Consider the following 142995-nt stretch of genomic DNA (forward strand, 5'->3'; position numbering starts at 1 on the left):
GACCCCCTCTCCTGGCATGTCCCATGGAGGACCTTACAGTCTTCAAATAGAAACATCTTGGCGACCCCAGGCCACAGGGAGGTTAGGCTGACCTCAACCAGAACCAGGGCTTCTTCAGCCGTGGCCCCGATCTTGTGGAACACTCTGTCACAAGAGAATAGGGCCCTGCAGGACTTGACATCTTTCTGCAGGGCCTGCAAGACAGAGCTGTTCCACCAGGTCTTTGGCCAAGGTACAGTCTGACCCTTTCTCTCCTTCTGTAATCTTCACAGAACAGCCCAATGCTTGCCATTAATTTAATTTAATTGACTCTGAACTGATTTTAGAATGTATTTCAATTAATTGACTGTGATTTTATGTAAACTGTGCTATTTTTACTATTGTTAGCCGCTCTGAGCCTGGCTTTGGCTGGGAGGGCAAGGTATAAATAAAATATTATTATTATTATTATTATTATTATTATTATTATTATTATTATTATTTCTTAAAGGCCCCGTTCGTCCTGCTCTCCCATTTTACTAGTTAAAATAGCCATTTCTGCATATTCCATCAACTTTCTCTGCCATTTCTCCTCCTTTGATGGAACTGTACCCTCCTTAAGTTTCTGAACATATACCATTTGCTGTAGCTGCATATAAAAACTTTTTTCCCCTGATCTCTAAGGACCTCTACACTAGTTATTCCTAAGAGAAAGACTCCCAGTCCTTTTCCAAAAGACCTTTTAAACAATTTTTTTTTTTATTTCATTGTATATCATCTCCCAGAAGCCCTTGGCGATTTTACATATCCAACACATATAAGGCACCTTCCTTCTCTTTACATTTCCAGCAGGTATCTGATTTGTACATTTTTGCTAACTTACTAGGTGTCAGGTACCATCTATATATCTTTTTCATAAAATTCTCTTTTAATGTATAACATGCTAGAAATTTTCAATCTTTTTTCCATAATTTCTCCCACACACTGAACTCTGTATTATGTCCTAAATCCCTCGTACAATGTATCACAGCTGATTTTACCAGTTCATCCTTTCTCTCCCATTCTAGAGGTAACTTATACATTTTGAAGCTCCCTTTCAAATTCGGAAATTTGATTCATAAATCCATTTCATTTATCCTATCTGAAAGCTTCATTTAATTGATAATGTTGTAGGCAATCCATCACCCCCTTCCTGGTTTCTTCAGATTTCTTTAATTTTATCTCTTGCTCTGAAAAGTCCAAGAGATCTCTGTACATTGCCCAATGTTGTTCTGTATTCCATCTTTTCAGAGAAATTGCTAGTTTGGGTGAGAGCCATAAAGGTGTTTTCATTTCCAGGAGGTTTTTATATTTTTCCTATACCCTCTAAAGGTTCTTTCTAACTGCATGATTCATGCAACTCTTAGGTATTTTAGCTTTATCATACCATAGATATGCATACTGGCCAAAATTGTTATCATGTCGCTCCAAGTCTAGCAACTGAATAGTCTTCAGTATTAACCAGTCTTTCAACCAACAAAGTCATACAGCCACATAATAGAAACATAAGTCGGGCAGTAAGAATCCATTACTGTCTTTAATATTTCTCAAATCTCCCTGGACATCTGTGATACTGGCACTCTCCCTCATTGCCCAAATGCCAAAGTCCATGTCTTTCACACTGTCTTTGGCTTTCCTCGGCATCACAAGTGAAATAAAAGGAAAGGAAATGTATCTCTCTCTCTCTCTCTCTCTCTCTCTCTCTCTCTGTGTGTGTGTGTGTGTGTGTGTGTGTTTGCATATATCCAGTTTCTGAATAAGCTAGTCTATTAAATCTGCAAGCTCCTCTGGACAGAGACCTGCCCCCCAGCTCTTAGCTGTTACCAAATTATCTTTAGAAACAAATGCACAAATTCTTTTCCCCAAACACAAGTGCTTTTAATGGGATGGAGGAAATCTAGACTTTGAGTCACTGTGCATTTTATTACTGTACAACAAAGGAAACTGGACAGACACTTGTCTCCCCTTACCAAAAATAAATAAATTCGTGATTCTGACTATCAGAGAAATCTGGCAAAATTGCCTGGACTTCTGGAGATCTAATCCAATTTCACTGCTGAGCTTTGAAAATCTAGTGTAACCTGATGGGACTTGTTTTCCCATATCCAGGGAGGTGAAATTGAGGCTGGCAGAGAGACGTGTCCTTGGAGTTATTGGAAGGGGGAAGAGATTTAATTTGTTTTCTACACGTGCTTTATATTATGCTATAGCACAATTAGAATTCTAGCAATTTGTCCTGAATCCATTGTTCCTGATGCTGGCAAAGTGCTCCTTGCAATCTTCTATAAATTCCTCCAACTAAGCCTCTTCATGCATCAGTTCCTTGCTTGGCCCAGTGCTGTTCTCAAACTCCTTCGTGGCTCTTCAGCTCTCTAGAATGATGAAGACACTCCTGATCTCCTGCCTCCTCTTGATCCTTCTGAATCCAGGTGAGCTGCTGTGCTGTTCATCATGTTTCCAGCCATTAAAGCAGGACAAGGAACGAACCAGGACTTGTGGTTCCTTTGAAAGGGAGAGGAATAAAGCACAAGGCCAAACAACAAAGGATCCTCATTCATAGATTGCTTGTTCCCAATATTTATATTTATTTTTATTTAACGAAACGCGTACAGAGAGGTGTGGTACCAGAGTCTGTCATGCTTGCTGTAGCTGATGGGAGCTGTACTGCAGCAACTTCAGGAGGGTCAAATATTTCCCCACCCCTGCCCTACAGATCCTCTCCCTCAGCCTGCAGGAGCCACCTGGGACAACCATTCTCTGGTGTGTCCAAGGCCCGCCCCCATCCACAGAGTCTAAGAACTACAGGGGAAATATATATAAGGAAGCATTGTGTAAATGAAAAATGGCCCATCTAGTCCAGCATTTTGTTCTTGCCATGGTGCCTGTGGAAAGCCAACAAGCTGGAGCAGAGTGCAACAGCTCCCTTTCTGTAGTTTCCAGAAACTGGTATTTAGAAGCATAGTGCCTCCACGGTTGAAGAAAGAATATTTCCACTGAGGACAGTAGCCAGCAACATACTCATCGTCCCCCATTAAGCCCTTGTTGAAGCCATTCATGTTGGTGGCACTCCCTGCCTGTTATGAGGTGGACATCATAGGAGGAACTGTCATGTTAATGTACCTTTATACAGACCTATTCCTCCCCCTGTCTGCAGTGGTATCTATGTTATGTGACACTTGTTGGAATCGAGGAGATCATTGCGAAAACCCCACAGATATGCCGTGTAGCTCGTAGAGAAACCAGTCCTGCATGACAGCACTTGGAGAAAGCAGTATATGTAAGTGAGAAGAACTTTAAACTTTTTGACCACCAAAACATAAACCCCCAGGGTCATGTTCTAAAGCCATATCTTTATGGCTTTTTCACAAAGCAGTGTTTTAGATCCTACACTGGATGTAGGAACCAGAGGGAAATTTAAGTCAGTTCATATTTAAAGGTGAGTTTACCTAATGGACACTTTCCAAAACAATACGCAAAGCAAATCAAAGCCCTCCTTCAACATTTGCACTTCTCCCATTTTTGCATTCTAGTTGTCCAGCCGTGTAACAAGTCCAAAAAATGCACATGCTAAGGCAAGGTGTGCATATAAGACCCTACCTGCGCTCCAAATTTAAAGCAGTGTCACACTACTGGGAACAGTCATGGCTTCCCTCAAAGAATCCGGAGAACTATAGCCTGTTAAGAGTCCTTAGACCCCCTATTCCCCTCACAGAGCTATATTCTCAGAGTAGCTTAAGAGTCAATCATTTTCACTGGGAACTGTCACTCTTCCATAGAAATAGTGTTACACACCCTTAACATCAAGGCGGCTTACAACAGGAAAGGATTTCCATGATTACAAGCATAAGAGCAGGGCAGTAGCTAGGGGGTGATGAGGAAGGCCCCAGCCAGGGGCGCTGGGATGGGGGGGGGGCACAAAATGGGCTAAAAAGTAGGTCCATAAATATGTCTATAAATAAAAATATTGATTATTGCCTCCTAAGAAAAGGTTTTAAATAGAGGGTCTTTATATGATATGTGGGGACCCTGTCTGTGGCTAGGGGGAGCAATTTGCCCATGGCTAGGGGGCACAATCTGGACAGTCCTGCCAGGGGTACAAGATCACCTGGCTACGGCTCTACATAAGAGAAGTAGTCATAAACAATAAAACACATCAAAAAGTATAAAACAAAATTGAACAATTTCCAAATAAATCATAAGAGCTAAAAATATAGAATACCGATTAGTATCAGTTACAGCAACAACAAAAAACAAGCAATACAGAAAACAAACTCAAGAGTTTGTTCAGCAGCCTCAGCTTTTGTAGTTGGAGTCAGTCAGTCAGGGTCCCACCTCCCAGGCCAAGTGAAAAAAGGCCTGCAAGGCAGCGAGCAGGTATGCCAGGACTCACAACCAAGATGGTCAACAAACCTCCTGTTCTCTCCATGCAAGGAGCCATGGCTGCTTAAAGCAGTATCACCCTGAAGATAGGGCCTAAAGGGGGTGGGTCACATTAAAATGTTGGTGAATTTTCATGAAGACTTTAAAAATGGAGGAAACTGATGTGAAAATGTGGAGACATGAACTTAAAACAAGAACTCAGGAAACTGAAACTGACATTTTCCCCAATCTAACATGCTCTCTTTGTAAGCTCCACCACAGTCTCTCCTCAGACCACTTTCCTGTGCTGCCATAAAGCTTCTTGCATTGATGAATTGCTTCCCATTAAGCCTCCTGAACTGATGCTATTCAATGATGGGAGGGAAGGTAGAAACTTCTGGAGGGTCAAAAGTTCTCCATCCCTGCCTCACATTCAACAAATAGATAAAACTGGAGGTCTGTCTTTCCGCTGCAGGCAGGGCCAGCCCAAGACATTTTGACACCTGAGGCAAACCCTGAAATGCTGCCCACCTGTCAGGCAGGGAAGAAGGGTGACTGAAGATTTACATCAGGAACAAGGGGGTGGGAATCTACACTGGCATTAAGTGGGCAGCAAAGCTGGGAGGAGACCAGCAGACCTCCTAATTGCCAAGAGGCCACTGCAGAGGCGGAATTGGGGGGGGGGCTGCCAAGAAGGAAGCTCTTGCACACCACAGATGCAAAGGCAATAGCAGCCTGAGGGGGGTGATAAAATGGCACACTGCAGGGGGCAGCACTTATTGCGGGGCCTGGCCTGCAGAGTGCCCGAGCCACACACCTCTCCTGAAAGTGACACGGTTGCTTGGGTGTCTGCAGGCTCCGCGCCTGGGTAGATTGCCCCGCAGCCCCCCTGGGCAGATTGCTGCCCTGCCGCCCACTAGGCAGATCACCCAGACTCCCAAGGAGGTAGCTCCACTGTTGCTCAGCAGGCAATCATCTCACCTTTCCTCATGGGAGGGCTGGCCTTGTCTCCAGGTCTAATTATTTCCTTCCAACTCTTTCTTTTATAGTTGGTCTGAAGACACCATTTGTGCTCAAGTCATGCATGAATGCAAACATTTGCAATGGAGGCTATTCCAGTGTCTCCATATCATCATCTTTGTACGCCCACAGCAACATCTTATGCTACGAGTCAGATTTGTGTGACAGATTTGAACCTCCCAAAAGTAAGTATCATCATCAGGAAAGATTGTCTCCCAAACCTCAAGTAATGAGAGGTCAAAGAAAGACAAACAAGTTTTTGGCAGGCGTTTGGCAGGCATTTGTTTCTCGATTTTACAAACAGCCCTGAATCTGGCAGAACAGTTCCCAACTGCATTTAAAATGGTTTTGTATTTTTGAGGGAAAAGAGGGTCAACCAAAGAAGAGTCAGATGAATCAAGAAAAATGAAATGTGGATCTATTTAGTGGGGTATTTATTTTTGGCTTGTAGGTTATAGATAATGATGTGCTGTGTAAAGGGAAAGTAAGCATTGAATATTAGGAAAGCTCAAATATTATGTCAAACAGAAGTTTCTTAGTTACAGGTAGGTAGCCGTGTTGGTCTGCCGGAGTTGAAACAAAATAAAAAAATTCCTTCCAGTAGCACTTTAGAGACCAGCTAAGTTTGTTATTGGTATGAGCTTTTGTGTGCATGGACACTTCTTCAGATAATATATTGTCCATTTTGGAAGTATAACCTGACTCTGCTATTCAGCGGAGGGAAGTTGTTTATGATGATGATGATGTTGAATTATACACAACCCTATACCCAAAGGTCTCCGGGTGGTTCACAGAAAAGATCACAATATATATATAATCAGAATTTTAAAATAACCAATAACACACGCCAGAAAATAGCCACATTTTAAAAGTATATAGGATGTCAAGCAGATGAACCGAAGGTTAAAAAAGAACGTTTTTGCCTGGTGCCTAAAGGAGACATTCCACAGACAAGGATCCACTGCAGAGAAGGATGATGTGCACCAGGTACAGACACAGGCCTGTATAACCATCCTTTTCAAACTAGAGACAGAAGCTGGGGTTAGGATTTGAACCAAGAACCCCAAAGCTGGAAGCTATTCTGGGCTGGAGCCTGGCTTAGTGAGCTACCATGAATTGCATACTGAGACCCTCAGGTGCAGAGGAAAATAGGAATAAGAGCACACCAGGCAGTGCAAACTGGTAAGGCAGTATGATACCTCTGGATTAGCCAGGCTGTTCTATAAATATCAGGAATGTGGGCTCCTGCCTTTGCCAAAAATAGAGTGCATTCTAAGAGGATATCTACATTATTTAATAACATAGCATTGTAAAAGGGGGGGGGGGAATTGCTGAGAGAACAAAACCAAAAACCATGTTTAAATAACAAGATTACTTGAACAACATGCATCATCCATTAGCAAAAATTATAAGGGAGCTTCACAGTTTTACCTCATTCCTAGAAACACCCCTGGCATGTCACAGTCCCTCTCCTGCAGCAGCTTCTGATATTTACAACTCTATTCCTTCCTCCAAAGAGCCCTCATGCTCTCCATTTTAGCCTCAAACACCTGTGTAAAATAAGTCAGGCTAAGGGGCAGTGTCTGGCCCCAGGTCACCCAGAAAGTGTCATGGCTCAAGTACAGATTTGACCTCTGGTCTCCTCCCACCCTTGTTCCTGATGTAGATGTTCACATTCCCTTGTTCCTAATGTAGACCTTCACTCACCCCTCCTTCCTTGGTGGGAGGAGGCACCATTTTGTGGTCGCCTTAGCATTCCCAACACCCTGGTGTATGTTTTTATTGTAAACACTACAACAACATTAGGACAAGGAATTCTGAGAGCGGTAGTTTATTAAGGGTGCTGAGAGTTGATAGGAAAACCCCTATCCCCCTCACAGAGCTACCATTTAGCAATCAATCCCCACATAGTAGCTCTTATTAGTTAGCATTCTTTGTTAGGTGAAATTATAATTTTATTTAGAATTAAGCCCATCTTTTTCCAGAATAGGTTTTTTTAAAAAAAATCAGAAAACTGTTGAGAGTTTTATTTTTCTTCCCCTCTCTAAGAAAGAGGGCCATTTTGTAAAATTTTGTCACCAGTTTGTGTGTATCTGTAGCTACCATTTTGTCACTCAGAATGCCCCCCAATGGTGCTCAGTGCTAAGCCCAATTGCTTAAAACAGTATCCCTGTGCTTGAAATGTATGCTGTGAATGTGGCCCCAGTCAGAAATCTCTTGCCCCATGCCTTAATGTAGCCCTGATTGTATGAAGCATTGCTGAAGCACTTTTCTTGGAGAAGTGCTGGGAACTGGTACACATCCCTCTTTGATGGGGCAGCACAACTCCTACCCCTCACATACAGCCAGATGTGGTTTGCATCTGCAGACGAAATACATTGAGTGGACCCTGACTAACAGCAACGTTGGGGCGGTGATTGTTTTACAGTGCCTGTGCGTGAGAAGAGGGAGCCCAATGGACTGAAGTGCCCAAGTTGCATCTCCCTCTCGTCACTTGATTGCGTGGCTGAGAATACCGTCGACTGCATAAATGAGGAGGATCAGTGCTCCTACTTTGCCGCTTACATCGACTATGTGGATGACTGCCAATCCAGTGAGTCTTGTGTAATGGCTAAGGCCCATCTGCACTATGTATTTAAAGCAGTATCATGCCACTTTGAACATTCATGGCTTCCCCCCAAATGCTGGGATACTTAGCTTATGAAGGGTGCTGAAAGTTATTAGGAGACCCACGATGCCCTCACCGAGTGTCAGGGATGGGCAGGAGCCCAAGGAGGAGGGATGTGTGGGCAGGGAGGTGGGCGGAGGAGGAGGATACAGGGGAAGGGGCTAATGATTTCCAGGGTTCTGTGCCACCCCTGAGGCTGCTCTTGGAGGAGTTAGGAGGAGGGGACCAGGAGATGGAGGAGGCTGCAGAAAAGCTGCAGGAGGTCTCCTTTTTTCTTGCCACTCACCCAAGGAGTTTGAAGAGCCTTTCGTGCTCCTAGAGAGAGTCTTTGGAAATCTCAGGATCCCTCCTCCAATTGTCCCGTGCATAAAAAGCAAAGGTTGGAGTGCTTTTCCATTTTCACCCAGAACGGAAAACGGCTCTTTTTCAGAAAAAGGTTGCCCACCCTTTTGTCTGAGGGAGAGGTTTCAGATTAAAAAAACATGTTGTTGTTGTTTTCCAACAGGGGAAACCCACCTGATGGCGGCTATCCGAGGCTGTGCAACAAATAATACGTGTGACTACGTTAAGGGATTAAGGGAGGCTGGTTTTTATTACGTAGGAATTATGATCGAGGAAGCAGAGTGCACCAAAGCAATGGATGATGATGCCAATGAGCTGTAGCTGAGAGAAGGCAAACCACCACCACCCAGAAAAACCCACCATTTATGGAAATTGGAGGCCTAGTGGTTGAAGCAGGGGTGGTCTCAGCCTGAGGACTCCCAGGCTTTCTTTCCAGAAATCTAGAAGCTCCTCCTCAAAGACTTTCAGGTGCAAAATAAATATATATGGCAAATAATGTGTTTTGTATTATTTTACCAAATGCAACAATTGTTGGGGGAAATAATAGTGCTTGGGGATGGGAGATATGTTTCGCAGCGGTGAAATCCAAGGTCAGACTTCCATGTCCAATTTTAACCTAACCCAGAAATAGTACCTTGGTTTAAGAACTTTGCTTCAGGATGAGAACAGAAATCATGCAGCGGTGGCGCAGCAGCAGCTGGAGGCCCCATTAGTTAAAGTGGTGCTTCAGGTTAAGAACAGTTTCAGGTTAAGAACAGACCTCCAGAACGAATTGAGTTCTTAACCCGAGGTACCACTGTACTACCTGCACCCCAGTCCCCTAGGCCCTGTGGAGGGGAATGCAGTGGCTGCATTTGGCCCCCAGGTCAGCGGTTCCCCACTCCTGGTATAGATTACTCAAGGCCTCCATAGTTTCCCAATTTTCTTTCTTCTTTTTCTTCCCTTACTCAGCCAAATGAACAGCTTGGTGATTTTAGAAAGAAATTGTGAAACCATGTTTCTTCAGCAGGTACATTGCGAATCCCCTCGTCTTCAGCATGTACATTGGGTGAGCACCACTTTGAGGAAATCAAGTTTTTGGCTAATGTTAGCTTTCCCACAACCTTCAATTGGAACAGCTTCCATCAGCCTGCTGAACCAGTCCAGCTGTTCCAGAACCCTGTTGTTGCAATGGCCAGCAAGATGCCGGTGCAAAGCAGGACTGGACAGCAACACCAGTTGTCCCCATCCCGTCCCATCCCGCCCCCCCACTTGTCATTCCCACAAACTGACATTCACAGGAATACTGTCTCCAACACTTGAGGAAGAACATGGCCAAATTGGTTAGTAGCCATTGATAGCCTTATCCTCCATCAGTTTCTTCTAATCCTCAATCAAACACATCCACGTTGCTGCCCATCTTTACTTCCTGAGAGCAAATTCCAGAGTTTAACTATGTGCTATTTCAAACAGTACAGTGGCCACTCGGGTTGTGTTACCTTCGGGTAATGTAACTTTCAGGTTGTGGACGCAGCAAACCTGGAAGTAGGGTTGCCGTTCATGCACATGCAGAAGCGCTCTGTGCACCTTGTGCATGCGCAGAAGTGCTCCACGGCGCCGCACACATGTGCAGAACAGGCGCCTCTGGTTACGAAGATTTCAGGATACGGCCAGGCCTCCGGTACAAATCCCGTTCGTAACCAGAGGTACCACTATACTTTCTTCCATCTTTCTCAAATCTTCCAACATTCACTGTCATTGGCTGCCTACAAATTCTAGTATTGTGAGGAAGGAATAACAGCTTTTCTCTGTCCTGTTGCAATAAAGGCTTCCTGTGAATTGAAAGCTGACTAAACCTCTGATGTGTAGGGAGCTACAAGAATTGCCCCCAATCAAAGGATCTCACTGCTTGAGGTGTAGCATAAGGGTTTGTGCATTCCTCAAGGCACTTTTGGCTCACATTGCTCAGGAATCAGTGGAAATAAACATAAGCACCTTGAATGTGACCTGGCAGCAAATTGGCAACCAGTGTCACTGTCTCAGCAATAGAGTGACACGTAGCCAGTAGCCTGCTGCTATGAGCACTCTGGCTGTTGTGTTCTGCAATAGCTGCAGCTTCTGGACCTGATACAAAGACAGCCCCACTGCATGCTGGCATAATCATGTCTTGAAGTTACCAGTGCATGAACCCCTGTGTCCAGGCTGCCAAGCAATTGACCTATCTTCAGGACACAGAAATCACTCATTCATAAGGCTTCCAATTTTTCATGGTTCAAGCTCAGTTTGTTGGCTGTCATGCACCATGGCATCCAAGAACCAATCCAGAGTTTCACTCCAAAACTCCAATTGACTATTCCCAACAGCTTCATATTGATGTTCAACACCCACTGCATACCCTCCAACATTCCTCAGTTGAAAACATGGACATTTCTCACTCCACACAACAGACACACACACCCATTTTTGTCCCCCACCCCATGCCCCCACATACAGCATCTTCTGTCAGAAGAATGGCAAGTTCCACAGCCACATCACAAACAGGACACAGCACGTACATCCTCCACTGACCTGAGAATACCCCATAATCCCAGTTTTATTTTATTTCATGTTTGGTACATTTACAAAAAGAAAAGAATGCACCAATAAATTTTTTTTGAAAGTGGCAACATTAGACACAAACATAAAAGATTTTGGGGGGAAAAGGGAACTCTAGACTCCTTGCACTCCCCCCCATGCCGCCCAGGGAGGCCTTGCCCTCTGCTTGCCCCTCAGATCCAATGCATTATGTGGGGGAAAGCCTCAGTTTTAGCAGCCTCTCCTGCTTTACCTTTGCCATCTCTGCATATAATAATAATAATAATTTAATAATAAATATATTATTTATACCCCGTCCATTTGGCTGGGTTTCCTCAGCCACTCTGGATGGCTTCCAGCAGAATATTAAAATACAATTCTAAGGCTTTCACCATTCATTCTTCCTTTCAGGGTATTCTCACAACTTTCCACCTCTCACAACAAATCCACATCATTCTCACTGTCTTTGACTTTCATCAGCATCAAAAGTGAAACAAAAGCAAAGGACATGGAGCTGTGCTTGTGTATATCCAACCCCAGTAAAAGATAGTCCCTTAAATCTGCAAGCTCCTCTGGACACAGACCTGCAATCCCCACCCCCCTGCTTTTAACTCTGTTGTTGTTTAGTCGTGTCCGACTCTTCGTGACCCCCTGGACCAGAGCACCCCAGGCACTCCTGTCATCCACTGCCTCCCACAGTTTATTCAAATTCATGTTAATAGCTTTGAGAACACTGTCCAACCATCTCGTCATCTGTCGTACTCTTCTCCTTGTGCCCTCAACCTTTCCCAGCAACAGGGTCTTTTCCAGGGAGTCTTCTCTTCTCGTGAGGTGGCCAAAGTATTGGAGCCTCAGATTCACAATCTGTCCTTCCAGTGAGCACTCAGGGCTGATTTCTTCAGAATGGAGAGGTTTGATCTTTTTGCAGTCCATGGGATTCTCTTAACTCTAACCAACTTATTTTAAAGAGCAAGTGGACCAATTCTGTACCCCAAACAAGTGCATTTAATGGGACAGAGGAAATCTAGATCATGAGTAACTGTGCATTTTATTACTGTACAAAAATGGAAACTGGACAGACACTTGTCTCCCCTTACCAAAAATAAATAAATTCGTGATTCTGACTATCAGAGAAATCTGGCAAAATTGCCTGGACTTCTGGAAATCTAATCCAATTTCACTGCTGAGCTTTGAATTCTGGTGTCACCTGATGGGGCTTCACTTCCCTGGTGGTGAAATTGTGGGTGCCACAGGTTAAAGGGGGGAAATGTCCTTGGAGCTCTGGGAAGGGGGAAGAGATTGATTTACCCCAAATGCAACTGAATTTAATGGGAGTGAGGGGATCCGGGTCTCTGTGCATTTTATTACTGTACCACAAGGGAAACTGTGGACAGACATTTGTCCCCCTTTCAAAAAAGTTCATGCTGTCAGGGAAACCACCTTGGCTTCCAGAAACCTAATCCAATTTCAGTGCTGTAACCTGATGTGACTCGTTTCCCCACATCCAGGGTTGATAAATTGAGGCTGGAACAGATTAGGAGGGACGTGTCCTTGGATTTCTTGGAAGGGGGAAGAGAATTAATTAGTTTTCAACACTGTGCTTTACATCATAGTATAGCATGATTAGAATTCTAAAAATTTGTGACACTGTCCTGAACCCATTGTTCCTGGGTGCTGGCAAAGTGCTCCTTGCAATCCTCTACAAATTCCTCCAACTAAGCCTTAGTTCCTTGCTTGTTCTCGAACTCCTTCTTGGCTCTTCAGCTCTCAAGAATGATGAAGACACTCCTGATCTCCTGCCTCCTCTTGACCCTTCTGAATCCAGGTGAGCAGAACCACAGCTGCTGGGCAGTTCATCATGTTTCCAGGAAGGAATTAAGTGGGGAGGGGGATCAGCCATTAAAGCAGGAGAAGAAAGGAACAAGGACTTGTGCTTCCTTTGAAAGGGAGAGGAATAAAGCATATGGTCAAGCTACAAGGGATCCTCAATCATAGATAGTTTCTTCCCAATGTTTATATTTGTTTTTATTTAACCAAATCCATACTGAGAGGTGCAGTACCCCCAAGTCCATTGGGGGAGCAATGGGGGCAGTTGCCCACTCTTGGGTAAACCAGAATCCAATCTACAACAAAGAGTATGTTTCTTGAACTTCTTTCCTGTCTGCTTGCCTCATCGTCCACTCAAATTCTGCCCCTTCTTCCTGAAACTTTGTTCTCAATATTAAATCTTTACTTTACCAAATGCATACAGAGGTGTGGCATCTCCAAGTACATTGGGGGAGCAAAAGAGGCAGTAGTTCACTCTTCAATAAACCAGAATCCTAGCTTAAATTTAAAGCAGTGATGTCCAAACTTTTTTCAAAGAGGGCCAGATTTGATGAAGAGAAAAGCTGTGAGGGCCGACCAAAGGGCCAACCAAAGTTGCTGAGCATTTTTTAGGACTGAAGTTGTTTAAATTTTTTCAGGATTTTACCCCAAGAAAATAAACTGCCACAGGGGCCAGATTAAACCGACCAGTGGGCCCCTGAAATGGACTTTGGCCATGCCTGATTTAAAGTAAAGAGAAAGTTGCTTACATTTGTAGAAACTTATGATAGGATCTCGAATCTACAAACATGAGTCTGACCATACTGCGGGAGGCAGTGGAAGACAGGAGTGCCTGGCGTGCTCTAGTCCATGGGGTCACGAAGAGTCGGACACGAATAAACGACTAAACAACAACAATATGATAGGATAGGAGACAATGTATAGGCACAATTCTTCTCATATTTCAGAGCGGAATTATCCTGCCCCCCCCCATGAAATCTTTTAGTTTGCTGGTGTTACACACACACCCAATCTCTCAGTGGAGTCAGGTTCCAGGGGTACCAGATGTGCTTACCAGAGTCTGTCATATTTGCTGGTGTGGTAGGAGTTATAGTACAACAACTTTGGAAGGCTTAAAGGTTTCCTCACACCTTCTCTACTGGTCCTCTCCCTCAGACTGCAGGAGTCATCTTCAACAATCATTCTCTGGTCTATGCAAGGCCCACCCCTTTCACAGAGTTTAAGAACTACAGAAGGAATATATACTAGTTTGCAGAAAGTAGTATTCAAATAGTGCCTCCAATGTTGCAGAAAAAATATATCAATTGAGGATGGTAACCATGTATTTCTCTAGTTCGCTTTTGAAGCTATCACATTCGGTGGCCTTTGCTGACTCTCGTAAGATGGAGTTTGTAGCAGAAAGTGTTCTGTTCCTGTACCTTGACGCAGACCTATTCCTCCTACACAGTTACTAAAGTTTTCTAAACCCATTTTCCCCCTGTCTGCAGTGGCATCTCTGACATGTGAGTCTTGTTTCAATGAAGGAAAAGATTGCAGAAATGCCACCACTGAGGAGTGTGACGAGTCCAATGATCAGTCCTGCATGTCTGCCCTTGGAGTTGGCAAACTGTGTAAGTGAGAAGAACTTTCAACCTCCTTGATCACCAAAACGTAAACCCCCTGACTCACTTTCTAAGGCCATATGTTAGCCACAAGCCATGGAACATGACTTTTAATAAAGTAGTATTCTAGCCTCTGCATTGCCTGTAGGAGCAAGGAAGAAATTCAAGTCAGTTCATATTTAAAGGTGCGTTTACTCAACTGGCAGAGCAAAACAAAGCCATCCTTGAGAATCTGCCCTTCTCCCATTTTTGCAATTCAGTTGTCCGGCCATGTAATCAATATACAAATGCACATACTAGGGTAAAGTGTGCATATAAGAAGCTACAACAAAATCAAGCAACAGTCACCTAATTCATAAGAAGAGCTAAAAATAAAGATAGAAAAGATGGATATCAGTAACAGCAACAAAACAAGCCAAACAGTGTCGGTTCAGCAGCCTCACCTTTTGTAGTTGGAGTCAGTCTGTGTGGTTCCTATCTCCCAGGCCAAGTGAAAAATGACCTGCAAGGCAGAGAGCTAGTCTGCCAGGATTCACAGCCAATATGGTCAACAAACATCCTGCCCCCCCCCCAAAGGGGGAAACCATGACTGCTTAAATCAGTATGACCCTGCAGATAGGGCCTAAGAGTAAAAATTACATTCACACTAAATGTTGGTGGGGGGGGAGAGTTGGAAACTGATATGAAAATGTGGAGAAATGAACTTAAAATAAGAAACCAAGAGAAACTGACACTGACATATTGCCCCTTCCTATTTGCCTGGGGTACATGCTCCCTTTATGAGCTCCAGCATCGACTCTCATTGGTCCAGTTACAGGGTGGATTTGATCACAATTTAAATCACTAGTCAGTAAAACTTGATTTAAAACATTTTTTTACATAAAGACTCATTCTTGCTGGTATAATCTTAATATTTACAACTAGATGAAGGTTTCGTTTTTGGAATAATAAATTTTCAGAGTAGTTTTTAAAGTTATATCAAAAATTATTGATTTGGTTATACTATTAGAAAAACATTGACAGATAATTATAAAATTTTGTGAGGTTTAATAAATTAACTGTTTATATTTGGACTTCTTTTCTGCTGTATTTTATTGGAAGGAGAAAAAACAATCATTTCATTATTAGCAATTTAAATAATTTATTTAACTAAAACAATAACATTATAGCATATGTATCCATGTTTGTTAACTGATGTGATTAAACAATTTTTTTAGAAAAACCTTTGAGGGAGTTATAGCACACATGAAAAGCTTAAAACAAATCCTTATTTCCTGATGAGGATAGTCTTTGGACTGTAATGTAACTTAAATAGAAAACTATCTTGGGGTGGGGAATACTCCAAAAAAACAATTTAAATTAAAAAAATCTGATTTAAATAAAAAAATTCTGATTTAAATTTAATCTGATTATTTTGATTTTTTTAAATTGATTTTTATCCACTCTGTCATCCATGTTGGCAGCCACAAAACTTATTTCATTCATTAATTGCTTCCCATGACGCCTCCTGAACTGATCCCACTCAATAAGGAGAAGGGTGGTAGAAACCTCTAGACAGCCAAAGGTTCTCCAGTCCTCATATTCAACAAATAGATAAAACTGGAGAACTCTCTTTCCACTCCAAGCAGGGCCAGCTCAACACAATTGGATACCTGAGGCAAACCATGAAATGTTCCCCACCCCGCAGACATGGAAGAAAGGGTGACTGAAGATTAGGCCTGAGCGATATATTGACATATCGCCCCAGGAAGGGCAGACCGTGATGACAGCTTCACTCAGCAGTAAGTCGCTGGGGAAACCCCCACCGATCATGAGTCCCTCTGGCTCCAGCACCCAGCACGCTGAGGAAAAACTAAACAAGCTGCAGTCTGGAGCTGGAGGCAGAGGGACTCATGATCGTGGGGGCTTAATTAAAGATATATTGCTGAGTGAAATCATCATCGTGGTCTGTCCCATATGTCTGCACTAGGAGAAAAAGCTGCATGGAGAAGGCTTATACATCTTGTTCCTCCCTGCCTCCCTCCCTCCCTCCTTAAACTGCTTGGATTAAGAGCACACCGCTGCCCTCGACTCAGCCAAGTAGTTGTGCGGAAACCCCAACCTGCCACTGGCTCACATGAGCAAGTCGTGGGGCGGGGGCTCTGTTAAAGTGCTCCCCCTCCCCAGCTGCAAAGCCCCAACCCCGCTCCTGCTTGCACACAAGTAGGAGTGGTATCTCAGCTGCTAAGCAGGGGAAATGCGAGCCATGTGACCCTTTCCTGTTGAGAGGGCACGGCTGCCCATCTCTCAATGGAGAAGTTTGAAGGAGCCCCCACCTTGTGTGAGTCAACAATGGAGTGCAGGCTCCGGGCGGAGACAGCCTTGGCTTGCCTTTTTCAGCACAGGAGGAAAAATGGAGCCCACTCTGCCAGTCAAAGGCAGCCAGGCAGTGCAGGCAGCCCGGCAACGGATAGGTAGGGTGGCTTTGCAGCCTGCGCTTTGTGAATGACCACCCCACAAGGAAAGAGGCAGTGTGCCTACATGGGCATCAGTGAGGCAGAGGGAGCCTCAGAAAGGAGCTCCGAGGTGGTATTTGCTAAAATGTATAGAACTCAAGATAAGGTATGTTGGAAATGTAAGGAGAAGGAAGGGAATTTCTTTCAAATGTGGTGGACGTGTCCTAAGATTAAAGTCTACTGGGATATGATATATAAAATACTTTTAGTAAAAAAACCAGAGGCTTTTTTATTAGGGATAATAGGTGAAGAAATTCCCCCCAAAAAGACATAAATATATTTATGTATGCTACCATGGCAGAAAGGATACTTTTAGCCCAGAAATGGAAGCAGCAGGAACTTCCAACGTTGGAAGAATGGTAGACAAAGATGATTGAATACGCCGAGCTGGCGAGACTGATGGGTGCGAATCCGAAACCAGCACAACGAACTGTTTGAAAAGGACAGGTTATGATTTGATACCTGTTTATAAATATTAGAAGTAAGTATTTTAGGTATGGAGATAAGGTAAATAGGGTGATTTAGAAATGCGAAGATAAAAGTGATTGCATATGGAAGTCAGGGAGGGGGACGGGAGGAAGTCAAAGCTCAATTTGAGCAAATATATACGTGATGAAGAAATTTTATTTGGTTGTTATAAAGGAAAAAAGAAATTTTAATAAACATTATATTAAAAAAGAAAAAGGAAGGAGCTCCAAGGTCCCTGCCACGAAAAACAGGGACATGGACTGCCGGTATGAGAGAGTCAGTGTGCTGGGTGCTGGAGGAAGAAGTAATCAGGATAGGCAGGGTTTCCAATACCGATTTACAGCTGAGTGAAGCTGTCATCACGGTCTGCCCCTCATACAGAAGGCAGCAGCATCAGGCAATGCTTTTCTTGGTGGTCAGATCTCCTGCCCCTCTGGATCCTGCCACATAAGATGACCATCAATCCTTGCCTCATGGGTGGGCCAGCCCTATCTCCAGGTCTAGTTATTTCCTTTTCCAATTCTTTCTTTTATAGCACTTTTGGGGTCCTATATGGTTCTCAAGTCCTGCATCGATACAGAGTTGTGTGATGCAGACTATGCCAGTGCCTCAGTAACCTCATCAATGTACATCCACAGCAAGATCTCCTGCTGCAAGACAGATATGTGCAACAGTGGACCTCCTGAAAGTAAGTATCATCATCAGGAGAGCTGGTCTCACAAAACTCAAGTAATGAGAAAGGTCAAAGAAAGACAAACAAGCTTTTGGCAGTATCCTGATGTCAGGGACTGGCTAGACAAGGAGGAGTGGTGCCAGCCAGTCACTCCAGGAGGTGCCTGAGGGTGACACTAGGAAAGAACATTTCAAACCTGATTCAGACTGGTGGGACAGGGAAGAGCCACTGACAGAGGGAATGAGCAGGGAAGCATTGGAGCCATAGTATGGGGGTGGCGGGAACTAATAGAACAAAACCCAAAATCACAGTAAGATTACCTGAACAACATGCAGCATCTATTAGCAAAAATTACAAGGGAGCATCACAGTTTTACCTTAGAAACACCCATCCCATAATGTTACTCACAGTTCCTCTCCTGCAGCAGCTTCTGGTATTTACATCCTATGCTTTTCTCCAAAACGCTTGAGCTCACCTTTTTAGCCTCAAAACATCCTGTGAAATAGGTTACGCTGAGAGATGGTTCCGGGCCCAGGCCACTCAGCAAGTGTCATGGCTACAGTAGAATTTGAACCCTGATCTCCTAGATTCTAGTCCAACCCTCTAACCACTACATGTCACTGCCTCATAGGTTTCCCAGAGTTCTAGCCCCCAAACCTAGAGTGACCCATTTTCTTTGATGCATTTGCATTTGTACAGATATTTTTAGCGGGAGAGGCATCTGTCCTTCTTGTGTGGGAGGGAATTGATTCCTTTGAGTTTTGCATTCAGGGAATTGATATCTTCAGGTTAAAGCAAATGCTAATAAAGATCTATTAGATGCAATGGACTCCAGTGATGCTTAATTACATATTATAGAGGAACACTAACAGTGGTACCTCGGGTTACTAACACTTCAGGTTACATACGCTTCAGGTTACACACTCCGCTAACCCAGAAATAGTGCTTCAGTTTAAGAACTTTGCTTCAGGATGAGAACAGAATTCGTGCTCTGGCAGCACGGCGGCAGCGGGAAGCCCCATTAGCTAAAAAATAAAAAGTAAAAAAGAATTACATTTGTTGCTCCACTCACTTTCGCAAGAGGCCCGGCCACTGGCATGTGGCTCTGAGAAGGTTGCCCTGAAGGAAATGTGGCCCTCACTGAAACAATTAATATGAAGGTTCCATCTTTAAGCCCCGGCTAGGCTCCTGGCATACACCAGCTGATGATACAGGCCTGTATCACCATCCTTTTCAAACTAGGGACAGAAGCTGGGGTTGGGATTTGAACCAAGAACGCCAAAGCTGGAAGCTGCGCTGAGCTGGAGCCTGGCTTAGTGAGCTACCATGAATTGCATACTGAGACCCTCAGGTGCAGAGGAAAATAGGAATAACAGCACACCAGGCAGTGCGACTGGTAAGGCAGTATCATTCTTCTTCTTCTAGGGCGATCACTCATAGCCAAGTAAGACAGTCTTTCATAAACACGGTTTTAACAATGAGTCCGTAAGTGACTGTGGAGGCCAATTCTGGAACCACACGTCCTTCCACAGTGGGGACATTGGTTTCTGGGTAGGAGTTGATCATGGTGTGGATTTGCCAAGCATGCCTTCTTCTTAGCACATTTCTCCCTTACATCCTGAGTTCGAGTGTCTTCAAAGCCCATGACACCTTTGTTAAAGGCTGTTCTCCAACTGAAGCACTCGCAGGCCAGTGTTTCCCAGTTGTCGGTGTTTATACTTCATTTTTAAAGATTTGCCTTTAGACAGTCTTTGAACCTCTTTTGCTGACCACCAGCATTACACTTTTGATTTTTAAGTTCCGAATAGAGTAGTTACTTTGGATGACGATCATCAGGCATCTGCACAACATGACCAGTCCAACGAAGATGATGTTGAAGAATCATTGCTTCAACACTGGTGTTATTTGCTTCTTCCAGTACACTGATATTAGTTCGCGTGTCTTCCCAAGTGATGTGTAAAAAATTTCAGAGACACCGTTGATGAAATCTTTCGAGGAGTTAGAGATGGTGTTTATAAGTGGTGCATGTTTCACAAGGAAACAGTAAGGTTGGTAGTACAATAGCTTTGTAAACAAGCATGTTGGTTTCCCTGTGAATGTCCCGGTCCTTAAACACTCTGCACTTCAATCAACAGAAAGCTGCACTCGCAGAGCTCAGGGATGCTGGATTTCGGCATAAGTGCTAGCCCTTATGGAAAGATAACTGTCTAGGTAGGAGAAGTGATTGACATTTTCCAACGTTACACCATTGAGTTGGATTTGTGGAGCTGCAGAAGGAGTATTTTGTACTTGTTGGTGCAGTACTTTGGTTTTTTTTGGATGTTGAGCAACAGGCCAAAGTTTTCATAAGCTTCTGGGAAGATATTTAGGATGGTTTGGAGGTCATCCTCTGAGCGTGCACACACTACATTGTCATTAGCATACTGAAGCTCTATGATGAAAGTTACTGTAGCCTTACTCTTTGCTTTCAGCCGGCTCAAATTGAAGAAATTCCATCTGTCAAATATATTATTTCTACTCCGGTGGGGAGTTTCCCTTTGACAAAGTGTAGGATCATGGCAATGAAAACAATGAATAGAGTTGGGGCGATAACACAACCCTGTTTAACACCTGATCCCACTGTGAATGGTTCACTTTGAGAGCCATTGTTATCTGCGATTGATGCTGTCATATTATCATGGAGGAGTCGGTTGATGTTTACAAATTTATCTGAGCAGCCAATTCTCAGAAGGACAGTCCACAGGGCATTATGATTTACAATGTCGAAAGCCTTAGGTCACATACAGGGGTTGGTTTTGATCTCTGCATTTTTCTTGAAGCTGTTGAGCGGTGAAAATCATGTCCACTGTCCCCCTAGAAGGCCGGAAACCATTTTGGGATTCAGGAAGGGTCACCTCGGATATTGTTAAGAGATGGTTTGCTAAGATCCTTGCAAGAATTTTACCACCTGCAGCTAATAGAGAGATGCCTCGATAGTTTCCGCAATCAGTTCTGTCACCTTTTTTAAAAAATAAAATTGAAAATTTTGGCATCCATAAAGTCTGTTGGGATCTCTTTTCTCTCCCATATTTTTTTGATGAGCTTGCGAAGTTGTTGTGCAAGTTCAATTCCACCCACTTTGAAGACATCGGCAGGTTTTCCCTCAGGTCTGCAGGTTTTTTTTGTTTTTCATATAGTTAATAGCTGTACACAACTCTCCCAGATTTGGAGATACTGCAAGCTCATCTCTAACTTGTTTTTGCAGAATTTGTGAGAGGACCTCAGCAGCTACGGGGGAGTTGCAGTTAAGGAGATGTCGGTAATGTTCTTTCCAGCACAGTGCAATAGCTTCTTTATCTTTTAGACGTGTGATACTATCTGCTGAGCCTAGGGGGCATATGCCATGATTTATTTGCCCATAGATGGTCTTTGTGGCTTTGTTCACAGGCTGCAGTAATGGATGTTTTTAGCTTGGCCCAGTGTTCCTCGATGTTATCAGGGAATTCTGAAAGCAGATGGCCCTTAAGAGTCATTTGGAAGCAATCCCACTTAATGGGATCTTGAAGGCCTTGGGTGTTCATTTTGGGCCTTGTTTTCCTTCCTTGAAGCCTGCGTTAAGGTATAATATTGATAGCCATTGTGGAGCGTAATAGTCAGTGATCTGTCCAGCAGTCGTCGGCACTCGTCATAGCTCTGGTAAGGAGGAGATCACGGCGATCTTTAGCAAAGACAATAACATAGTCTAAGACAGCGGCAGGCAACCTAAGGACCATGGGCCGGATGTGGCCCAATCACCTTCTCAATCCAGCCCATGAACGGTCCAGAAATCAGCGTGTTTTTACATGAGTAGAATGTGTCCTTTTCTTTAAAGTGCATCTCTGGGTTATTTGTGGGGCCTGCCTGGTGTTTTGACATGAGCAGAATGTATGCCTTTATTTAAAATGCTTCTCTGGGTTATTTGTGGGGCATAGGAATTCGGTCATTTTTTTTTCAAAATATAGTCTGGCCCACCAAATGGTCTGAGGGATGGTGGACCAGCCCATGGCTGAAAAAGGTTGCTGACCCCTGGTCTAAGAGGTGCCAGTGGTTTGACCGAGGATGCCTCCAGGGAGTTTTAAATTTATTTTTCTGTCAAAAGAGTGTGTTGGTAGTAACAATGTTGTGCGCTGCACATATCGTCTAAAGTAAGATTCAGTTCGGGTTGCTGTTGCCAATTCCTTCTTTCCCAATAGTCCCAGGCCACTGATTAAAATCTCGCCCAACTCCTGCATTAAAATCACCCAGGAGGATGAGTTTATCTTCCTTAGGCATCTCTGATAGAACGGTATCAAGCTGAAAGTAAAAATTTTCTTTAATGTCTTCATCGGCATCCAGTGTTGGTGCATAAGCACTTATAAGAGTAGCCTGTTGGTTTTTGGTGTGCTTTATTCGAAGGGTTGAAAGTCACTCATTAATGCCGGTAGGGACTTCTGACAGGAGCTTCACAAGATCATTTTTGATAGTGAAGCCTACTCCATGTATCCGAAGTTCTTGTTCTGATAGACCTTTCCAGAAGAAAGTGTAGTCTCCTTTTTCTTCCTTCAGTTGTCCCTCACCTGCTCTTTGAGTCTCTTGAAGCGCTGCAATATTGATGTTAAAACATTGCAGCTCTCTTGCAATGATGGCAGTTCTGCATTCAGAACGCTTGCTATCTGTGTTATCTGACAAAGTCTGTATATTCCATGTTCCAAAATTCAATTGTGTTTTACAACCGCTAGGTGGTGTCCCCATTGTGTGTGGTCATCCAGTCAGGGGAAAAGGGAGGCAGACTATGTTTAGGGCACCTTTTCTAGCCCCTCCCCCTTTCCAGGGTGATCAGAGTGGATCTTAAAAAGGGCTACTCAGTAATGGATACAGCTGCCAAGCTGCTCAACTGCCTTGTTCCTTGAGTGGGAACGACTGAATCTGTATTCACCGCCCATGTGCTGGTTCATGACTAGGGGCTTCCAAATTTCATGATCCTACCCCCATTACCATTTGCCGATTGCCAGATGACTTTTGGGGTTTGGGTTTGGGATGGGTTTTTGGAAGACACCAGTACATGAATTTGTTTTATGTGTGTAGATCAGTGCATGCTGACCAAGGCACAATCTTCGCAGTAGGGCTCTGTTCCGATGGCATGAGTAGTCACAATGAACTGGTAGATTCCTGTCTGCTGCAGCCCTTATCCACCTTCACAGCCGTTGTAACATACCGCTTGTTATCATCCGCCTGTTCTGCCATTGAGGACTTTTTGGATCATTCTTTATCTAGCTCCTTCCCTTTGACCTTACCACCTTGGGTGACCCTGTTAGGAGTACAGGATTCCTGATGGCTTCGCTCACACGGCTCATCGGAACGTGCAAACCCACTCACCGTGTATTCCTTCATGTTACTACATTCTTTGGGTTCAAGTTGGGAGTCCGTTGCCACTCAGATTGCTGTTCAGCCAACTGCTCAGATCACAGTAGCACATTTTACTGCCGTGATTCTGAATGAAGCGGACAGGCGAGGTGCTAGCTGCATGGGTAAGGGGGAGTCTTCACAGACGTCATCCCAGAATGCAGTGGAACCACCAGATGGCACCAAAGCTTTGAAGGCAGTGAAATGCTACCCGTGTGGACGTCTAGGCCATATGAAGAGGGAATGCAGATTTCCCAGGGCCAAGACAGAGCAGCGCAGCGAAGGCTCATCGCATGGAAAAGGCAAAGGTCCAGTGTCCAGGAAAACGCAGCACAAGGCAATGGTCTCACGCTTCACTCCAAAGGTTGCAAAGGTCCAGAAGACATCTAGATCTTTCTTCGTGGTGGATTCGGGCGCAACACGGCACTTATGCAACGACAAGCGACTGTTCGTGTCTTTTACACTGCAGGAAGGTGCGATTCCGAGCACAATTCAAAGTGTTGGTGCTGACCTTTAAAGCCCTAAACGGCCTCGGTCCAGTATACCTGAAGGAGCATCTCCACCCCCATCGTTCAGCCCGGACACTGAGGTCCAGTGCCGAGGGCCTTCTGGCGGTTCCCTCATTGCGAGAAGCAAAGCTACAGGGAACCAGGCAGAGGGCCTTCTCGGTAGTGGCACACGCCCTGTGGAACACCCTCCCATGAGATGTCAAAGCGATAAACAACTACCTGACATTCAGAAGACATATTAAGGCAGCCCTGTTCAGGGAAGTTTTTAACGTGTGATATTTTAGTGTATTTTTGGTTTCTATGGAAGCCGCCCAGAGTGGCTGGGGAGGCCCAGCCAGATGGGCGGGGTATAAATAATAAATAATTATTATTATTATTATTATTATTATTATTATTATTATTATTATTATTCACCAGGCGGATGACCACATGATCCCCAGTCAAGGCTACGGAACTGTTGTTCTTCACAGTTTGGACTTATCAATACACAATGTTCTCTACGTTCCAGATGCTGCACACAATCTACTCAGTGTTGCACAGCTGAATGAACGGAAATTTTACGTTTCCTTCAAGAACAAGAAGTGCACCATCACAAAGAAAAACGATTATGTATTGCATGCTGAATATGTTGATCATTTGTTTGTTTTGTATTTTGATGATGATGTGCAGGATGAAACTTGTTGCATTGCAGGTTCTAACAAAAGTTTGCATGCAGGATGTATTCATGATTTCCCAGGAAATTTGGTCATTTGCATTTTGAGGCAATATCTAAAATGCCTGCCTTGGTTGAAGGTATGACTATTAAAACCTGCAGGTACCACATGAAGTGTAAGGCATGCGCAGCAAACAAAGTGAAAATGGCTGCGAAAGGTAAGGTTTCTAGTAGGCAAGCTACAGAACCATACCAGGTAGTGCATGCTGATTTGGTTGGTCCACTGTCGCCCTCTTTGGGTGGAAACAGATTCTTCATGGTTCTCATTGATGCATTTTCCAGGTATATTTATGTGTACAATCTCAAGCAGAAATCAGAGGCATTTCAAAGGTTCAAGGAAATCTGTGCTTTGTTGGAAAATGTGCATGGTAAGAAGATAAAGACTTTTTCACTGATCGCGGGGGGGGGGGATTCACTTCTCAGCAGTTTGAAGCTTTTCGGACTGAGAAAGGAATTCAGCACGATTTGTCTAGTCCTCGCTCGCCATGGCAGAACAGACTTTGCAAGAGGGCAAATCAAACATTGCTTCAAGGGTTAAAAATCTTGCTGCATGATGCCAATCTTCCAGAGAGTTATTGGGTGGAATCTTTGGCTTGTTTTGTTTACAGTTATAATCACAGGTTATCTTCAGCGATTGGTTGTACCCCCTATGAGAAGATGTTTGGCAAGAAGCCTTACATCAAACACATGAGAATTTTTGGTTCTGACATGTGGGTTCACACACACAAAGCTCCAAGTTAGGCAAGCATGGATTGCATGGTATCTTTCTTGGGTATCAGAAAGGTTCTTACAGAGTAATGATGACTGACTCTAAGACAATTAGGGTCACAAGAAGTGTTGAGTACAATGCCAAGTGGGGGGAGAATGTGGGAATTTTCCAATGTTATCCTGATGACAGTGATGAGACTGAGGATAGGCAACAGCCACAGCAACAGCAGCAGCAACAGCCACAGCTGCTGCAACAACCCACTGATGAAGGTCCTGATTATGAGTCTGAGACTGAATCAGGTGATTCAGAGGATTTCAAGAGTATGAAAGCCTCTATGTGACCCTCTGAATGCTATGATCGAGAAGAATTGGAAGAACCATTGTTCACTATAGGTCACTTTTCTCCTAAGAAGGAAGAGGAGAGTGTTGAAGACCTAAGGCTAATTCGCAGGTCTCAGAGAGCCACAAAGGGTAGACCTCCAAAGAGATTTGCTGATGAGTTTGCTAAGACAGCAGTAGCAGCTGTTAAAAGCTCCAAGAAGGTATTTGAACCTTCAAGCTTCCAAGAAATCCAGGATTTGGATTCAAAGGATGCTGAGCCATGGTTAAATGCCATGAAGGCTGAGCTTGATTCCTTAGAGAGGAACAAAACATGGGAGCTAGTTTCAGTAGTTCCAGGAATGAAACTGCTTGGAAGCAAATGGGTCTTCAAAGCGAAGACTGATCAAAATGGCAAGATAGTCAGACACAAAGCCAGATTGGTAGCCAGAGGTTTTTCACAGGTACCAGGTGAAGACTATCACGAGACCTACTCACCCACCGTGAGGTATGAGAGCATTAGGCTTATGCTCAAGCTTGCTGCAGAGGAGAATCTACACGTTAGTCACCACGACGTGAATACAGCTTTTCTGTATGGATCTCTAGATGAATCTCTTTATATGCTTCCACCTGATGGCGTGCAGGTAAATCAGGGATTTGTTTGTGCTCTGAAGAAATCCCTTTATGGTCTCAAACAAAGTGCATGGTGTTGGCACACAAAACTCACTGAAGTATTGTTTTCTCTAGGTTTTCAGCAAGGGAGAGCTGAGCCATGTGTATTTGTCAAAGAGGAGGGACAAAAGAAGCTGTATTGCTTGTTTTATGTTGATGATATTCTGTTCTTTTGGAAAGATGTCAAAATGGACAATAACGCCCTAGCTCAACTGAAAGAGCATTTTGACATGAAAGATCTTGGTGAGGTAAACAACTACCTATCTCTGGAAATAGAGAGAGATCAAGATGGTAACATTCTAGTACACCAGTCACGGAAAATTGCTGATGTGTTAAGCAAACTAAACCTGATGGATGCTAACCCTGTAGACACACCGATGACAACAGGTTAGGTAGATGACACTGAAGGAGCATTTTCTGACACTACACTGTACAGAAGTGTGCTAGGTAAACTAAACTTCATTGCCAGATGTTCAAGACCTGACATTGCTGTTAGCTGTAATTTCCTAAGCAGACAAGTCAACAATCCTACTGTTAAGGATTGGAAAGCTCTGAAACACATAGCTCACTATTTGAAAGGCACTATGCATTACAGACTGAGATTTAACAATCAGAAGTCTGGTGGTCTTGAGATGCAAGTTTTGGTAGTGACACTACAGACAGGAAAAGCACGTCTGGAGTTTGCTATATGTACAATCAGGGTCTTTTTGATTGGTCATGCAAGAAGCAAACAACAGTTAGCTTAAGTACTTGTGAAGCTGAACTGAATGCACTGTCTTATTCACTTAAAGATTGTGAATGGTTGTTACAATTGTGCAAAGACATGAAAATTCCTGTCAAATGTCCAATCCAGGTTTATCAAGACAACAAAACATGTTTAGCTTTGCTGAATTCTGAAGGTTGTAAGCAAAGCACGAAGCATTTGCAATTGAAACTGCAACATGCTAGGGGATGTATTCAGAAGGGACTCGTAATGGTGTCCTATATGCCAGGTAAAGAAATTCCTGCTGATGTATTGTCCAAGGTTGTACCAAGGGATCAACACTGTACCTATGTGCAGAAGTTGGGTTTGTACTGATATTGTACGAACACGCTGCCCAGTGATATTCACAGAAAGGGGGAGGATGTTGGTTTCCGCTTTCTTCACTGTGCAGCAAAATGCTTGTCACAAGACAATTGTTTACATTCCACAGTCAGAGTTACTGTTGGGTTCCCACGGGAAATGGGAGACTGGATGTGGCGTACACTGGTTTCCTGTTTTTCACTGTTCTCTCAGTGTTCTTTGTTTCCGAGGGAATTGCTTCTCTGCTCTCACAGAGGCAGAATGCATGTTTGTATTCTCTCAGCATAGAGTGTAAATAAAGTTAAGAATGTAGGCACATACTGCTTATCCTTCTGCTGTGTGGACTACTCTGCTTGGGCTCAAGATAAGATGAGTCTGTATCAGCTTCAGATGGGCCGAAGCTGGTCAAAATCTCACAACCACAACAAGGTGGTGATCCAGTGAGTGATAACGCAGTATGATACCTCTGGATTGGCCAGGCCTTCTACAAACATTTGCAACGTGGGCTCCTGCCTTCGCCAACAGAACAGTGCTTTCTAAGAGGATATCTGCATTATTTAATAACATAGCATAGTAAAAGAAAAACTGTGCATAGAACAAAACCAAAAACCATGTATCAATAACAAGATTACTTGAACAACATGCAGGATTCATGAGCAAAAATTAGAAGGGAGCTTCACAGTTTTACCTTAGTCCTAGAAACATTCCTTGTGTGATGTTACTCACAGTCCCTCTCCTGCAGCAGCTTCTGATATTTACATCCCTACTATTTTGTCCAAAGAGCTTGAGGTGGCATGTCTGGCTCTCCTGCTCTCCATTTTAGCCTCAAACACCCATGTGAAATAAGTCAGGCTAAGGGGCAGTGTCTGGCCCCAGGTCACTCAGCAAGTTTCGTGGCTCAAGTACAGATTGGAACTCTGGTCTCCTCCCACCCTTGTTCCTGATGTAGACATTCACATTCCCTTGTTCCTGATGTAGATCTTCACTCACCCCTCCCTTCTTGTTGGGAGGAGGCACCATTTTGTGGTTCGGCTTAGTACTCTCAACACCCTGGTGTATGTTTTTATTGTAAACACTATAACAACACCAAGACAAAGAATTCTGGGAGTGGTAATTTCCTAAGGGTGCTGAGAGTTAATTGGGAAACCCCTATTCCCCTCACAGAGCTATGAATTAACAAACAAACCCCACACAATAGTTCTTATTAGCTCCCAAAACTAAGCACATGTTTTCCAGAAGTGATTTTTTAAGGCTAAAACTACTAAGAGCTTTCTTTCTCTTTCCCGCTCTCAGGAAGAGGGCCATTTTGTAGACTTTTATCATCATTTGTGTCCATCCGTGGCTATCATTTTATCTCTCAGATTGCCCCCCAGTGGTGCTCAGTGCTAAGCCCAATTGCTTAAAGTGGTATCCCTTTGCTTGAAATGTATGCTGTGAATGTGGCCCCAGTCAGAAATCTCTTGCACCATGCATTAATGTAGCCTTGGATGAATGGAGCATGGCTGAAGCACTCCACTTGGAGAAGTGTTGGAAGGTGGTACGCATCCATCTTGGAAGGGGAAGCACAATTCCCACCCCTCACATACAGCAAGTTGTGGTTTGCATCTGCAAAAGAAATACATTGACTAACTGCAATGTTGGTGTGGTGATTGTTTTCCAGTGCCTGAGAGTGAGACGAGGGAGCTCAATGGACTGAAGTGCCCGAGTTGTCTCACCATCTTGACAGATGAGTGTGAGGGCAATAAGACCGTCAGCTGCAGAAATGAGGAGGATCAATGCTTCTACGCTGGGGGTCTCGTGAAGTTTGGTGAGTCTTGTATGATGGAGTGCAGCTAGGGCCCCATCTTTGAGGAAGTATCATACTACTTTGAGCAGTCATGGCTTCCCCTAAAAGACGCTAGGATACTTTGTTTATTAAGGGTGCTGAAAGTTATTAGGAGACCCACGTTGCCCTCATAGAGTGTCTGGGATGAGCAGGAGCCCAAGGAGGAGGGATGTGTGTGCAAGGAGGTGGGAGGAGGAGGAGAATACAGGGAAGGGCTAGTGATTTTGGGGGTTCTTGCCTGGAACCCTGCGCCAGTTTATTCCATTTTATCCCCAGCAACACCTTAAAAGCCTATTCATATAGGGACATGCTCTATTCCCTTTTGCTGTTCATTCGATTGAGTTTTAAATGTTTTAATGATTTTAACTGCTTTTATTGCTAATGTAAATATTTCTTGTAAACACCTAGCAGTTTTTACTGCAATCAAGCGGTATATAGTTTTTGTTAAATAAAAATACATCTTAAAATTTGCACTTTAAATTGGAGGGGGCAGGATGGAGACCCATAGGTCCAGGAGCCAAAGGCATTCCTCTAGAACTCTCTGCTTTCCCTAGGCCACACCCCTCACCTGCTTTCCCTAGGCCACACCCCTCACAAGCCCCACTTCATACCCTACCTGTATGCTTTGGCCTGGCTGGATTGTTGCCCCTGAACTCTTGGTTACTTGGAGGGAGAACAGAGAGGGCTGTTTGAGTGTATGTATAAAATAGCCTGCCGTGTAAAGGTGGATTTTACATATGTTTCCATTGGCATGTGGACCTCCCAGAAGGTCACCCAGACTGGAAAACAGCTCTTGGGCTGAAAAACGTTGCCCACCATTCTGTTTGAGGGAGAGGGTTTTGGATTTCAAAAATATGTATGTGGCTTTTTTCCAACAGGGGAAACCACCCTGACGGGTGCTCTCCGAGGCTGTGCAACAGCTAGTATGTGTGACTACGGTCAGGATATGCTGGTGACTTATCTTAAATCATTGGGATATGAGATCACTCAATTAGAGTGTACTGACGCAATGGACAATGATGCCAATGAGCTGTAACTGAGGGAAGGCAAACCTCCACCACCCAGAAGAACCCACCATTTATGGAAATTGACAACCTAGTGGTTGAAGCAGGGGTGGTCTCAGCCTGAGGACTCCCAGGCTTTCTTTCCAGAAGTCTAGAAGCTTCTCCTCAAAGACAGGCTGTATTTGACTTTCATGTGCAAATGAAGTCATTGAATCATGTCTAAAATAAATATATATGGCAAATAATGTGTGTTGTATCATTTATCCAAATGCATCATTTGTTGGGGGAAATAAAAGTTCTTGGGGATGGGAGCAAGATTTCAGGTTTGAAATCCCTGGCCAGCCTTCCATGTAAAATTTAATTGTGTCCACTTTGTGCTCCCTTGTTGTCAGGGGTAGTGCATCCCATTTCACCACAGCAGCCATGCTACGTAACCCCCACCAAAGCATCCCTTTCCACTTTGAGGCAATCAAGATTTGTGCTAATGTTAGATTCTCCACAAGCTTCAACTGGCACTGCTTGCATCCGCCTGCTGAACCAGTCCAGCTGTTACAGAACCCTGTTGTCGAAATGGACAGCAAGATGCCTGTGCAAAGCCTCAAAGCAGGACTGGACAGCAACATCAGTTGGTCCCATCCCGTCCCCCGGCTTGTGATTCCCACCAACTGACATTCAGAGGAATACTGTCTCCAACACTTGAGGAAGAACATGGCCAACTTGGTTAGTAGCCATTGTTAGCCTTATCCTCCATTAATTTCTTCTAATCCTCAATCAAACACATCCACGTGGCAGCCCATCTTTACTTCCTGAGAGCAAATTCCAGAGTTTAACTATCTGCTATTTCAAGCAGCACTTTCTTCCATCTTTCTCAGATCTTCCAACATTCACTGCCATTAGCTGCCCACAAATTCTAGTGTTATGAAAAAGGAATAAAAGCTTTTCTCTGTCCTGTTGCACTAAAGGCTTCCTATGAATTGAAGGCTGACTAAACCTCAGGTGTGTAGGGAGCTACAAGAATTGCCCCAATCAAAGGATCTCACTGCTTAAGGTGTAGCATAAGGGATTGCATACTCCTCGAGGCACCTTGGGCTCACATTGCTCAGGTATCTGTGGAAATAAACATAAGCACCTTGAATCTGACCTGGAAGAAAATTGGCAACCAGTGCCACTATCTGAGCAACAGAGGGACACATGGCCAGAATTTTTTTTTGAAAGTGGCATTATGTGGGGAAGGGCCTCAGCTGTAGCAGCCTCTCCTCCTTTACCTTTGCCATCTCTGCAAATTATAATAATAATAATTTAATAATAAATATATTATTTATACTCCACCCATCTGGCTGGGTTTCCCCAGCTACTCTGGGTGGCTTCCAGCAGAATATTAAAATCCAATTCTAAGGCTTTCACCATTCATTCTTCTTTTCAAGTTATTCTCACAACTTTCCACCTCTGAGCATAAGGATCCTTTGCCACTGTACCTGCATACATGAATACAGCTGGATACATAAACAGAATTTTACTGACCAATATCCCCTGCCAGAAGGGTTCTGGACTCGTGGAAAAGTCAGTTTGATTCCCCCCCCCCATTATATATCATGTCCCAAGAGACCTTGGCCTTCCTACAGGTCTACCACATGTGACAGAATGACCCCTTGCAATTCTTACATTTCCAACATTTTTGTGGTACACTCTTTATATTTGATCTAAGCTCTTTAGAGTTAAATAACATTGGTACATCATCTTATAATAATTAACTTATAATATGAAGAAGAAGATGGTGAAGGAAGAGGACATGAGCCCAATGTCACTCTCCCCACCCCCTCCATTGTGATTACCAACATCTGGGAGTCCCATTCTTCTTAGAAGAAACAATGTGAAGAATCTAAGCTGACAGTAAATTATATAGCAACATTATATATTACACAAATATATACATCTGTGATGCTGCCACTCTCCCTCTCTCATTGTCCAAATGCCAAATCCACATCATTCACACTGTCTTTGACTTTTATCAGCATCACAAGTGAAACAAAAGCAAAGAACGTGGAGCTGTGCTTATGTATATCCAGTCCCAGTAAAAGATAGTCCCTAAAATCTGCAAGCTCCTCTGGATACAGAGCTGCAATCCCCCCCCCCCAGCTCTTAACTCTGTTGTTGTTTAGTCGTGTCTGACTCTTTGTGACGCCCTGGACCAGAGCACCCCAGGCACTCCTCTCATCCACTGCCTCCAACAGTTTGGTCAAACTCATGCTGGTAGCTTCGAGAACACTGTCCAACAATCTCGTCTTCTGTCATACCCTTCTCCTTGTGCCTTCAATCTTTCCCAGCATCAGAGTCTTTTCCAGGGAGCTTTCTCTTCTCATGAGGTGGCCAAAGTATTGGAGCCTCAGCTTCATGATCTGTTCTTCCAGTGAGCACTCAGGGCTGATTTCTTCAGAATGGATAGGTTTGATCTTTTTGCAGTCCATGGGACTCTCTTAACTCTAACCAACTTATTTATAAAGAGCAAGTGGACCAATTCTGTACCCCAAACAAGTGCATTTAATGGGACAGAGGAAATCTAGATCATAAATCACTGTATTACTGTACAACAAAGGAAACTGGACAGACACTTGTCTCCCCTTACCAAAAATAAATAAGTTTGTGATTCTGACTATCAGAGAAATCTGGCAAAATTGCCTGGACTTCTGGAAATCTAATCCAATTTCACTGCTGAGCATTGAATTCTGGTGTCACCTGATGGGGCTTCACTTCCTGGGTGGTGAAATTGAGGGTGCCACAGGTTAAAGGAGGGACATGTCCTTGGAGTTCTGGGAAGGGGGGAGAGATTGATTTACCCCAAATGCAACTGAATTTAATGGGAGTGAGGGGATCCGGGTCACTGTGCATTTTATTACTGTACCACAAGGGAAACTGTGGACAGACATTTGTCCCCCTTTCAAAAAAGTTCATGCTGTCAGGGCTTCCAGAAACCTAATCCAATTGCAGTGCTGTAACCTGATGGGACTCGTTTCCCCACATCCATGATGGTGAAATTGACGCTGGCACAGATTAGGAGGGACGTGTCCTTGGAGTTATTGGAAGGGGGAAGAGATTTAATTGGTTTTCAACACTGTGCTTTAAATAATAGTGTAGCATGATAAGACTTCTAAAAATTTGGGACACTGTCCTGAACCCATTGTTCCTGGGTACTGCCAAAGTGCTTCTTGTAATCTCCTATAAATTCCTCCAACTAAGCCTCTTCATGCATCAGTTCCTTACTCAGCCCAGTGCTGCTCTCAAACGCCTTCCTGGCTCTTCAGCTCTCTAGAATGATGAAGACACTCCTGATCTCCTGCCTCCTCTTGACCCTTCTGAATCCAGGTGAGCAGAACCACAACTGCTGTGCTGATCATCCTGATTCCAGGAAGGAACTAAGTGGGGGGTCAGCCATTAAAGCAGGAGAAGAAAAGAACAAGGTTCCTTTGAAAGGGAGAGGAATAAAGCATATGGTCAAGCTACAAGGGATCCTCAATCATAGATAGTTTCTTCCCAATGTTTATATTTGTTTTTATTTAACCAAATACATACTGAGAGGTGCAGTATCCCCAAGTCCATTGGGGGAGCAATGGGGGCAGTTGCCCACTCTTGGGTAAACCAGAATCCTAGGTTTCATCTACAACAAAGAGTATGTTTCTTGAAGTTTTTTCCTGTCTGCTTCCCTCATCGTCCACTCAAATTCTGCCCCTTCTTCCTGAAACTTTGTTCTCAATATTAAATCTTTACCAAATGCATACAGAGGTGTGGCATCTCCAAGTACATTGGGGGAGCAAAAGAGGCAGTAGTTCACTCTTCAATAAACCAGAATCCTAGCTTAAATTTAAAGCAGTGATGTCCAAACTTTTTTCAAAGAGGGCCAGATTTGATGAAGAGAAAAGCTGTGGGGCCGACCAAAGGGCCAACCAAAGTTGCTGAGCATTTTTTAGGACTGAAGTTGTTGAGGTTTTTTCAGGATTTTACCCCAGGAAAATAAACTGCCACAGGGGCCCGATTAAACCAACCAGTGGGCCCCTGAAATGGACTTTGGCCATGCCTGATTTAAAGCAAAGGGTAAGTTGCTTACATTTGTAGAAACTTATGATAGGATAGGAGACAATGTATAGGCACAATTCTTCTCATATTTCGGAGCAGAATTATCCTGCCCCCCCCCCCAATTAAATCTTTTAGTTTGCTGGTGTTACACACACCCCCAATCTCTCAGTGGAGTCAGGTTCCAGGGGTACCACATGTGCTTACCAGAGTCTGTCATGTTTGCTGGTGCTGATGGGAGTTGTAGTGCAACAACTTCGGAAGGGTTAAAGGTTTCCCCACACTTTCTCTACTAGTCCTGTCTCTCAGAATGCAGGAGTCATCTTGGACAATCATTCTCTGGTCTATGCAAGGCTCACCCCCATTCACAGAGTTTAAGAACTACAGAAGGAATATATACTAGTTTGCAGAAACTAGTAGTGAAATAGTGCCTCCAATGTTGCAGAAAAATATATCAATTGTGAATGGTAAACATGAATCTATCCAGTCTGCTTTTGAAGCTATCAAATTTGGTGGCCTTTGCTACCTCTTGTAAGATGGAGTTTGTAGCAGAAAGTGTTGTGTTTGTGTACCTTGACGCAGACCTATTCTTCCTACACAGTTACTAAAGTTTTCTAAACCCATTTTCCCCCTGTCTGCAGTGGCATCTCTGACATGTGAGTCTTGTTTCAATGAAGGAAAAGATTGCAGAAATGCCACCACTGAGGAGTGTGACGATTCCAGGGACCAGTCCTGCATGTCTGGCCTTGGAGTTGGCAAACTGTGTAAGTGAGAAGAACTTTCAACCTCTTTGATCACCAAAACGTAAATCCCCAGACTCACTTTCTAAGGCCATATCTTAGCCACAGGCCACGGAACATGACTTTTCATAAAGTAGTATTCTAGCCTCTGCATTGCCTGTAGGAGCAAGGAAGAAATTCAAGTCAGTTCATATTTACAGGTGCGTTTACTCAACTGGCAGAGCAAAACAAAGCCATCCTTGAGAATCTGCCCTTCTCCGATTTTTGCAATTCAGTTGTCCAGCCATGTAATCAATATACAAATGCACATACTAGGGTAAAGTGTGCATATAAGAACCTACAACAAAATGAAGCGACAGTCACCTAATTCATAAGAAGAGCTAAAAATAAAGATAGAAAAGATGAATATCAGTAACAGCAACAAAACAAGCCAAACAATACCCCAACCCAAGTGTCGGTTCAGTAGCCTCAGCTTTTGTAGTTGGAGTCAGTCTGTGTGGTTCCTATCTCCCAGGCCAAGTGAAAAATGACCTGCAAGGCAGAGAGCTACTCCGCCAGGATTCACAGCCAATATGGTCAACAAACATCCCCCCACCCCCATGGGGGAAACCATGACTGCTTAAATCAGTATGACCCTGCAGATAGGGCCTAAGAGTGAAAATAACATTCACACTAAATGTTGGTGGGGGGTGGGGGGGAGTTGGAAACTGATATGAAAATGTGGAGAAATGAACTTCAAATAAGAAACCAAGAGAAACTGATACTGACATATTGCCCCTTCCTATTTGCCTGGGGTACATGCTCCCTTTATGAGCTCCACCATTGACTCTCATTGGTCCAGTTACAGGGTGGATTTGATTTAAATCACAATTTAAATCACTAGTCAGTAAAACGTGATTTAAAACACTTTTTTACATAAAGACTCATTCTTGCTGGTGTAATCTTAATATTTACAACTAGATGAAGGTTTTGTTTTTGGAATAATAAATTTTCAGAGTAGTTTTTAAAGTTATATCAAAAATTACTGATTTGGTTATACTATTAGAAAAACATTGACAAATAATTATGAAATTTTTGTGAGGTTTAATAAATTAACTGTTTATATTTGGACTTCTTTTCTGCTGTATATTATTGGAAGGAGAAAAAATAATCATTTCATTAATAATAATTTAAATAATTTGTTTAACTAAAACAATAACATTATAGCATATGTATCAATGTTTGTTAACTGATGTGATTAAACTTTTTTTTAGAAAAACCTTTGAGGGAGTTATAGCACACATGAAAAGCTTAAAACAAATCCTTATTTCCTGATGAGGATAGTCGTTGGACCATAATATAACTTAAATAGAAAACTATCTTGGGGGGGGGGGGGTCCTCCAAAATCATTTTTTTAAAAAACACAATTTAATTTTTTTTTAAAATCTGATTTAAATTTAAAAAAATCTAATTTAAATTTACAAATCTGATTATTTTGATTTTTTTAAATTGATTTTTATCCACTCTGTCAGCCACAAAACTTGTTTCATTCATTAATTGCTTCCCATGAAGCCTCCTGAACTGATCCCACTCAATAAGGAAAAGGGTGGTAGAAACCTCTGGACAGCCAAAGGTTCTCCATTCCTGACTCACATTCAACAAATAGATAAAACTGGAGAAATCTCTTTCTGCTCCAAGCAGGGCCAGCTCAAGACAATTGGATACCTGAGTCAAACCATGAAATGTTCCCCACCCCGCAGACCAGGAAGAAAGGGTGACTGAAGATTCGGCCTGGGCAATTTATTGATATATCACCCCAGGACCGGTATGAGGGGCAGACCGTGATGACAGCTTCACTCAGTAGTAAATCGGTGGGGAAAACCCTGCCTATCCTTAGTCCCTCTGCCTCCAGCACCCAGCACACTGAGGAAAAACAAAACAAGCTGCAGCCTGGAGCTGGAGGCAGAGGGACTCAGGAGGGGTGGCAGTTTCATTAATGATGTGAAATCATGGTCTGTCCCATATACTTGCACTGGGAGAAAAAAGCTGCATGGACAAGGCTTATACATCTTGTTCCTCCCTCCCGCCCTCTCTCCTTAAACTGCTTGGGTTAAGAGCTCACCGCTGCCCTCGCCTCAGCCAAGCAGTTCTGCGGAAACCCCAACCTGCCACTGACTCACATGAGCAAGTCGTGGGGCGGGGACTCAGTTAAAGTGCTCCCCCTCCCCAGCAGCAAGAACCCCAGCCCCACTCCTGCTTGCACATAAGTAGGAGCGGTATCTCAGCTGCTAAGCAGGGGAACTGCGAGCCATGTCACCCTTTCCTGTTGAGGGGGCACGGCTGCCCACCTCTCAATGGAGAAGTTTGAAGGAGCCCCCTCCTTGTGTGAATCAACAATGGAGTGCAGGCTCTGGGCGGAGACAACCTTGGCTTGCCTTTTTCAGCACAGGAGGAAAAATGGAGCCCACTCTGCCAGTCAAAGGCAGCCAGGCAGTGCAGGCAGCCCGGCAACGGATAGGTAGGGTGGCTTTGCAGCCTGCGCTTTGTGAATGACCACCCCACAAGGAAAGAGGCAGTGTGCCTACATGGGCATCAGTGAGGCAGAGGGAGCCTCAGAAAGGAGCTCCGAGGTGGTATTTGATAAAATGTATAGAACTTAAGATAAGGTATTTTGGAACTGTAAGGAGAAGGAAGGGAATTTCTTTCAAATGTGGTGGATGTGTCCTAAGATTAAAGTCTACTGGGATATGTTATATAAAATACTTTTAGTAAAAAAACCAGAGGCTTTTTTATTACCGATCATAGGTGAAGAAATTCCCCCCCAAAAGACATATATATATTTATGTATGCTACCATGGCAGAAAGGATACGTTTAGCCCAGAAATGGAAGCAGTAGGAACTTCCAACGTTGGAAGAATGCCAGACAAAGATGATTGAATACGCTGAGCTGGCGAGACTGACGGGGGGGAATCCAAAACCAGTGCAACGAACTGTTTGAAAAGGACAGGTTATGATTTGATACCTGTTTATAAATATTAGAAGTAAGTCTTTTAAGTATGGAGATAAAGTAAATAGGGTGATTTAGAAATGCAAAATAAAAGTGATTGCATATGGAAGTCAGGGAGGGGGACAGGAGGAAGTCAGAGCTCAATTTGAGCAAATATATACGTGATGAAGAAATTTTATTTGGTTGTTATAAAGGAAAAAAGAAATTTTAATAAACATTATATTAAAAAGAAAAAGGAAGGAGCTCCAAGGTTCCTGCCACGAAAAACAGGGACATGGGGTGGCTCAAATGGGGGAGAGGAACTGACGAGGAGGTGGCAGATCTTGCCTCCAAGGATCACACCACAGCTTCAAAGGCAGCAGCATCAGGCGATGCTTTTCTTGGTGGTCAAATCTCCTGCCCCTGTGGATCAGCAAACATAAGGTGATCATCAACCCTTTCCTCTTAGGTGGGCCAGCCTTATCTCCAGGTCTAGTTATTTCCTTTTCCAATTCTTTTATAGTACTTTTGGGGTCAACAATGGTTCTCAAGTCCTGCATCGATACAGAGTTGTGTGATATAGGCTATGGCAGTGCCTCCATCACCTCATCACTGTACATCCAGAGCAAGGCCTCCTGCTGCAAGACAGATATGTGCAACAGCGGACCTCCTGAAAGTAAGTATCATCATCAGGAAAGCTGGTCTCACAAAACTCAAATATGAGAGAGGTCAAAGAAAGACAAACAAGTTTTTGGCAGTATCCTGATGTCAGGGACTGGCTAGACAAGGAGGAGTGGTGGCAGCCAGTCGCTCCAGGAGGTGCCTGAGGGTGACACTAGGAAAGATTTCAAACCTGATTCAGACTGGTGGGACAGGGAGGAGCCACTGACAGAGGGAACGAGCAGGGAAGCATTGGAGCCATAGTATGGGGGTGGCGGGAACTAATAGAACAAAACCCAAAATCCCAATAAGAAGATTACCTGAACAACATGCAGCATCTATTAGCAAAAATTACAAGGGAGCGTCACAGTTTTACCTTAGTGCTAGAAACACCCCTCCCATAATGCTACTCACAGTTCTTCTCCTGCAGCAGCTTCTGGTATTTACATCCTATGCTTTCCTCCAAAAAGCTTGAGCTCCCGCTCACCATTTTAGCCTCAAAACATCCTGTGAAATAGGTTAGTCTGAGAGATGGTTCCTGGTCCCAAGCCACTCAGCAAGTGTCATGGCTACAGTGGAATTTGAACCCTGGTCTCCTAGATTCTAGTCCAACTCTCTAACCACTTCACATCACTGGCTCATTGGTTTCCCAGAGTTCTAGCCCCCAAACCTAGAGTGACCCATTTTCTTTGATGCATTTGCATTTGTAGAGATATTTTTAGTGGGACAGACTGGTAAGGCAGTATGATTCTTCTTCTTCTTTGGCGATCACTTGTAGCCAAGTAAGATTGTCTTTCATAAACACGGTTTTAACAATGAGTCTGTAAGTGACTGTGGAGGCCAATTCTGGAACCACACGTCCTTCCACAGTGGGGACATTGGTTTCTGGCCTGGAGTTGATCACGGTGTGGATATCCAAGCATGCCTTCCTCTTAGCACATTTCTCCCTTACATCCTGAGTTCGAGTATCTTCAAAGCCCATGACACCTTTGGTAAAGGCTGTTCTCCAACTGAAGCACTCGCAGGCCAGTGTTTCCCAGTTATCGGTGTTTATACTTCATTTTGAAAGATTTGCCTTCAGAAAGTCTTTAAACCTCTTTTGTTGACCACCAGCATTACACTTTCCATTTTTAAGTTCAGAATAGAGTAGTTACTTTGGATGACGATCATCAGGCATCTGCACAACATGACCAGTCCAACGAAGATGATGTTGAAGAATCATTGCTTCAATACTGGTGTTATTTGCTTCTTCCAGTACACTTATATTAGTTCGCCTGTCTTCCCAAGTGATGTGGAAAAATTTTCAGAGACACCGTTGATGAAATCTTTCGAGGAGTTGGAGATGGTGTTTATAAGTGGTGCATGTTTCACAAGCATACAGTAAGGTTGGTAGTACAATAGCTTTGTAAAAAAGCATGTTGGTTTCCCTGTGAATGTCCCGGTCCTTAAACACTCTGCACTTCAATCAACAGAAAGCTGCACTCGCAGAGCTCAGGTATGCTGGATTTTGACATAAGTGTTAGCCCTTATGGAAAGATAACTGTCTAGGTAGGAGAAGTGATTGACATTTTCCAACATTACACCATTGAGTTGGATTTGTGGAGCTGCAGAGGGAGTATTTTGTACTTGTTGGTGCAGTACTTTTTTTTTTTTTTTTTTTTTGGATGTTGAGCGACAGGCCAAACTTTTCGTAAGCTTCTGGGAAGGTATTTAGGATGCTTTGGAGGTCATCCTGTGAGCGTGCGCACACTACGTTGTCATTAGCATACTGAAGCTCTATGATGGAAGTTACTGTAACCTTACTCTTTGCTTTCAGCCTGCTCAGATTGAAGAACTTTCCATCTGTTAAATATATGATTTCTACTCCGGTGGGGAGTTTCCCTTTGACAATGATAATTGTCAAATAATTTGTAGGATCATGGCAATGAAAACAATGAATAGAGTTGGGGCAATAACACAACCCTGTTTAACACCTGATCCCACTGTGAATGGTTCACTTTGAGACCCATTGTTATCTGGGATTGTTACTGTCATCTTATCATGGAGGAGTCGGATGATGTTTACAAATTTATTTGAGCAGCCAATTCTCAGAAGGACAGTCCACAGGGCATTATGATTTACAATGTCGAAAGCCTTAGGTCACATACAGGGGTTGGTTTTGATCTCTGCATTTTTCTTGAAGCTGTTGAGCGGTGAAAATCATGTCCACTGTCCCCCTAGAAGGCTGAAAACCATTTTGGGATTCAGGAACGGTCACCCCGGATATTGTTAAGAGATGGTTTGCTAAGATCCTTGCAAGAATTTTACCACCTGCAGCTAATAGAGAGATGCCTCGATATTTTCCGCAATCAGTTCTGTCACCTTTTTTTAAAAAAAAGATAATTTTGGCATCCCTAAAGTCTGCTGGGATCTCTTCTCTCTCCCAGATTTTTTTTGATGAGCTTGTGAAGTTGTTGTGTAAGTTCAATTTCACCCACTTTGAAAACTTTGGCAGGTATCCCCTCAGGTCTGCTGGTTTTTTTGTTTTTCATATGGTTAATAGCTGTACACAACTCTCCCAGATTTGGAGATACTGCAAGCTCATCTCTAACTTGTTTTTGCAGAATTTGTGAGAGGACCTCAGCAGCTACGGGGGAGTTGCAGTTAAGGAGATGTCGGTAATGTTCTTTAAAGCGGTTTAATAGCTTCTTTATCTTTTAGAAGTGTGATACCGTCTGCTGAGCGTAGGGGGAATATGCCATGATTTATTCGCCCATAGATGGTCTTTGTGACTTTGTTCACAGGCTGCAAAAATGGATGTTTTTAGCTTGGTCCAGTGTTCCTCGATGTTTTGAGGGAATTCTGAAAGCAGATGGCCCTTAAGAGTCATTTGGAAGCAATCCCACTTAACGGGATCTTGAAGGCCTTGGGTGTTCATTTTGCGCCTTGTTTTCCTTCCTTAAAGCCTATGTTAAGGTATAATATTGATAACCATTGTGGAGCGTATTAGTCAGTGATCTGTCCTGCAGTCGTTGGCACTCGTCATAGCTCTGGTAAGGAGCAAATCACAGTGATCTTTAGCACAGACAATAACATAGTCTAAGACAGCGGCAGGCAACCTAAGGCAGTGTTTCCCAACCTTTTTTTGGGCAAAGGCAGACTTGTTTGATGAAAAAAATCTCGAGGCACACCACCATTACAGCCCCGTGACGTCAGCGCGCAGCGTCACGCCGGGAGGGACGCACGAAAGTGTAAGTTTCAATTTTTTCCCTCCCCCTTGCCGGGGAACCTCCAAGCTTTGGGGGTGGGGGGGGGAGGAGGCAGCAAAGCAAGGCAGGAAGGAGAGCGCGGCTTGGCTGGGTGAACTTTGGCAGGGGCAGGGAATGAGAGCCGCGAGGCGGGCGCTGCGGACGGAGGCGCTGCCCGCCGAGCTCGCAGGCAGCCAGGCAGGCAGACGGTGAGAGCCCCGCGCTGGGCGGCCTCTCCTCGCCGCCGCCGCCCCGCCTCTCGCCGCCCGACTCGCCCGCCTCCCTCCAGGCAACATCTCGCGGCACACCAGGCAACATCTCGCGGCACACTAGTGTGCCACGGAACAGTGGTTGGGAAACACTGACCTAAGGAACATGGGCCGGATGTGGCCCAATCACCTTCTCAATCTGGCCCGTGGACGGTCCAGGAATCAGCGTGTTTTTACATGAGTAGAACCTGTCCTTTTATTTAAAATGCATCTCTGGGTTATTTGTGGGGCCTGCCTGGTGTTTTGACATGAGCAGAATGTATGCCTTTATTTAAAATGCATCTCTGGGTTATTTGTGGGGCATAGGAATTCGGTCATATTTTTTTTTCAAAATATAGTCTGGCCCACCAAATGGTCTGAGGGATGGTGGACCATCGCCCAACTCTTGCATTAAAATCACCCAGGAGGATGAGTTTATCTTCCTTAGGCATCTCTGATAGAACGGTATCCAGCTGAGAGTAAAAATTTTCTTTAATGTCTTCATCGGCATCCAGTGTTGGTGCATAAGCACTTATAAGAGTAGCCTGTTGGTTTTTGGTGTGCTTTATTCGAAGGGTCACTCATTAATGCCGGTAGGGACTTCTGACAGGAGCTTCACAAGATCATTTTTGATAGCGAAGCCTACTCCATGTATCTGAAGTTCTTGCTCAGATAGACCTTTCCAGAAGAAAGTGTAGTCTCCTTTTTCTTCCTTCAGTTGTCCCTCGCCTGCTCTTTGAGTCTCTTGAAGCACTGCAATAGTAATGTTAAAACATTGCAGCTCTCTTGCAATGATGGCAGTTCTGCATTCAGAACGCGTGCTATCTGTGTTATCTGACAAAGTCTGTATATTCCATGTTCCAAAATTCAATTGTGTTTTACAACCGCTAGGTGGTGACCCCACTGGGTGTGGTCGTCCAGTCAGGGGGAAAGGGAGGCAGACTATGTTTAGGACACCTTTTCTAGCCCCTCCCCCTTTCCAGGGTGAGCAGAGTGGATCCTAAAAAGGGCTGCTCAGTCATGGATACAGCTTCCGAGCTGCTCAACTGCCTCATTCCTTGGATCAGAGTGACTGAATATGTATCTACCGCCCATGTGCTGGTTCATGACTAGGGGCTTCCAGATTTCATGATCCTGCCCCCATTACCATTTCCCGATTGCCAGGGGACTTTTGGGGTTTGGGTTTGGGATGGGTTTTTGGAAGACACCAGTACGTGAATTTGTTTTATGTGTGTAGATCAGTGCATGCTGACCAAGGCACAATCTTCGCATCTGCATCAATATGCAGATGATACCCAGCTCTACCTCTCTTTCAAATCAGAACCAGTGAAGGCGGTGAAGGTCTTGTGTGAGTGCCTGGACGTGGTTGGAGAATGGATGGCGGCTAATGAATCGAGGTTGAATCCTGACAAGACAGAAGTACTGTTCTTGGGGACAGGGGGCGGGCAAGTATGGAGGACTCCCTGGTCCTGAATGGAGTAACTGTGCCCCTGAAAGACCAGGTATGCAGCCTGGGAGTCTTTTTGGACTCACAGCTGTCCATGGATGTGCAGGTCAATTCTGTATCCAGGGCAGCTGTCTACCAACTCCACCTGGTACGCAGGCTGAGACCCTACCTGCCCGCGGACTGTCTTGCCAGAGTGGAGCATGCTCTAGTTATCTCCCGCTTGGACTACAGCATTGGACTACTGCAATGTGCTCTATGTGCGGCTATCTTTGAACTTGATCCGGAAACTGCAATTAATCCAGAATGTGGCAGCTAGACTGGTGACTGGGAGTGGCCGCCGAGACTACATAACACCAGTCTTGAAAGACCTACATTGGTTCCCAGTATGTTTCCGAGCACAATTCAAAGTGTTGGTGTTGACCTTTAAAGCCCTAAACGTCCTCGGCCCAGTATACCTGAAGAAGTGTCTCCACCCCAATCGTTCTGCCCGGACGCTGAGGTCCAGCGCCAAGGGCCTTCTGGTGGTTCCCTCATTGTGAGAAGCAAAGCTACAGGGAACCAGGCAGAGGGCCTTCTCTGTAGTGGTGCCCGCCCTGTGGAACGCCCTCCCATCAGATGTCAAAGGGATAAACAACTACCTGACATTCAGAAGACATCTTAAGGCAGCCCTGTTCAGGGAGGTTTTTAATGTGTGACATTTTAGTGTATTTTTGGTCTCTGTGGAAGCCGCCCAGGGTGGCTGGGGAAACCCAGCCAGATGGGCGGGGTACAAATAAATTATTATTATTATTATTATTATTATTATTATTATTATTATTACTCACAGTAGGGCTCTGTTCCGATGGCATGAGTAGTCACAATGAACTGGTAGATTCCTATCTGCTGCAGCCCTTATCTGCCTTCACAGCCGTTGTAACATACTGCTTGTTATCATCCACCTGTTCTGCCGTTGAGGACTTTTTGGATCATTCTTTGTCTAGCTCCTTCCCTTTGACCTTACCGCCTTGGGTGACCCTGTTAGGAGTACAGGATTCCTGATGGCTTCGCTCACACAGGTCATAGGAATGTGGAAGCCCACTGACCACAAGAAGGTGATGATCCAGCAAGTAAGAAGGCAACATCTGCAACGTGGGCTTCTGCCTTCACCAACAGAACAGTGGTTTCTAAGAGGATATCTGCATTATTTAATAACATAGCATAGTAAAAGAAAAACTGTGCATAGAACAAAACCAAAAACCATGTATCAATAACAAGATTACTTGAACAACAAGTGGTATCCCTTTGCTTGAAATGTATGCTGTGAATGTGGCCCCAGTCAGAAATCTCTTGCACCATGCCTTGATGTAGCCCTGGATGAATGGAGCATAGCTGAAGCACTCCACTTGGAGAAGTGCTGGAAGGTGCTGGCATCACTCTTTGAAGGAGGAGTACAATTCCCACCCCTCACATACAGCAAGTTGTGGTTTGCATCTGCAAAAGAAATACATTGACTAATTGCAATGTTGGTGTGGTGTGTGATTGTTTTCCAGTGCCTGAGAGTGAGACGAGGGAGCTCAATGGGCTAAAGTGCCCGAGTTGCTTCTCCATCTCTTCAGACGAGTGTGAGGGCAATAAGACCGTCAGCTGCAGAAATGCGGAGGATCAATGCTTCTACGCTGGGGGTCGCATGAAGTTTGGTGAGTCTAATATAATGGAGTGTAGCTAGGGCCCCATCTTTAAGGAAGTATCATGCTACTTTGAGCAGTCATGGCTTCTGCTAAAAGACGCTAGGATACTTTGTTTATTAAGGGTGCTGAAAGTTATTAGGAGACCCACGTTGCCTTCACAGAGTAAGGGGATGGGCAGGAGCCCAAGGAGGAGGGATATGTGCGCAGGGAGGTGGGAGGAGGAGAATACAGGGAAGGGCTAGTGATTTCTGCAGTTCTTGCCTAGAACCCTGCACCAGTTTATTCCATTTTTCCCCCAGCAACACCTTAAAAGCCTATTCATATGGGGACATGTTCTATTCCCTTTTGCTGTTCATTCGATTGAGTTTTAAATGTTTTAATGATTTTAACTGCTTTTATTGCTAATGTAAATATTTCTTGTAAACCCCTAGCAGTTTTTACAGCAATCAAGCGGTATATAGTTTTTGTTAAATAAAAATACATCTTAAAATTTGCACTTTAAATTGGAGGGGGCAGGATGGAGACCCACAGGCCCAGGAGCCAAAGGCATTCCTCTAGGACTCTCTCTGGCCCTTTGGATCCTCCTTATCCACACCTCCTCACCCTAGGCCACACCCCTCACAAGCCCCACTTCATACCCTACCTGTATGCTTTGGCCTGGCTGGATTGTTGCCCCTGAACTCTTGGTTACCTGGATGGAGGACAGAGGGGGGGGTTGAATGTACAGTGGTGCCTCGGAAGACGAAAAGAATCCGTTCTGCGAGTCTCTTCGTCTTGCGGTTTTTCGTCTTGCGAAGCAAGCCCATTAGCGGCTTAGCGGATTAGCGCTATTAGCGGCTTAGCGGGCTTAGCGGATCAGCTGATAAGCAATTTAGCCGCTTAGCAGATCAGCTGATAAGCAGCTTAGCGGATCAGCTGTTAAGCGGCTTAGCGGATCAGCTGATAAGCGGCTTAGCGGCTTGGGAAAAAGGGGGGGAAACCCCGCAGGAACTCGCAAGACATTTTCGTCTTGCGAAGCAAGCCCATAGGAAATTCATTTTGCGAAGCACCTCCAAAACGGAAAACCCTTTTGTCTAGCAGGTTTTCCGTCTTGCGAGGCATTCGTCTTGCGGGGCACCACTGTATGTATAAAATAGCCTGCCATGTAAAGGTGAATTTTACATATGTTTCCATTGGCCAGTGGACCTCCCAGAAGGTCACCCAGACTGGAAAACAGCTCTTGGTCTGAAAAAAGTTGCCCACCGTTCTGTTTGAGGAGGAGGGTTTTGGATTTCAAAAATGTGTGTGTGCTTTTTTTTCCAACAGGGGGAAGCAGCCTGATTGGTGCTGTCCGAGGCTGTGCAACAGCTAGTATGTGTGACTACGGTCATGAGATGCTGATGACTTATCTTAAATCATTGGGATATGAGATCACTCAATTAGAGTGTACTGACGCAATGGACGAGGATTCCAATGAGCTGTAGCTGAGGGAAGGCAAACCTCCACTGCCCAGAAGAACTCACCATTTATGAAAATTGATGGCCTAATGGTTGAAGCAGAGGTGGTCTCAGCCTGAGGACTCCCAGGCTTTCTTTCCAGAAGTCTAGAAGCTCCTCCTCAAAGACAGGCTGCATTTGACTTTCATGTGCAAATGAAGTCATTGAATCATGTCTAAAATAAATATATATGGCAAATAATGTGTGTTGTATCATTTATCCAAATGCAACATTTGTTGGGGGAAATAATAGTGCTTGGGGATGGGAGATAGATTTCAGGTTTGAAATCCCTGGCCAAACTTCCATGTCAAATTTTATTGTGTCCACTTTGGGCTCCCTTGTTGTAGGAATGAAAAATCACAGGAGACGAGAGGCAGGTGTAACATGAGGCGTCTGTCTGGGCGGACCCCTGAGAGCCTCTTTCATTGAATATTACAAGCATTGCCACAGGTGTGCTTGTCGCTGATTGGTTGATACATAAGCATAAGGTGGGAATTACATGTGAGAGGTGGGGATTACATGTGATCATTTATCATTGATGGAGTAAAGGCTGGGAAGGGGGGATGGGGGTGGGCTGAGGCATAGCTCCTGTATGAGCAGATGCAGGAGGGGGGGAAGGGGGAATGGGTGTGGGCTGAGGCATAGCTCCTGTATGAGCAGATGCAGGAGGGGGGGAAGGGGGAATGGGTGTGGGCTGAGGCATAGCTCCTGTATGAGCAGATGCAGGAGGGGGGGAAGGGGGTGGATTGGGTGGAAGCAGGCAAAGGAGGGAGGGATTGGCAGGATTGTGCAGGAGGCAAAAGCTTGGGGTAAGGAGGGGGATTGTCTGCAATAGTTAGAAGTGCAGGAGCCGTGGGAGACGCCTGAGAGGCCAGGGGCCCTAAGTTTGCCACGGCATCTGCACATTTCTGCCAAGTAAGCAGACAGTGAATAGGGGCCCTGGGTTCTGCAAAAAGTGTTTTTCCAATCTTTTGCCAAGCCTCTACCCCCAAGGAGCCCGCCTCAGGGTACCAGGGACATTGAAATGCAATCTCACATAGCAAATGTTCAATTTCCTTTAAAGAAACATGAGCACCTGCACCTCTCTGTCTGATTAAATGAAGCAGTTCAGTAGCATGCACTTTCTGGGACTTTGTAAGCTCCCCCCCCCCCATACTCACGGTGTAGCCGGCTAAGACTTCTCCAGTCGAGTGAAGTATGAGGCTGGCTGGCTGCTCGGCTGCGCAAGGGATCTGGCACGTCGGGGTCACCAGATGTAGGAATGAAAAATCACAGGAGACGAGAGGCAGGTGTAACATGAGGCGTCTGTCTGGGCGGACCCCTGAGAGCCTCTTTTATTGAATATTACAAGCATTGCCACAGGTGTGCTTGTCGCTGATTGGTTGATACATAAGCATAAGGTGGGAATTACATGTGAGAGGTGGGGATTACATGTGATCATTTATCATTGATGGAGTAAAGGCTGGGAATCGGAGCTAGAACTAGACAGGCATGAAGCCTCCTAATTGAATTGTAACTAGAGATTAATATGGCACAAACAATATAACAATCAAGTTCTGTAGATGTGGTCAGCTAGGCATGGAGAGCAGGTACAGTTTGTTTTCCATGAGCTTGGGATGTCTGTTACTAATGATTGATCATAGCATGAGACAATGTAACAATCAAGTTCTGTAGATGTGATCAGCTAGGCATGAAGAGCAGGTTCGTACAGTGTGTGCAAAAGCAGGGAAAAGCCTACAAGCAAAACTTCTCAGAAAGCAAGAGAAAGGAGGAACAAGGCTTCCCCAAAATGGAGCAGTTTTGTGCAGAAAGAGACTAACAGTTATGTGCAGAAAGAAGACTTCCCTTTACCTTGTTGTCAGGGGTAGTGCATCCCGTTTCACCACAGCAGCCATGCTACGTAACCCCCACCAAAGCATCCCTTCCCTAGGTTGTGTGGCAACAGCACAAAGTGGCATAGCAGCAGCAGGATCTGGCTAGATCTTATGAGATTTTGGCAAGAGCTTGCTGGAAAACGGTGCTGATGCCAGTGCCATTTCTCTGCTGCCTATGGGGCAGGTGGGACACCCACTTATTGTGAGAAAGACATAAACTGGACTGTGTACACAACCTTCAAAAAATAAAGAGAATAAACATTTAGAACGGGCACAGAACCTCTCTGGATCCATTGGGACAAGTAGGCAGGGGAATGTTAGCAGAAGAGCAAGCCGATGGAGGAAGAGGCGTCGTAGCGTTTTATGTAGTCTTACACAAAATGGAAACGCTTGTCTACACACAATATATGCAAACATTTTTGGAGGTCCCCCTTGTGACCCCAAGCAGAGGAACGATGTACCACCTACATCCCCATCTCCTGGGTCCTGTGGAGAAGCATGCAGTGGCTGCATTTGGCCCCCAGGCCAGAGGTTCCCCACCCCTGGTAGCGATTACTAAAGGGCTCCATAGTTTCCCATTTTTTTCTCTCCTTTGGCTTCCCTTACTCAGCCAAATGAGCAGCTTTGTGATTTTAGAAAGAAATTGTGAAACCATGCTTCTTCAGCAAGTACCGTATTTTTCGCCCCATAAGACGCACCGGCCCATAAGACGCACCTAGTTTTTTGGGGGGGAAATAAAGGGGGGGAAATTATTTTTCCCCCAGGTGCGCTGCGCTAATCCCGAAGCTTGGGGCGTGCGGAGCTCAAGCTTCTGGGTGCCGGCAAGGTCTCCGCTAGCCGTGGGAGAGCCGGGCGCCTCTCCCAGGGCTAGCGGACAGCTGTGCTAATCCTGAAGCTTGGGGCGTGCGGAGCTCAGCGCGCCCCAAGCTTCTGGGTGCAGGCAAGCTCTCCGCTAGCCCTGAGAGAGCTGGGTCTCCCACAGCTAGCGGATAGCTTCCTGAAGCCTGGAGAGCGAGAGGGGTCGGTGCGTACCGACCCCTCTCGCTCTCCAGGCTTCAGCGAAAGCCTGCATTCGCCCCATAAGACGCACACACATTTCCCCTTCATTTTTGGAGGGGGAAAATTGCGTCTTATAGGGCGAAAAATACGGTACATTGTGAATCCACTCATCCACAGCAGGTACACTGGGTGAGCACCACTTTGAGGCAATCAAGATTTGGGCAAATGTTAGATTTCCCACAAGCTTCAACTGGCCAGAACTTACATCAGCCTGCTGAACCAGGCCTGTTACCATCAATTTTGGACGTGCAAAGACTTTATTAAATTCTTGGGTATAATGATTTAATCGGATATAGATCAAATTGTAAAATTAAATTTGAATCAAATTATAAATGAGATTTCTTTTGATATTGAAAGGTGGGGAACTCAAAATGAATGTTGTTCCAAAGTTTTTATACATTCTTAGAGGATTACCAATACATAGTCCCAAATTTTACTTCCAAAAAATAAATCAACTATTTAGATCGTGCCTATGGGGTACAAAGCCACCAAAAATATCACTACATAAAATGCAACTTCCAACCAAGGAAGGTGGCTTTGGTCTCCCAAATCTGGAACTATATCACCAGGCCTACCTGCTGAGTAAGACTAACGATTGGAGAGCTAGCAGGAATCCCAATTGGGTTACTCTTGAATATAGTTTCTTTGAACCTCTTGTAGGGTAGACTAAACTCAGCTCCAATTTTATGAAACATCCTATTATCCTGGAGACTATTAAAGCACCTATAAAAATTTGGATGAATATAAATAAAAATAATAAGGACAACCCCTATCAGCATGAGAAATTAACAATATGGGCCAACCCAAAATTAAAAAATGGAAATCAAGTAATAATTTGGCAAAATTGGATGAAAAAAGGCATTTTGACATTGAATCAATTAATTGACAAATTTGTGGAACATAAGACTTTGCAGTGAAACACAATGGCAATACATCCAATTGATACATATGCTGGAAAGGCAGTTTGGCCCTGACGCTATAGCAGCATCGGAAACACCCATGCTGCTACAATATTTAATTTCTGCAACGAAAACAAAGAACTCTACACACTTGCACTATATAAAACCCTACTCAACAGAAAGAAGTATGATTGAGAATATGATAGACAAAAATGGAGTGAAGAGTTAAGGGTACAGATAACAAATGATATATGGGAGTCAAGTATAAAATCAACAGAAATAGCTTCTATGGATCTAAGACTAAGACTTATTCAGCAGAAAATAATATTCAGAGTCCATTGGACTCCAGCAAAACTTTATGAGAAGAAAATAACAAATGCAGACAACTGCTGGAGCTGTGGAAGTAAAAATGCAAACTTAGTACATATGATGATTAACTGCCTGATGATAAGATTATTTTGGTGTGAGGTGAGGATATATATAGCAAGAGTAATAAAAAGAAATTGTTATTTAGGGGATTTGAATTTAATTCTAAATTATATACCGGAAACGTGGGAGATTACAAGGAGATTACAATGCATATTAGAAGCAAAAAAAACTTGTTTTGATGAATGGGAAGAGCCACAAAAAGATCCCATTGAGCACATGGATTGACAATATGGACAGACTAGTTACATACAAACGAATTGCACATTGACAGAAATTAATAATGGATAAATATGAAGAAATCTGGAAGGAATACTTAAGTGATAAGGCAGAAAGTGGTGGGAAGTAGGGGAGGAGAGGTGGGGAAATATTGTTAAAAAGGTGTAGTTATAGGTATATCAGTACTCAAATCTGAATTGTTAAATTGTGTTATTAGTGTTATTGTGGTTTTTGTTGTATGTGTTTTTTATGGTTGCTATTTGTATTGAAAAAATGATTAAATAAATAGAAAAACCAGGCCTGTTGTTCCAGAACCCTGTTGTCACAATGGCCAACCAGATTATTTATTTATTTCATTTCTATACAGCTTTATATTTTAAAGAAAAATCTCAAAGCGGTTTACAGAATATTAAAACATCCAAAAAAAAATAAAAAACTGTAGAAAGTCAAATATAGCGTTTACAGTCAAAGCAATATAATTAACAGAAAACTAAAATATTATCTTAAAGATTTCAAAATAAAACATTGCAAAGAAGGTCAACTACAGAATACATATTTAACACAACCAAAGTTACCGTATTTTTCGCTCTATAGGACACACTTTTTCCCCTCCAAAAATGAAGGGGAAATGTGTGCGCGTCCTATGGAGCGAATGCAGGCTTTCGCTGAAGCCTGGAGAGCAAGAGTGGTCAGTGTTCCCGCTGCGCTCGGAAGGCTTGCAGATAGCTGCCTGTTCTGGAGGCTGGGGTTGGGGGAAGCTCGGGGTTCCTGCCCCCAGCCCCATAAGCTCTGGGAGCAGCGGCGAGCAATCTTGCCACCGCTCCTGGACCTGGGGGGGGGGGGGAATTAAAAATTTCTTTATTTCCCCTCCTAAAAACTAGGTGCGCCCTATGGTCAGGTGCGCCCTATGGAGCAAAAAATACGGTAACAAACAAAAAAATCTTAAACATTCCCCCCCCCAAAAAAAAAAACCATTTCCAAGTGAAATCAAAATTTAAAACAGCATAATTTAAAACAGCACATTTAAAACAGCATAATTAACAAGAGAATAAAATATTTTCAGAAGCATGACACGGCTGTTTGGCAGGCACAAAAAAATGGGGCAGAAGAATTCCGTACTTAGGGTTTGAGGTCAGGCATAGTGATGTCCCTCTGATCTCCCCAGGAGCCTCTTTAGTAAAGTTGGTGAATCTGGCCCCGACCCCTAGGGTAGGCCAGGTCGAAAAGGCCTTGCAGGAAGCGGCCTTCACGACTCACAGCTGGGCGATGCCTGTGCAAAGCCTAAAAGCAGGACTGGATAGTGACACCACTCTCCCCCCTTGTGATTCCCAGCAGTTGATATTCAAAGGAATACTATCTCCAACAGCTGGGGTAGTGAGGCATCCAATCATAGCCTGCATTTTTATCAAGGCTTATAGTTTGATTGGGGTCTGTATTTTAAAACGAGCTTAAAGATTTTCAAATGTTTTATGCCAGGCAGACTTTGGCAAGATGTTTATCCTCCTGGACAAGGGGGCCCCCTGATTTATAGCAGAAAACAATTCTCAAAGTCGTAAAAAGGGAATTACAGGCTGAGACCAAGGTTACTGACCCTACATAATTAATAGTTGGTAAACAGTAAAATAAAACCATGTGCCTTAAACTTGAGCCATATTTTCCTAAGGTTAAAGGCCAAGAGTAAATGGAAAAGAAAACAACTGGCTGAGAAGGGAAGTGTAAATAGAAAAAGAGGCTTTTATTTTGAGGCTGTAAACTGGTCCATCCTTTCCTTTGAGAAGGTTTATTCTTCTAAAAAGCTATCTATGATAATGTATGAAATATACTAGCTTAAATGTAATTATGCAAAGGATCTAGAAAGAAAGAAATGTTAAATTCTTATTTCATAGAGTCATATTGCTGTAGGGGACCAGAGGGGCAGATGAGCCCAGCCCCCTGCCAGACAGGAGATGCCATCCAAGCAGTCCTGATATATGGTTGTCAGGCCATTGTTTAAAGACCTCCAAAAAGGAGATCTTTCATGATGATGCATGAGAATGTGAACCCAAGATCCCTGACATCTAAGATAAAAATTTAAAACTATTAACCATCTGTTTTGAAGGGCAATAGGGCAAGGAGGGCAAGAGGTGAGCTGGTAATTAAGGTTCCTTGTTGAGACAAATGTAAGATATATGACTACTTATTTGTCATTTATAGATAGAAGAATATATAGCTTTTTGTATCCCATAAAAGGCAATAGGAAATGGGTGTATCTTTTAGGATTGGTTATAGCAATCAGCCAATAGGAAATTCAACCAGGCTGATTGGACAGAGGCAGCCAAAGGAGGAGCAAGGGGCCTGGGCTGAGGGAATATAAGTGCTGGCCATAATGGCAGGAGCCCAGGCCAGAGCTTGGTAACCATATACCACTGTGCCTCTCATTTATTTGTCTGACAAATAAATAATTATTTTAATTTCTCTATTGCTGCGTTGAATATTTCATTCCAGCTAAGCGTTAACCACAAGCAGGGTGCTACATTTTATGGTGCCGTGACTCGGATAAGTGGTCTGCTGGAACGCAGCCCCTTCGCCTTACTGGGTGGGGTACAAGAGAGAGGACCACTCACTGCCTACCCAGCGCGCACTGGGAAGTTTTTTCCCAGGGGAACGCAGAAGTCTCGTCTGTCTGATACCCTGCCCACCGACGGCGACGGACCGGGGGGAACCAGAGAAATAAACAGGCAACCAACTAAGGGTAAGTGCACTAAGGGGTTTTTGGCCCTCCAATTAATTGGGAGGAAGAGAAGTCTTGATCAAACTTCCGCGTCTCAGTAAAGGGGAACTGAGTACGCTAGGTGGTTGGGTACATCAGATGACGATCTGGTGTAGGGAAAGGGAAAATTGGGAGGTAGTGTGTGGTGAAGTATCCAGCGCATTGTATGTGTGAGAAAGTACAATTTGTAGCTGACCTGAGTGTGGAGTGGGTAGTACTTCGGTTCCCGGTAAGGAGACTTCACCGGGCAAGGAATCTCACGAAGCGTGTGTGTGAGTGACTGAGTGGATACTTCACAGGGCCATACAATGGGAGTTGGGGGTTCAAAGGGGGAAAATACACCTCTTGAATGTATGTTAAATAATTTTAAGAAAGCCTTCTCAGGGGCATATGGAGTCAAAATGACGCCAGAGCGCTTGAGAACGTTATGTGAATTAGAGTGGCCGAAGCAAAATACTGAATGGCCATCTCAAGGAACCTTTGATATAAATTTAGTAAGCAAACTTTGGTCTAACATCGCCAAAGAAACTGGAGGGTGCCCAGAACAATTTTCATATATAGATTCTTGGCTGAGCACATTAAATAAAAATCCTCCATGGATAAGGGAATGCAAAGTCAAACGATGCAAATTATTGGCTGTAAAAGCCGAAGCTAGGAAAGGAATCTTGCCAAATAAACTCAAACCCATTTTTGAGGGACCAGAGGAAGAGGTGCTTCCACCTCCACCTTATGCTCCACATCGAAGGGAGCCTAATCCAAACACTCCACCAGTCGTAACCCCAAGGCAAGAAAGTGGAATGAATAATGGGGCTGGAGTCACAGAACTTGATTCCTTGATAGATTATGATAAATATCTTCAGGAGGCATTGGAGGCCTATAATAAAGCCCAAGCAGAAGTGGTATTCCATCTGTGAGTCCCAGTAGAACTCCATCTACAGTCTCTTTTAGTGGAACAACTGATTGCCTACCCCAAACCCCTGTACATCCAAGTCCTAGAGAATTATTACAGAAGTTACAGGGAGACCTTAATCGGTCAGCAAGCAATACAGCCAGGCGTATAAGGCTGCTAAAAGAACGCCTTGGGACAAATACCATCCCCTATGATTTGAGGCCCCTAGAGCAAAGCGAAGAGAAAGATCACGTAGTAGCCCCTCTCAGAAGAGTATTTGATGCACTTGAGGAGCCTGTGCTGGTTAACGGGCAACTCGGACCACGGCCACCTCGAACTTCGACCCTCCAGTACATTCCATTCACAACTACGGATCTGATGAATTGGAAAACACACACCCCATCTTTTGCAGAAAAACCTCAGGCTATGATGGACTTGGTGACTTCAATAATAAATACTCATAGTCCTACTTGGACAGATTGTCGCCAGCTCCTGAATACTCTGTTCACCACTGAGGAAAGGAGAGACATAATTGAAAAGGCACAGATATATTTGCGTGAGCAGGCCAGAGTGGGAAATATTTTTAATATTGACCGTCATCTCCAAGACAACTTTCCCTTGGAAGATCCTAATTGGGATCCAAACAATGCAATTCATCTGGCCAGGCTTACCACCTACCGCCAGGCGCTTGTGCAAGGTATCCGCAGGGCATGCCAGAAGCCAACTAATATGTCTAAAGTCTCAGAAGTAGAACAGAAACCAAATGAGAGTCCAGGAGACTTTTTAGAGAGGCTGCAGGAAGCCTATCGTATATGGACTCCTTTTGACCCTGAAGCCCCTGAAAACAGCAGAATGATTACTGCTACATTTGTGGCCCAGTGCGCTTCTGACATTCGTAAGAAAATTCAGAAATCAGAAGGATGGGAAGGGATGCTGATGAGCCAAATTATGGCCATTGCACGCCGAGTTTATCGGAATAGGGATGAGGCTGAGAAGCAAGAGAAGAAGAAGTGGCAGAAGGAAAAGATGGTAATGCTGGCCACAGCAGTGAAGCAAGACTACCGCCCCTTAAATGGAGGGAGAGGGCGGGGAAGGAATCCACCACTGGGAAGGAATCAATGTGCAAATTGCAAGAAGGAGGGTCATTGGAAGCGGGAGTGTCCTGAACCCCTGAGGTTGGAAGAAGTACGCCCAGGCCCAGGCCCAGGCCCAGGCCCAGGCCCAGGCTCCGGCCCAAGAAACCAGGGACGGGGACGGGGAATAATCCGAGATGGAAGATATCAGAGACCTGGACAAGGACGGAGTAGGGACAATGTCATTGGACTGGCAGAGGAGGATTTTACCCAAGACTAGGAACGACCGGACTCCATAAAGTTAGGCTTCCAGGAGCCCACGGTCACGATTCAATTAGGGAGCCATTTAATAGACTTTATGATTGATACTGGGGCTGAATACTCAGTACTCCCAGAACTATTGCAGAAAAAGGCATCCAAAAGTGTAGTCATTAAAAGTGCCACTGGTCAGTCAGCTAAGAGGTCTTTCCTCCAACCTTTGGAATGCCAGATTGGGGGACATCGTTTAACCCATCAGTTTTTGTATATACCTGAGTGTCCAATACCTCTCTTAGGTAGAGATATGCTGTCCAAATTGCAGGCCCAAATCACCTTCACTCCTCGAGGTCCAGAAATGAAACTGCCATCAAAGGCAGCAGGAATAATTTCCCTCTCAGTACCTAAGGAACAATCATGGCGCCTAATGTCAGCCCTGCAAGTCCAACCCACATTGGATACAGAGTTAAACAAGCTCCTCCGAACCCTACAGGTGCCACCAGGAGTATGGGCCGAAAATAGCCCACCAGGAATGGCTAAGAATATAGCTCCAATTGTAGTAACCTTAAAACCTATGGCTACCCCTGTATCTGTAAAGCAATATCCTTTACCCCGGCGAGCAGCAGAGGGCATCCAGAAACATTTGGACCGCCTATTAAAATATGGTCTGCTTAAGCCCTGCCAATCAGAATGGAACACACCTCTATTGCCTGTTCGGAAACCTGGGACAGATGAATACAGGCCAGTACAGGACTTGAGGCTCGTAAACCAGGCTATCGAGACCTTGCACCCAAATGTACCAAACCCATATACCCTGCTGAGTTTGATCCCACCAGAAGCAACATTTTTTTACTGTATTGGACTTGAAAGATGCATTCTTCTGTTGCCGGCTGGCACCACAGAGCCAACCTATATTTGCCTTCCAGTGGGAAGACCCTTTAACAGGAACAAAAGGCCAGCTAACCTGGACGAGATTGCCCCAGTGTGATGGCCTGGGATTCCAATTCGGAGGATGAAACAGAGGAATCCCAGCCTGCACAAGAGTCCCCGCCTCCAGGGCCGGCTGAACTGGGGCAAGGCCTAGATGCTGAAGAACCTGCACCTGTGGCAGTGCATCAGGAGCTGGCCCCAGGTGAAACCCTTCTGGCCCCAGAGAGGCTTGACGACTCAGTGGCCACAGGTGAGCCTCCTCCAGGGCCCAGTAACCCTTCGGCCTCTCCTGATCTGCAGAGGCTTAGGGCAGAGAGGCGAAGGGAACTGGTTGCCCCCAGGAGGAGTGCTCGCCTTAAGGCCAGAGGAGGCGGGGCTCCTGGGGGCCGGGACCGCCCCTGGCCTTAGAAGAGGATAAAAGCCCAGTCAGCCCGGCCCCAGGTTGCGGGAGCAACGTCGTTGTTGGCTTCGGACCTTCCTGTGTTCCTGATCCCTGCTCGGCCTCCTGTTCCTGACTATCCGGTACTCCTGTTCCCTGCTCGGCTTCCTGTTCCTGACTATCCGGTACTCCTGTTCCCTGCTTGGCCTCCTGTTCCCGACCATCCGGTGTTCCTGTTCCCTGCACAGCCTCCTGTTCCAGCGTACCTGTCCCCCGCCCGGCTCTCTGCCTCGGACCTTGCCCCTCTTCGTGTGGACTCTGCTACACCCAAGGTACCTTACCCCCGGGACCAGCACACCCAGGGATTCAAAAATTCCCCAACTTTATTTGGAACTGCCTTGGCGAAGGATCTAACAAGTTACCCCTCAATACCTGGAGAAAAGGTGGTTCTGCAATATGTAGATGACCTTATACTAGCAGCAAAGGATTTTGATACCTGTAAAGAAGGTACAGAGGAACTGCTCCACTTGCTCTGGGAAGCTGGCTACCGAGTTTCCCAGAAAAAGGCACAGTTATGTTTAGAAAAGGTCAAATATTTGGGCTTTGACATCTCACACCAACAACGAGCATTGAGGCCAGAGAGGAAAGAAGCTATTTGCCTTATCAAGGAACCTACCACAAGGAAACAACTCAGAGGATTCCTGGGAACAGCAGGGTTTTGTAGACTATGGATACCTGATTTCAGCAGTCTGGCCAAGCCCTTACATGAAAGCACTCGAGGTGCAGAAAAGGACCCATTCGTATGGGGACCTGAGCAGCAACAAGCCTTTTTAGTTATCAAACAACGACTTATGGAGGCCCCAGCCCTTGGACTGCCTAATTCGGAAAAACCCTTTCAGCTGTATGTACATGAACAGAATGGGATTGCAGCGGCAGTCCTGACCCAGAGATTAGGAAGTTGGAATCGTCCAGTAGCTTATTTGTCAAAACAATTGGACTCAGTAGCAAAAGGATGGCCCCCATGCCTAAGGGCAGTAGCGGCCACTGCAAGCCTTGTCAAAGAAGCTGATAAATTTACCTTCGGCCAGACGATGTATGTGAATGTACCTCATGCTGTTCTGACACTCATGGAATATAAGGGTAGTTATTGGCTAACGAACCCAAGGATGGCTAGATACCAAGGCCTATTGTGTGAAAATCCCAGGATTCATCTACGAGTAGTGAATATGCTCAATCCAGCAACTTTGCTGCCCCTACCAGAGGTAGATGATGAGGAATCACATGATTGTCTCCAAGTAATGGATGAAGTTTATTCCAGTAGACCCGATCTGAAAGATGAACCATTGAAAAATCCAGATGTTGTATATTATACTGATGGTAGCAGTTACCTGCATGAAGGTGCCAGACGAGCAGGATATGCTGTGGTCACCAATGAGGAAGTTGTGGAAGCTGAAGCTTTGCCTGCTGGCACCTCAGCACAAAAAGCTGAACTTATAGGTTTAACTAGAGCTCTGCAATTGGCAGCCGGATGTAAGGCAAACATCTATACTGATTCTAAATATGCCTTCTTAACCCTGCATGCACATGGTGCTCTATGGAAAGAAAGAGGTCTAATAGGAGCCCACGGGAAGGCCTTGAAATATGGACCTGAAGTAGAAATCCTGTTGGAAGCAGTATGGGCTCCAGAACAGATTGCTGTAATGCACTGCAAAGGTCATGGACGAGGAAGGGATCCAATAACCAGAGGAAATCATGCTGCTGACAAAGCAGCCCGAGAGGCAGCCCAAAAGCCTGTGGGAGGATTTATAGCAGCCCTCATACCAGAGGTAGTTCCAGAAGAAGTTAAACCTCACTATACCCCAGAAGAGAGGAAGTGGGCTGAACAGGAAGGAGCGGTTGTGAAGGACGGTTGGATGATCCTGCCAGACAATAGGATTTATGTACCTCATCACCTAGCAGGCACAATTGTAAGAAATTATCATGAATCTACTCACCTTGGCGGTACTGCAACCAGAGAGAGTCTCAGTCGGAAGTTGTATATTATTAACCTATCACAATTAGCAACTTGCATTTCACAGAAATGTGTTCTTTGTGCTAAAAACAATCCCAGGCAGGGACCGGTACAACCTCCTGGAATCCAACATGTGGGATATGTCCCCATGGAAAGCCTAATTGTGGACTTCACAGAGCTGGTCCCTTCTAAGGGATTCAAGTATCTCCTTGTGTTTGTAGATACTCTTACCGGATGGGTTGAAGCTTTTCCCACCCGAACTGAAAAGGCACGAGAGGTAACTAAGAGACTCCTCACTGAATTGATCCCGAGGTTTGGGTTACCTAGATGCATTGGAAGTGATAATGGGCCAGCGTTCATTGATCAAGTAGTACAAGAAGTATGTCGAGTCCTACAAGTGAAATGGAGACTGCATGCAGCATATAGGCCTCAAAGTTCAGGGAAAACTGAAAGAATGAATCGGACTCTGAAAACCCAATTGGCAAAATTAACCCAGGAAACGGGATTGGGATGGGTAGATGTGTTACCCATAACACTGTTTCGTGTTCGGTGTGCACCCACAAAAAGACTTAAGTTGTCACCTTTTGAGCTCCTGTATGGGAGGCCGCCCTCCTTTGTTCAGGATATTCCAGCTGACCTCAAACAAATAGGAGACCATGTGACACAGGAACAAGTGCAATCTCTCTCCCGTGTTTTTGTTTCTCTTAACAGGTGGGCCCTCGAGCGCACGCCGTGCAGCATTGCCGAGCCGATTCATCAGTTCCAGGCTGGCGATAGCGTATGGGTGAAAGAGTGGAAACGAGATCCACTTGCACCTAAGTGGCGTGGACCTTACACCGTCTTGCTCTCTACTCCAACAGCGGTGAAGGTAGCTGAGGTGACCCCCTGGATTCATCACTCCCGTTTGAAGAAGTCCGAAGGCAGTTGGACGTGCAAAGGTGACCCCTCTAATCCTCTTAAACTGACTCTCTCCAAAAACCCCTGTATCTAGCCCTACCGGGAACGGGCTAGGTCACGGGCAACATTAGACGACCGGCCTGCTGCAGCCACAACCTGGAAGCTGGCTGACCTGCGCACGCCTGAAGCTTGAGGAGCATCTGAACCAGCGATTGTGAAAGGAAAGATTCTCTTATACAATTAATTGACTGCCCCCCCCCTTGTGGAACAATTATCAGAGATATTACTCATTGGGGATCCTTGGGATATATGTTTTGGTCTTGGTGGTTCCCCATTTCTGTCACTGGGGGAATTATATTGGGGCTAATATTTTTATGCTATCACAATAAGGTAATCTTTTGTGGAAGGAATGCATATACTGCACATCAACATGATTTTGTTATTAATCCTGATCCCTTGGGAAGGGTCCTTGAATCTGACCAAATTTGCTAAATATGGATTCCGCCATGACCACAATATGTGGGTAGGCTTAGCTGAGATGGTAGCCAATGTTGCAAATAGGACCAATTGCCTTGTTTGCTCTCTTGGGCCAGATGATTCAGAGGGAGGTATGCCCTTATTACCGATACCATTAAATGCCATTGGTATGGTAAGCGAAATGCCACACCAAACAGAAGTACAGAATTTCCCCGGATGGAACTCAATTAAACCACTACGAGTTATACCTGTACAAGGGGAATTCTGTGTACATAAATCATCAGAGGCAGCTGATCCTCCCATGGTAGGCTCTTCTCATTGTCACTATACTTGGGATTATATTAAGAATAGTCAAACTTGGGCAAATGGTACTACCTATCGAACTCGGAATACCTTGCCCTGTGCACCTCCTTTTATTCATGCATGGAAAGTGGTATGGAACATAACTGTGACAGAGAAAGGCAATCTAACATACTGCACTGTGAACTCTCTACCCCTTTTGATATTTCGCCTTATGCACTCCACATACCAAAAACCTCAGACCCGATGGTTGTGGTGGATATGTGGAGAATGGGCATACAAGCAACTCCCTTCCAAATGGAGTGGGACTTGTTTCGTGGGATGGATATTACCACCAATGTGGATTATGCCCACTAATTTGGCCAAGCGTACACGAAGAAACGCTGATATTTCTCGTATAGCAGGAGGAAGTAGCCAAAGTTGGAGCGATACTGATGATTGGCCACCAGAGCACATTATAGCCTATTATGATCCTGCCTCCTGGAATCCTGGTGAGCTCATACAAGGGGCACGGGATCCTATTTATAATCTAAACAGAATAATTCGATTGCAAGCAGTAGTGGAACTTGTAACCAATGCAACGGCCCAGAGTTTGAGACTTATTGCACAACAGCTGGATGAAAGTAGAGCCGCCATTTTGCAGCTGAAAATGGGAATGGATTATGTACTTGCCAAGCAGGGAGGCCTATGTGGAGTCTTGAACTTGACAGGGAATGCCTGTTGCTTTAACATTTCTGATAATGGTGAGGCAATCCGTGTGTTGGCCACAAAGATGGAAAGTATAGCACATGTCCCAGTACAAACATGGGAAGGATGGGATATGGGATGGCTCACTAACTGGTTACCTAATGTTGCGGGACTCAAAGGGATACTATTGTCTTGCTTGTTTTTCTTGACGGTAGTAATAATGGTTTTATGTATGGTGCCATGTATCATTTCATGTTTTAGAAGCACAATTAGCAAGATGATTTCGAATGAAACTCTACCTCATATCATGGCCCTATATAGAGCTTTACCTCAGGAATATGATGAAGGTCAAGCTATCAAGGACACTTCGGATGAAGGTCCTTGAGCTTGAAAGGGGGGAATGAGGCATCCAATCATAGCCTGCATTTTTATCAAGGTTTAGTTTGATTGGGGTCTGTATTTTAAAATGAGCTTAAAGATTTTCAAATGTTTTATGCCAGGCAGACTTTGGCAAGATGTTTATCCTCCTGGACAAGGGGGCCCCCTGATTTATAGCAGAAAACAATTCTCAAAGTCGTAAAAAGGGAATTACAGGCTGAGACCAAGGTTACTGACCCTACATAATTAATAGTTGGTAAACAGTAAAATAAAACCATGTGCCTTAAACTTGAGCCATATTTTCCTAAGGTTAAAGGCCAAGAGTAAATGGAAAAGAAAACAACTGGCTGAGAAGGGAAGTGTAAATAGAAAAAGAGGCTTTTATTTTGAGGCTGTAAACTGGTCCATCCTTTCCTTTGAGAAGGTTTATTCTTCTAAAAAGCTATCTATGATAATGTATGAAATATACTAGCTTAAATGTAATTATGCAAAGGATCTAGAAAGAAAGAAATGTTAAATTCTTATTTCATAGAGTCATATTGCTGTAGGGGACCAGAGGGGCAGATGAGCCCAGCCCCCTGCCAGACAGGAGACGCCATCCAAGCAGTCCTGATATATGGTTGTCAGGCCATTGTTTAAAGACCTCCAAAAAGGAGATCTTTCATGATGATGCATGAGAATGTGAACCCAAGATCCCTGACATCTAAGATAAAAATTTAAAACTATTAACCATCTGTTTTGAAGGGCAATAGGGCAAGGAGGGCAAGAGGTGAGCTGGTAATTAAGGTTCCTTGTTGAGACAAATGTAAGATATATGACTACTTATTTGTCATTTATAGATAGAAGAATATATAGCTTTTTGTATCCCATAAAAGGCAATAGGAAATGGGTGTATCTTTTAGGATTGGTTATAGCAATCAGCCGATAGGAAATTCAACCAGGCTGATTGGACAGAGGCAGCCAAAGGAGGAGCAAGGGGCCTGGGCTGAGGGAATATAAGTGCTGGCCATAATGGCAGGAGCCCAGGCCAGAGCTTGGTAACCATATACCACTGTGCCTCTCATTTATTTGTCTGACAAATAAATAATTATTTTAATTTCTCTATTGCTGCGTTGAATATTTCATTCCAGCTAAGCGTTAACCACAAGCAGGGTGCTACAGTAGGATATGGCCAAGTGGGATAGTAGCCATTGATAGCCTTATCCTCCATGATTCCTTTTTCTCTAATCCTCAGTCAAGCAAATCCAAGTTGCTTCCTGTGAGCGAATTCCAGAGTTTAACCATGTGCTATTTCAAGGAGCATTTTCTTCCATCTGTCTCGAATCTTCCAACATTCTGTTTCATTGGCTGCCCACGGATTCTAGTGTTATGAGAAGGGAATGAAAACGTTTATCAATTTTTATGTATTTTTAGAACCCACCTTATTTCTCTGATTGCAAATTGCTTAAAACTGTTCTGAATCTTATGCTTTAATCCCACAATCCATCCTGAGACTTTAAGGTGAGAAACAGATAGTCAATAACAACAGCAAGAAGTAGTGGACACACTGGGAATTTCCAGGGGTAATGGGGTTGATCACCACCAGGATGATCCATCGCTGTGGCTGGAGACTTGATCTGGAATCTGACCTGCAGAAGTCATCATATCATAGAGCTGGAAGGGAAGCCCCCCCCCCCCCGTCATTTAGTTCAACAACTCAGGTGATAACTGCTCATATGACAAAACTAGACATGACCCCAGGAAGGTGTACGTATTTGGAATTCTATTCCACCTTTTGCTGCAGATATGTGGGATTGTTACATGTCACATTGTAGCCTTATGAGGCTTTGCCCTCTGGTGGGAAAAATATTGCACCCGGGAAAGGGAAGTGGGAGTCAACAGACACTCAAGGAATAGTTTCAGAGAAAAAGCTTTATTTCTACCATCCATGAACTGGTAGAAGGAGCAAGTGTGATAACTCACAAAACAAGCACTGGTTCACAGTCATTTGCACAGAGCATATATTCCCCTTCTAGTTCCCTCCCCTTTCTCCTCCTCCTCCAGGAGTCCTGCCCATGAGTTCCTCTGAGCATGAACAGAAAGCTCCTATCTTTGGGACTATTGTGGACTCTTCCCAGGAAAGGGGGTGAGAAGCCAAGTGGTTTCAGCATGTCCAACAAGTTGCAACTGAATGAGATAAGAGTCAGTTCTGTTCTTTTAGCGAGGTCAACTGGCCTGAGAAATTGTTCTATTCAGCTACCTTTGTTACAGCAGAGCAAATGAGCTAATACCTTTTAGCTGCTGAGAAAATGATTTTGAAAAGCTTTGAGAAGCTTTGAGCCTGCTTTGGGGGGGGGTGACTTCGGGCCTAGGTGGGGTCACCTGTCCTCACCTTCCTTCAACATGTCTGTTTACATTCCAGCACAGATTGCTGGCATGAGTGGAACTTCTGCTCTGTATTGCTTTTGTTTTTCAGTCTCTCTCCGAGAAGACGGCAAGGAGTGAAGACATGTTTTCTTTGTCATGTTTTATGTCTAACTAATACGTAGCCTTAGTATTGTATCTACGCCTCAGGCCTCTTCTGTTGCGCAGTTTACACTACTGAGTAATGTGTGCTCAAGTATGCACTGCAGCTTGAGTCACTGACGAACATCAGAGGAGCAGAGGTCGATGGATCTCCGCAGCAGCTGAGAGGGGAGATGCTCCAGCTGGGGCTGAGCCAGCTGGCTTTTAATCCCAAGTTCCAACAGTACCTGGGTCAGAAAGTATGATGGCAGTGCACTGCGTGTTCCATGGCAGGTGAAGACTTTCTGGTTCCAATGGGCTTTTGGGAACTGACTACTGGGCTGCATCAATAGGAGTATAGCATCTAGATCAAGGGAAGTAATAGTGCCACTGTATTCTGCTCTGGTCAGACCTCACCTGGAGTACTGTGTCCAGTTCTGGGCACCACAATTCAAGAAGGACACTGACAAACTGGAACGTGTCCAGAGGAGGGCAACCAAAATGGTCAAAGGCCTGGAAACGATGCCTTATGAGGAACGGCTAAGGGAGTTGGGCATGTTTAGCCTGGAGAAGAGGAGGTTAAGGGGTGATATGATAGCCATGTTCAAATATATAAAAGGATGTCACATAGAGGAGGGAGAAAGGTTGTTTTCTGCTGCTCCAGAGAAGCGGACACGGAGCAATGGATCCAAACTACAAGAAAGAAGATTCCACCTAAACATTAGGAAGAACTTCCTGACAGTAAGAGCTGTTTGACAGTGGAATTTGCTGCCAAGGAGTGTGGTGGAGTCTCCTTTTTTGGAGGTCTTTAAGCAGAGGCTTGACAACCATATGTCAGGAGTGCTCTGATGGTGTTTCCTGCTTGGCAGGGGGTTGGACTCGATGGCCCTTGTGGTCTCTTCCAACTCAATGATTCTATGATTCTACTTTAAATTAAGGGATGGTGCCATGGTGTTTTTATTGCAATCATTGGCATGGTTTTAATAGGGTGTGTGTGTCTTTTTTCTTTTCTTTGTTGACTTCCTGTTTGTCTGCCATGACGATCGGATGTGCCAACTTCTGTGCTGGTATTAGAGGATAATATGGGAGAAATTATCCTCCCAACCCCCCAAGGGTCAGGGGGGCGCTCCACCTGCAGATCGTCTGATATCTGCTGCCCATCCAGAAGGTAGAGGGGGTAGGGGACGCTGGGTGTACACCGCACGGTTGTGGCAACTCTCGAAAGTCAGTGTCAAGAGCAGAAAACACCTGCTTTTTAAGATAAAAATTCACACTTAATTAACAGGCATGCCCTGAACCATCGGAGTTAAAATAACTTGCTGATTTAATCAGCCACTAATAAGGAATCGATCTGGGGAAAGACTTTCATTGTGACTAAAATACAATGGCTTGAAAAATGTAAGTGGACACTATCTTAATTATGAAACGAACTGGTGAAATCTTGATTATGACTCTGGCAATGATCATTAAGGGAAAGATGAAAGGAATTCCTGATGGAGTTATTGTTTTAGTGTGGAGGAATCATCTCATTAACAGCTAGATGGAGGCCAAGAGGAGAGTTTGAATAGGCCCGTGGTTGCATACATAAATGAAAATGAAGTGAAGGATCAACATCGGAATGGATTATTGACTAATTAAGAAATGCAATGTGATATTAGATGATTAGCACTCCGCAAAATTCAGAGCATGTGAAGTCACACAAAGATATATACTTTGGCAATATACTTGGCTTTTTTATTATATTGTAATTTGGAATGTTATAATGTGGTTTTTATTGAATTATTCAATTGGAAAACTTAATAAAATATTATAAACAAGAACAAAAAAAGTTTTTTGATTTTTTTTGCTCCTCTTCAGGATGATGAAAATCCAGCAAGATTGTGAAGAGCAGGAATGAGAAGCTGTGGTCCTCTAGACCAGTGTTTCCCAACCATGAATCTCCAGCTGTTTGTTTGTTTTTTTAAAAAAGCACCCGCAATCTCTCTCTCTCTCCCTCCCTCTTTCTATTTCTCAGATAATAGAGTCTAGATTAGGAGTACTTGGGAGGGGGAAGAGATTTAATTTGTTTTCAACACTGTGCTTTAAATTATGCTATAGCGCGATTAGAGTTCTAGCAATTTGTGACACTGTCTGAACCCATTGTTCCTGAGTGCTGGCAAAGTGCTCCTTGCCATAATCTATAAATTCCCACAACTAAGGCTCTTCATGCATCAGTTCCTTCTTCCATTGGGGGGTTGGCATATGTATTTCCCCTCCCTCTTTGCTCTCTCATCATCATCCATCCAGCAATGTAGAAACATGTGCTTGTCTGGGCTTTGGAACTCAGACTCCATCATAAGCTGGACCAAAGTATGTCTTTGTAACTAGATCTCCATTTTAAGACGGCCTGGACAAAGCTGCTGTATCTGTTACTCTTCAACAAGTATTCTGAGTGAGTAAATGTTATCTTTACCTTTTACAGCAATAATCTGTGTGATTATTAAGGGGAGAAAGGGATAAAGACTTTTTAAGCTGCTGTACTCAAAGGAAGGTAGGATAAAATCTAATAAATACATCCTAGCATCAATACATATCTCTACTTGAAGGGCAGCAGGTGATGGCATGATGTGATGGCATGACATGGTGTGTGTGTGTGTGTGTGTGTGTGTGTGTGTGTGTGTGTGTGGTGGGCACCCACAATCTGGAGCCCAAGTTGGCGCCCCTGGTCACAGGTGTCTTCCAATCCTGCTGCAACAGGCTCTTCCCTTTCTCCCCCCCCCCAAAAAAAAAAATAAAACCAGGAGGGGCATGAAAAGGACAGAGGAGAAATTAGTTGCACGTAGTGTCAGTCTTGGGAAAAGCCCTGGAAATAAGGAGACATGGGCATCAGGGACCTTTTATATTGGCAACTGATTTCAAGAGGTGAAACAGGATGTGTTGCCGCTGCCCTAATGTGTGCAGTATTTTTCACATTGTTTAGCTGGTGAACTGCAACAAAAAACTTGAGGAAGTGTGAATTTCAAAGCATAACAGAGATCTGGTGTGAATTATGTTGTTCCTGATTAAAATGCCAATTTCTCCAGCATTCCTAGTTGGGCTCTATGGGAATCGGAGTCTGTCCACCTGCCCCAGGGGCGGCAGAAAAATGGCACTGGCATCAGCACCATTTTCCAGCAAGCTCTCGCCAAAATCTCATGAAATCTAACCAGAACTTGCTGCTGCCATACCAGTTTGTGCTGTTGCCACGCAACCTAGGGAAGGGATGCTTTTGTATGAGTTACACAGCACGGCTGCTGTGCCATTCCCCATTTCACCTCAAGTGGCAAAATGGGATGCACCATCCCTGACAACAAGGGAGCACAAAGTTGACACATTATTGATTAAAATTGGACATGGAAATCTGGCTAGGGATTTCACTCCTGAAATATATCTCCTATCTCCAAGCACTATTATATTTTCCAACAAATTATGCATTTGAATAAATGATAGAACACACATTATTTGCCATATATATTTAATTTGGACATGATTCAATGACTTCATTTGCATCTGAAAGTCAAATACAGCCTGTCTTTGAGGAGGAGCTTCTAGACTTCTGGAAAGAAAGCCTGGGAGTCCTCAGGATGAGACCTCCCCTCTTCAACCACTAGGCCGCCAATTTCCATAAATGACGGGTTCTTCTGGGCTGTGGAGGTTTGCCTTCCCTCAGCTACAAGCTCATTGGCATCATCCTCCATTGCTTTGGTGCACTTTGCACGAATGACCGCAATACTTAATCTTTCAAGAAGATATTCAAACAACCAATCAGTCCGGTTACAGAAAGAAGCTGTTGCACAGCCTTGGAGAGCGCCCAATACGTCAGCTCCCCCTGTTGGGGGAAAAAAAACACACATATGCTTTTGGAATCCAAAACCCTCTCCCTCAAACAGAAGGGTGGGCAACTTTTTTCAGACCAAGAGCCTTTTTTGAGTCTGGGTGACCTTCTGGGAGGTGCACATGCCAATGGAAACATATGTAAAATTCACTTTTACACGGCAGGCTATTTTCTAGATGCATTCAAATCCCCCTCTTTGTCCTTCCTCCAGGTAACCAAGAGTTCAGGGGCAACAACCCAGCCAGGCCATAGCATACAGGTAGGGTATGAAGTGGGGCTTGTGAGGGGTGTGGCCTAGGGAGTGGAGGTATGGCTAAGTAGGATCCAAAGGGCCAGAGAAAGAGAGTCTTAGAGGGATGCCCTTGGATCTTGGGCCTGTGGGTCTCCATCCTTCCTCCCCTTCCAAATGAAAGTACAAATCTTAAGATGTATTTTTATTTAACAAAATTTATATATTGCTTGATTGCAGTAAAAACTGATAGGGGTTTACAAGAAATATTAACATTAGCAATAAAAGCAGATAAAACCTGAAATATACTCAGAGTTGAGTGTTGATTTCATGCTCTTTATATCAGCTCATGATGAACGGGGAATGGCTATATATACATTATTTACACAATGGGTCCTGCGTGATTGGCTGATTCAACTCCCCTCCTGGAGCCTGATTGGGCTGCTGCTGCAGGCCAATCAGCTTGCTGATTCACTTCCTTCTGGAGCCAGATTGGGCAGACCAATCAGGGTGCTGCCATCTAGGATCCTACTTGCCTATTGTTCTAGGATCTAAGCTCAGTACATAACGTGGGTCTCCTAATAAACTTCAGAACCCTTAATAAGCTAAGTACCCTAGCGTCTATTAGAGGAAGCCATGACTGCTCAAAGTGGTGTGATACTGCTTTAAATGCATAGTACAGATGGGCCCCAACTGCACTCCATCATACAAGGCTCACCGAAAGTAAAATGAACCCCAAAGTCGAAGCATTGATCCTCCTCATTTCTACATCTGACGGTACGGATGTACTCGCACACGTCTGTGTGGGATTCCAAGCAAGCCGGGCACTTCAGCCCATTGTCCTCCCTCTTCTCATGCTCAGGAACTGTAAAACAATCACCACACCACCCCAAGATGGGGGTCAATGTATTTCTTTTGCAGATGCAAACCACAACTTGCTGTATGTAAGGGGCAGTAATTGTTCTCCTCCTTCAAAGAGCGATGCCTACCACCTTCCAGCACTTCTCCAAGCGGAGTGCTTCAGCCATGCTCCATTCATCCAGGGCTACATTAAGGCATGGGGCAAGAGATTTCTGACTGGGGCCACATTCACAGCATACATTTCAAGCACAGGGATACCACTTTAAGCAATTGGGCTTAGCACTGAGCAGCATTGTGGGGGCATTCTGAGAGACAAAATGGTAGCCACAGATGCACACAAATGATGATAAAATTCTACAAATTGGCCCTCTTTCTTAGAGCGAGAAAGAGAAAGAGAAAGAAAGCTCTCAGCAGTTTTATCCTTTAAAAAATCTCTTCTGGAAAAAGATGTGCTTAGTTCTAGGTAAAATAATGATTTCATAAAGATAATAATGATTTCAATAAAGATAGTAGGTAATAAGAGCTATTGTGTGGGGTTTGATTGCTAATCCATCACTCTGTGAGGGGGATAGGGGTTTTCCTATAAATTCTCAGCACCCTTATTAAACTACCTCTCACATAATTCTTTGTCCTAGTGTTGCTATAGTGCTTTCAATAAAAGCATACACCAGGGTGGGGAGAATGGTAAGGCGAACCACAAAATGGTGCCTCCTCCCACCAAGGAAGGAGGAGTGAGTGAACATCTCCATCAAGAACAAGGGTGGGAGGAGACTAGAGTTCAAATCTGTACTTGAGCCACGACACTTGCTGGGTGACCTGGGGCCAGACACCGCCCCTTAGCCTGACTTATTTCACACGGGTGTTTGAGGCTAAAATGGTGAGCAGGAGAGCCAGACACACTACCTCCAGCACTTTGGAGGAAAAGGTAAGATGTAAAAAGCAGGATCTCTGACAACGTTATATGGAATTAAAATTAGGCCACAATTTTATGTAGGAAGACCTTGGCTTAGGTCTTGGGCGTGTATCCCTCCCGGCCCCCCAACCGGGGGGAACTGGGGCTCATCAGGGTAAATGGGATAGGAGGGTGCTCTGCGAGACATAAGTGTAGCAGGCAGCCAAGCCCATATCCCCACACACAGGGGACAACCTTTCAGTGTATGGCCAGTGAGACCCATATATATAACCCCTTTAAGAGGGAACCTGGAATCGCCACCACAGGGGGGTGAGCCACCCCACCCCCACCCCATTACAGGGAAGAAAGGACTAAAGAATTCCACCCAAGGCCATAACCATTGTGACAAGTTGCTATGGGGAAGACAAAACCTGCCAATGCAAGAAAATTTCTTCCCAGTCCTTCAACAGCAACCAGTCAAAGACCGTAGTAGCACCTACTAAACAGGAAGAAAAAGTTAACCTGCAAACAAGAAACATTAAACAAAGGGAGGGTAGGGAGGGTGAATCTCCGGAGCCAAATGCCTGGCTATTGTCAGCTCCAGCCCCTATTTATAAATGGGGCTGGCTCCACCTCCCAGCAAGAAACTTGATTACTGAGGCTGGGTGTGAACCTCCAGAAATTAACACTGAGAGGCAAGCCAGCCCCTGTTTGCCAGTAAGCTCCCTGCGAACTGTAGCACCACGCACGATCCCGCAAAGGGCACCAGCAGTGTAAAGTGTGAATGCTCATTTTTGCGCCACCTGCTTGTTCTCCCCTTTGTGTAGATACTGTTCCTCTATAGCTTAGTAATTAAGTGGCACAGGAGCCCATTGCATCTAATAGATCTTTATTAGCATTTGCTTTTACCTGAAGATATGAATTCTCTGGATGCAAACCTCAAAGAAATCAGTTCCCTCTCACACAAGAAGGACAGGGGCCTGTCCCACTAAAAATATCTCTACAAATGCAAATGCATCAAAGAAAGTGGGTTGGTGTAGGTTTGGGGGCTAGAGCACTGGGAAACCAATGAGCCAGTGAGGTGTAGTGGTTAGAGGGTTGGACTAGAATCTAGGAGACCAGGGTTCAAATTCCACTGCAGCCATGACACTTGGTGAGTGGTCTGGGGCGAGGAACCATCTCTCAGCATAACCTATTTTACTGGATATTTTGAGGCTAAAATGGTGAGTGGGAGCTCAAGCGTTTTGGAGGAAAGCATAGGATGTAAATACCAGAAGCTGCTACAGGAGAGGAACTGTGAGTAACATTATGGGAGGGGTATTTCTATGACTAAGGTAAAACTGTGACACTCCCTTGTAATTTTTGCTAATGAATGCTGCAATCTTATTGGGATTTTGGGTTTTGTTGTATTATTTCCCGCCACCCCCATACTATGGCTCCAATGCTTCCCTTCTGGTTCCCTCTGTCAGTGGCTCCTCCCTGTCCCACCAGTCTGAATCAGGTTTGAAATCTTCTTTCCTAGTGCCACCCTCAGGCACCTCCTGGAGCAACTGGCTGCCACCACTCCTCCTTGTCTAGCCAGTCCCTGACATCAGGATACTGCCAAAAACTTGTTTGTCTTTCTTTGACTTCTCTCGTTGCTTGAGTTTTGTGAAACCATCTTTCCTGATGATGATACTTACTTTCGGGACGTCTGCTGTTGCACATATCTGTCTTGCAGCAGGACATCTTGCTGTAGATGTAAATTAAATCCATTATGGAGCCACTGGAATAATTTGCATCACACAACTCTGTCTTGATGCAGGACTTGATAACCATTGGGATTGTGTAAACTAGTAAAAAAGAATAGGAAGGAAATAACTAGACTGGAGACAGGGCTGGCGCACTCATGAGGAAAGCTTTGATTATCACCTTATGTGGCAGGATCCACAGGGGCAGCAGATCTGACCGCCAAGTAAAGAATTGCCTGATGCTGCTGCCTTTGAAGCTGTGGTGTGATCCTTGAAGGCAAGATCTGCCACCTCTTCATCAGTTCCTCTCCCCCATTTGAGCCACCCAATGCCCCTGTCATTCGTGGCAGGGACCTCGGAGCTCCTTTCTGAGGCTCCCTCCACCTTCGCTGGTGTCCATGGAGGCACACAGCCTCTTTTCTCAAGGGGTGGTCATTCTCTTCAGGAGGAAAGATGCAGCCCACCCTCCCAAGTGAAATCCACAAGGCACAGGATTCAAACTCAATCAATCTTCGCCTCACTATATCTTCCCTTGCAGAGCATGGCTGCCTGCGCTGCCTGGCTGTCTTCGACTGGGAGGGTGGCCTCCGTCTTTCCAACTGTGGTGAAAAAGGCAGCCAGTTGGCAGCCAAGACGACAGCCAAGACGACCTCCACCCAGAGCATGCACCTCACCATTGGCTCGTGTAAGATGGGGGCTCCTTCAAGCTTCTACACTGAGCAGTGGGCAGCCATGCCCCCCTCAATGGGAAAGGGTGATGGAGCCCATAGTACACCAGGTGAACAGCTGGGATACCTCTCCTACTCGTGTGCAAGCAGGAGCGGGGTCATGGCTCTTGCAGCTGGGGAGGGGGAGCAGTGTGAGCCAGTGGTGGGCTGGGGTTTCTGCAAAACTGTTTGGCTGAGCTGAGGGCAGCGGTGTGCTCTTAACCCAAGCAGTTTAAGGAGGGAAGGAGGGATGAACAAGTTTTATAAGCCTTGCCATGCAGCTTGTTTCTCCCCTTGTTTCTCCTCCTTAACAGACCATGATGATGATTTCACTCAGTGATATATCGTTGATTAAACTGCCACCCCTCATGAGTCCCTCTGCCTCCAGCTCCTGGCTGCAGCTTGTTTAGTTTTTCCTCAGCGTGCTGGGTGCTGGAGGCAGAAGGACTCAGGATCGGCGGGGTTTTCCCCACCGATTTACTGCTGAGTGAAGCTTTCATCATGGTCTGCCCCTCATACTGGTCCTGCGGCGACATGTCAATAAATCGCCCAGGCCTAATCTTCAGTCATCTTTTCTTCCCTTTCTGTGGGGTGGGGAACATTTCATGGTTTTCCTCAGGTATCCAGTTGTGTTGAGCAGGCGCTGCTTGGAGTGGAAAGAGAGATCTCCAGTTATATCTAATTGTTGAATGTGAGTCAGAAATGGAGAACATTTGGCCCTCCAGAGGTTTCTACCACCCTTCTCCTTACTGAATGGGATCAGTTCAGAAGGCTTCGTGGGAAGCAATTCATCAATGAAATAAGTTTTGTTGCTGCCCACGTAACTGGACCAATGAGAGTCGATGCTGGAGCTCATAAAGGGATCATGTACCGCAGGCAATTAGGAAGGGGCAATATGTCAGTAGCAGTTTCTCTTGGTTTCTTATTTTAAGTTCATTTCTCCACATTTTCATATCAGTTTCCAACTCCCCCCCCCCCCATCAACATTTAGTCTGAATGTTATTTTCACTCTTAGGCCCTATCTGCAGGGTCATACTGATTTAAGCAGTCATGGTTTCTCCCGTGGGGGGGGGGGTGGGCAGGAAGTTTGTTGACCATCTTGGCTGTGAATCCTGGCAGACTAGCTCTCTGCCTTGCAGGTCATTCTTCACTTGGCCTGGGAGATGGGAACCGACAGACTGACTCCAACTACAAAAGCTGAGGCTGCTGGATGGACACTTGAGTTGGGATATTGTTTGGCTTGTTGTTTTTATATCAATTATGTGGCTGTTGCTTGATTTTGTTGTAGGTTCTTATATGCACATTTTACCCTAGTATGTGCATTTGTCTACTGATTACATGGCTGGACAACTGAATTGCAAAAATGGGAGAAGGGCAGATTCTGAAGGATGGCTTTGTTTTGCTCTGCCAATTGAGTAAATGCACCTCTAAATACGAACTGTCTTGAATTTCTTCCCTGCTCCTACAGGCAATGCAGAACTTAGAACAACTCTTTATGAAAAGTCATGTTCCGTGGCTTGTGGCTAAGATATGGCCTTCAAAAGTGAGTCAGGGGGTTTACGTTTTAGTGGTCAAAAAGGTTGAAAGTTCTCACTTACACATTTTGCCAACTCCAACAACAGTCATGCAGGACTGGTCACTGGACTCGTCACACTCCTCAGTCTCGCCATGGCAATCTGTTCCTTCTATGTTCCAACAAGACTCACATATCAGAGATGCCACTGCAGACAGGGAGTAATGGGTTTACAAATCCTTAGCAACTATGTAGGGGGAATAGGTCTGTGTCAAGGTACAGAAATACAACACTTTCTGCTACAAACCCCATCTTACGAGAGGCAGCAAAGGCCACCGAATGTGATAGCTTCGAAAGCGGAATAGATAAATTAATGGTTATCATCCTCAATTGATATATTCTTTCTCCAACATTGGAGGCACTATTCATCTGAATTCTAGTTTCTGGAAAGGGAGCTGTTGCACTCAGGTCCTGCTTTCGGGCTTCCCATGGGACCCATGGCAAGAACAAGATGCTGGACTAGATGGGCCATTGTTCATCAGTGGAATTTGCTGCCAAGGAGTGTGGTGGAGTCTCCTTCTTTGGAGGTCTTTAAGCAGAGGCTTGGCAACCATATGTCAGGAGTGCTCTGATTGTGTTTCCTGCTTGGCAGGGGGTTGGACTCGATGGCCCTTGTGGTCTCTTCCAACTCTATGATTCTATGATTCATCTATGTAATGCTTTCTATATATATTCCCTCTGTAGTTCTTAAACTCTGTGAATGGGGGGTGGGCCTTGCATTGACCAGAGTATGATTGTCCATGATGGCTCCTGCAGGCTGAGGGAGAGGACCAGTAGAGAAGGTGTTGGGAAACCTTTAACCCTCTTGAAGTTGTTGTACTACAACTCGCATCAGCTCCAGCAAACATAGTAAAGGCTCTGATAAGTGCATCTGGTACCCCTAAAACCTGACTCCATTCAGAGATTGGGGTGGAGTGTAACACCAGCAAACTAAAACATTGAATTTGGGTAGGATAATTCCACTCCAAAATATGAGATCGTCTCCTATCATATACATTGTCTCCTATCATGAGTTTTTACAAATGCAAGAAACTTACTCTTTGCTTTAGATATAAGCTAGCATTCTGGTTTATCATAGAGTGAGCTACTGGCTCTCTTGCTCCCCCAATGTACTTGGGAATACCACACCTCTCTGTACGCATTTGGTTAAATAAAAATTGAATATTGGGAAGAAGAAAAATCTATCATGGAGGATCCCTTGTAGTTTGGCCTTGTGCTTTATTCCTCTCCCTTTCAAAGGAACCACAACTCATTGTTACTTTCTTCTCCTGCTTTAATGGCTGACCCCCCGCTTAATTCCTTCCTGGAAACATGATGAACAGCACAGCAGCTGTGGTTCTGCTCACCTGGATTCAGAAGGGTCAAGAGGAGGCAGGAGATCAGGAGTGTCTTCATCATTCTAGAAAGCTGAAGAACCAGGAAGGCGTTCTGGGTCAAGCAAGGAAATGATGCAGAAAGTTGGGGAAATTTATAGAAGATTGCAAGAAGCACTTTGACAGTACCCAGGAACCACGTGTTCAGGACAGTGCCACAAATTGCTAGAATTCTAATCATGCTATAAGATAATGTAAAGCGCAGTGTTGAAAACCAGTTAAATCTCTTCCCCCTTCCAAGAACTCCAAGGACACGTCCCTCCTAATCTGTTCCAGCCTTAATTTCTCAACCCTGGATGTGGGGAAACGAGTCCCTTCAGGTTACAGCACTGAAACTGGATTAGGTTTCTGGAAGCCAAGACAGTTTCCCTGACAGCATGAACTTTTTTGAAAGGGGGACAAATGTCTCTCCAGAATTTCCTTTATTGTACATTTATAAAATGCACAGTGACTCACGATCTAGATTTCCTCAGTCCCATTAAATGCACTTGTCTTTGGGGTAAAGAATTGGTCCACTTGTTCTTTAACATAAGTTGGTTACACTTAAGAGCAGGGGGTGAGGTTGCAGGCCTCTGTCCAGAGCAGCTTGCAGATTTAAGGGACGATCTTTTACTGGGGCTGTTTTTCTTTTAAGAAGAATGAGACTCCCAGATGTTGGTAATCACAATGGAGGGGGTGGGGAGAGTGACATTGGGCTCATGTCCTCCTCCCTCACCATCTTCTTTTTCATATTCTTATTTAGACATGTTTATTGTAAGAGAGAATTATTATAAGATGATGTACCAATGGTATTTAACTCCAAAGTGTTGCGTATATGGCAGATTAATTGCGCTGCAGAAAGCATGCTGGGGAGACCACACATTCAGGAAACAATGAAGAAATGCAAAAAAATCTTTTGCTTGGCTTTAATTACAAAAACAAAAACTCCTCTTACATTAAATCTGTAAGTATGACCCATTCACCAGAGTACTGAGAGAGGTACACACTGCTCTTTATATCCAGTTACTGATGCAGCTTAATTAACACAACTTAACAGCACCTGCTATACTGTGTCACAGCTGTAGAACTAGGCCATGATATTTACTTTGGCTTTTAAAGAGATACGCATCTTGTGAAACAATAATAAACCTTAATGTTTAAATAAACCATTCAACACAAAGAGGTTAGCTCGAATGTATAAGAATGTACCCAATAAGTTTTGGAAATGTAACCATTGCAAGGGGTCATTCTGTCACATGGGGTGGACCTGCAGGGAGGGTAAGAACTTTGGGACATGTTATATAATGATTTTTTAACAATCAAAAATCAGACTGACTTTTCCAAGAGTCCAGAACCCTTCTGGCTGGGGATATTGACCAGCAAAATTCCAAAGCAAGGGATCTTTATGCTCACAGGTGGAAAGTTGTGAGGATACCCTGAAAGGAAGAATGTCCCTATTTTCATCTGAGGAATGTTGGAGGGTGTGTAGTGGCTATTGAACATCAATATGAAGCTGTTGGAAATGATCATTTGGAGTTTTGGAGTGAAGTGTCATCCATATGTTGAAGATACCCAGCCCTAGAAACTCCATAACGCAAACTCTGGATTGGTGCTTGGATGCCCTGGTGCGTGACAGCCAACAAACTGAGCTTGAACTGTGAAAAGCTGGAGGCTTATGACTGAGTGATTTCTGAGTCTTGGAGATCAATTGCTTGGCAGCCTGGACACAGTGGTTCATGCACTGGTAACTTCAAGACTTGATTATGGCAGCATGCAGAAGCTGCAGCTATTGCAGAACACAACAGCCAGAGTGCTCATAGCAGCAGGCTACTGGCCACGTGTCACTCTGTTGCTGAGATAGTGGCACTGGCTGCCAATTTGCTGCCAGGTCACATTCAAAGTGACCACATTCAAAGCTTTATTACCAAAAATTCCTTATTCCTTTCTCATAACACTAGAATTTGTGGGCAGCCAATGACCGTGAATGTTGGAAGATTTGAGAAAGAAGGAAGAAAGTGCTGCTTGAAATACACATACCGTATTTTTCGCTCCATAAGACACACTTTTTCCCTCCTAAAAAGCAAGGGGAAATGTGTGTGCGTCTTATGGAGCGAATGCAGGAGCGAGGCAGGCAAGAAAAGCCCCCAAGAGCTGCACACAAGCTCTGTGCGGCTCTTGCGGGCTTTTCCCCAGGAGGGAGAAGGGACTGACTGGCCGCATCAGTCCCTTCTCCCACCTCCTAGAAAAGCCCACAGGAGCCGCGCACCCTTTAAAGAGTGCACGGCTTCTGCGGGCTTTTGCGGGAGGTGGAGGAATTCCCCCACCTCATAGAAAAGCCAGTAGAAGCCGTGCACCCTTTAAAGAGCGCACTGCTTTGGGGGGCTTTTCCCCAAGGAGGGAGAAGGGACTGACTGGCTGCGTCAGTCCCTTCTCCCACCTCGTAAAAAAGCCCGCAAAGGTTTCTCCTGCCAGCCCCTATAAGCTCCTGAGCAGCTCTGGTATAGCCCACGAAGCCTCCGCAGGGCAGCGGGATGAAGGCTGTGCAGCACCCCCTCTAGCTGTTTTAGCTTCTGCAGGGCAGCGGGGAGCCTTCATCCCGCTGCCCTGCGGAGGCTTCACGCGGCTATCCCTGGCTTTTGCGGGAGGTGGCGGCAAATGCCAGGGATAGCCACGCTCCCTTTACAGAGCCGGGTGGAGTGTGTGTGTGGCTCTTGGGGGCTTTTCCCCAAGGAGGGAGATGGGCTGCCTTTCTCCCTCTGTGGGGAAAAGCCCCCAAGAGCCACACACACACTCCACGCAGTTTGTGAAAGGAAGCCTGGGATACATACAGGCTCTGCTCAGCGCTCCCTTTAAATAATTTTTTTTTTCTTGAATTTCCCCCTCTAGAAACTAGGTGCACCTTATGATCAGGTGCGCCTTATGGAGCAAAAAATACGGTAGTTAAACTCTGGAATTTGCACTCAGGAAGTAAAGATGGGCAGCAACTGGGATGTGTTTGGTTGAGGATTAGAAGAAAATAGTGGAGGAGAAGTCTGTCAATTGCTACTAACCAAGTTGGCCATGTTCTTCCTCAAGTGTTGGAGACAGTATTCCTGTGAATGTCAGTTGCTGGGAATCACAAGCGGGGGAAAGGGATGGGGACAACTGGTGTTGCTGTCCAGTCCTGCTTTGAGGCTTTGCACAGGCATCTTGCTGGCCATTGTGACAACAGGGATCTGGCACAGCTGGACTGATTCAGCAGGCTGATGCAAGCTGTTCCAGTTGAAGCTTGTGGGGAATCTAACATTAGCCCAAATCTTGATTGCCTCAAAGTGGTGCTCACCCAGTGTACCTGCTGAAGACGAGTGGATTCACAATGTACCTGCTGAAGAAACATGGCTTCACAGTTTCTTTCTAAAATCACCAAGCTGTTCATTTGGCTGAGTCAGAGAAGCCAAAGGGGAGAAAAAACTTTGGAGCCCTTTTGTGATCTATACCAGGGGTGGGGAACCTCTGACTTGTGGGCCAAATGCAGCCACTGCCTGCCTCTCCATTGCTTATACCATTCTTAAGACCTTTAAAAAGAATTTGAACTCTATCTGAAACTGAACTGGATTTAAAATAGAGGACTGAGAAATAATACAATGCCAATTGATGGAATGATTTATAAATATGTACTTTACTAAAAAGGCATCTGCTGGCTAAAGGTCAAGATAAAAAGAAGAGGACAAGATTATTTACTGTGAACACCGACTAAAATAAATTTAGTAACTTTGATTTATTATATTGGATTCTCTTTACTGACTGCCAATATCGGGAGATTTTAAAAGGTGCTACAATGCGGCATTGAGAGACAGAAAATGGAAGGATGTGCCAGACTCCTGGGAGCATCAGAGAGCCCCAACACCATGGTCTTAAACTTTTTACTTATGGTTGTAAAAAGGAACGTTTTTAGTAATTGAAATCTATATAAATATTTTATGTTGGATCTTATTTTTTTTTACATGAATGGATGCAAAGATTTGAATATATAATTGTTAAAAATTGATATTTGTGGGAGAGGGAATAGGTTTGAAAAATAGGCTTCCTCTACTGCAGGCATCCCCAACCTTTGGCCCTCCAGATGTTTTGGACTACAATTCCCATCAGCCCTGACTATTGGTCCTGTTAGCTTGGGATCATGGGAGTTGTAGGCCAAAACATCTGGAGGGCCGCAGGCTGGGGATGCCTGCTCTACTGAGTCTATGACCTTGATAAAAGTACTGATAAAGCTAAAAAGAATACATGCTGTGGTGGGAAAGAACTCTGTGTTTTGGAATTATACTCTATAGAGGAAGCTGGGAAAAGGAGAGAGAATTGCCCACCCCCCACCCCCCGGTCAATCTAAACTGGAAACAGCAAAAGGAAAAAGTTCAGTGCTAAAACTAACTAGTCAGGCCACAAGGCAAGATAATTTAAAATATGAATTGTTTGATTCACTTTTAGATATTAAAATAGAATTTGAGCAGATAAAAGAAGATGTTAACAGTGCAGCCTCTAAAAAATTTAAAATACCAGTACAGTGGTACCTCAGGATGCGAATGGACTCCATTCCAGAGCCCCGTTTGCATCCTGAACAGAATGTAAGACACAACAGCGTATCTGCACGTGCGCGGGTCGCATTTTGCCACTTTCGCGCATGCGTGTGATGTTATTTTGACCATCTGCGCATGCGCGAGCGGCAAAACCCGGAAGTAATGCACTCCATTACTTTGTTACTCCTGGGTCACCGCGGAGCACAACCTGAAAGCACTCACCCTTAAGCATATTTATCCCTAGGTATAACTATATACTGCGAGGCCATTAAAAGAGGTGAATGCACAAACCACCAAGGTGGGACTGGTAGACAAACGAGGTCTGAGGAAAATTTAAGGGCAAGTAAGAATAGTCAAAGACAAAAATAAAATTGCACATGTAATGATATGGGAGGACCTGACTGATAAAGATGGTACCTCGTGTGAAATTATTTGAGAGGCTTTGACTGCATTAGAGAAGAAACAAAAAGGAAGGGCAAAATATTTAAGAGGCTACCTTATGTGGTGGCAATGTAAAATTATCAAAAATGCCTGGGAAAAGACATATAAAGATTTGAAGAAAATGTGGGAAATGATTGTTGTTTTTTTAAAAAATGAAGTTATATTGAGGTGTACAGGACTTGATGGATTGTTTGAGTGAAAGACTTTGTTCCAACATGCGAGATTGGATGCCAGGCCAAGACTGATGGAAGGAAGAAGCCCTGGCCAAAGAAGATAAAGAAGAAGAAGAAAAAGAAGAAGATTGGCAAAATAAACTACTGAACTGTGCAGGACAAATTATTACAAAAAACGGCAATTGTTTAATGCATAGTTTTTAAGCTTTGTGTATAGATCTTTACATTAGTATAACTCAGGGGTCAGCAAACGTTTTCATCAGGGGACCGGTCCACTATCCCTCAGACCTTGTTGGGGGCCAGAATATATTTTGAAAAATATAAATACCCTGCAAGCCAGTCCCACAGCTGCCTCCGGACCTGGAAGAGGAACGCACTCTGCACACACTCAGGAGCACGTCTTGGTGGGCAAGCCACACACAGAGAGCGCTGGGCAGGCAGCACACAGCTTGCCCTCCAGCTGCTCTAGCGCAGGCACCGAGCACGCCACCAGCAGCAGGGCCAAGTGGGGCGCCAGGCGCAGGGCCAGCAGGCATGCCAAGCTCCAGCTGAAGCCACGCAACATGCCCGTCATGATGCCCATGGCATGGCCCAAGCCCACAGCCAGCCTCTCCATCCATGGCCGCACTGGGTTTACTTCAGCATGTGGGCAGCAAGGCTTTGGATTGGCTGCAGGACCTTCCTGCAATCCGAAGCTGTGCCAGCATCGCCAACCTGCCCAGAGCTATCTGCAGCTTTGGATTGGCAGCAGGAGCTTCCTGAAGCCAGTTCGAAGCTGTGCCAGTGTCACCGCCCACCCAGAAGCCGTGCCAGCATTGTGGAAGTCAGTCCCCGTGCAGTGAGACGTCCTCAACGGGCGGCGACTGACCGAGCTGGTGTCAGGGTTTGTGGGCCGGATCTATGAGCCTGGGGGGCCGCATCTGGCCCCCAGACCATAGTTTGCTGGCCCCTGGTATAACTTCTAAAAGTCACTTGTAAGAAGATGAAGAAGGTTTTAAAATTGGATTGTTAAGTATATAAGATTTTATGGACGTGAATGAACAAGTATACAGTATTGGAACCAAGAGGGGGAGTGGAGGGAAATCGACGAAAAATTATGGTTTTATTTGGTTATGATTTTTTTTTCTTTTCAGGGGTTTTTCATTTTGTTATTTTTGGAAAATTAATAAAATGTTATCCAAAAAAGGAAGTACATTGGCAGTGCACTGCATGTTTCATGGCAGGTGAAGACTTTCTTGTTCCAATGGGCTTTTGGGAACTGACTACCTTAAATGAAGAGCTGGTGCCATGATGTTTTTATTGCAATCATTGGCGTGTGTGTGTGTCGTTTTAACTCTACCAATGTTGTTGTTTTTTTAAAGATATTTATTAAAGGTTTAATAGTTACAGAAAAAAGAAGAAAGAAACAATAAAAAGTTCACAATACATCAAAAAAAACAAAAAACAAAAAACAATACAGCAAAACGACAAAAAAAACATTTAAAAAACACATCCAATATCTCTATATCTCTACCTTTCATTTACTTGTATCATCGACCTCCTCACACCTCCCTTTTTTGTATTCTTGTTCAATTAGCTATTTCAGCAAATCCTTTCCATCTTTCTTAACTTTTTCCTCTATAATTTATCTTAACACAATCTAACCTTAATTTTCCACTTTGACCCATTAACAATCTATTTTTACTTAATTCTTTATAACATTTCTGCTAAAGCCATATAACTTCATTCCAGCATCCTTCTAACATTCATTAATTTTACAATATTTCTGTAAATATACTTTAAATTTTTTCCAATCTTCTTCCACCGACTCTTCTCCCTGGTCTTGGATTTTGCCAGTCATTTCCGCCAACTCCATGTAGTCCATCAGCTTCATCTGCCATTCTTCCCGGGTGGGTAGATCTTGTGTCTTCCAGTACTTTGCAATGAGTATTCTTGCTGCTGTTGTAGCATACATAAAGAAAGTTCTATCCTTCTTTGGCACCAATTGGCCGACCATGCCCAGGAGAAAGGCCTCTGGTTTCTTCAGAAAGGTGTATTTAAATACCTTTTTCATTTCATTATAAATCATCTCCCAGAAGTTCTTAATCCTTGGGCATGTCCACCAAAGGTGAAAGAATGTACCTTCAGTCTCATTACATTTCCAGCATTTATTATCGGGCAGATGGTAGATTTTTGCAAGCTTGACTGGTGTTATGTACCACCTATAAATCATTTTCATTAGATTCTCTCTTAAGGCATGTTGGGATTCGCAGGATACTGGATAAGTCTGCAGGCTTCAACAGGATGATGCAATACTCTGCTGGGTCAGAGTGACTCAGCAGGAGTGTGATTAGTGTAATTGGCTATCACCTGTTTTAAAAAGGAAAGCCTGTTTAACAGGGGTGTGGTGGTTGTGCTGTAGTGTGGTGGTGCTGTGGTGGAGAGTATTCGTTTGTAAGTACTCTGTATGGACTGTTTCTTTTGTAAATGCCTGTATATAGCTCACATTAAAAAGGACTGCACTGAAAAACCTGGAACTCTTAGTGCTTCGCTGAAAACGCCGCGTGGAATACGCGACAGGGTTATGGGCCCAGCACGCTTCCGCTGCGCAAGAGTACAGGTGGCAGTTATCTAGCCGTGGGTGCTGGAGGTGAGCTGCAGGGATGGAGCAGTCCAGAACTGGCGTGTTGCTGGAGAAGCTGACGGCCACGAACTACAGCACCTGGTCGGTCCGCATGCAACACTTCCTCAAGCGTGAGGGCCTGTGGAAGGTGGTGGAAACTACACCGCAGCCCCCTGAGGAGGATGAGGACGACGATGAAAAGCTGGCACAAGCAGAGGCCCAGCTTGAAAAGGATGAGAAAGCTTTGGCTACGATCATCCTTGGAGTGGACGACAGCCAGCTAGTCTACGTAGCTGATAAGGTGACGGCAAGTGAGGCGTGGAATGCGCTCAAGGCTGTCCATGTGCGAGAGACGGCTGGCTCACTGATAACACTAACCAGGAGACTGTACCGGTGTCGGAAGAAACTGGGGGACTCCCTGGTAAACCACCTAAAATTCCTAACAGGCTGTTTCCAGGAGCTAGCCTTAAGAGGGAGGCCTGTGGGGGAAGAGGACAAAGTCTTTATAGTCCTGAGTTCCCTTGATGACAGCTATGATATGCTGGTCAACTCCCTCGAGTCTGTAGAGACTGATAAGCTGACTCTGGAATACGTGACCGGACGGTTGTATGCAGAGGAGGACAGGCGTGCAGAGCGAAAGATGACCTCAGCCCAGCTGTTGGAGCATCCCAGAGGGAACAACAGCCGGGAAGAGCAGAGGTGTCAGGAGCCGGAGAAACAGCCAGGAGGAGCTGCTGCAGACCAGCCGGTGGTCAACAAAGTAAAAAGGTGTTTTTGCTGCAAGTCCAGTGGACATCTGCTGCGGGACTGCCCGAGAAAGCAACAAAAACAGCGGAAGCACAAGTGGCAGCAGAGGGAGTCTACCGCTTGGGTGTCTGCAGATGGTCAAGAAAATGAGGAGCTGTGGGTTCTGGACAGTGGAGCTTCTCAAACCTTTTGTAAAAGAAAAGGATTGCTAACTGATGCTAGGGCTTCAAACAAAAAACATGTAAGTCTTGCTACGGGCCAGAAAGCTAATGTGGTTTGTGAGGGGGAGGTTGTGTTCCCACAGCTGGGACACACATTCAGGAATGTGTTGTGTGTGCCTAGTTTGCAAAACAATCTCCTGAGCATTCCTGATTTGGCAAAAGCAGGCTTTGAAGTAAATTTTGTGGGAGACCAGTGCCAGATAAAGCAAAATGGGGCAGTGTTGGCAAATGCTAGCCTTAGAACTAATATGTATGTACTGCAGTGTGAATCTAAGGTTGCAAATGTGCAAAATGTCCCGACCCATGATATGTGTATTCATCTCCTGCACAGGCGTCTGGCTCATGCTAGCTATAAGGTGCTAAACAAAACACTGGAGTTGTGTGGGGGGATGAAAAACATAAAAAGTTGTGATAATTACTTAGACTGCAATATCTGCAAGGAGGTTAAAAGCAGGGCTTGCCCAGTAGCAAGAGCAAGCCAGAGAGAAACCAAAAAACCACTGGAGTTGATTCATGCTGATGTAACTGGTCCTTTTCCACCTAGTGTCTCCCACAACAAATACTGTTTAATCCTAGTGGATGATTTTTCTAGATTTGGCTGGGTCTATCCATTAAAGCAAAAATCTGACGTTGCCCAAACTTTGAAGTTCTGGGTAAGAAGGGTAGAAAGGCAACTTGGTGAAAAGGTGTCCTCTATTCAATCAGACAGGGGAGGGGAGTTTATGGCAAGCTCCCTAAGAAACTGGTTGCGTGCCCAAGGGATTAAACATAGGCTTACCAATGTGGCCATGCCTCAGGAGAACGGGGTAGCAGAGTGTAGAGGAGGTGTCTTGCAGACACAAATGAAAGCATTGTTAGCAGATGCAAATCTTCCAATTAAGTACTGGGCTGAAAGTATTAAGACTGCGAATTATATTGGGAATCGCTTGTGGTCAAGGGTACTAGATGACATACCCTATAAAGTTCTCTATAACAAAAGTCCCAGTTTGCAACATTTAAGAATCTTTGGGACAAAGGCATGGGTTGACATACCTGTGAAAAACAGAAGAAAAGGTGGGAAAAGGGCACAGCAGTTGCTATTTCTTGGGTATGAAAGTGGTACGAAAGCCTACAGGTTTGAAGATGATAAAAACCTTTTGAGTTTTAGTCGATCAGCCAGCTTTAATGAGCAAAGAAATTGGCCCAGGATACATGCAAACCTGCTGCCAGAAAAAGTTTTACTGCCGAGCATACCTGATAAGGCAGTTGAAACAAAGCTAAGAATTGGCAGCTCTCCCAGAGAAACTGAAAGGGAGGAAGTAAAGGTTGAGCATTTTTCTCCAACTGCTAGCATGGAGCAGGGGAGAGAAGAAAGTGCAACAGGGACAGGAGGAGGTAGATCTACAGAGTCAATCCACCCCAAAAGCAGTCCTGAAGGTAGCCCAGGGGGTGAGATTAATGAACCAAGGAGGTCTGCAAGGAGTAATAAAGGTCAACCTCCAAACCGTTATGGGTTCCCAGCCACCATAAACCAGGTTTGTGTAACTGAGCCAGAAAACTTTGAAGAAGTGCAAGAGTTACCTACTCTAGAGAAAGAGGCGTGGTTAAAGGCAATGCAGGCAGAGTATAACTCTCTGCTAAACAACAATGTGTTTGTACCTACAGAATTGCCTGAAGGTAAAAAGCCCATAAGCTGTAAGTGGGTTTTTAAAGTGAAAAAGCTGGCTGATGGTAGTTGTCAGAGGAAAGCCAGGTTGGTTGCACGGGGCTTTACACAGAGGAAAATGATACATTATGATGAAGTGTTTGCCCCAACAGCAAAGGCTGAAACAGTAAAATCAGTTTTAGCAATGGCAAGTCTGAGAGGGTTAAAAGTTAATCATTTTGATGTTGCCTCAGCATATTTAAATGCTCCTATTGACGCCGAGGTATATTTACAGCAAATACCAGGTTATGAGCTAGAAAAAGACAGTATGGTGTTAAAGCTGCAAAGGGCACTATACGGTTTGCACCAAAGTGCACGTCTATGGCATGAATGCATAGACACAACTTTGAAAAAGATGGGATTCAAACAAAGCCTGGCTGATTCCTGTTTATATTCAGCAATGGTGCAAGGAAGTGTTTGTTATTTACTTTTGTATGTTGATGATATCTGTCTAATAACAACTGCACAAAAGCAAGTGTCTTGGTTTATAAACAGCCTAGGTAACAAATACAAACTGAAGTATTTGGGAGAGATTAAGAATTACTTAGGAGTAGAGGTTCAGAGAAATGAAGAGGGTGTTTACTCTCTGAGTCAGAAGGAAAAAATCGAAAAGTTACTGAAGACCTATGGAATGGAGAGGGCAAATGAGGTTGACACTCCCATAACTACCCAGTACAAAAATGAACCAGAAGGGCAAAAATGTGAGAATGCAACAGCATTTCATTCTCTGTTGGGTTCTCTGTTATATTTAAGTTGTTGGACAAGACCCGACATAACATTGGCAGTGCACATGTTAAGCCAAAGAAGTGCAGACCCGGCTCAGAGAGATTGGGTAGCACTTAAAAGAATCCTAAGGTATCTGAAAGGCACAAAAGATTACAAACTGGTGCTGGATACAGGATATGATCAGCAAGTGTATGCATACGCTGATGCCAGCTGGGGGGACAGAGAAAATGGAAAGTCTACCACTGGCTATGCCATATATATTGGAAATGCCCTGGTTCAGTGGAAATCCCAGAAACAAACATTTGTTGCCACAAGTACTTGTGAAGCAGAGTACTCAGCCATAAGCGAATGTGTATCACAAATAGAGTGGTTTGCTTGCCTAACAAAAGAGCTTGGAATACCTTCTGAAATGCCAATCACTGTGCTAAGTGACAACATGGCTGCACAACAGCTTGCCAACCAACAGAACTTTAAAAGCAAGAGTAAACATATTGCGATAAGATACGGAAATGTGAAAAATGCTTTGGAAAGAAATGTATTAAAAGTACAGCACTGTAACACAAAATGTAATGTGGCAGATTTGTATACAAAATGTTTGGATGCTCCTAAATTTCGAGACTTAAGAGAATTATTGGGTCTCAAGCCTTTGACTTAAGGAGGAGTGTTGGGATTCGCAGGATACTGGATAAGTCTGCAGGCTTCAACAGGATGATGCAATACTCTGCTGGGTCAGAGTGACTCAGCAGGAGTGTGATTAGTGTAATTGGCTATCACCTGTTTTAAAAAGGAAAGCTTGTTTAACAGGGGTGTGGTGGTTGTGCTGTAGTGTGGTGGTGCTGTGGTGGAGAGTATTCGTTTGTAAGTACTCTGTATGGACTGTTTCTTTTGTAAATGCCTGTATATAGCTCACATTAAAAAGGACTGCACTGAAAAACCTGGAACTCTTAGTGCTTCGCTGAAAACGCCGCGTGGAATACGCGACAAGGCATTATATGCCGTAAACTTCATACCTGTGGTCCATAACTGTTCCCAGTCAGCCATCATAATGTTATGTCCAACATCTTGTGCCCATTTAATCATAGCAGATTTCTCCGTTTCATCCTGAGTATTCCATTTCAACAGCAAGTTATACATTCTTGACAGATTCTTAACTTTGGGGTCTAGCAATTCTGTTTCCAATTTTGATTTTTCCACCTGGAAGCCTAGTTTTTTATCCAACTTATATGCCTCCATTATTTGATAATAGTGGAGCCAGTCTCGCACTCTGTTTTTTAATTTTTCAAAACTCTGCAGTTTTAATCTGTCTCCCTCTTGTTCCAGAATTTCCCAATACTTCGGCCATTTGGCCTCCATATTGAGTTTTTTCTGAGCCTTTGCTTCCATTGGTGACAGCCATCTCGGGGTTTTATTTTCTAACAAGTCTTTATATCTTATCCAGACATTAAACAGTGCTTTCCTGACAATATGGTTTTTAAACGCTTTGTGTGCTTTAACCTTGTCATACCACAAATATGCATGCCAACCAAATACATTGTTAAAACCTTCCAAATCCAACACATCAGTGTTTTCAAGAAGCATCCATTCTCTCAGCCAACAAAAAGTGGCTGATTCATAATAAAGTTTAAGGTCTGGCAGGGCAAATCCACCTCTTTCTTTAGCATCAATTAATATCTTAAATTTTATACGAGGCTTCTTGCCCTGCCAGACAAATCTAGAGATATCTCTCTGCCACTTCTTGAAGCAGTCCATTTAACTCTACCAATGTTTCGCAGGTGCAAAAATGTTGATGTGCTGGCCAAGTTTGATGGGCTTTTTGCTCCTCTTCAGGATGATAAAAATCCGAGCATTTTTTTATTTTATTTTTTTTGCAGATACTTTTTATTAGCATTTTCCAATAAACGAAAAACAAAGCAAAATACAACAATCTTTACAATCATTTTTGATATCATCATCTTCTTTACATTGTGTTAAATCACGCCTCGACTTCCTTCCTTCCCAGTTGCAGATTTCTTGGTATAACTCTTCTTTTACAATTTCTTTCGCATTTTTATACACGTCACAAGGTTTATGTTAATCCTACTGTAGTTCTTAAACTTCTGCAATTACATTCAATATACGTTACAAATTTACTCCAATCTTCTATAAACTTTGCCCCCTTTTAGTGTCTGATTTTATATGTCATTTTCGCTAATTCCTTATATTCAAAAAATTTTACCTACCATTCTGTAACTGTAGGGATCTCTGATGACTTCCATTTTTGGGCTACCAAAACCCTAGCTGCCACCGTCGCATATTGAAATAACTTCTGATCCTCCTTTTTTATTTCGTCTATTATTATTCCTAATAAAAATGCCTCCGAGCAGATTTTAAAGAGCTCCTATAGCAGGAATGAGAAGCTGTGGTCCTCTAGGCCAGTGTTTCCCAACCTTGGGTCTGCAGCTGTTTGTTTTTGAAAAAAAAAAAATTTATTGAAGATTTTCTTGAATTACAAAAGCACAAGCAATCTCTCTCTTTCTCTTTCTCTTTCTCTCTCTCTCTCTCTCTCTCGGGCTCCCTGCCTGCATGTCTGTCTGACTGTCTCAGATAATAGAATCTAGATTAATAGGGACATGAAATTGAGGCTGGCACAGATTAGGAGGGACATGTCCTTGGAGTACTTGGAAGGGAGAAGATACAGAATTTTTCGCTCTATAAGACGCACCCGACCATAAGACGCACCTTGTTTTAGAGCAGGAGAACAAGAAAAAAAATGTTCTCTCCCTCTCTGCACAGCGCCCCTTCAGCGAAGCAGCAAGAGATGTGGAGCCCCTTCCATTTCTCCTCCCGCTTCGCTGAAGGGGCGCTGCGAGGAGAGGGAAAGCTGTGCAGCGCCTCTTCAGCGAAGCGAAGCCAGGAGAGCAAGAGGGATCGGTGTGCACTGACCCCTCTCGCTCTCCTGGCTTCAGCGAAATTGGAAGGGGGAAGATATTTAATTTGTTTTCAACACTGTGCTAGGGTATAGCACAATTAGAATTCTAGCAATTTATGACACTGTCCTGAACCCATTGTTCCTGGATGCTGGCAAAGTGCTTCTTGCAATCTTCTATATATTCCCCCAACTAAGCCTCTTCGTGCATCAGTTCCTTGCTCAGCCCAGTGCTGTTCTCAAACTCCTTCCTGGCTCTTCAGCTTTATAGAATGACGAAGACACTCCTGATCTCCTGCCTCCTCTTGACCCTGCTTCCTCCAGGTGAGCAGAACCACAGCTGCTGTGCTCTTCATCATGTTTCCAGGAAGGAACTAAGTGGGGCTCAGCCATTAAAGCAGGAGAAGGAAGGAACCAGGACTTGAGGTTCCTTTGGAAGGGAGAGGAATAAAGCATATGGTCAAGCTACAAGGGATCCTCAATCATAGACTGTCTGTTCTCAATATTTATTTAAACAAATACATACTGAGAGTTGTGGTATCCCCAATTCCATTGGGAAGAAGTTATCAACTCCTGGATAAACCAGAAACCTAGCTTTCATCCACAACAAAGGATATGTTTTTTCCACTTTTTTCCAGTTTGTTTACCTCATCATCCACTCAAATTCTGCCCCTACCTCCTGAAACTCTGTCCTTTTTTCTCTCACTCACTTCAGCTAGATGTTTTCCCCATTTTCTGTCCAGCCCAAAGAGTTTCTCTTAATGAGTTAATGACTGACTATCATCAGCCTTTTGTTCTTCCAACGACCCCATCCAGCTAGCTCTACTGACAGAGGCACCAACTCTAGGGGGCCCTGGGGTCCTTGACACCCCCAAAATATTTGCTATAGGTGCCCCACCTCTGTCCTCTGCCACTGCCTCAAATCACTCACCTTATTAATCCCAGGATTACTCTCATCCTTTGCTGCTATCAGTGCTGTTTCTATTAACCTCAATTGCTTCCCTTCACCACCATCCCTTCCACTTTCCAGTGCGTAATTAGTTATAAGTGAAGGGCAGATTCAGGTCCATATTGTTGAGTCTGTATATAAGAGTGAGAAAAAGAGTAAGAAAAGAAAGATTCCAGATAAACATATGCAGATTGTTATGTCGACAATAGGAGGTTTTTCTCCACTCAGGGGTGTCCTGGTGATACAAAATGTACCCCAAGGATATTGAGTCCCATTTCATTACTGAACTCCTCAGGTTGGCTTAACACAGACTAAAGACAAGTCGAAGTAGTTATTCCAGTTCCACTGAGCTGCTTGCCCATAATTCATTTTCAATTCAATAGGCAATATGTTGAAACTCATCCTTCAGGTACTCACACATTAAAGCTTAGCCGCCGCCCGCCCCCCCGCACCTCCTCCATGAGGTTTTATCTCCTCACCACATGTGGAGCATCTTTGACAAACTCCAGTGCCCATCATCCAGAGCCATTGGTCATGCTTTCTGGAGCTGATGGGAGTTGTAGTTCAGCTACTTGTGGAGTGTCAAAGGTTTCCTCACACCTGCCCTACAGGTCCTCTCTCTCAGACTGCAGGAGCCACCTAGGACAATCATTCTCTGGTCTCTCCAAGACTCAGCCCCCATTCACACACAGCTTAAGAACTACAGAGGAAATATATAGAGACAGCACTGCATAAGTGAAAAATGGCCCGTTTGGTCCACTATCTTGTTGTCACCATGGTGAACCAGATGCCTATGGGAAGTTCACAAGCAGGATCTAATAGTGCCTACAGTGTTAGAGAGAGAAAATATATCTTGAGGCTGGAAGCCAGCAACAGACTTATTAACCCCCTTGAATTTATCTATTCCTTTTCTTAAGCCATCCAAGTTGGTGGCCTTCGCTGCCTCTCATGAGATGGGCTTTGTAGGAGGAACTGTCGTGTTGATGTACTTTAATGTACCCATTTCCCCTATGTGGATGGTGCTAAGGTTTCCTAAACCCATCTCCCCATGTCTGCAGTGGCATCTCTGAAATGTGAGTTATGCTGGAGTCAAGGAAAAGACTGCAAAAACACCTCCCTGTTGGGAATTACAACTCCCATTCAGGAGTGTAATACGGCGATAAATCAGTTCTGCGTATCTGGCATTGGAGATGCCAAAATGGGTAAGTGAGAAGAACTTTCAGCCTTTTTGACCACCAAAACTTAAATTCCCAGACTCACTTTCTAAGGCCATATCTTAGCTACAAACCACACAGTGTGGCTTTTCATAAAGCAGTGTTCTAAATCCTGTATTGCATGTAGGAAACAGAGGGAAATTCAAGTCAGTTTATCTACTTGGCTCTTTCCAAAACGATATGCAAAGCAAAACAAAGCCCTCCTTCCACTTCCACACTTCTCCCATTTTTGCAATCCAGTTGTCCAGTCGTGTAATTTATATTTTATTCTAGGTCTGTTCCCCTGCCAGATGAATCTAGAAATACCCTTTTGCCATTCCTTGAGGTGTCCTATCTTCCTATCACTGGTATTGACTGGAATAGTAACAGCATTCTATGCTGGTGAATTTCCATGAGGACTTTTCAAAAGTTCTCCATCCTTGCCTCACATTCAACAAATAGATAAAACTGGAGGACTCTCTTTCCACTCCAGGCTGGGCCAGCCCAAGATATTGTGACACCTCAGGCGAACCATGAAATGCTGCCCACCAGCCAGGCAGGGAAGAAGGGGGGACTGAAGATCTACATCAGGAACAAGGGGGTGGGAATGGTGATCTACACTGGAATTTTATGTGGGAATAAGATGTAAATTGGCAACAAGGCTGGGAGGAGACCAGCAGCACCTCCTAATTGCCAAGCTCCATTTGGAGGGGCTGCCAGGGAGGTCTGGCCTCCAAAGCAAAGCTGCAAAGGTGGCAGCAGCCTGCAATGCTTTCATTGGAGGCTGCCCCTGTGGATTCTTTCCTCTTGTGTGGGCAAGCCGTATCTCCAGGTCTTGTTATTTCCTTCCAATTCTTTCTTCTATAGCTGGTTCTGCGAGCAAATTTGTTTTCAAGTCCTGCGTCAATGGAGAGTTTTGCCATGAAGGCTATTCCAGTGCCACTGTAACATCAGATATGTACATGTTGATCAAGACCTCCTGCTGCAACACAGATATGTGCAACAGTGAACCTCTCAAAAGTAAGTAGCAGCAGCAGGGGGGGTTCAAGAAGGCTGGTCGCCCCAGATACATTCACTTCCCTCTCCCTGCTGGGAAGACCCCTCCCCAGACCCCACCAACATCACTGCCACCCAGCCCTGACAGGAGGCGTTTCCAGGCAGGGCAGGGGCAACTCACCTTCCCCTTGAGGAGAGAAGAAGAGGCGAGGAGACCATGGAGGTGAAGTGCAGGCCTCTCAGCAGAGTCTGCCTCCCTCCCTCTTTCCTCCAGTCCTTATCCAAATTAGAGGCAGAAGCTCAGGTTGGGATTTGAACTGAGAACCCCAAAGCTTGAAGTTAGGCAGGGCTGAACTACATATTGAGGCCTCCTGAAGGTGGCCTCATCATACTGGTGAGACAGTATGATGCCTCTGGATTGGTCAGGCCACCCTCGCCTGATATTAGTCCCTCTCCTGCAGCAGTTTCTGATATTTACCCTTTTCTCCAAAGAGCTCACAATTTTAGACTCAAAACACCCTGTGAAATAGGTCAGGCTGAGAGATGGTGGCTGGCATAAGGTCCCCCAGCAAGCGTCATGGCTTGAGCATGGATTCGAGCCTTAGTTTCCCAGATTCTAGTCCAACCCTCTAACCACTGCATCACACTGTCTCATTGGATTCCCAGAGCTCTAGCCCTTCCTCCAAAAGCTAGACTCCTCCTCTTTCTTTGATGCATTTTTAGAGCTATTTTTAGCAGGACAGAATCCTTTCCCATTTCTGTGTGAGGAATTTACCGTATTTTTCGCTCCATAGGGTGCACCTGACCATAGGGCGTACCTAGTTTTCAGAGGGGGAAATCAAGGGGGGAAATATGATTTTCCCCCCCCAGCTCTGAGAGCAGCAGACAGACTGCATGCAGCCTGTGCACTTCTCCCAGACCTTCTCCCTGCTATTGCGGGAGGTGGGGGAATTCCCCCATCTCCCGCAAAAGCCCACAGGAGGGAGAAGGGACTGACTCGGCCAGTCAGTCCCTTTTCCCTCCTTGGGGAAAAGCCCCCAAGAGCGGCATGCTCTTTAAAGGCTGTGTGGCTCCTGCGGGCTTTTCTACAAGGTAGGGTAATTTCCCCACCACGTAGAAAAGCCCGCAGAAGCCGCGCACCCTATAAAAAGAGCGCACAGCTCCGGCGGGCTTTTCGACTGAGCTTGTGGGGCTGACGGTGGGGGGAAGCGCTGCTTTCCCCCACCGCCAGCCTCAAAACCAGGTCGGGGAGTAGTGCAAAGGCGTTGCACGCCTTCCCGCTGTCCCCCAAGCCTGTGGGGCTGGCGGTGGGGGGAAGCGCTGCTTTCCCCCACCGCCAGCCTCAAAGACCAGACTCTCCTGGCTTCAGCGAAAGCAACACAAAGCCTCCGGAGTACAGGCTTCGGAGGCTTCGCGTTGCTATCGCTGAAGCCAGGGAGCCTGCATTCACTCCATGGGATGCACACACATTTCCCCTTAATTTTTGGAGGGGGAAAACTGCGTCCTATAGAGCGAAAAATACGGTAATTTCTTCAGCTTTGCATCCTTCTAAAGCAAATGCTAATAAAACTATATTAGATACCATGGGCTCCTGCGCCACCTACACAAATCCTTCCCTCACCTCTTGTTCCATTTTCCCTATTTGAAGATGTTGCCCTAAGCTGCTATTAGCCCTATGTAGGAAGGGGAAAGCAAGCAGTTAGTCTGGGTGCAGAGATCCACAGGGTCAACAGAGCCAGCCTCCAAGGAATGCTTTGCCTTCTGCTGCTGCTGCTGCCACCAGCACAGTAGTGCCCACCTTGGAGGCTGGAAACGAGCATCAAAGCGGGGGGGGGGGGATTACCAACACAGCACTACTTACTTCCCTTTAGCAATCCCCCCACCCTGGTGTATACTGTTGTATACAGCACTAGAAAGAATTATGGGAGTGGTAGTTTGTTAAGGGTGCTGAGAGTTGGTAGGAAAAACCCAATCACCCTTACAGAGCTATGGTTTAGCAATCAACCCCCACAAAATAGCTCTTATTAGCTACCATTTTTTCTTAGGTGAAATCATAATGTCACCTAGAACTAAGCACATCTTTTTCCAGAAGAGATTTTTTAAGGAGGAAACTACTCAGAGTTTTCTTTTTCTTCCTCTCTCTAAGAAAGGGGACCATTTTGTATAATTTCATCACCATCTTGTGTGTATCTGTGGCTACCATTTTGTCTCTCAGAATGCCCTCCAGTGGTTCTCAGTGCTAAGCCCAATTGCTTAAAGCAGTATCCTTGTGCTTGAAGTATGCTGTGAATGTGGCCCCAGTCAGAAATCTCTTGCACCATGCCTTAATGTAGCCCTGGATGAATGGAGCAAGGCTGGAGCACTATACTTGGAGAAGTGCTGGGAGCTGGTACACATCCCTCTTGGAAGGGGGAGCACAATTCCCATCCCTCACATACAGCCAGATGTGGTGTGAAGCTGCAAACTAACTGCAAGGTTGGGGTGGGGTGGTGATTGCTTTACAGTGCCTGAGCCTGAGAAGAGGGAGGACAATGGGCTGAAGTGTCCAAGTTGCGCCTACTTTGGAGCAGATCAGTGCCGAGCCGCCCAGAAAACTGTCAGCTGCAGAAATGACGAGGACCACTGCTTCTACATTGGGGGTAGAATCGGTGTTGGTGAGTCTCTGCAATCAGTGAGTGCAGTTAGGGCCCCATCTGCCCTATGCATTTAAAGCAGTATCACTCCACCTTGAACAGTCATGGCTTCCCCAAAAAACATGCTGGCAAGTGTGCTGAAAGTTATTAGGAGAGCCTGTTACCCTCACAGTGTGTCTGGGATAGTCAGGAGTCCAAGGAGGAGGGATGTGTGAGCAGAGGAGGCAGGTGGAGGAGCAAGTGATTTGTGGGCTTCTGTGCCACCCGTGAGGCAGATCCTGGTGGTGGTGGAAGAGGGGAGTCAGGAGGAGGAGACCAGGAAGCCAGATACAAAGCAGGAGAAAGAGGCAGGAGAAGAGTTGCAGGACATCCCCTTTTCTTCCCATCCATCCACCCTCCCTCAGAGTCTGGAGAGCTCTGGAGACCCAGAAAGAGTCATAGCTTTGGAAACCTCTGGATCCTCCCTGCACTTCCACTTTTCCCATGCCTAGAAAGCAGATTTCCTGGTTGTTTTCCACATGCAACATCCTTTCTAGGCACGGGTCTGATTGGTTTTGCCTTGCCCCACTGCTTTCCTCCCAGGAAATCTGCAGGCGAAAAACCAATTGCTTATTGTTCCAATTCTGCACCGAACCACAGGGTTTTCCCCAGGGTAAAGCAGCAGAGCAAATAGAAGAATGGATGACCCCTGGGTATCTTCAGGACACAGAGCTACCATTTCCATGATTTTCTTGGAAAAGGAGTTGATTGTTAAACCACTTTGGGAATTAGGCTTAGCCAAGGGAGGATGGTTAATGCTACTCTGCTGAGCAAGACAAGCTCTTGTGACTCACAAAACTTAGGTAGCTTGTAGTCAGGCCCAGGCTGCTGCTGTCACCCCCCCCCCCCCAAGCTGGACCAAGTTGGAACAATCCTAATTCTCCATCACTTGAACTTGAACTAAGAACTGAACTGGAACCTGAAGTGGAGCCGGCAGAAATGACTGCTCTGTTAGAAAGTCTAGATGTGACCCAGGGTATGACAGATAGATGCCAGAAATATACTGGTGACAGCCAGATGCGTATCGAAAAAGTGTACCATATTGTGCTGTTCTGAAAACTACAAGATCGTTGATAAACCTTGATGAATTGCTGCCTGGAACCCTGTAGCTGTTTATTCCATTTCTTCCTAGCAACTCCATAAAACATTTTTGTTTAGACACACCTATCCAGACATGTAGATCAGGATGCATTCCATTCCCTTTTGCTATTCATTCTAATGAGTTTTAAATATTTTAAAGGTTTTAAATGCTTTTATACCTAATGTTAATATTTCTTGTAAACCCCTAGAGGTTTTTACTGCAATCAAATGGTAAATAGATTTTTTTTAATACAAACACATCTCAACAATTGCACCTTAATTTTTGAGGGGCCAGGATGGAGACCCTCAGGCCCAGGGGCCACAGGCATCCCTCTAGGACCCTCTCACTCTCTCTGGCCTTTGGGATTCTCCTTAGCCACACCTCCTCTCTCTAGGCCACACCCCTCACAAGCCCCACTTCATACCTATCTGGTTTGGCCTGACTGGATGGCCCACAGACATGTTTGTGTGTGTTTTTTTGACAGGGACTTTTATGCTAAAGGCTGCTGCCCGAGGCTGTGCGACGGCAAGTATGTGTCACTTCATTGATGGAGTGGCAAAGGTTGTGAATGAAGAAAGCGGATCCTGGATCACTAGAGCAGAGTGCTTCAAAGCAAATCACGCTGCCCATGAGCTGTAACTGGGAGAGAGCGCAAATCTCCAACTCCCGGAAGAACCCACAATTTAGGGAAATCGACTACCTTGTGCTTGAAGCAGGGGAGGTCTCAGCCTGAAGCCTCCCAGCCTTTATTGCCAGAAGTCTAGAAGCTCCTCCTCAACGACAGGTTGTATTTGACTTTCACGTTCAAATTAGGTCATTGAATCATGTCCAATATAAATAAATATAAATATATATGGCCAATAATGAGTGTTGTATCGTGTGTTTTTTCCAAATGCAACATTTGTTGGGGAAAACATTTGCCAGGGATGTAGTAGAGTCAGACGACTGGGAAAAGTCTGACTCTGAGACTGAGAGAACGCAGTCACAGGCAGAGCCAGAGTAGGTGAGTTGAGCCTTGCACCCTTCAGAGTTTCAAGACATTTTAGAGCAGCAGACCCAGGAAGCTCACAGTCTGGGAATGAAGGGGGAGACGACCTTGGGGGGAGTTCCTAGGCAACCTGGAGGAAAGCAGCATTCAGAGTACTCCTCTTTAGAGAGTGGGGGTGAAGTCTGCCCACTTTCTCCACGAAGCAGGAGATAGGAAAGGGTTAAGATGCAACAGGAGGACAAGAGGGGAAGGACTGGACATTGTCAGCCTTCATGTTGCGTTCACGGCAGGGACACAGACTGGGCAATTCTTAGCTGAGAATGGCAGGCTCATGCCGCTCTCTCTGTGTTAATTGTTAATAAACTTACCATAAATCTTCCAAGAGGCTCATTAATTCTTATCGGAGCCTGTTTGCCTGCCTGAGATCATTACATCTCCCTAAGAAAGAGGACTGTTTTGTAGAACATTGTCCACCATTGTGTGTGTGTGTGTGTGTGTGTGTGTGTGTGTGTGTGTGTGTGTGTGTAGTGGCTACCATTTTGTATCTTGGAATGTAGCCCTGAGTGAATAGAGCAAGGCCGAAGCGCTGCACTTGGAGAAATGCTGGAAGCTGGTACAATTCCCGCCACTTACCTACAACGAGATGTGGATTGCATCTGCAAAAGAAATATGCTGAGCAGACTAACTGCAAGGGTTGTTTGACATTGCCTGAGTATGAGCAGAGGATGCCCAACGGGCTCAAGGGTCCAAGTTGCTTCTCCCTCATTTCAGACAGTTGTGTGGCTCAACTGCTTGCAGGGCAGCAGCTGAAGGAGGAGCAAAAGGGTTTCCTTGTGTGTGTGTTTCTTGTGGCTGATTAGCTGCTCTCCCTGTGCAAAGGTCAGAGGGGGCAGGGTTTCTGTTGAGTCAGGTGATTAGCTGTGGGAGGAGCTTATCAGAGCTTGCATGGCAGCAGCCTGGCGGCACGCGCAGTTTAATCCATCTTTTAGATTTAGGGGAGCTAGTCTCAAACGTTTGTTGGGGGAGACCTAGGTTTTTTTGGGGGGGTTATTTGTCCTGTCTTCACTCTTTTTAAGATGGAGGACCACTGTAGCCACCCCCAACAACACGTTTTCAAGATGGAGGGTGAGGGAACAGCTGCAGTCGCCTGCGGTTCCTGCGCAATGTTTGCCATCTTGCCAAAGGTTGCAGGCAGCTTTACCTGCAGAAATTGTATGTTGATTGCCCTCTTAGAAGACAAAGTCCAGCAACTGGAGGAACGTGTAGCTACGCTCCAAAGAATTAGAGAGCTGGAGCTCTTCTTGGAAGCAACAGAGAACACCGTCTCCACCAAGGAGGAGACAGGGGACACCCTTGAGAAGGAGGCTAGTTCACCAACACAGGTGCCAGATATATGGAGAAACATGACTCAAAGAAGTAGGAGGCCCAGGGTTCGCTCTGATTGTTTAGAAATACACAATCACTTTGAAGTCCTCTCCCCTAGCATGGAAGACGAAGAACAGACTCCATTTGAGGATCTCTCCCTCATTACAGTCGATCAGGTATATGAAGACGAGCAGCAAAGTCAGTCCTCAGGGAATGTGCAGGTGACCTTGGAACGGACAGCTCATGGAAGAACCCCGACCAAACCTAAGAGGAGGCATGTAGTGGTGATAGGGGATTCCCTACTGAGGGGAACAGAAGCAGTGATCTGACAAGATGTCTCGGGAGGTGTGCTGTCTCCCTGGGGCTAAGATCCAAGATGTAACTGAACAACTACAAGGAATCATAAAACCCCTTCCTCTTGGTTCATGTGGGAATCAATGACACTGCAAGCAATAGCCTCCAGAAGATCAAAAGAGACTACGAGGCTCTGGGCAGGAAATTGAAGCAATTAAGTGCACAAATTGTCATCTCATCTGTCCTCCCAGTTGAACGACGTGGCCCAAGGAGAGAGGAAAAAATAGTGGAAGTGAACAGCTGGCTTCGCAAATGGTGTAAACAGGAACGGTTTGGATTCTTAGATCACGGACTGCAGTTTCTTGAAGATGGACTTCTGGCAAGCGATGGGCTGCACTTCACAACGGTTCGGAGGAATGTTTTTGCCAAAAATCTCAGAAACCTCATCAGGAGGGCTTTAAACTGACTACTATGGGGGAGGGAGACAGTGCTCCTGAAGGTAGGAGTCTATCAATTGATGAAGATGATCATCCAAATGTCATAGACCAAATGGAGCAAACAGAACGCACATCTAGTGGTGGGTAGGAAAAAATCCTTAAATAAGAGACACGGGGGAATGATTAATGGACTTCAATGTCTGTACACTAATGCACAAAGCATGGGAAATAAACAAGATGAGCTTGAGCTCTTGGTACAGCAAACTAAATATGACATAATAGGCATCACTGAAACCTGGTGGGATAAGTCCCACGATTGGAATGTAATAATGGAGGGATACAATCTATTTCAGAGAAACAGACCAGACAAGAAAGGAGGAGGGGTGGCGTTATATGTCAGGGATGTGTATACCTGTGAAGAGATCCAAGATTTAGAACCTCAAAGCCAAAGTGAGAGCATTTGGGTCAAAATTAAGGGAGAGAAGAATAACAGAGACCTCGTTGTGGGAGTTTACTATAGATCCCCAAGCCAAACGGAGGACATAGATGATGCCTTCCTAGAACAGATGGCCAAGCATGCAAAAGGGAAGGGAGATAGTAGTAATGGGGGACTTCAATTGCCCAGATATTTGTTGGATGTCAAACTCAGCCAAGAGCATAAGGTCAAACAGATTCCTCACTGGCCTTGCAGACAACTTCATTGTCCAGAAAGTGGGAGAAGCAACAAGAGGAACAGCCATTTTAGATCTGGTCCTAACCAATGTTGATGACCTGATTAGTGGGGTAGAAGTAGAAGGATCATTAGGCGCAAGTGATCATGCTCTTCTGAAGTTTACTATACAGCGGAAAGGAGCAGCCAAGCATACTAGGACTCTTATGGGTATGTCCGTAGCAAAAGGAAGAACAAAGAAACAGTGGGGTCACTCAGAGGAGAAGATGGTGAAATGCAAACAGGGGACACAGAAAGGGCTGAACTCCTCAATGCCTTCTTTGCCTCAGTCTTCTCCGATAAAGAAAACAATGCCCGACCTGAAGAATTTGGAGCAAATGATTCAGCAGAGGAAACACAGCCCAGAATAACTAAGGAGATAGTACAAGAATACTTGGCTAGTTTAGATGTATTCAAGTCTCCAGGACCAGATGAACTGCATCCAAGAGTATTAAAAGAACTGGCAGATGTGATCTCAGAACCACTGGCAGTCATCTTTGAGAATTCCTGGAGAACAGGCGAAGTCCCGGCAGACTGGAGGAGGGCAAATGTTGTCCCTATTTTCAAAAAGGGGAAAAGAGAGGACCCAAATAATTATCACCCAGTCAGTCTGACATCAATACCAGGGAAGATTCTGGAGCAGATCATTAAGCAAACTGTGAGCACCTAGAAAGGAATGCTGTGATCACCAATAGTCAGCATGGATTTCTGAAAAATAAGTCATGTCAGACTAACCTGATCTCATTTTTTGACAGAATTACAAGCCTGGTAGATGAAGGGGACGCAGTGGATGTAGCCTACCTTGATTTCAGCAAGGCATTTGACAAGGTGCCCCATGATATTCTTGTAAAGAAGCTGGTAAAATGCGGTCTTGACTATGCTACCACTCAGTGGATTTGTAACTGGCTGACTGACCAAACCCGAAGGGTGCTCATCAATGGTTCCTCTTCATCCTGGAGAAGAGTGACTAGTGGGGTGCCACAGGGTTCTGTCTTGGGCCCAGTCTTATTCAACATCTTTATCAACGACTTGGATGATGGACTCAAGGGCATCCTGATCAAATTTGCAGATGACACCAAACTGGGAGGGGTGGCTAACACCCCAGAGGACAGGATGACACTTCAAAACGATCTTGACAGATTAGAGAACTGGGCCAAAACAAACAAGATGAACTTTAACAGGGAGAAATGTAAAGTATTGCACTTGGGCAAAAAAAATGAGAGGCACATATACAAAATGGGTGACACCTGGCTTGAGAGCAGTACATGTGAAAAGGATCTAGGAGTCTTGGTTGACCACAAACTTGACATGAGCCAACAGTGTGATGCGGCAGCTAAAAAGCCAATGCAATTCTGGGCTGCATCAATAGGAGTATAGCATCTAGATCAAGGGAAGTAATAGTGCCACTGTATTCTGCTCTGGTCAGACCTCACCTGGAGTACTGTGTCCAGTTCTGGGCACCACAGTTCAAGAAGGACACTGACAAACTGGAACGTGTCCAGAGAAGGGCAACCAAAATGGTCAAAGGTCTGGAAACGATGCCTTATGAGGAACGGCTAAGGGAGCTGGGCAAGTTTAGCCTGGAGAAGAGGAGGTTAAGGGGTGATATGATAGCCATGTTCAAATATATAAAAGGATGTCATATAGAGGAGGGAGAAAGGTTGTTTTCTGCTGCTCCAGAGAAGCAGACACGGAGCAATGGATCCAAACTACAAGAAAGAAGATTCCACCTAAACATTAGGAAGAACTTCCTGACAGTAAGAGCTGTTTGACAGTGGAATTTGCTGCCCAGGAGTGTGGTGGAGTCTCCTACTTTGGAGGTCTTTAAGCAGAGGCTTGACAACCATATGTCAGGAGTGCTCTGATGGTGTTTCCTGCTTGGCAGGGGGTTGGACTCGATGGCCCTTGTGGTCTATTCCAACTCTATGATTCTATGATTCTAACTATAAAAATAAGGAGGATCACTGCTTCTACTATGGAGTCAGCATTAGTACTGGTGAGTCTTGTATAACGGGGTGCAGCGTTTACAGCAGTATCATCAAAAATGGTGGGAAATATAGATTATTAAGGGGGCTTATATTAGAAGACCCCCCTCAATTACCCTCACAGAGTGTCAGGGATGGGCAGGGCCCCAAAGGGGGTGATGTGTGGGCAGAGGAGCCAGGCGCAGAGGAGTTGGGTGGAGGATACGGGGAAGGGGCATAGGAGCTAATTCCTAGGAGCAGTGGGGGCTTTGGCCCCCACAATAAAATATTTGAGGTGGCTCCCCCCCCCCCAAGTTAATGGGCATTGCTTAGGTGCACTGCATCATGTGGTCAATTATGCAGGGCAGGGCTTGCCTGGGCTACCACAATATTTTATTCTAGGCATCGCAGGGAAGGGGCTAGTGAATTCTGGGGTTCTGTGCCACCAGTGAGGCTTCTCCTGGTGGTGTTCCTGGAGAAGACTGAAGGAGGAGACCAGGAGAAGAGCAGCAAGGGGTATGAGCTTTCATGTGCAAGTACACTTCTTCAGATAGTTTGAAGAGCTTGTGGTGCACCCACAGGCAGTCATATCTTTGGAAACCTCTGGATCCCCCCCACACACACACAGACACTTCCACTTGTCCCATGCCTGGAAAGCACAATTCCAGGTGGTTTTTCACTTGCACCATCCTTTCCAGGCATGGGTCTGATTGGTCTTGCCTGGCCCCACTGCCAGTGGTGGAGCTTCATGCTCCGGCACCAGGGGGGGTAGAGAGCAGGCAGGGGCGGGGCTGGTGCACATCCCGGGGGTATGGCGCACCGCCCGTAGGGGCACGTCATGGGGGCGTGGCACCAGCGTGTGCAGAGGGACAGCCACGATGGCGCGCTGCGGGAGCGGTGCGCTCCCCCCTCACGCCTCTTCCTCCGCCAGTGCCCACTGCTTTCCTTCCAGGAAATCTGCAGAAAAACCTGATTGCTGATTGTTCCAATTCAGCACTGAAGCACAGGATTTTTCATGAGGGAAAGCGGTGCAAAGGTTTGGGTGACCCCTGGCTGTGTTCAGGACACAGAGCTACCATTTCCTTCTTTCTTTTGAAATTTTTTTATTCATTTTTTCATTACACATTTCAATTTAAACATATCATTCACCTTCACATTTGGATTCCCAGAATCCCTTGACTTCCCCCCACCCCTCTCTGGCTTCCATATCTATTCTTTTCTTCAGCTTATCTTCAGCCTATCTTTCCCATTCTCTCTCAAACTTCTTCTCGTCCTGGTCTCTCATTCTCCCGGTCACTTTCGCCATTTCGCCATAGTCCATAATCATCATCCAATATTCTTTGGTTGGAACTTTATCCTCTTTCCATCTCTGGGCCAATAGTATTCTCGCTGCTGTCATTGCCTACATAAAAAGTTTTTTTCTGCTCTCCCTCAGCTGGCAAAAAATACTGCTCTGTTAGCAAAAATTGGCACCTCGGTTGGAGGCAATGGGGTAGGCAGGGGACCCAAAGGTGTGATGCATGGGAACCTTTTATAATTTGCTTAGGGTCAATTTGTAGAGCATCCCATTTCAGACTTGGATTTTCTAGAAGCACCTGTGAGAGACAATTGGAAAGAAATAGGTACATCTGCAAAAACAAAGCAAAACAAATCCTGCCATTCCTTATCAAAATGATGCATTATAACATATTTTTGGCCAAAGGGGTAATATAAGAAAAGAAAATCCTACAATCACAATATTTGTAAGCTAATACTTCAGTGATTTCTTTAAGAATCACTCAACGAATACAGCATATTTTCTTCTGCAAAGGCTCCACAAGGAAGTAACATCTGCCTTGACTCTAGCATTCCTAGTTTTCCACTGCATGCATATAAGCTACAGAGAAAAATCTCTCACCTTCCACATGTGTCTGTGTCATAGTCAGTAAATTGTAGTTTTCACACTCTTTCTTAGGAAAAACACAATTTTCAAAGAGTGTCAGGCCTAATGAGCACAGCAGATCATTCCCTGTGGGTCTTCCTGCATGAAATCATCTGCCAAGATGAAAAGTCCCTGACGCCCCATATCTGCCTATGTCTCCTCCTCTCCAGGGCTTTTTCCAAGACTGAGACTGTGAGCAGCTAATCTTTCCTCTGTCCTTTTTATGCCCCTCCTGGGCTTTTTTCAGTGGGATGACAAAGGGGAAGAGCCTGTTGCAGCAGGAGGGGAAGACACCTGTAACCAGAGGCACCAACCTGGACCCCAGATTGTGGGTGCCCACCACACACACACACACACACACACAATATGATGCCATGACATCAACATCACATCATGCCATCACCTGCTGCCCTTCAAGTAAAGATGTGTATTGATGCTAGGAGATGATGTATTTATTGGATATTATCCTTCTGGATAATAGATTGCCGAAAGAAATATCAACAAACTCAGATATGCAGATGACACAACCTTGATGGCAGAAAGTGAGGAGGAATTAAAGAACCTTATAATTAGGGTGAAAGAGGAGAGCGCAAAATATGGTCTGAAGCTCAACATCAAAAAAATAAAGATCAAAGCATGAGTTTGACCAAACTGCAGGAGGCAGTGGAAGACAGGAGTGCCTGGCGTGCTCTGGTCCATGGGGTCATGAAGAGTCGGACATGACTAAATGCCTACACCCTCCCCAGAGCGGGGCACAGTGGGAGTGTCTCTCAGAGTTCGTTCTGGGAAACTTTCAGGAAGAAACTCGGAGGGCTTCAGCTCCTGTCATTTGCCTATGTAGCAAACATGCACTGTTGGTTTGGCTGCATGGTAAATATCCCACACTTCACAGGCGGATGGCAGTCCCCTCAGAAGGTGGAGCACATCGTCCACAGGAGAGGCAAGGAAAGTCCACCTTCTCACTCACCTCTCACCTTGCCCAGTCACGCTATCTTTCACCAGGACGTCAGTGCCACCTCTCTGTTTCCATGGGGACAAGTAGGCAGAGGCATGTTGGCAGAAGAGGAAGCAGAGGGAGGAAGAGGCCTCGTGGCATATTAGGTAGTCTTACACAAAATGGAAATGCTAGTCTGCTGGATCTCTCAGCGGCGTTTGATACCATCGACCATAACATCCTTCTGGACCGTCTTGAGGGGCTGGGAGCTGGGGGGAACTGTTATACAGTGGTTCCGCTCCTTCCTCCTGGGCCATGTTCAGAAAGTGGTGGGGGGGGATGAGTGTTCAGACCCCTGGGCTCTCACCCCAGGCTCTCACCCCTGGGGTGCCTCAGGGTTCTGTCCTCTCCCCCATGCTTTTCAACATCTACATGCAGCCGCTGGGAGAGATCATCAGGGGGTTTGGGCTGGGTGTTCATCAGTATGCAGATGATACCCAGCTCTACCTTTCTTTCAAATCAGAACCAGTGAAGGCGGTGACAGTCCTGTGTGAGTGTCTGGAGGCAGTTGGAGGATGGATGGCAGCAAACAGATTGAGATTGAATCCTGACAAGACAGAAGTACTGTTTCTGGGGGACAGGAGGCGGGCAGGTGTGGGGGATTCCCTGGTCCTGAATGGGGTAACCGTGCCCCTGAAGGACCAGGTGCGCAGCCTGGGAGTCATTTTGGACTCACAGCTGTCCATGGAGGCACAGGTTAAATCCGTGCCCAGGGCAGCTGTGTACCAGCTCCATCTGGTACGTAGGCTGAGACCCTATCTGCCCGTGGACTGCCTCGCCAGAGTGGTGCATGCTCTGGTTATCTCCCGCTTGGACTACTGTAATGCGCTCTACGTGGGGCTACCTTTGAAGGTGACCCGGAAACTACAACTAATCCAGAATGCAGCAGGGAGACTGGTGACTGGGAATGGCCGCCGAGACCATATAACACCGGTCTTGAAACACCTACATTGGCTCCCAGTACGTTTCCGAGCACAATTCAAAGTGTTGGTGCTGACCTTTAAAGCCCTAAACGGCCTCGATCCAGTATACCTGAAGGAGCGTCTCCACCTCCATCGTTCTACCCGGACACTGAGCTCCAGCACCGAGGGCCTTCTGGCGGTTCCCTCACTGCGAGAAGCCAAGTTACAGGGAGCCAGGCAGAGGGCCTTCTCGGTAGTGGCACCCTCCCTGTGGAACGCCCTCCCACCAGATGTCAAAGAGAACAACAACTACCAGACTCTTAGAAGACATCTGAAGGCAGCCCTGTTTAGGGAAGCTTTTAATGTTTGATGTATCATAGTATTTTAGTATTCTTTTGGAAGCCGCCCAGAGTGGCTGGGGAGACCCAGCCAGATGGGCGGGGTATAAATAATAAATTATTATTATTATTATTATTATTATTATTATTATTATTATTATTCACACAATATATGGAAACATTTTTGGAGGTCCCCCTTGTGACCCCAAGCAGAGGAATGATGTACCACCTGACACACACCCTTTCCTTGGCCCTGTGGAGAGGCAGGCAGTGGCTGCATTTGGCCCCCAGGTCAGAGGTTCCCCTCTCATGGTATACATTACTAAAGACCTCCATACTTTCCCAATTTTTTCTCTCCTTTGGCTTCCCTTAGTCAGCCAAATGAACAGCTTGGTGATTTTAGAAAGAAATTGTGAAACCATGTTTCTTCAGCAAGTACATTGTGAATCTACTCGCCTTCAACTGGTACACTGGGTGAGCAATCAAGATTTGGGCAAATGTTAGATTTCCCGCAAGCTTCAACTGGCTAGAGCTTACACCAGCCTGCTGAACCAGGCCAGCTGTCCCAGAACCCTGTTGTCGCAATGGCCAGCCAGGAGCCTGTGCAAAGCCTCAAAGCAGGACTGAACAGCAACACCACTCTAACCCCTTATGGTTCCCAGCAACTGACATTCAGAGGAATACTGTCTCCAACACTTGAGGAAGAACATGGCCAACTTGGTTAGTAGCCATTGCTAGCCTTATCCTCCATTATTTTCTTCTAATCCTTAACCAAACACATCCAAGTTGCTGCCCATTGTTACTTCCTGTGAGCAAATTCCAGAGTTTAACTATGTGCTATTTCAAGCAGCACTTTCTTCCATCTTTCTCAAATCTTCAACATTCACTGTCATTGGCTGCCCAAAACTCCTAGTGTTACGAGAAAGGAATAACAGCTTTTCTCTGTCCTTTTGCACTAACGGCTTCCTATGAATTGAAGGCTGACTAAACCTCAGGGGTGCAGGGAGCTACAAGAATTGCCCCAATTAAAGGATCTCAGTGCTTGAGGTGTCACATAAGGGCAACAGCGCGCCACCCACCCATGATTCCTGAGCTTCCCCCAATTTCCTGTCCCCTCCCCTGTTCGTTTTGAGAGATCGTGGGTGGGCGGCTGTTGCCTAGGAGTGGCGCAAGGTGCGTGGTTTCTCTGCTGGGTAAGGTGCTAAGTTCTTCTTTCACATCCTGTGAAACTCTCAAAATGAAGGGGGAAGGGGGCAGGAGATCGGGGGAGGCTCAGGAGTCACGGACGGGTGGCGCACCGTTGTCCAGGAGGGGGCGCAAGGTGCACGGTTTCTCTGCTGGGCAAGATGCAGAGGGGTGAGATGATTTTGATCCCCTCGGCCAACTGGAGTGGCGGCGGAGCTGGCGCAGAGCCAGGCAGTTGAACATGAACGAGAGCATGTCCCTGATGGCCGGGACTGCAGAAGTCAAATTGGAGCAGGGAAGCCTTAAGTTCTTTGAAGTTGAGGCTGCTTGAGTTGAGGTACCTCAGTTGCTGGAGGTTGGCCCAGATGCCCCTCAGAGGTCCTTTCCAAATCTGTGATTCTGTGATCGTCCCACAGTCGCATTCTCAAACTCTGCTTCCAACTCCACACCCCAGGTTTCTCTCCTCCTCCGGACTTCTCAAGACAGCAAAATAGCTGATGTATAGATGTAATTAGGGATAATAAATCATGTAATTTGTTCCAATAGGCTTTTGGGAACTGACCACTTTAAATGAAGAGCTGATGCCACGATGTTCTTATTGCAATCATTGCCATGGTTTTAATAGGGTGTGGATGGGTGTTGTTTTAACTCTACCAATGTTTCGCAGCTGCAAAAATGTTGATGAGCTGGCCAGGTTTGATGGGGTTTTTGCCTCTCCTCAGGATGATAAAAATCCGAGCAGACTTTAAAGAGTTCCTATATCAGGAATGAGAACCTGTGGTCCTCTAGGCCAGTGTTTCCCAACCTTGGGTCTGCAGCTGTTTCTGAATTTTTCAATTTTTATTGAAGATTTTCTTGAATTACAAAAGCACAAGCAATCTCTCTCTCTCTCTCTCTCTCTGTCTCTGTCTCTGTCTCAGATAATAGAATCTAGATTAGTAGGGACATGAAATTGAGGCTGGCACAGATTAGGAGGGACGTGTCCTTGGAGTACTTGGAAGGGGGAAGATATTTAATTTGTTTTCAGAACTGTGCTTTACATTATGGTATAGCAAAATTAGAATTCTAGCAATTTGTTGCACTGTCCTGAATCCGTTGTTCCTGGGTGCTGGCAAATTGCTCCTTGACATCATCTGTAAATTCCTCCAATGAAACCTCTTTGTGCATCAGTTGCTTGTTCAGCCCAGTGCTGTTCTCAAACTCCTTCCTGGCTCTTCAGCTCTCTAGAATGATGAAGACACTCCTGATCTCCTGCCTCCTCTTGACCCTTCTGAATCCAGGTGAGCGGAACCACAGCTGCTGGGCAGTTCATCCTGTTTCCAGGAAGGAACTAAGTGGGGGAGGAGGTCAGCCATTAAAGCAGAAGAAGGAACCAGAACTTGTGGCTCCTTTGAAAGGGAGAGGAATAAAGCATATGGTCAAGCTACAAGGGATCCTCAATCATAGATTGTTTGTTGTATTTGTTTTTATTTAACCAAATACATACTGAGAGGTTTAGTATCCATTGGGGGAGTAAGGGAGGCAGTTGTCCACTCTTGGATAACCAGAATCCTAGCTTTCATCTACAACAAAGAATATGTTTCTTGCACTTTTTCTGTTTGTTTACCTCATCGCCCACTCAGATTCTGCAACTTCCTCTGAAACTCTGTCCTTTGTTCTCTGCTACTCACCTCAGGTAGGTGTTTTCCCCATTTTCTATCTGGCCCAAAGAGTTTCTCTTAATGGCCTTCTTAATGAATTAATGACTGACTATCATCAGCCTTACATAGGTTAGATCTCAATGTCGAGCCTACCAAGTGGCGATAGCAACATCAAAAAAGACTACCTCTATTGCATCTGCAGAAAATTGCAGCAAGAGACTCTTTCAGGTGGTTCGCAGTTTAACGGAACCATCTTTGCCACTAGGGCCTTGTAAAGACCGCAAGATCTCCTACAACAATAAAGTATTTTGCAGATAAAGTTGCTCAGATTCGGACGGAGGTAGACTCCACCGTGGCAGCAGGGTCGGGCGGGAGAGTGCTAGAGTCTTGTCTAGTCAAGCTGCATGGAATCAATTCCAATCTGTTACCTCTGAGTATGTGGACAGGTTGCTTGGACAAGTGAAACCAACCACCTGTCTCCTTGATCCTTGCCCATCCTGGCTAATAAAAGCAAGCCGGGAAGGGATGGGTGATGGGCTCTGTGGGGTGGTGAATGCTTCCCTCTGTGAGGGAGCATTCCCAGACCCGCTGAAAGAGGCGGTCATTAAAAAACATCTTTAGACCCGGCCAATATGCCTAACTATCACCCAGTCTCAAATCTTCCATTCTTGGGCAAGGTGATTGTGCGGGTGGTTGCTGAACAACTCCAAGCATGCCTGGAGGATGCAGACCATTTGGATCCCTTCCAATCAGGATTCAGGCCATATCATGGGACTGAAACTGCCTTGGTCACGCTGGTTGATTTTCTACAGCGGGCAAGGGAAAAGGTGAAAGCTAGTTATTCCAGTTCCACTGAGCTGCTTGCCCATAATTCATTTTCAATTCAATAGGCAATATGTTAAAACTCATCCTTCAGGTACTCACATATTAAAGCTTAGCCCCGCCCCCACCTCCTCCATGAGGTTTTATCTCCTCACCACTTCTCAAATAAATATACCTTTCCTTTTTAAGTTCTGCTAGTGCACATGTGGAGCATCTTTCACAAAATCCAGTGCCCATCATCCAGAGCCATTGGTCATGCTTTCTGGAGCTGATGGGAGTTGTAGTTCAGCTACTTGTGGAGTGTCAAAGGTTTCCTCACACCTGCCCTACAGGTCCTCTCTCTCAGACTTGCAGGAGCCACCTAGGACAATCATTCACTGGTCTGTCCAAGACTCAGCCCCCATTCACACACAGCTTAAGAACTACAGGGGAAATATATAGAGACAGCACTGCATAAGTGAAAAATGGCCCGTTTGGTCCACTATCTTCTTGTCACCATGGTGAACCAGATGCCTATGGGAAGTTTGCAAGCAGGATCTAATAGTGCCTACAGTGTTAGAGAGAGAGAATATCTCTTGAGGCCGGAAGCCAGCAACAGACTTATTAACCCCCTTGAATTTATCTATTCCTTTTCCTAAGCCATCCAAGTTGGTGGCCTTCGCTGCCTCTCATGAGATGGGCTTTGTAGGAGGAACTGTCGTGTTGATGTACTTTAATGTACCCATTTCCCCTATGTGGATGGTGCTAAGGTCTTCTAAACCCATCTCCCCATGTCTGTAGCGGCCTCTCTGACTTGTGAGTTATGTCTCAGTCAAGGAAAAGATTGCAAAAACACCACCATACAGGAGTGTAATACGGCCATAAATCGGTTCTGCGTATCTGGCATTGGAGATGCCAAAATGGGTAAGTGAGAAGAACTTTCAGCCTTTTTGACCACCAAAACTTAAATTCCCAGACTCACTTTCTAAGGCCATATCTTAGCTACAAACCGCAGGGTGTGGCTTTTCATAAAGCAGTGTTCTAGATCCTGTATTGCATGTAGAAAACAGAGGGAAATTCAAGTCAGTTCACATTTGAAGCCCTCCTTCCACATCCACATTTCTACCATTTTTGCAATCCAGTTGTGCAGTCGTGTAATTTATATTTTATTCTAGGTCTGTTCCCCTGCCAGATGAATCTAGAAATACCCTTTTGCCATTCCTTGAGGTGTCCTATCTTCCTATCACTGGTATTGACTGGAATAGAAACAGCATTCTCTGCTGGTGAATTTTCATGAGGACTTTTCAAAAGTTCTCCATCCCTGCCTCACATTCAACAAATAGATAAAACTGGAGGTCTCTCTTTCCACTCCAGGCCGGGTCAACCCAAGATATTGTGACACCTCAGGCGAACCATGAAATGCTGCCCACCGGCCAGGCAGGGAAGAAGGGGGGACTGAAGATCTACATCAGGAACAAGGGGGTGGGAAGGGGGATCTACACTGGAATTTTATGTGGGAATAAGATGTACGTTGGCAACAAGGCTGGGAGGAGACCAGAAGCAACTCCTAATTGCCAAAAGGCCATTAGGGAGGCGGCATTTGGAGGGCTGCCAAGGAGGTGGAAGATCAGGCCTCCAAGAACTGAACCACAGCTGCAAAGGTGGCAGCAGCCTTCAATGCTTTCATAGGAGGCTGCCCCTGGGGGATATTTCCTCTTCTGTGGGTGAGCCATATCTCCTGGTGTAGTTATTTTCTTCCAATTCTTTCTTCTATAGGTATTTTTGGGAGCAAATTTGTTTTCAAGTCCTGTATCTATGCACTGTATTGCATCAGAGACTATTCCAGTGTCACCGTAACATCAACTATCTACATGTTGATCAAGACCTACTGCTGTAACACAGATATGTGCAACAGTGAAACTCTTGAACGTAAGTAGCAGCAGCAGTGGGGGATTCAAGAGGGCTGGTTGCCCCAGGTGCATTCGCTTCCCTCCCCAAACCCCACCAATATCACTGCCACCCAACCTTGACAGGAGCCATTTACAGGCAGGGCAGGGGCAATTCACCTTCCCCTTGGGGAGAGGAAGAGAGGTGGGGACACCATGGAGGTGAAGGGCAGGCTTCTCAGCAGAGTCTGGCTCCCGCCCTCCTGCCTCCAGCCCTTTTCAAACTGAAGACAGAAGCTCGGATTGGGATTTGAACTGAGAACCCCAAAACTTGAAGTTAGGCTGGGCTGAATTACATATTGAGGCCTCCTCAGGTGTGACTGGTGAAGCACTATGATGCCTCTGGATTGGTCAGGCCAACCTCGCCTGATATTATTCACAGTCCCTCTCCTGCAGCAGCTTCGGATATTTACCCTTTTCTCCAAAGAGCTCACCATTTTAGACTCAAAACACTCTTTGAAACAGGTCGGGCTGAGAGATGGTGGCTGGCATAAGGTCCCCCAGCAAGCGTCATGGCTTGAGCATGGATTTGAACCTTGGTTTCCCAGATTCTAGACCAACCCTCTAACCAGTACATCACACTGTCTCATTGGATTCCCAGAGCTCTAGCCCTTCCTCCAAAAGCTAGACTCCTCCTCTTTCTTTGATGCATTTTTAGAGCTATTTTTAGCAGGACAGACTCCTTTCCCGTTTCTGTGTGAGGAATTTAATTTCTTCAGGTTTGCATCCTTCTAAAGCAAATGCTAATAAAACTATATTAGATACCATGGGCTCCTGTGCCACCTGCACAAATCCTTCCCTCACCTCTTGTTCCATTTTCCCTATTTGAAGATGTTGTCCTAAGTCACTATTAGCCCTACGGAGGAAGGGGAAAGCGAGCAGTTAGTCCGGGTGCAGAGCCAGCGCACCCATGACGGCCTCGGTCCAGTATATCTGAAGGAGCGTCTCCACCCCCATCATTCTGCCCAGACACTGAGGTCCAGTGCTGAGGGCATTCTGGTGGATCCCTCACTGTGAGAAGCCAAGTTACAGGGCCTGGTTAGGCAGAGGGCCTTCTCGGTAGTGGCACCCGCCCTGTGGAACGCCCTCCCACTAGATGTCAAAGAGAAAAACAACTAACAGACTTTTAGAAGACATCTGAAGGCAGCTCTGTTTAGGGAAGCTTTTAATGTTTAACAGATTGTTGCATTTTAATATCTTGTTGGAAGCCACCCAGAGTGGCTGGTGAAACCCGGCCAGATGGGCGGGGTATATATATATATTATTATTATTATTATTATTATTATTATTATTATTATTATGCAAGGTGAGATGACCTCCTGCCTTCTGCTGCTGCTGCTGCCACCAACAGGTGTGTAGAGCACACCTTGGAGGCTGGAAACAAGTGTCAAAGGCGGTGGGGGAATTACCACACACACAGCACTACGTACTTCCCTTTAGCAATCCCCCCACCCTGGTGTATACTGTTATTTACAGCACTATAACAAAGAATTATGGGAGTGCTAGTTTGTTAAGGGTGCTGAGAGTTGGTAGGAAAACCCCTATTCCCCTCACAGAGCTATGGTTTAGCAATCAACCCCCACAAAATAGCTCTTATTATCACCATCAATCTCCGGCACTGAACTTGTTGGCCTAGTGTGGGGCACCAAGGAGAGTTTGGCTGTCCGACCACCTAGCGCAGCAGCAGCCACCCTGTCAGGCCTGTTGGATGTGGTGGCCGGCTGAGCCTTGGAGTTCCCTAACCTACTGATAGATAATTTATTACGGTCAAAGACCAGCTCACAGAACATAACACAATAAAAACAGTGTTCATAAAGATGAAATATACAATTGGAACAGATTGCAGCAATAGGTCATGAGTTAAAATTGAGATATATACATACACCCGTACAACTGAGATTTGGGCTACCATAAAAAATTGACCCTGAGGCACCTCAAAGGGCAACTTCAGCATTTCCCTAGTAAGCTATTTTATTCTAGAGGATGATCTGTGGCTACAAATCTGGGTGCAGAATCTGGCTACCAGCCAGGTCGTCTTATGATCTTTGCCTAAGAGGAGAGAATTAAGTTTAGACTTGTCTGAAAGATCGGCGAGCCTCTTCAGCAAAGGATTATGTTGAGATCTACGAATCTCAACATAAAAAGGACATCTAAAAAATATATGTTCGAGGCTTCCTATTTCCCCTAATGTCAGGTGCAAAGTCTCTGTGCGTACGGGACCCTTCTGTAGGAGCCTTCCAGAACTGGTGAGAGTAGCAGGCCATGAAATTTATGTCTTCCCACCATAATTTTTCCCATTGTTCCATGTAAATATTATAACCCAAATCTTGCGCCCATCTCACCATTACAGCTTTCACTTGTTCTTCCTTTACCTCCCATTCCAATAGGAGGTCGTATACATGTGAGATATATTTTCCTTCACTTTGTATCAATGCTTTTTCAAATTCTGATGTTTCTTTTGCAAGTCCTGCTTTTTTATCAATGGTTAATCTTTGATGAATTTAAAATATTGCAGCCAGTCTGTTAGGAGCCCTTTAATTTCTTCATATTTTTTCAGTATAGGTTCATCCTGTTGTCCTTCTACTAATAATCGGTATGTGGCCCGTTCCCCATCCATATTCTTTTTCTTAACTGCCTGTGCTTCTGTAGGTAAGGTCCACAGAGGGATCTTACAGGTTTAACCTGTGCATTTGATTTATCTGCCGCGGTCCCCGCTAATTGATTTGCGACTCCAATTAGCGATTTATGGCCGCCCGGCACACTTCCTCTTGCGCAGCTCTCAGTCACGTCTCAGCAGAGTCTCGCACAGCGGTGTAAACTGTCACGTAGTTTTGGCTTAGCATCCAGACAAACACACACAGCACCGGTTTGTCTATTTACAGCTTTTATTCCAACATTTCTCAGGAATTTCCAGGACTATTTGCAGCCATGACAAAACTGCATCCTTTCCCCACAGAGCACAGAGTGGGACTGGCAAACTCTTCCCAAGCTCCTCCCAAGCTTCCAAAATTGACGTCAGAATGGTGTGGCATCATGGGAAGAACTTAACTCGTTAAGTTCCAGCCTCAACACCCCCCTTGCTGCACCTTCTGACAAGACCCTTTTGAGTTCAACACCTTCCCCTTTGCCTTGTGCCCCTTCCCGGCATCTTTCCCAGGCACCTGTTGAACCCTTTCAACACTCCCAGAATCACACTGTGCGAATCTGGCCCACGCACTTGTCGCTTGGTACCTTTCAGGTGGAATGCCCTTTGTTGTGCGACTAGACCTTCTGGGCATAAACTCAGATGTTACCTCTGACTCACTGCCACCAGGAACTGTGTCCTCCGCCTCACGGGATTCCCCTTCTGACTTAAAGCATTTTCGAATCCTCTCCATTACACTCACAGGAGAACTAGGCTCACTCTTGGCCTCTCTTTTCACAACCTGTGGCGAAACTACAGATACCTCCTCCTGTTCCTGACTTTGGTCAGTTACCTGATCGTCATCATCGGACTCAGCCTCTCTTTCCTCCCCCTCAGAATCTTCCTGTTCTGAGTCAGAGAGACACTCTGAGAGAATATCACGCTTGACAGCAGTCTTTGACTTTTTATCCTGCTCATAGAACTCAGCGTGCTTGCTGATCAGTAACTTACTCTGATCACCTGATGGAAACGCAAACCTCCATGCACTCGCTGCTGGCTCATACCCACAGAAAATCATTTTCCGGAACTTGGATCCATCTGGCCCCTGCAAAGCAGCAGGTACTGACACAGATGCATGTGACCCGAACATACGCAAAAAATGAATCTGGGGTTTCCTGCCATGCAACAACCTAAACGGTGTGTCACCTACCATTGAATTGTAGGTCCGATTCCAGGTGAAGCTTACATACTTGATTGCCTCCAGCCAAAACCTTGGAGGTAACCCAGAATCTTTCAGCAACACCTGTGCAGTTTTAACCAGAGCCTGACACCTGATCTCTGACACTCCTCTCTGATTGGGTGAAGTCACTGTGTGACGTATCCCTTTCTTGCGAAAGAACTTCTGCAAAGCAGAACCTGTAAACCCAGCTCCTCTGTCACTCGTGACAGCTTGCACTTTGGTGGAAAACCTTATTTCTACCTCCTCAATCCAATGTTTGATCAGCTGTGCTGCATCATCCTTGGATTTGAGACCGTGTGTCCAGGAATTCTGTGTAAAATCCTCCTGCATCGTAAGCAGATACCTTGACCCTCCCAGACTTGGTTCCTTTACAGGACCCCACAAATCTATGTGAATTTGTTCAAAAGGTTTTGTTGTTATCCTCTCTACTTTCGGATAACTGCATCCTTTTACCTTTGCCAGTTTGCAAGTTTCACAACTTACAGCATGTCCACATTCTGAGATCTTACAACCTTTGGAAACTTCAGGTAGCACCTGTAGTTGTTCCAAACAACCATGAGCTGTTCGTGTATGCCAAGTATGGACACATGAATCATGATTGGGAATTGTAGCACGCAGTGCTTGTGCTTTCTCAACCTTCCCATCACCCTCCAGAGGCGTTTTAAGAATGAAGAGATCATTCTGCCCCTTTTTAACCTTGGCAAGCATCCTCCCTCCTTTGGAGATTGTGCACACATCATCCTGAAAACAAACCGTAAATCCCATTTTCAGTAAATAAGGCACAGATAAAAGACAGTGGTGCATCCCAGGAACAGTACAACACTCCAACGTTTCCTGTAAAATAGACATAAAGAGATTTGTAACGTTAGTCACATATTTTTTCTGTCCATTTGCAAACAGTACAGTTTTTCCAACCGGAATTGCCTTGCAATTCCACCTCTCAACAGCAGGTGTCTCTGGAATCAAATTGCAATTAGCTGCAGAGTCAATAATAAAACTTAGTTCTCAGCTTGTGTCACAGCTGTCTTCAGACAAAGCCAGACTAGCTGTTATCTGATACGTCTCCTCACGTTGTTTTCCACGTCCTTCTCTTGCGTTCCCACGCTGGCCTCCTCTCCCAGACTGGTTCCCATGGAAACCCGACTGATTTCCATGATAGGTGTCCTTGAAGCCTTCCTGTCCAGCTGCCCTCGCTTTCTGTGGGCAGTCTCTTTTGAGATGACTGTGGGAACCACACACGTAGCACCGACGAGTGGAAAAAGCCTGAACAAAGCTCTCATCTGGCCTGCCCCCCCCTTTTTCCCGGTGGAGCTCCCTGCGCCAGACTTGCTCTCCCTGAGGCGCCTCTCCTGTTCGTCAGCCAAGCGTCCTGTGACGTACGCCAGAGTCAGATCCTGCAGATTCATAGACTCCAAAGTTAGACATAAATTGTCATAACTTTTGTCCAGAGAGCTTAGCAAAATATAAACCTTCAACTCATCTGTAAAGTTCACCTGCAACAGCCGCAGTTCATTAAACACAGAGAGCATCTCTGTAACATGCTGTCTTATGTCCCCACCTGGACGCAGCTTCATCTCAAACAAACGCCTGGTGGTGTGGATTTTAGCACCAGCTGTGGTCCTGTGGTGCACTCTTTCAAGAGCAGCATAAGCGTCATGCGCAGTGTCCAAACCCTCCACATGGGGCAACTCTGAACCCTCCAAACTGAGCACTATAGCTCCCAGGGCTTTCTGGTTTCTCCTCTGCGAAGCATGCGCATCTGCAATTGCTGCAGCTGCAGCTCCGGCGGCTGGTTGAGGCAGTGGAGGCCTTAAGACCGCGTCCCACAGACCCTTAGCTACCAGCCAGGCCTTCAGCTTTCTGCTCCATTCCGCCCAATTCTGGCCGTTTAACTTTTCGAAAGGCACGGAGAATGAATCATGGCCGTCCGCCATCTCCTTCCGTTCTCCCAAGGGGCCCCAAGCTGTACTTACAAAAACACCAGCTCCTCTGGCTTCTCTCCCTGGAGAAACGATACCTTGCTGCTCTCAGCTCTCAGCAACACAGGCAAATCTCTGCGTTTTTCAGCTTGCTTGCTTGCTTCCGCCTCCTACCGTGCCTCCTGCTCGAAACCGCAGATCAAAGCTCCCGGCAGTATCTTCCGTGACAGTTTTACGATCGATGATTTAGGTTACCCCATAACCTGTGCATTTGATTTATCTGCCGCGGTCCCCGCTAATTGATTTGCGACTCCAATTAGCGATTTATGGCCGCCCGGCACACTTCCTCTTGCGCAGCTCTCAGTCACGTCTCAGCAGAGTCTCGCACAGCGGTGTAAACTGTCACGTAGTTTTGGCTTAGCATCCAGACAAACACACACAGCACCGGTTTGTCTATTTACAGCTTTTATTCCAACATTTCTCAGGAATTTCCAGGACTATTTGCAGCCATGACAAAACTGCATCCTTTCCCCACAGAGCACAGAGTGGGACTGGCAAACTCTTCCCAAGCTCCTCCCAAGCTTCCAAAATTGACGTCAGAATGGTGTGGCATCATGGGAAGAACTTAACTCGTTAAGTTCCAGCCTCAACTCAACAGCCTTTAATTAGCTGTTTTTTCTTTTTCTTTTACTTTATATTGTATTTTTATTGGTGCTAGCCACACCAAGCCCAGTTCTGGCCGGGGAGGGCGGGGTATAAATAAATTATTATTATTATTATTATTATTATTATTATTATTATTATTATTATCTACCATTTTTTCCTAGGTGAAATTGTAATTTCACCTAGAACTAAGCACATCTTTTTCCAGAAATGATTTTTTAAGGAGGAAACTGCTAAGAGTTTTCTTTTTCTTCCCCTCTCTAAGAAAGTGGGTCATTTTGTAGTATTTCATCACCATCTTGTGTGTATCTGTGGCTACCATTTAGTCTCTCAAAATGCCCTCCAATGGTGCTCAGTGCTAAGCCCAATTGCTTAAAGCAGTAACCTTGTGCTTAAAATGTATGCTGTGAATGTGCCCCAGTCAGAAATCTCTTGCACCATGCCTTAATGTAGCCCTGGATGAATGGAGCAAGGCTGGAGCACTATACTTGGAGAAGTGCTGGGAGCTGGTACACATCCCTCTTGGAAGGGGGAGCACAATTCCCATCCCTCACATACAGCCAGATGTGGTTTGAAGCTGCAAACTAACTGCAAGGTTGGGGTGCTGTGGTGATTGCTTTACAGTGCCAGAGCCTGAGGAGAGGGAGCTCAATGGGCTGAAGTGCCCAAGTTGCTACTCCTTCACAAGCGATCAGTGCCAGTCCAAGAAAACCATCAGCTGCAGAAATAACGAGGACCGCTGCTTCTACTATGCGGGAAGCATCAATCTTGGTGAGTCTCTGCATCCTGTGAGTGCAGCTACGGCATTTAAAGCAGTATCACGCCACCTTGAACAGTCAGGCTTCCCAAAAAAAACATGCTGGCAAGGGTGCTGAAAGTTATTAGGAGACGCTGCTCCCCTCACAGTGTGTCTGGGATAGTCAAGAGCCCAAGGAGGAGGGATTGGTGACCAGAGGAATCGGGTGGAGGAGCATCCAGGGGAGGGGCTAGTGATTTGTGGGCTTCTGTGCTACCCGTGAGGCAGCTCCTGGTGGTGGTGGAAGAGGGGAGTCAGGAGGGGGAGACCAGGAAGCCAAATACAAAGCAGGAGAAAGAGGCAGGAGAAGATTTGCAGGACATCTCTTTTTCTTCCGATTCATCCACCCTCCCTCAGAGTCTGGAGAACTTGTGGTGCTCCCAGAGAGAGTCATAGCTTTGGAAACTGTGGGTCCTCCCTGCACTTCCACTTGTTCCATGCCTAGAAAGCACAATTCTGATTGGTTTTCCACTTACACATCCAGCAGAATGGATGACCCCTGGGTGTGTTCAGGACACAGAGCTACCATTTTATGATTTTCTTGGGAAAGGGGTTGATTGTTAAACCACTCTGGGAATTAGGCTTAGCCAAGGGAGGATGGTTAATGCTACTCTGCAGAGCAAGACGAGCTCTTGTGACTCTCAAAACTTAGGTAGCTTGTAATCAGCCCCAGGCTGCTGCTGTCACCCCCAATACCTGACCAAGCTGGGAGTTTGTAATCCACAATCTTAGTTCTCCATCGCTTTAGCTTGAACTAAGAACTGGACCATAGAGTTCCACTGGAACCTGAAGTGCAGCAGGCAGAATAGACTGCTCTATGAGCAAGTGTAGATGTGCCCCATGGTGGTGGACAGCTGCCAGGAACATACTGGTGACAGCCAGATGTATATCGAACTAGTGTTCCATATTGTGCTGTTCTGAAAACTACAAGATCGTCGATAAATTGATGAATTTCTGCCTGGAATCCTGTAGCTGTTTATTCCATTTTTTCCCAGCAACTCCTTAAAACATTTTTGTTTAGACACGCCTATCCAGACATGTGGCACGTGAGTGGCGCTGTGGGTTAAACCACAGAGCCTAGAACTTGCCGATCAGAAGGTCGGCGGTTCGAATCCTTGTGACAGGGTGAGCTCCCGTTGCTTGGTCCCTGCTCCTAACATCCTAGCAGTTCGAAAGCACATCAAAGTGCAAGTAGATAAATAGGTACCGCTCCAGCAGGAAGGTAAACGGCATTTCCGTGTGCTGCTGTGGTTCACCAGAAGTGGCTTAGTCATGCTGGTCACATGACCTGGAACCTGTATGCCAGCTCCCTTGGCCAATAAAGCGAGATGAGCACCGCAACCCCAGAGTCGGTCACGACTGGACCTGATTGTCAGGGATCCCTTTACCTTTACTTTATCCAGACATGTAGATTGGACGCACTCTATTCCCTTTTGCTGTTCATTCTAATGAGTTTTAAATATTTTAATAGTTTTAACTGCTTGTATTGCTAATGTTAATATTTCTTGTAAACCCCTAGTGGTTTTTACTGCAGTCATGTGGTATATTGATTTTGTTAAATAAAAATACATCCTAAAATTTGGATCTTAATTGGGGAGGGCCCCTCATGTCTAGGGACCAAAGGTGTCCCTCTAGGACTCTCTCTCTCTGGCCCTTCGAATCCTCCTTAGCCACACCTCCTCTCCCTAGGCCACACCCCTCACAAGCCCCACTTTATACCCTACCTGAATGCTTTGTCCTCACTGGATTGCCCACACACGTTTCTGGTTTTTTATCAATAATTATACCTTCCTGGTTGATAATCCCTTTCTGTCCCTCTTAAAGAAAACAAACATGAATCTGAATCATATTAACATAAACTACTTTACTATCAGATTCATTCAGGTTTACAGAGTTGTTCCTGAAGGCAGGCTTAGGTTACATAACAGATAAACTATATACTAGATAGTAGTGAATCATGAGAAGACTGCATCCGAGCAGTTACCACTTAACACTCCTTGCAGCAACCGACCAACAGACCAATTGACAAAACTGCCTGCGGTTAGTCCTCTCGCGGAATGTTGGACTTGACTAGCAGCTTTATATCCCACAAAAAGCACCTGTATGTTTCTTTCCAACAGGGAATACCAAGCTAAAGGCTGCTGCCCGAGGCTGTACGACGGCATATATGTGTAACTTCATCAGTGGAACAGACATTGCGTTTCGAAATTACACCATCTTGACCACTAGAGCAGAGTGCTCCATAGCAAAACACTCTGTCTATGAACTGTAGCTGAGAGAGAGAAAGCAAATCTCCAACTTCCAGAAGAACCCACAATTTAGGGAAATTGGCTGCCTTGTGAGGTCATTGAATCATGTCCAAAATAAATATATGTAGCCAATAATGAGTGTTGTATCGTGTGTGTGTTTTTTCCAAATGCAACATTTGTTGGGGGGAACATTTGTCAGGCAGTCAGACAACTGGGAAAGGTCTGACTCTGAGACTGAGAGAACGCAGTCACAGGCAGAGCCAGAGTAGGTGAGTTGAGCCTTGCACCCTTCAGAGTTTCAAGACATTTTAGAGCAGCAGACCCAGGAAGCTCACAGTCTGGGAATGAAGGGGGAGATGACCTTGGGGGTAGTTGCTAGGCAACCTGGAGGAAAGCAGCATTCAGAGTACTCTTCTTTAGAGAGTGGGGGTGAAGTCTGCCCACTTTCTCCACAAAGCAGGAGATAGGAAAGGGTTAAGATGCAACAGGAGGACAAGAGGGGAAGGACTGGACATTGTCAGCCTTCATGTTGGGTACACACCAGGGACACAGACTGGGCAATTCTTAGCTAAGAATGGCAGGCTCATGCCGCTCTCTCTGTGTTAATTGTTAATAAACTTACCATAAATCTTCCAAGAGGCTCATTAATTCTTATCGGAGCCTGTTTGCCTGCCTGAGATCATTACATCTCCCTAAGAAAGAGGACTGTTTTGTAGAACATTGTCCACCATTGTGTGTGGGGGGGGTTCTTTTCCAACAAATTTTTATACTTTCCCCATACACCATAGATTGCTTTTCTTATTACATGATTCAGAAAACCTGTATGTACTTTGGTCTTTTCACACCACAAATATGCATGCCATCCAAATCTGTTATCATGACCCCCAAGATCTACTATCTCGGTATTTTTTAGAATTATCCATTCCTTTAGCCAGCAGAGACAAGACGCCTCATAATGCAATTTTAAATCTGGCAAGGAGAAGCCCCCTCTTTCTTTATCATCTATTAGTAATTTATATTTAATCCTTGGTTTCTTCCCCTGCCAGATAAATTTAGTTATATCTTTTAGCCATTGTTTGAAGTGTCCATCCCCACTGGCCACAGGTATTGTCTGAAACAAAACTGAATGTATTCTTGGCAATACATTCATCTTTATAACAGAAATTCTTCCCCCAAGTGATAAATTTATTCTTCCCCAATTTCCAAGTTCTTTATCTCTTTCCAATTTGTTTCATAATTACGCTAAAATATTTATATTTTTAACAGTTAGCCATACACCCAAATATTTCACCTTTCTTCAATTGTTAGTTGTGTTGCTAGTTGTAATTCATTTATATTTTCTTCAGTCATATTTTTTACCAATAATTTCATTTTATTTTTATTTAACTTAAATCCCGCTACCTGTCCAAACTCATACATTTTGTTGAGTACCCTTGGTATGTTCACCAATGGATTCCAGAGCTACCACTTCCATGAATTCTGGGAAGAGGGGTTGATAGTTAAACCACTCTGAGAATTAGGCTTAGCCAAGCAAGGATAGTTAATGATACTCTGCTGAGCAATACGAGCTCTTGTGACTCACAAAGCTTTCGCAGCTTGTAATCAGGCCCAGGTTGCTGCTGTCACCCCCAAAGCCAGACCAAGGTTGGGAGTTTGTAATCCACAATCCTAGTTCTCCATCGCTTTAACTTGAACTAAGAACTAGACCATAGAGTTCCACTCAAACCTGAAGTGCAGCTGGCAGAAAAGACTGCTGTGTTAGCAAGTCTAGGGTGCCCCAGGGTCAACGGACAGCTGCCAGGAACATACTGGTGACAGCCAGTTGCATATGAAAATAAAGCATCCTTTATTTCCCTCATGGCTGGGCCAGCTCTATATTAAAGGAAAGTGTGCATAGAAGTGCATCTATTAGTGAAGAATAATTTACAAAATACAATTAAGTGGAGAATCCTAAACATAAGGAACCAGTTTCAAGCAGGCCTTCATAAGAAGTTGGCATAAAGTACGCCAGTTCCAAACTGCATTTAGTTGGAGCAGATTAGGGAGGAAGGACATGAAAATTAAGATTTCAAGATTCTTGGAGTCTTCTTCTCTAAAAAGCTGGCGTTGGCATTGCCAAGACTGCCAAATAATCATGCTGGAGTGGAGGGTTCTTTCCCTTGGGGAATTTCCAGAGTGTCACTATTTTCAGTTGGGATTGAATCACACACTGCCAAATTCAGGCTGTACAATTAAGGCTGATCTGGAGCTCATGTACAACCAACCCACTTACTAGGAACAAAACAAAACAGGAAATGCACTGCAAAGTATGACATAGCAATTGCTTTGCACAATGTTTTTTAACTTCCCCACAAACAAATCAAAATAAATGCTTAGTCAATAGCCAATGTTGTCTAACCTCCCTGCAAACATTCTGCAACCAAATGAGAGTGGATGCTCAAGCAAGTTGCCTGGAAGCTGCCCTAGAGCAAGCATTGTTAGTATTTTCCACTGCCACTATTGCAGAGGGTCACGTGATCCAATGATTTCATTTCTTATCACTGTGTGTGTGAGCGGAAGTCAAGCCGACAAATTTCCGTTTTTGCTCTCTGTCCAGCTAAGGGCTAGAGAGGATGTGTGAGAAGGAGCTCACACAAAAAGCCATGTTTCTTTTGTTTCTTTTGCTGTAAATAATAAAATACTTGATGCCACAATTCCTACACATTTTGCTTTTGCTGGCTCTGCTACTACGCTTTATATCGTGCAGATGTCTTTTGGATGTGTGCCGATGCTTTCTCCGGGACTCCAGCGAGAGACACCTCCCATCAAGCATGTCCAAAGTCCGGCCCGCGGGCCAACTGCAGCCCGTGTTCCGGTTTAAAATGACCCACACAGGCCGGGGAAAGTGGAGGCTTCACTTGCCATGTGTGCGTCTGATTCTGGTGTGAGGGCCGAGGGCAGGAAGGCAGGCAGGCAGGCAAGCCAGGGACGTCTTTACCATTGGGCATAGTGGCACAGTGAGCCAGGGCGCCAAGCAGTGTAGGGCACCAGGTGGAGAGTCCAGGGAGAATCTGGGGAGGGGAGAGGAGGGAGGTAAGTGAGGCGGAGCGGGGGCTTGGTGCCTGTGCACCTCCAGTGCCCATCGGAGGCAAGAGGCTTTCCCAGAGTCCAGAGCTCTCTCTGCTGGCTCCGAGACACACCACCTCCTCGGCTGTGTAGTGTGTGCTTGCATCCCAAGTTCTGAGCATAATAAACGTGACTCTACCACCGCTCCTCCTGTCCACTCTACCTCCTCCCGCTGCCCACGCCACCTCTGCACTCCTTCACACGAAACACATTTCTTTCCCCTGCCCAATCCCTTCCCAGTCAGGCTCTCTCCTCCCCCCACTTCCTCCCCAAGCAAGGATGGCGAGACTGCGACTGAGTGAGCACGCTTCTCTGCTGCGGCGACGCAGATGGCCCAGCTCGCTTCGCCTGTCCCTGCCCGGATGAGACCCCCACCTGCCTCCCCCATCGCGCTGGGCTGCCCAGCCCCACACCAAGATCCTGTTAGTTTCTGTTTGCCACTGAGCAGCTGCTTAGAGTCACAGAACTCTGTTTACATTCCAGACACATTCCATACTATTGGAAGTCTCACGGGAGACGGGAGACGGGATACGGGATGTGACGTTAGTGGTTTCCTGTTTCCTTTGTTCCTTTGTTTCAGTTGCTCTCTGCTTTCATAGAGAGAGGATGTGTTTTTTGTCTGTGTAGCTTAGTAATAAAACTCTTTGCAATGTAGCCCAAACCTCTCGTCTCTTTCCTGTGCTGGAAACTCTGCTGAAGAATGTGCCTGAGGCCTTATCAAAGGCTCAGGTCGTTAAACACGTCGGGAAGCGATTCTGAAGGACTCGGAGAAAGAAAATGAGCTTTATCAGCTTGGCCGAGCGGAGATCCCGACAGATCCCGCTGCAGGAGCTGATGCCCAGGGCAGCAGTGTGAGGGCAGTAGCAACCTTTCCTAAAAAAGGTAAACAACTTTGGAGTTCCCCCCCTTAAAAAACGTCAACAATTCTGGGAAACAAGGGGGCGCTGGAGGGATCGTTGCACCATGGCACCAGATATGCTTAACACGGCCCCACCCTAGCCTGAGTTTTGTCTCCAGTGTGTGTGCAAAATTCCCAGCACTGGGTAATCAGCAGCCAATCATGCCATCTTCTCTCCTTTGAGCCAAGCTGGCTGTGTGCGAGAAAGTCGAGCGGTGGCGGAGGAGAAATGACACCACCCAAAAGAAACACACACACACCTGTGGCTGCCAAGTCGAGCGCTCCCCTGGATGGTACCCCTTGCTGCAGGTGGCAGCAGCAGGAGACAAGAATTGGAGGGGTGGGGAGGAGGAGGAGCGGGGGAATGGGCGGCTTCTCTCTTCTCGATCCACCTGGTTCGTTTCTTACGGGGGTGGGGAAGAACCCTGAGAAAATTTGCTGGAGACGAGAAGTGGGGTCGTCTTTATATAGCGTGCAGAGTATTCCGCTTGCACAACCACTTTCGTGAGCGATCCTTAGGATCACCTGCGCAGAGCTGAAGGAGAACCTGTTCACTTAGCACACATCCGCCACTGCCCCAGCTCAGGTCTGTGAAAGTTAAGATGCCTTTGTTTGAAGCAAGTGGGGATAGTTCCGTCTTCTGCCCAGATTATCACCCTGCAGGCACATTTACACAAGAAAGGACCCTGAGATACGCCTTTGAGTTGGGATGTCTCTTTTTTATGGATCGCTGGTGAAGTAGAGAGGAAATGCAAGAGAGCAACTTTAGAATCAATAGCAGGTTTTTTGTTTATCAGCACAGTGTTTTCATTTGACTTGCAGGGTTCGTTAGAAATTAGGCAGTTGTGATCATGGTATCTCCCCTGCCAGGTAAGAACCCTGGAAGGGTTCAATAATGCTTTTGGATGGCATGCATATTTGTGGTACGACAAGGTTAAGGTTCATAAAGGGTTCAAAAACCATATTGTCAGAAAAGCAATATTTATTGTCTGGACTAAATACAAGGACTTATTAGAAAACAAGACCCCGAGATGGCTATCACCAATGGAGGCTAAGGCCCGAAAAAGACTCAATATGGAGGCCAGTTGGCCGAAATATTGGGAAATAATAGAAAAAATCGGAGACAATTGGAGGTTGCAGAGCTTAGAAAAATTAAAGAATAAGGTGCGAGATTGGTTACATTACGCTCAAATTCAAGAGGTTTTTAAATTGGATAAAAAGATAGGATTCCAGGTGGAAAAATCGAAACTAGAGACAGAATTGTTAGAACCAAAGACCAAGGTACTTTCGAGAATGTATAATTTGCTGCTTAAATGGAATACTCAGGATGAGACAGTCAAATCAGCCATGATAAAATGGGCTCAGGATATTGGGTATAACATTATGTTTGAGGACTGGGAAAGGTTATGGACCACCGGAATGAAATTCACGGCATGTAATGCCTTGAAGGAAAATATTATGAAAATGATTTATAGGTGGTACATGACCCCAGTCAAGCTTGCAAAAATATATCACCTGTCTGATAATAAATGTTGGAAATGTAAGGAGGCTGAAGGGACGTTCTTTCACCTCTGGTGGACTTGTCCAAGAGCGAAGGCCTTCTGGGAAATGATCTATAATGAGTTAAAAAAGGTATTTAAGTATACCTTTCCCAAGAAACCAGAGGCCTTCCTCTTGGGCATTGTCGGCCAGAAAGTGTTAAAGAAGGATAGAACTTTCTTTATGTATGCAACTACAGCAGCAAGAATACTCATCGCAAAACATTGGAAGACACAAGATTTGCCCACACTGGAAGAGTGGCAGACGCAATTGATGGACTACATGGAACTGGCTGAAATGACTGGCAGAATCCGAGATTTGGGAGAAGAAACAATGGAAGAGGACTGGAAAAAATTTAAGGACTATTTACAAAAACAATATAAGTTGTATGAATGTTAAGAATTTGCACGATTCGGAAACTTTAGCTCCAGCAATTAGATTTGTGAAACAGGAAATTAAGTTTCAAGTAAGAAAAGGTTAAAATTCAAGGTAATACTATGTTTAATTTAAGATATAAGTAATTGATAAAAAGTACTTTAAACTTAGAGGTATAGTATTTGAAAAGTACAAAATAAGGTACGAAACAAGGTAATAATTTGCTGACATTTTTATTATAATGAATGCAGGGTAAGGGAGATGTGAGGAAGTCCAGTTAGTTATATAAAAAAATGTTTTGAATGGTTGGTTTTCTTTTTTTTCTTTTTTTTTCTTTTTCTTTTACTTCTTTCTTCAGTGTATGTTTCTAACTTTGTATCTGAAAATTTAATAAAATATTTTATATTAAAAAAAAGAAATTAGGCAGTTGTGAATAATCCCCTGGTATGATTGCTACCATCAGCACAAATTGCATCTTCTCTTAGGCATGCATGTTTCAATTGTTCAAAAATTATCAAGAGTATCCTTCACAACAGACCTGCGAAGTAGGTAGGATTTGTCCCAGCCTACTTCACAGGACTGTTGTGAAAGGTATAACAGTACAAATGTTGAACACTAGAACCATGCATATTTAAGGGAATGTGTAATTTTGCAGGTGGGGCAGGGAACTAGGACTAATGGAACGGCTTGCTTGATGACATATTGTGAACACGACATGTATACCTGGTGTTATGTTCCTGTTAATATTTTTTGAACTTAAAAGTTGACAGACAACCTTTATTACTGTGGTACCTCAGGTTACATGGCTTCAGGTTACATTCGCTTCAGGTTACAGACTCCGCTAACCCAGAAATAGTGCTTCAGGTTAAGAACTTTGCTTCAGGATGAGAACATAAATCATGCTCTGGCGGCACGGCAGCAGCGGGAGGCGCCATTAGCTAAAGTGGTGCTTCAGGTTAAGAACAATTTCAGGTTAAGAACAGACCTCCAGAACAAATTAAGTACTTAACCTGAGGTACCACTGTACCAATAATATGTAATGTACTTTACAGTGTTCCTGACATATATTTCAGCTTCCTGGATATATATTTTTCATCCGGCCTTCAGATATGAAAGGCAGAGTGATTTGTCATCCATGTGACGAAATGAAAAGTATGCCGTTTGCAATAAACTTTGCATAAAATAGTTAATTTGCATTTAATTTTAATGGTCCAAAGAATGTCAGGCAAAATGGTCGGCCCTCATGCATGTTCACTTCATCAAATCTGGCTCTCTTTGAAAAAGGTTTGTGGACACACCTGCCCTAGAGACTTGGAGATCCTTGGTTCTTTTGGAGGAAGGGTCTGGGGGGGGGGGTGATGGAGCAAGAGAACAGAGCCAGGACTCCTCTAACAGAGGTGGAAAAAGTGAGTTTCAGAAGGTCAGGAAGTGAGAGCCAAAACTCCTACATCCTTTCTTTCCAACTTGGGAGGTTGCAGAGTCAGGATAGAAACATTTCTATCTGCCTGCTGCGTTTTTAGCTGGGTATCAGTGCTAGCAAGGCTGGCAGGCACACAAGCTGAAATGCATAAAATACTTCCAGCCAGAATAATAAACCAAGTTGGTTTCTTATGGTGCTACAGCACCCTCTGGTGAATGTCTTGGAAGGGTTCTGAAAAACAGCACCATAATTCCCAAATTCTCTATGGATGGTTGTGCTGAAAAAACTAAGCACATTTTAATTTAAAAACATGACCTTGTGAAATGGGCTTGATTAAAATGAATTGGATGGAGCTGAGGCATTATTTTAAAATTGTATGCAACTGTCAGCGATGTTAAGAATTAGCACAGGCTCATTGTCTTCCGCTCTGAGATCCCATAAATATCGTAACTAAATCAACCTGTGGGCCCAGAGTCAGTTTCTCTCAGGGAGGTTGTTATTACCTACTTTTTTCCTCTCACTTTTTTATTTTCTTAGTGCTGCTTAGCCTTTTCAAACACAACAAAAGAGAGAAAACCCATAATTAAACTTCTCTCTCTTTTCTGCCTCCACTCCACTCAGGAGTGGAGGCAGAAAAGTAGCAGGAACGATTTAGAAGCTAATCCCCTAGCCCAGATTAAGGAAGTAATAAAATGAACATAACCTGCCACTTAGAAAGATATTTTGCTGATTGGAACTTACTTTTGTAGGTAAACGTTGCAAAAGGATCTTGTCCAAAGTATGAGTGGATAATTTATAGGATGTTCTAAGTGTAGCCAGCACTTCAATTCTGCTTTCAAGAGATATCACATATGGCAGTTCTTTGTAGAGCTTAAGTATATAGGGTGATCTCAATACACATTCAGAACCGGTAGCATAGTGGCAAATTCAGAAATGCAGGGCAGTGGCGTAGCGTGGGGGGTGCAAGGGGGGGCCGGCCGCACCGGGCGCAACATCTGGGGGGGCGCGCGCGCTGCCTCCGGAGTCAGGGCCAGGCAGCCCCTCCTCACAGCCCTGCCTCCGCTGCTGCTGCTGCAGCTGCTGGGCCATGTTGCATTTTCCTCACCTCTCTGCCCCCTCCTCCTCCGGGCAAGCGGCGTTGTTTGGGCGGCAGCGCCAGCGGCAACTCGCCTCAGATCAGTAGGTTGGGGTTGGGGGGGTGCAAATTACTTGCCTTGCCCTGGGTTAGGGGGCGCAAATTACTTGCCTTGCCCCGGGTGCTGGCAACTCACACTATGCCGCTGATGCAGGGTCCCTCCATGATAGTCATAGCCACGGCCACAGGGAACCAGGCAGAGGGCCTTTTCGGTATTGGGGCCACCATGTGGAACGCCCTCCCACCAGATGTCAAAGAAATAAGCAACTATCTGCATAGCTGTCAACGTTCTGAATAGGATTCCTCACAAGAAAAGGGAAAAGTTGACAGCTATGACTATCTGACTTTTAGAAGACATCTGAAGGTAGCCCTGTTTAGGGAAACTTTCAATATTTGATGAAGGCGCCCAGAGTTGCTGGGGAAACCCAGCCAGATGAGCGAGGTATAAATAATAAATTATTATTATTATTCTAAGATTATACAATAATCTTATGGAATAATAATAATTACGAATTTATTACAATCAATGCAGATCTCCATGTGTTAGCTTTCAGATAGATCTTCTCTTTTCTGTGCACCTATCTGGGCAAATGGTTTGATATGCTCCAATATCATCTTTCAGAGTGACTTAAGTTGCGTTTTCCTTGAGGTTCCATTGAACGTGACAAAATTTACATGTCATTGTCTTCAAACGGAAGCACCTTGCATTGTCAGTGTTATTAAACACTTAGTTTTGGAGTGCACAGAACAACCACTTCTTCATACTTCCTACATACCTTCTCCAGAGTGACCCTTAGAGCCAATCCTCAGTGGCTGACGCACCTCTGGAAAGGCTTGAAGGATCGGAGATAATAATGGATATAAAAACATTTGTTACAGAATGGCTTAATAAGCAACACCCAACCCTTAAAATAACTCCAAGTGACGTAGATAAGAATATACAGGGTCCCCAGCTGTCAATCATCTGTATAGCAACAACTGAGGGGTATTATAATTAAGACAGCATGATTGTCTTTGAAGAGGGAAGCTATGAGCACCGTTTGAGACTCTTCTGACCCGGCGATGGAGGGACATAAAATCTTAATTTTTAATGACTAAGGCTGCTGCCTTTGAATAAGCCAAGAGAAGATAAAATGGGTGTGGGAGCCTTGTAGCAACAGTTAATGCACTTCAGTCACAGTCAACAGGCTTTTGGCATCAGCAGAAGGATCCCAGCATAAATTTTTGACTTGGGAGGCTGCTCTATACTGTCAGACCTCTGCTCCTCCATCTCGCTCAGCTCTGTCAATACTGTTTGGCAATGGCTTTCCAGGGTTTCAGACCTACCTAGAGGTGCTGGGAACTGAATCTGGTACTGCCCACATGCAAACTGTGTCCTTAGCCACTGTGCCAAGGAACTTTCCCCATGTAGTGATCAGGTGGGATTACAATGAGGAATTATAACATATGCATCAAGCCATTGTGTCCACGATGAATGCATTGTGTTGACTGGGTTTAATGTATTGTCAATAATTTCTGATTAAATCCCATAAGATTCTACATTTATGCCATATTTTCTCTACTGTCCATTTTTCTTGCTTGAAAAGTCACGTACACAGCCCAGCTGCCAGCTGCTTCACCAGGTATGCATCCTGGGCTGTGAAAGATAGTGGGCAGCTTCTTTGAAGTAGCCTTTCCCATATGTTAATCTCAGGATGTTGATCTTAGGGCCTGGAAGGTGATAAAGTTTCACAGGAAGGTGATAAAGATGCCTATCTCCTTGCCATCCTTCCATCCTCTCCTGTTTACTCCTCAGTTTCTCCAGTCCTCTTTTATTTACTCTCAGATTATGTATGCATGCTCAGAGTAGTCTTTGTACTTAAAAGAATTTCTTTTGATCTAACTTTGTCCCCACGTGGGGTTTGTTGACATGCTCAGAAGAAAACTGATTGGTTCTTACGAACACTCTGCAAAAAGTCATTTTGTGAATAAATCGACCTGGGCCAGGGAGTGGAGGGACAGATTATTATACACACCCTTCCCAGAGTCTTGCTGGTTCAAGCCGCTGTGTGTATTCTTATCAATCAGAGTTGAATCCTCCCTTTATTTTGGGAGCGCCTCACCCCACCCACAGACTTAACGAACTTTTGGGGTTTGAAATCTGAAAAGCAAGGCCCACATATTGAAGGTGGGGGCAATTTCTGATAAATTCGTTATTTTATACTCTTTGTAAACCACTTTGCATTTCTATTACAATCAAGTGGAGTATAAGTTTTGTGAGGTAATAAATTTAAGTTGGGGGAGGATTGTCGAAGGTATCTGACCTGTCCGACTGGGTATAGGGTCATATATAAATTCAATAAATAATAATAATAACCTCCATGCCATTGGAATGGCCATGTCACATGGCATAGCATCATTCTGAGGGGGGATTCTGCAGAAAAATTGGTGTACCTTTCACCTAGGGAGCATGACATAATATGGCAAAGGACCCGCTGGGAAGAGAAAATGGTCCCTACTGAAAAGAGCTCTGCTGTTGCTGTTCTTACTTCAAGATGGCCGCTGGTTTGTCTTACATCCAGCTGGGTAGTGGGGTGTTTAGCTGTAGTTGCCTCAGCTTCTTGTCCGCCTCACCCACAGCTTTGTTTTAGCTATAATTTTATTTGTACACCACTTAGAGGTGGCAGTTCATAAATCTTTAAAGAATTTTTTTAAGGCTTACAAATCAATCACTATACAATGGAACCTTGGTTCCTGAACTTAATCCATTCTGGGAGTCCATTTGATTCCTGAAACGGTTCAGGAACCAAGGTGCGTGGCTTCCAATTGGCTGTAGAGCTTTCTGCAGCCAATCGAAAGCCGCACCGGACATTCAGCTTCCAAAGAATGGTCGAAAACCAGAACAATCACTTCCAGTTTTTGATCGTTCGGGAGCTGGAACGTTCAGCTCCCAAGGCATTCAGGAACCAAGGTTCTGCTGTACAGCTTTGGGCAAATGTTGACAATGCTCTTCTCTATGCCTTTGAGACCCATGAGGTGTCTCAATGTGTCTTTGACACCTGTGAGGTGTATTTTCAGGGCCCACCTTACTCCTGTGTAATTTTTCGGTTATGAATTTTCTGAATTTCACACTGTTAATTGTTTAGATTTCTATGTTGCTTCACCTGGCTTTGACCCTTCCCCACAACAGCCTCACCTTCTCCACAGCTCAAAGAAACACCCATGCAAGAGAATGTTGGCCATTTGCTGCTTCATTGTAGAAAATCCAGCCAAACCTTCTCAGTGGAACAGACAGGAAATGGCTTCCTTCCAAGAACTTTATTAATTATGACATAGGCAGCAATCGGTTTTCGCAAATGTCAGCCAAATGTCACGTTCCAGCAGGTGAACAGAGAAGAAGAAGAGAAGAAGAAGGGTTTGGACTTGATATCCTGCCTCTTGCTCCCCTTAAGGAGTCTCAAAGCGGCTAACATTCTCCTTTCCCTTCCTCCCCCACAACAAACACTCTGTGAGGTGAGTGAGGCTAAGATACTTCAGAGAAGCGTGACTAGCCCAAGGTCACCCAGCACCTGCATGTGGAGGAGTGGAGACGCGAACCTGGTTCCCCAGATTATGAGACTACCGCTCTTAACCACTACACCACACTGGGCAATCATGGCTGCCCCACAGGAGAGGCGGGGGAGCAGCAGCTCCAAAGGAAGTAGGGAACAGCCCTTAGTCCATTCCCAGAAAAGCAGAACGACATATTCAGATCTGTAAGAACGAGTGGAGCAGTGGCCAACCTGTGGTTCCAACATCATCATGGGTGGCACAATTCCCATCATCCCTCACAACCGGCATTGCTGACTGGGGCTGCTGGGAGTTGGAGTTCAACAACATGCACAAGAGGAGCCTCAGGCCCAGGGACCAAATGCAGCCCTTTGGGCCTCTTTGCCTGGCCCTTGGGATTCTCCCTAGACCTTTCCCTAGCCACACCCCTCAATGGCCTTGCTTCACCTCCAACTTGAATGTTATGGCCTGGCTGGAATATGCCCTTATACTAACACCGGCTCCCTCGGTCAGAAAGTGAGATGAGCGCCACAACCCTATAGTCGCCTTTGACTGGACTTAATCGTCCAGGGGTCCTTTACCTCTCATAATGACTCTTGCTTGTCTGAATGGACAACAGAGAAGGTTGTGCAATTGTACATTGAAAGTACCCTACCATACAATGGCAATGTCAATGTCAAAAGAGATTCTGTAGAGCACAACAACCAATTAACACACCATTCATCCAAAGTGGGGGGGGGGGCATTGACTTCCAACCGGTGCAGAATTAAACAGTCTCACAGAATGTGAGCTTCCTTGTTTTATTTGTATTCTGCAATGCTTTTGGGAGGCTGGTGTATCAGGAAATACACACTGGCTCTGCAGGTTTGAGAGGCTATTGGTGCGGAAATTGTTTGCTATGTTTCCAGTAGATGCACAGCCTTTCAAAACACATTAACTCAGGCCAATAAATTTATGACAGGCTGTGAAGCCATTCTAGTGAGTGGTGGTTTTCCTTTCCTACAGACTGATTTCACTCGGTGTAATACCAGGTGTAAGGAATCGGTGGCACTCCTGGTATGGCAAATATGAGGTATTATCCAACGACACCTGGTGAGTCATAGGTTCCTCATCCCTGCTCGGTGCCCCACCATATACATAAAATGCACATTTGACAGATTTTCGAGAAAACAGAATCTGGCTAGTATTTCTTTTATTGCTTTAAAAAAATGAAAGTTAACACACATGTAACTTCGACATACACAGAGAAGAGAAGGACAGTGTCAGAGCTGCTTGAAGATCCTAGCTCACCGAGGATCACGCTAGCCAGCGATCATTAAGTAAAAGTCTTTATTGAATTACAGTTTCCATTCTCACGCTGCTGCGCGCAACTCTACGTCTAGTAGCTAGATCGGCGAAGCTCCGTCTGAGTCTCCGCCCCGTGTGCACCAACTTAATATCCTAGCCTTGCTCCACCTTTTCCGCCTGACTGTCCTCCTCTGGGTCCCTCTACCCCCCGGGGCTTCTTCCTTCCGGGATTCTTCTGACGCTGACCCGGACCCTCCTGCCTCCTTGCGCCGGGCTTTAGGACCTGGTTCCCTTTCGGGGCTGCTTACTGCGCCGCCTTCCTCTGCATTTGAACTTGGCGCGCGCGCCCAACCTTCCACTTTCCTCTTAACCGTTTCTTCGCTCCCCGATGGAGGTGTGGCCACTCCTGACTCATGCCCTCCCTCCTGTGGTGAGCTGCCAGCGCTTCCCCCCTGGCTCCCTTCCTCTTCCCTGCTTCCTGGCGGTGACTCTGGTCCCGATTTCCAGCTGCTCCCCCCTGAGTCCCCTCTGGCTCTATCTTCCTGGGGTGCCCCCCTAGACTCCCCCCTTGCCCTGGCCACTGGTGCTCCTTTCTGTGAATCCTCTGATTCACTGGAAAGACTAGGAGATCTCGGGTCGTCGTCATCACTCATCTTTTCTTCTGCCTCCTCCCCTTCGCTCTCTGTTTCCTCCCTTGCCCGTGCCTCTGCTCCTAAACCCCTGACAGACAGCATTCCTGCAGTACTGAGTGTGATCTTTGAGCAAATGATGGGCTGCCAGTAGCAGGAGGTTTATATGGATTCTGTTCCTTCATTCCTGCATATCACACCCTTGTGCTGCAATAAATCTACCTTCTGTATAGCCATCCCTTTTCTTAGTCATTGCTTTTTTTAAAAAAATGCAAATATATATATGTGTATATTCTGCCGATAGCTGAGTTTATGAAAAAGAAGCAAACAGATGCAAAAGTGTGCCTGATATATATATTTCCACCTGATTGGCCGATTTCTTTTATTTCCTTGTTACTAACATTTTGTTTGGGGGAAGGAGAGGCACAGAGCATGCACCACTTTTCTCATGGGAATCTACTACTAAGTGGAATCTAACCCACTTTTCTAGCTTTGCACTTCCTTGGCTGCACATATTGATTTTCAATATTTGTCCCACCCAGTGATGTCATCAGGGCAAGACATTTGGGAAGAAGCCTGGGGCCTCATGCAGTAAAATGAGCAGCAGGGTCCCCAAACACAGTAGGACTGACTGGCTTTAAAATCTGGTGAGTGAAATGATACACATTTCCATTAAATCCAAAGCCTATACCTAACTGAACCAGCCAGAGATTCTGCCCTTCCTCCAAAGGTATCTCAAGAGGCCCTTTCCCCCTTCATGTTATTGGTATAGCAACCCTGAGAGCAAGTGACTGGCCCAAAGTCACGTTGTGAGTTCCATGGCTGTGCAAGGATTTGAACCCAGGTCTCATAAGAAAAGCCCCTGCTGGGTCAGGGCAAAGGGTTGTCTACTCCAGCGTCCTTTTCTCACAGTGGCCAGTCAGGTGCCTATGGGTAACCTTGGTCCATGCCCTATGCTCTGTTCATCACACTGGTGCTGGCTCTGAGATGAGTTTGTTGACCTTCCGTAGGACTAAGGTCTCTCCCCCCCCCCTAGTCATTAGCAATGCATCCTACATACAGGGGATAGGTGGAGAAGGCCTGGACACAACACAATGCTCCTTCATTCAAGGGGTGGTGGGCTTAAGTTGAAGTGAACATTGGCAGACGTTGTGGGGCTGTGAAGAGCTTTCTGGCCTTACTCAGTCCATAGCATCAGTGAAAGATGTAGGGCAACATGCAGAAATATTCCGAGAGGGTAAATATAAGTAGGGGTGAGCAAATATGTTGGCTTCAGTTTCTCTTCATTTCTCATTTTTCCAGCCTTAAGTTTAGTTCTCCACATCAGTTCATTGTTGTTGTTGTTGTTGTTTTTAAAAAGGCCTTGTGAAAATTCAGCTGCATTTTATTGCAAATTTCATCCAAATAGACACCCATTTGTCTGCAATTCTGAATAACGTACACATTTTTGCAAAGCAATTTTCCCTTACGTGATGCATTTTGACTGCTGTTTTTACGAATAGGTGCATTTTATGCACATTTTACCTGAGCGCATGCATCTCGGCACACATTACTGGGCTGGAGAACTTCACTGCAAAATTCAGAGAAGTGCAAAAGCTCGCAGAATGGCTGTGTTTTGGTTTGCTTATTGTTTTGGAATTTGCAAATCAAGTAGGTTCGCTTCTAAATGCAAAATGGATTGAATTCCTCTCCTGTTCCTGGCTGGAATGGATGTCTGGGGTGGGGAACTGAAGGAAAACTTACAGGAGAGGAAGAAAAAGCAGGAGAGGACCAACAGAAGAAAGTTGTGGGAGGGAAGATATAAAAAGAATCAAGACCAACGGGCAAGAAAGAGTAACCCTGCCAGGGCAGACAGGGCCAGACTATATTGGGAGGGGACACCTGGTGCACTGCTGCACAGGTTGACCTTGACTTTGACATTGCGGCCAGCAACAAACAGCACGTCGGCTCCCATTTCGCACATGGACTTGGTGGCGCATCCTGTGAAGGCAACTTGTTGGTGCTTGGATTCCTCTGTAACAAAGGACAAAAAAGTTGAGTGGCGGAATTGCCCAAGCAAAAAGGAGGGTGCAGATTTGCATAGAACTTCCATATGCTAATTTATAGGTGATGCCTATTTAGAAATCATTCCTACGGCTATGTGATTGCAACATTTTGTTCTAGAATCAATGGGGAGCAAGTTCTCTCCCCCCCCACACACACCTGGTCAACACAATCTAGAGTTGCTGCATATTGCTTGCTCCTGAAAAGAGCTTCCTGAGAAACTGGTTTCATTCCAAAAACAAAAGCTTGCTGCAATTGATTCTGTTGCCCCATGACATGTATGTCTGAAAACAGACGTAGGCAGTCCCAGCAAATTGGAGAGGGTATCCACACTTGCCCAATGGCACTGTGGGTGGGAGTATGCAAAGATTGCAAGGGGAGGGGTTTCAAACACATACCAAGTAACCATACCCACCTGCGTGGAGAGCAGGATCTACACTCAACCTAGACTGAAAGCAACATTTTGGGAATGAGCATGAATGACCCTGTACTGAGAAAAATTGTATTTTTGCGCTATAAACAGCTAAGTGTGTATGCAGCCTCAAACTGAAATAGAAATACAATATCACTGTTGTGGGGTAAACTGTCCCCAGGCAACTCAGTCTGCTGTCCTGGTGCTAATTTTGTTATGGGCAACTTCATGTGAGGCACAAGGAGCTCAGTGCAGTGCGGATACACTGACAGTAGCAACACACCTACCCTGCATTGAGCTCCCTCTCAGGAATCAGCAGCAACACTCAGCATTGAGAAGCCAGGTAAGCAACACTGCCCTGCCTGGTGTCACCCTGCCAACCAATTACTCTGCAATTAGGGTGGAGCTAACCTTTCTGTCATCATCTAACCATGGCATAGTGGGGTAGCCAATAGGGTGCCCTCCGAAGGCTGGACAACTCCCAATAGCCCTTGCCATCATGGCCATCAGTCAGAGATTATGGAAGTTGTAGTCTACTGACTTTTGGAGGTCATCGCACTGGCTGCCCCGATCTAGCCCAATACCAATTACCCCTCCAGTATTACTTCCCCACTTACCGTTTTTTGCAGTGGTGGCAAAGTGCATGCACTGTGTCAGAGTCCCAGTGCAGGCCAACTCCGTGTTGTTCAGACAAATATCAGAGCCAAAGACAAAGCAAGAATTGCAACGAACGCCGTTAGGCTGCTGTGACGCTTTTTGTACTGTGGATGGAGGAGAGAAAGGGGATGTGATCTCCTGCCATGTTCAACATCTCTAAAATCTAGTTTCCTTACATATGATAGAGTAGAGGGAAGCCTTCCTCAAGCTCAGGATGTTTTGGACTACAATTCCCATCAGTTGCGCTGGCTAAGGCTCATACAGCCAATGGGAGTTATGGTCCAAAACATCTGAAGGGTGCCAGGTTGAGGAAGGATGGAGTTCATGGCACCCTTCTCCACACACAGAAACGTTAGGTTTAATTAGGTTCTACATATAGTGGTGCTGTGGGTTAAACCATGGAGCCTAGGACTTGCCGATCAGAAGGTCGGCGGTTCGAATCCCCGCGACAGGGTGAGCTCCCATTGCTTGGTCCCAGCTCTTGCCAACCTAGCAGTTCAAAAGCACGTCAAAGTGCAAGTACATAAATAGGTACCACTCTGGCGGGAAGGTAAATGGCATTTCCATGCGCTGCTCTGGTTCGCCAGAAGCGGCTTAGTCATGCTGGCCACATGACCTGGAAGCTGTACGCCAGCTCCCTCGGCCAATAAAGAGAGATGAGCGCCACAACCCCAGAGTCAGCCATGACTAGACCTAATGGTCAGGGGTCCCTTTACCTTACATATATATTGGCCACACTTCATGAAAAGGGGCAGAGAAAGCTAAGACAGTACATGCATTAGTGTTACCACAGTCAGTATTTTGTCAGTCTTAATATGTAAAACTGTGTTCTTGCCCAGTAACTCTTCAAAGCCAGTGAATTTCAGATTGTGCCTAGCTCTGTCCACAATCCACATGCCTTTCATATTTGGACACGTATATACTGCAAATACGTATTGCAGATATGTATTGCAAATACTTTCATATTTCCCTCAAGAAAAAATTAAAAAATAATTATTATTTATTAAAAAGCAATTGGAAAGGACCTTTGCCTTGCCTGTGCTTTCACCATTTTGGTCAGCATCTCAAAAGTTAACATAAGAACATAAGAGGAGTTTGTTGGATCGGGCCAGTGGCCCATCAAGTCCAGCATCCTGTTCTCACAGTGGCCAAGCTATGGATTTGAGCACAAGAGCATTCTCTTCTCCCGTGGTTTCCAGCAACTGGTACTCAGAAGCATTGCTGCCTCCATGGGAGAGATTAAAATCTTTTCTCCATCAACTTTCTCCATGCTATTTGTAAATGGAAAAGTCCCAAATGCTGCAACCGTTCTCCCCAGAGGAGTCATTCCATCCCCTTTATCATTTACCTTTTCTTAACCTTGTCCAATATCCTTTCTGAGGTGGGACAAACATCCTTGGAATGGTTTTAGAGAACCTCCTTGTGGTTTTCTTTGCAAGGGTGTGCGCCTACACCTGGACCCTGAGCATGACCACATTCTACACAAAAGGACTCAAGATATTCATAGCCTAGAAGGCTTTCCAACTGTACTAGAACTCTGCTCCAAGGTTTACTGAGCATACCGATTAAACCAGCCCCACACAGAAATCCTGACCAGTTCCTTTGACACGAGACAACCCCAGTTCCTTACCAATTACATTGTTGACATTACAGCGGTCGGCCCGGCAGCAGCTGGAGTTCCAGCGCATGCGAAAATCCCCCGCCACCAGCCCATAGAACTTGTTGCAGAGGCGATCGTCCGAGTTGCATTTCTTTTCATAAGTTGGGTTCTCTATGTCCTGGGACCCTAAGAATGGGAAAGTCTTTTAGACCAAGAAGCCATCCCCTTATCTGTGCATCTGCTTCTCTGAGGTAGAGAAGGATATAGCCCCTTACTGTAACAACTGGACATGGGGAAATAGTTGCATGTGGTAGTCAATGCTAGCCCTACTCAAAGTAGAGCCATTGAAATCAATGGACATGGCTTAATCAGATCCGTTAATTTCAGTAGGTGTGTTTTGAGTAGAATTTACCTGGATGCAACTCAAAACTTTCTTTAAAAGGTGAGTCAGGAATCTTTGGACCTCCAGATGGTTCTGAACCACAGCTCCCATCAGCCCCAGCAAGTATGGCCAATGACCAGGGGTGGTGGGGATTGTAGTTCAGCATCTGGAGGGCCTAAATTTCTTCACACCTGCTTCAAAGCCCCACAGATGTTCCTAAAGACCCTGCACATTGTCGGTAATGGTACACTGCTAGAGCAGAGCAGAATCTCAGAGTGTTTAACTTTAGACAATAAATACTGGGACGTCTCACCACTCGAGAAATTGGGGTGAGGATCATGATACATTTTAAACACAGGAGAATCAGCCTATCTGCATGTTAAAAACAACAGAGGGACTAGATGTAAACTTTAATGGCTTGTAGCTCTCAGAAGCCTGGCAGCAGAGAAAGGTTAAGGCGCAAACTCACAACCACCCTACCTGTGTCTTCATCCCGGGCAATGGTGATGCAGCTGTTGACTGCGTCAGTGCATTTTTGTGGGGTTGTACTGCAGTTGTAACCTTCAGTGCTGGTGCAGTTGAAGCAGTAGATAGCATCACCTGTGGAACAACAAAGAGGGGAAAGTGCAGCCATTAGGGCTGAGGCTGACAGCAGAACCGTTCAATCACATGCCAACTTCCCCCTGAACCAAAAACTATAAACCAGAAGTGAAACTGGGGTAGAGCTCAAGTTCATCTGAAAATCACACCCTCACAAATCCCAAAGCCTTTCCTTTCTTAGATCCAAAATATATGGGAGATATTATATTAGATCAAACAGGGCCATCTTAAGCATATACGGCGCCGTGGTGAAAGATCTCTCCGGCGACACACACACCCCCCGGCAACTCCAAAACAAGGGAGAGGGCGGTAGAAAATGTCCTCTGCCTTCCCCACTGCCCTGATCCCCGGCTGTGGCGGTTATCAAGCAGGAAAACGTCCCTTAGCAGCTTCCCTCCTAAGCCTCTGCAGGGATCGATCTCCTCCTGCGGAGGCTTGGGAAGGAAGCTGCACACCCGCCAGCCATATAGTTGGTGGGGCACAGCTGGTGGGCGTGCAGGGAAAGGGGAGGCTGCCGGCAAAGCCGCGCAGCTCCTCTACTCGCTAGGGTGCTCCTGAGAGGCCGCGCCCTGGCGCAACGAACCACTAACACCAATGGGAAAGACGGCTCTAAGATCAAATACAAATAGAAGGTATATATGGCACAATTATGTGATGGCTTTGAAATATGCACTTTTGACATATTCAGAAGCATTCTCTTCCACATTGTTTCACAGTATCCAGAACTGAAATTGACATTCCAAACCAAGCCTTCTCACCACAGAATACTTGGCTTCTCTCTCTCTCTCTCTCTCTCTCTCTCTCTCTCTCTCTCTCTCTTTCATTCTCTCTCTCTCACACTCACTCACTCACTCACTCACTTGGCTCCACACACCAGGATAAGCTTTATGTGCTGAATTTCTGCTCATTCATCCAGCTATTAAAGGATCATGGACTTTGGCGGAAGAAAGAAGTGTCCTCCCTTCTATTCTTTTTTGAAAAATAGGATATGCCTGAATGGATGACTTGTCAGAGAGGTTAATCACACTAATTAAGCAAGCACACACCCATTCCTTTGCTGCTCAGGAACTTGGTCAAGCCCTGTACCAGGCTGGCTCACCAGCCCCCATGACTGAACCAAGGATTAGACGACTCATTCTGGATTGAAAAGTTCAAAGGACATGATGGCAGAAGGTCCCATGCAACCTTCTCTTCGTTTTTTACAGTGCTGTTCCTTGGCAGCACTAAGCCATACAAACCAACAGTGCAAGGCACTGCTACATGGTTATATGCACAAGATGAAAAGAAGCTGTATTCGGTCAGTATTAGCCCTTGTATAGATCAACTTGGGTTGCATATCTAATTCAGGGCCTGATCTGGTGCTTGGGATTGGCCCCATTCTGACACGGGATGGGTTTTTGGAAGACGCCTGTGCATGAATTTGTTTTATGTGTGAAGATCAGTGTGCACTGACCAATGCACAGTCTTTGCAGTAAGGCCCTATTCCTTTTTTCTTTCAAATACATTTTTATTAAATTTCCACTTTAAACAACAAACAATAAATTTCCACATTCAGC

General features: G+C 45.2%; 5 protein-coding genes and 1 long non-coding RNA gene across 8 annotated transcripts in view; 3 read left to right on the forward strand and 3 right to left on the reverse strand.

The window, feature by feature from the left end:
* Positions 1-2300: 2300 nt before the first annotated feature.
* Positions 2301-98312, reverse strand: LOC310712557. Of its 2 annotated transcripts, none has more exons than XR_014528937.1 (3): positions 98212-98312; positions 90896-91044; positions 2301-2390 (listed from the first exon to the last, which is right to left on the reverse strand). It is a non-coding gene; the product is annotated as an uncharacterized lncRNA (long non-coding RNA). The 2 variants fall into 2 exon arrangements; XR_014528938.1 differs by lacking the exon at positions 2301-2390 and adding an exon at positions 33401-33538.
* LOC310712513 (phospholipase A2 inhibitor gamma subunit B-like) lies at positions 12655-30472 on the forward strand. The gene is made up of 5 exons (XM_083515656.1): positions 12655-12785; positions 14275-14397; positions 17887-18039; positions 29067-29213; positions 30110-30472. The coding sequence occupies exons 1-5, from the start codon at positions 12734-12736 to the stop codon at positions 30265-30267; spliced, it is 633 nt and encodes a 210-aa protein (XP_083371782.1). The 5' UTR covers positions 12655-12733; the 3' UTR covers positions 30268-30472.
* LOC310712512 (phospholipase A2 inhibitor NAI-like) lies at positions 33417-46937 on the forward strand. Of its 2 annotated transcripts, XM_083515654.1 has the most exons (5): positions 33417-33595; positions 34942-35064; positions 38529-38681; positions 45117-45263; positions 46560-46937. In XM_083515654.1, the coding sequence occupies exons 1-5, from the start codon at positions 33544-33546 to the stop codon at positions 46715-46717; spliced, it is 633 nt and encodes a 210-aa protein (XP_083371780.1). In that variant the 5' UTR covers positions 33417-33543; the 3' UTR covers positions 46718-46937. The 2 variants fall into 2 exon arrangements, with proteins under 2 accessions (XP_083371780.1, XP_083371781.1); XM_083515655.1 differs by lacking the exons at positions 33417-33595; positions 34942-35064 and adding an exon at positions 37463-37537.
* On the reverse strand, positions 68211-75999 carry LOC310712489 (phospholipase A2 inhibitor NAI-like). The gene is made up of 5 exons (XM_083515607.1): positions 75907-75999; positions 74586-74708; positions 72233-72382; positions 69516-69662; positions 68211-68562 (listed from the first exon to the last, which is right to left on the reverse strand). The coding sequence occupies exons 1-5, from the start codon at positions 75956-75958 to the stop codon at positions 68282-68284; spliced, it is 753 nt and encodes a 250-aa protein (XP_083371733.1). The 5' UTR covers positions 75959-75999; the 3' UTR covers positions 68211-68281.
* Positions 98313-112251: 13939 nt separating the features above from the next.
* On the forward strand, positions 112252-121915 carry LOC310712533 (phospholipase A2 inhibitor and Ly6/PLAUR domain-containing protein-like). The gene is made up of 3 exons (XM_083515688.1): positions 112252-112322; positions 119409-119555; positions 121701-121915. The coding sequence occupies exons 1-3, from the start codon at positions 112265-112267 to the stop codon at positions 121850-121852; spliced, it is 357 nt and encodes a 118-aa protein (XP_083371814.1). The 5' UTR covers positions 112252-112264; the 3' UTR covers positions 121853-121915.
* A 14220-nt stretch (positions 121916-136135) lies between these two features.
* Positions 136136-142995, reverse strand: part of LOC310712033 (protein RoBo-1-like) — an 11939-nt gene continuing 5079 nt past the window's right edge. Inside the window, exons 2-5 of the mRNA XM_083514536.1 lie at positions 141320-141439; positions 140488-140643; positions 138818-138961; positions 136136-137758 (exon numbers count right to left, since the gene is read on the reverse strand). Of these exons, the coding sequence (XP_083370662.1) occupies positions 137556-137758; positions 138818-138961; positions 140488-140643; positions 141320-141439 (623 nt within the window). The 3' untranslated portion in view covers positions 136136-137555. The remainder of the gene's footprint in view (positions 137759-138817; positions 138962-140487; positions 140644-141319; positions 141440-142995) is intronic.

Source organism: Podarcis liolepis, assembly GCF_965112155.1.
Source record: "Podarcis liolepis genome assembly, chromosome: 7".
Taxonomy (NCBI): domain Eukaryota; kingdom Metazoa; phylum Chordata; class Lepidosauria; order Squamata; family Lacertidae; genus Podarcis; species Podarcis liolepis.

Bases quoted from the DNA above. Each gene is read 5' to 3' on its own strand.
- LOC310712512 (XM_083515654.1), top strand. From the start codon at position 33,544: ATGATGAAGACACTCCTGATCTCCTGCCTCCTCTTGACCCTTCTGAAT. The intron at 33,596-34,941 runs GTGAGCAGAACC...CCCTGTCTGCAG, and splicing joins CTTGACCCTTCTGAATCCAG to TGGCATCTCTGACATGTGAG. The intron at 35,065-38,528 runs GTAAGTGAGAAG...ATTCTTTTATAG, and splicing joins CCTTGGAGTTGGCAAACTGT to TACTTTTGGGGTCAACAATG.
- LOC310712489 (XM_083515607.1), bottom strand. From the start codon at position 75,958: ATGATGAAGACACTCCTGATCTCCTGCCTCCTCTTGACCCTTCTGAAT. The intron at 69,663-72,232 runs GTAAGTATCATC...ATTGTTTTACAG, and splicing joins CAACAGCAGACGTCCCGAAA to TTCCTGAGCATGAGAAGAGG. The intron at 68,563-69,515 runs GTGAGCCTTGTA...TTCCCCCAACAG, and splicing joins TGGGGTTCATTTTACTTTCG to GGGGAGCTGACGTATTGGGC.
- LOC310712513 (XM_083515656.1), top strand. From the start codon at position 12,734: ATGATGAAGACACTCCTGATCTCCTGCCTCCTCTTGACCCTTCTGAAT. The intron at 12,786-14,274 runs GTGAGCAGAACC...CCCTGTCTGCAG, and splicing joins CTTGACCCTTCTGAATCCAG to TGGCATCTCTGACATGTGAG. The intron at 18,040-29,066 runs GTAAGTATCATC...ATTGTTTTCCAG, and splicing joins CAACAGTGGACCTCCTGAAA to TGCCTGAGAGTGAGACGAGG.
- LOC310712533 (XM_083515688.1), top strand. From the start codon at position 112,265: ATGTTGATCAAGACCTACTGCTGTAACACAGATATGTGCAACAGTGAA. The intron at 112,323-119,408 runs GTAAGTAGCAGC...ATTGCTTTACAG, and splicing joins CAACAGTGAAACTCTTGAAC to TGCCAGAGCCTGAGGAGAGG. The intron at 119,556-121,700 runs GTGAGTCTCTGC...TCTTTCCAACAG, and splicing joins TGCGGGAAGCATCAATCTTG to GGAATACCAAGCTAAAGGCT.